Below are 138427 nucleotides of genomic sequence, written 5' to 3'. Positions count from 1 at the left end.
AGGACACTAATCTTGAGGGCAGAGATTGTGGCTTACTCATTTTTGTAATTCCCACAGTGCCCTAGTATATTGCTAGATAGCCATTCTGATGCACAAAATATTCAAAAATCTTGATATTGTCAAGGAGCCATTATAATGATAGAAGTTACAACCTCTAAGACATAAGGACTTTTAAAAATATACATATTTAACAAAGAGGGAAAGGCAAAATTTTTCTTACTCCCTAAATTTTATTGGGCAATTCAAACAAATGATGAATTTTTAAATTTCTGAAATAGAGAAAACTGGAAATAGCAAGACACAGAAACAACTAAGTACGTACAAAATGCAGTGTTAGTTCAACAGAAGACATAAACAGGAGGTCCCACACATTATACTAATGAATAAGGTGGTTAGAAATCTGTTGTGTCTCTTTTCTCTCCAAGTGTTCATTACCTTATAATTTCAATTATTACCTCTAACTCATTTTCAGCAATGTTTCAGTTCCACCATCCCTGTCAGATGGTTATTTCTGCCTCAGTATTAATTCAATAAGCATTTAAAAGTGCTTGTTCTCTGCCAAAACCGGTTTGGCTCAGTGGATAGAGTGTCAGCCTGCGGACTGAAAGGTCCCAGGTTTGATTCTGGTCAAGGGCATGTACCTTGGTTGTGGGCATACCCCCAGTAGGAGATGTGCAGGAGGCAGCTGATCGATGTTTCTCTCTCATCGATGTTTCTGCCTCTCTATCTCTCTCCCTTCCTCTCTGTAAAAAATCAATAAAATATATTTTAAAAAAATAAATAAAATAAAAGTGCCTGTTCTCTGCTCTGCTCATGTTAAGTACTGAACAGTAGGAAGTCACACTGAGATTTACACTGGGGAACCTCTTCATTCTACAGTTTCCTCCACATGAATCTTTACTAGATCCTATTTTCCACTAATCTCCTAATAGCCATCTAGTCACATGTTATTTAGTGTATTCTCTCTTGTACAATTCTGCAATTGTGAGGGATCCCAGCTTGAAGTCTGGTGAGGTGGATAGTCCCGAAACCTATTTATATGGGGCATATAGAAATCCCTGGGAAATCATCCTACATAATAAAAGGCTAATATACAAATGACCGAATGGTGGAATGACCGGTCACTATGATGTGCGCTGACCACCAGGGGGCAGACACTCAATGCAGGAGCTGCCCCCTGGTGGTCAGTGTGCTCCCACAGAGGGAGTGCCGCTCAGCCAGAAGCTGGGCTCACGGCTGGCGAGCACAGTGGCTGGTGGGAGCCTCTCCCACCTCCATGGCAATGCTAAAGGCAATGCTTAGGCCCACTAAGCCGTCAGTCAGACATCCCCCTAGGGTTCCCAGACTACGAGAAGGCACAGGCCAGGCTGAGGGACTCCCCCCAAGTGCACAAATTTCATGCACCGGGCCTCTAGTTCATTATAAAGAAAAATAGAGCATGAAAGCTTTGGTTAATAATAAGAATAGCTTGGTGTTCAGCATTATGTCTGTATCTTAAATTCCTTTGGCCAAGACCTCATGATTTATAATTGAGTCCTAGGGAAACAAAACTGTAAGTATAACTGATAGAGTTATCTCACACACACACATTAAAAAACACACACACAAAACAATAAACCAACGAAACAAATTACATTAGACCTTGGGTAGCATTGCTTTGGAACTGTTCCAAAGGAATTTGACACACAAGGGAGGGAGACAGATTCTTCCAACTTTACCTGAAAACATGGCTCAGCTTCACCATAGGTGGGCAGCAGGGGCTCCACAAGGTGCTGGGGCCTACCTGCAAGGCTTCCTGCACAAGGAAACAGAGCAACCATGATGGAAGCTATAAGTAGAGTCAGCAGCAGTGCCCGGCACCTGCATGGGACTTCTAAGGCACTGAGAGAACAGTAGAAAGCAGCAGAAGTCAGAGCAGGAAAATGGTGGACTCTATGTAGGTGGGATTTGAATGGGTGAAATTTATGAGGTATTCCACGACCGTGAGGACCCCCAGGGACAGTTGAGAAAAGGGTTTTTAAGATAAACCAGAGGTTCTGCAACCAACTAAAGGCAGAAACAAGAGAATATGGACTATCACTCTCAGTAAGCCCTCATGTTTACCCCAGCTTAGTGTGTCCTAGGGATTGTTGATTATGGGTATACAACTGTCCATGTATACTTGTTCCTTTTTTACATTGTCTATTGGTTTTCTGTTGCTGATGAAACAAATTACTACAAACTTGGTGAGCTAAACAATACAAATTATTATAAAAAAATGTCACGTTTCGAGACATTATGCCAACCATATGCTCCACTCATTTCTTCTTCCATTTTCCCCCACTTCCCCGAGATTCTCAGAATCCTTCAGTGTAATTTAGAGATTATTGGCCTACAGCTAGTTTCCATAGCTTATATCAACATGGACGGGTTGACCTTTCTGGGTCTCAAGTTTTCTCACTTGTAAAATGAAGAGGTTGGAGTAAATTAACCCCAAATCCTTGTCAAGTTTCACATCCCAGGATTCTCTAATCCTTGAACGCACACAAAAACTCATCTGGTCCAGATTCTTGCCTCCCAGAGCCATTTACCACAGCAGAACATATCCGGCAGGCAGTCCAGCTCTATTTCAACTTTATCAGTGCCGAGGACCTGCTACCAGATAGCTCATTGCATTGTCAAAACTTTTCCTCATACTAAGTAGAAAATGTGACTTAACATCTCTAACCCCAATTTATTTATTCATGAAAGAGATGAGCCCTGGCCATTGTGGCTCATTTGGTTGGGCATCATCCCATGCACCAATTGGTCCCAAATTCTATTCCCAGTCAGAGCACATACCCAGGTTTCAGGCTCAATTCTTGGTTGGATGCGTAAGGAAAGCAACCGATTGATGTTTCTCTCTCACATTGATGTTTCTCTCCCTCTCTCTCTTTCTCTCTCTCTCTCTCACTGGTGCCTTCCTTTCCACTCTCTCTGAAAATCAATGGAGAAAATATCCTCAGGTGAGGATTTTAAAAAACTAAATAAATAAACCATGATAATCCTGAATCAAATCTCTGACCTTTCTGGCTAAATTATTGAGGTATGGTCAATTACAAGTTAATTTTTTCAAAGTCTACCTACTTTGTTGATAATGGTAAAAAAAAAAAAAAATAAGAGGGTTTTAATCTATGCCATTAAATAATTCTCTAAAGATTGATACTAATTAATTAATAAACACTCTCTGAGTATGGTTTTCAGAAAAGCTACTTATCTCCCAAAGGGGCTATAAGCTTCAAGCTGAGTACCACAACCACTTAACTGCAAATTAGAAAGCTCCGAAATGTTGCATCAATACTTACTACTTTTTTCAGCCCATTCCATCCCATCAAATGGCATGAAGTACAGTCCTTCTACCTTTTATTTTTAATTTTTGTTAATCTTCACCCAAGGATATTTCTCCATTGATTTTTAGTGGAAGGGAAAGGGAGAGACACGGAGAGAGAGACATCAATGTGAGAGAGACAGATCGACTAGTTGCCTCCAGCATGAGTCCAGATCAGGGCAGGGTATCAAGCCTGCAACCGAGGCACGAGCCCTTGACTAGACTCGAACCTGGGACCCTTCAGTCCTCGGGCTGATGCCCTATCCAATAAGCCAAACTGGCTAGGGCAGTCCTTCTATCTTTTAAATCTCTATCATCCCTCTTTTCTATTTTCCCATTGTCTTGAGTTCACTCCCTCTTTTCTTTTTTTTTTTTTTCTCTTTTTTTTTTTTTATATTTTAATAATTTTTATTTCTTAAAGTATTACAAAGAGTATCACATATGTCTCCCTCCTTCCCCCCCTTGACATTCCCCCGGCCCCTACCCCCCGCCCCCCCCCGCCCCGTGTCTTGTGTCCATTGGTTAATCTTATATGCATGCATATAAGTCCTTCAGTTGGTCTCTTAATCCCCCCCCCCCCCCAACCCTCCCCAGGCTTCCCACTGTAGTTTAACATTCTGTTCAATGTTGCTCACTCCCTCTTTTCTTGGCTGAATTATGGTAATGGGCTTTTTGTGTGTGTGTAGTTATTATTCTATTTTTTATTGAATTTATTAGGGTGACACTGGTTAATAAAATTATATAATTTTCAGGGATACATCTATAATACATCATCTGTATATTGTATTGTATGTTCACCACCCAAAGTCAAGTTTCCTTCTATCACCATTTATCCCCGCCTGCTTTACTCTCTCTTATCTTCCCCTATTCCCCTTTCCCTCTGATTTATTATAATTATCATCATCATCATTATTAATCCCTCACCTTTTTCACCGTGCGCTTCTCCCCTCTCTCCTCTGATAGCTGTCAGTCTGTTCTCTGTTTCTATTTTGTTAATTTTGTTCATTAGATTCCACATTTAATGGAAATCATATGGTCTCTGCCTCTCTCTAACTGGCTTATTTCACTTAGCATAATACTCTTCAGGTCCACCCATGCTGTTGCAAAAGGTAAGATTTCCTTCTTTTTTGTAGCCAAGTAGTAATCCACTGTATAAATGTACCACAGGGTTTTTATCAACTCACTTACTGAGGGGCACCTGGGCTGCTTCCACATCTTGGCTGTTATAAATAACACTGCAATGAACTTAGGCATGCATGTATTCTTTCAAAATAGTGTTTTGGGTTTCATAGGATATATTCCCAGAAGTGGAATTACTGGGTCATAAGGCGGTCCCATTTTTAATTTTTTGAGATAATTCCATGCTACTTTCCACAGTGGCTGCAAGGATCTGCATTCCCACCAACAGTGCATAAGGGTTCCTTCCCTTTTCTCCACATCGTTGCCAAAACTTGTTGATTTATTGGTGATAGCCATCCTGACAGGTGTGAGGTGATCTCATTGTGGCTTTAATGTGCATTTCTCTGATGATTATAACGGTGAGCATTTTTTCACATGTCTATTGGCCATCTGTATGTCCTCTTTGGAAAATAGGCTTCTAACTGGCCTCCATTCCTGTCGTATCTTTCATATTGCTGCTACAGTGATCTCTCCAATAAGCAAATCTTACCATGTAAAGGTAAGATTACATGGTAATCTTGAAATTATTGCAGAATGAAATCGAGCTAGTTTACCAGATAAAACCCCAGGAAAAGACAAAGTTGATGAAGTCTTACCATTGACACTGACAAGATCAACTTATTTTCAGAGATTTATATCCGCACCTATTTCCTTTCCTGATTTTTCCTATTGAACAAGACACTTATACCATAACTAGGGGCCCAGTGCACGAATTTGTACACCTTGAAAGGAACTGTGGCCTGCGAGGCTGCAGTGGGCACAGGGGCAGGTCTCGGCCCATCCTCCACACCCCCACCCTGCCCCGCCTGCCACAGCCCCTGGTCCCTTTCTGCCGGCAGCCCCACTTCCAAGTGCTGATGGCACGGAGCAAGCGGGGCCAGTGCCATCAGCAGGTGCGAGCAGCGGCAGCTGCCCCTATCTCCCCAGGAGCAGGGGGAGGTGGAGAAGCCCTTAGGGGCAATTGGGGTAGCTGCCGCTCGCACCCACTGATGGTGCCGAGTGATCAGAACTGGCACTGGCACTGGCAGCAGGTGCGAGCAGTGGCTCAGACACCAGGTGCAAGCGGGGCTGGCGCCAGCAGCAAATGCAAATACTCAGCAGGACCGTGGCGCATGGGAGCAAAGATTTCAGTAACCACCAGAGGCTCACCCCGATGATAGCCACTGGCACCCCACCTTGGTCTGGTGCCCCCTGCTCACCTGCTCCACCATCCCACAGCGCACAATGCCAGCCATGTTCTTCACTCTGCCGCCTGCTGCTGATGCCCGCCATGTTTCGCATGTGCCCCCTGGTGGTCAGCACACGTCATAGAACTGGTTGTTCCACCATTCAATCTATTTGCATGTTAGGCTTTTATATATAGAGATATGCAAAAATCACCCCTCTGGAGTCTAGATTTTTCCTCTTTTCAGTTGAAACCAAGTACTGTTAGCTCCCAGAAGCTTTAATCTGTGTCAACTCTAAGCCTTAAAGAACTTCATTACTTCAACTCTCAAAGTATTAGCCTTTATACATTTTCACACTCCACATGGAGCAATAGTACTTTCAAAAATTGCCTCTTTGCGTTCAACACTGGAGCCTCTATGAGACTGATCTGGCTGAGGTATTTGTGATATGAAAGCTCCCAGATCATTCATGGCAAATAGTAGGCACTCAAATATTTCAGTGGTACATGGCTACTTTCTGAATAGGCGCCGTTCGAACAAATATGCAAAATTCATGAGCTTCAAATATCAATCACAGCTAATGTGTGACCATGATATGCCAGTCTTCTAGTTCATCTCTGGCTATGCTATCACCCAGGTAGCCTGTGTCTCTTGGTAAACAGTTCAAGTCCCTGATCCCCTGCTGTGAAAGAACTTATTTCAGACCCATCCTCAAATCATATCCAATTGTCTTCTTTCTTGTGTATTTTAATTGCTGATAGCATTACTGTTATCTCCCATTTTCCCCCTTTACCCACCCTGCTCACAGCCCCTACCCATTCCTCCAGGACTTCACTGCCTAATTACCCAGGGCCATGGGCTATGCATGTAAGTATCAGTTCTTTGGTTTATCTCTTCTCGTCCACCCACCCCAACCCCACATTGAGGTATGTCAGTCTGTTCCATGCCTCCCTGCTTCAGGTCTTATTTTGTTGGGCAATTCATTTTGTTCATTGGTTCTACAAATAAGTGAGATCATGTGATTTCTTGTTTATTTTCAACGTGCTTCAGTTTATACTCATGTCAACGACCTAAGCCAAGACTATTGTTCCCAACTGTGCATTAATTTTTTTCTGTAGAAATAGCTGTAACCCTGAAGCAGATGGTATTTAGAAGCAAAGGTCTTGGAATTACATGAGATAAAGTGTTTATAACTGCAATTTAAAAAGCCCTCAAGCCGAAACCAGTTTGGCTCAGTGGATAGAGCATTGGCCTGCGGACTGAAAGGTCCCGGGTTCAATTCCGGTCAAGGGCACGTACCTGGGTTGCGAGCACATCCCCAGTAGGAGATGTGCAGGAGGCAGCTGATCAATGTTTCTCTCTCATCGATGTTTCTAACTATCTCTCTCCCTTCCTCTCTGTAAAAAATCAATAAAATATATTTTAAATAAAAAGCCCTCAATATCCAATAGTAAGAGAACAAAATTATAGAAAGCTGTAATTAAATGTTATACAGCCAGTACAATGATGAATGCATGCTACACACACTAATAGAAAAGCAGTAAAAATATTGGGTGAAAACAAAACTCAGTGCCAAAAGTACAGTATATGGCACATTGTTAAGACATTTAAACAAGGACCAGTTGGAGTTCAGAGATCCATAGAATTTTAAAAAGTTATTTCTAATGATTATTAAATGGTTAGGGTAACCGTTAAAACCTCTTCCCTCTCCCTGAATTTGGGTCAGTTTTTGGATGTTTACCAATCTTTTGCCACACTCACAAACACAGTATCTGAAATAGAAGTATTTAAAGACACACACACACACACACACACGCTAACTGGTTGCCTTGAGGGAATCAGGACTGAAATTGAAGACTTTTCTATGAAGTATTTTTTTTATACCTTTGAATATTTTTGCCTTGTACATATTACCAATTTTGATTTCTTTTTAAGCTTGCAAGGCAATACTCTTGAGCAATCCACTTTCTCCTGCTGGCTGTTTTTTCAACAGGCCTATATGGTCCCTCAGAGTTACGCCCAACTCCCCCCTCCCCACCTGGAATGCTCCTCTCTCTAGATATTCAAGTGGTTATTGATCTTCCGTGTATATATTCTATTATTGTTTAGAAAAGACCCCTCTCCCTCTAGTTAAACATACTTCCTGAATTTATGCCAATTTCTATCCCTTTACTTCCGATTTTTCCCGTATAACATTTGTCATTTGACATTACACATTGGTTTACATATTTGCTTTTTCTCTGTATCACTCACTAAAATATAATAAGTTCATTGCAACTAGAATCTTTTGTTCATTTTTTTCCCTCCTAGCCACTAAATGGTGCCTGGCACAACCCTAGGCTCAATATGTACTGAGTCAAGTACAAGTAATTTGAAGGTGCAGTGGGTCTGAGACATTATCTATCTACACAGCACTGATATATGCCTTGGTTTCTCAACTTGGAGGTACCATCTACTCTCTGGTGGAAGAAATTTCTAATGTGGTGGCAAAGAGCCTCCGTTCCTCTTTCTGAAAGATACACATATAAACATACAATACAACCTCAGGTTAGAAGCTGAAGGATGTCAGAACTAACTCTTCCATCAATCTAAAGGAAGCAGTTTAACCTGCATGCCATCCACTCACCTCAGTGAGGATTACTCAGAAGATACAGAGGACCAGAAAAACAAAAGGATGCCTAAGTGCTGAACTCAGACACCAACTTGTTCATTCCCAGACGCACATTCCAAACACATCTACCACCATCTCAAACGAATATGCCTACATTTATTAAATAGCATGAGTGCACCTTTACGTTTGGTTTTGAGCTTACTATTAAGTCAAATTAATTAAGTGAGGGAGAAAAGACAAAACATACGCTGAGACAGGAAAACATACTCTAGTTATACACCTTCTCCTTTCAAGGGTAAAAATTTTATTTTTGAGGAACTTCATGCTGCACATTTTCAGAGAGTCGCATAAGAAAGCAAAAATGTTATCCTCCCCTCATCTAGAAATAAATAAGAAGAGCATAAAATTTCTTTTTAAATCACGACACTTGGAAGTTTAGCACCAGCATCCAAAATGAACTAGAAAAGGGAACAAAAAAGCATTTACTATATATTTCAGATTTCTTTGGTTGGGGTTCTCCCCATGTGGTATTAATATTTCTTCTTTCAATTCATATTACCAAAACAGTAAAAACCAGGAAAAAAATATAAACCTAGTGGTTGCCGAAACTGGGGAGGTTGCTCTCTTGTCTTCTGTGCAGGCATTCCAGAAAAATTGCTGGAAACATTGGCTGACATTCTCGTTTTGTACTTGTTTCATAAAGAATAATCGTAAACATTCCAATGTCCACATCTTGGTTATTAGTCTTCCACTTTTATTGCTTGGATGTTTCTTTGGTGTTGGTAAGGTCGTGTCTGCTTTTTGTTTCATTTTTTTGAATGGTCATTAATTCTTTAGGTCACCTGGAAAAAATTAAAGTCAAACTTAGAAAAAGTGGCAAAATGACCACAAGTTAAAGAATAAGAAGACAAAAATAGCCTGTTTTCTTGAAAATAAAAAAAACAGTATTTCAAAAGCTCTAAGCAAAATGTACATGTTTATCTTCTCTAGATTTGTAAACTGTACATTGATTTAATGGAAACTCTTTCATAAAGTATTTTTATAAACGAGAACAGTCAGGACATAATAATGAAACCAATGAAGATTAACAAGCTAACCTGTACAAAGAGGTTATTCTGTACCGCTCTGTTTAACCACTTCAGAGGTGGTATCTCATTAAGTCTTTGCAAGGACCTTGGTGGATAGTCTGTTGGTGTTCCCATTTTCCCAGCAGCAGACATTGCTGAGGCAGAGGGTAAACGAACTGCTCCAGATCACCTAGCAAATGAGCAATAGATCCTGCACTGGATGTACAGGCCTTTTGGCTCCTACACATTGTCCCCACTGCCTCCAAATGAATAATGTTGCTTGTCAAAGGGAAAAGGGAAGAAAAAAACCCTCTAATTTATTCTACAAATCAGTCTCCAGATATTAAAATAAGGCCTGGTCAGGCACTTGAAACTGATCAAATTGGCCACTAGGTGTCACAAAAGTAAAACTTCCCAAAACTTTCTTATTGGTATACCATATTAATACTGTAATAGTTTAAAACTGTCTGTCTAAAAACAAACAAAAAAAAAACTGTCTAGAAGAAAATTTTGCTCTCATTAACTTTCTGAATGCTTATGTCCCTAAAGCTTAGCAAAAAAAAAAAAGTACATCTCAAAAACCACTTTCTTCAAAATTCCAATGGAGAGGAGGGGATGGTCCAGGTAAATCACAGAACTAGTTTAGACTGATTTGTGCTCTGGTTGAGAAATCAATGACTTAAAAATAACACACACACACACACACACACCCCAACATAAGCCTGGGCTGCCCAAGCTCTTACCTAGTGATGGTGAAGGTGCCTGGGGAGCCTGGTGTTACTCAGCACTGCTCTGCTCGGTGGCCGGAGCAGGGTTCTCAGATGGCACGTCACCTGCCTTGGTCTAAAACAGAACAAAATCACAAACCAGAAATGAAGCAATTCAGGTGACAGTGGAAAGTTCAAGACTAAAAAGTCTCCAAAGTTGGAGTCCCCTTGTCTATGGAGGCAAATCGCCGTCTCAAGTATGAGTCAAAAATCAGTATCACAAAGAATGACTTCCAAATAGCAAATTAAACACGCCACTCTCCATAACAAAAAGCCTATGACATGCAATTACTTTCCACACACCTAGAGGCGGGTTCCTCTCTATAAATGCAGTCCTTTATTTGGAGAGCCCTAAACCTTTTGGCTCTGAGTCCCCACCAGGATGGATAATTCTTTCAAAGAATGTCAATTTAGTTAAACTCAAATATTTGGCTTTTGTGTTATGTGCAGAATATACTCTATATATATGTATGGACCTTAAAGCAAAATGTTAATATACATATAGATATATAGAAAATATATGTGAATAGATACTACTTATATATAAAATGTTATGTGTAAATAATTATGTTATTTATAAATAACATTTTACATAAAAGATTATATGTAAATATACATATTTTTATATATTACATATATTTAAGTATAGGCTACCAGACTAGAAAACCACTCTTAGAATAGATACTGAAGTTTGACATGATTAGGAATGACCTGGTACCACCCGCTCCGGCTAGCTGGATTTACCTCTTTGCCATCTTGTGAAGGAGCATTAGGAGGACGGGGACGGCGCCGATAGTTGTACGGGCGCCGGTATCCGCGGCGAACCGATGGCTGGTTTGGACCATTGGCCGCTTGTTGATTCTCTTTATCTTCAGCTTCTCCCACAGCTGGGGCAGGTCTTGGGCGAGGAGGTCCCCTAGAACAGAGATCACAAAACAAAGAGAGAAAAAGTGCAACGAGACAGGGACTCTCAAGAACATAGATTTCATTCATGTTTAGAGATTAAAAAGTCAGAGTGACCGGGTACTTATTACTAGAAGTATGCACAGGCTAATGCAGCAAATGGAACAAAGTTTTGGTGGGGAAAAAACCTCACCATTTTCCCCTTTCATCTGAATACCTATTTGTAGTGAATAAACATATCCTGAACACATACTATATTCCTACCAGGCATTCTGATAGGCACTAAGGAGAGGAAAACCAAAGGAGAAAAGTGGTCTGGTGTCTGCCCTCCAGGAACAGAGCTTCGTGGAGACGATGGGGATTAAACACGGGAAGAAAACACCCACCACGTGCCAGAGCCTGTGCTGGAGTGTTTACACGTTAAGTGATTTAATTTCAACACCAATTCTGTGAGTCAGATTCACAGTGAGAAAGCCAGCAGGTTGAGAGAGAGTAAGTACTTGTTTGAATCACATGGGATGGCTGCTTTTATAGGTCAAAAAGGTCAACGGTAACTCTGCCAGGATCACACGGTAGGAATTGACAGAGCCGGACTCAAACACTGCCCTGTCTCCTCAGTTTCCATGAAGACATTTCTCTGACGTCTCTCTTATTTGAAAGTCCTTAGTAATCAATCCTTAGAGTGATCATGCCTAAAACTGGAATGACTTGGGAGAAAAAGGATGCCGAGTGGTACAAATCCTTTCCCCAAATACCACACTTACTAGTACTCTCCTTTCAATAAAGCCCTATTGCCGAACTTCACGGAGGTCTACGTGTGATCCAGGAATGAAGATGCTTCTTCACTTACCTCAAGGACAGGCTAAATAAACAAACGGGACGGCTTATAATACAAAAAGCTAAAAAGGATCTCAGGGAATCTAGTTCAACTTGCAGTCTTTACAGGGACAGAGCACAAATAAAATAACCCGCTCCTTCACTAACTTTAACATCACGGGTAGTCATATTTACTGAGCACTTACTATACCAGGCCACACACTAATTATCTTAGGTAGATGCTTCTTTATACATTTAACCCTAATGACACTGTAGAATAGTCCTTCATGTCCATTTTATAGGCCTAGTACTAAGTCTTAGAGAGTTCCCAAACTTGTCAAAGGAGTTATAGCTACCAACTGCAGAGTGGGAATTGAAACAGACAGTGTGATCTGTAGCCTGATTTAACCCTTAGACTAGACTGGCTCAGTTAACAGAATATGTAGTATCCCAAATACTCTCTGGCACTCAATCTCCCTCCATCTGCAGCACTACCAGTGAATTACTCATCAATTAATTTCTGCTTATTTCATTAAATATAATTTAAAAATAAGTATTAACTTATAATTAAAGAATAAGAATGCTATCAAATACAAATAAATGCTTTGGGATAACTAAAAGTTATAATTATTTAAGTAAGGGGGAAGTGTCACAGGCCATCTGAAAACATGTACTGCAGAGTCTCCCCTAAACTTGGTTACATCTTCTATTACATAATAAATCCTCAGAACAGACCCACAACATCCTCACACATTCTACCGTCACTCCCGGGGCCTTCAGCTGACCACGCCCTAGTGAAATGTGACGTACCTACGGTACCTTGGGCGGTAAGTTGGATTTCGATGAACTGGTCCCTGAAGTTGAGCTCCCTCTGGGACTCCATCCTTGATCTCTCCAATCTCACCAGCCTAGAAGGGAACAGGGCTGAAAATGAGTGCCGTGCTACAGGATACAGGAAACACAGAGCACACGGTTGTATTCAGAATTTTTTTGAAAAGAAATAAAAATGCTTCCTTACAAAGCTGTGAGAACGCTCAACTATAACAGTGAACTTTTTACTGACTAGATCTTTGTGAAGGACAGAAAAGAAAGAAAAACTCACTCCCACTAGGGCAGTATTCCGCCTTGTTCCAGAGCAACTAAAGTCATTTCACAATGTTAATTTAACATTTAAAGTGCTCCATTCATCTCTTCAAAGAAAACCTACTACTTTTGAGCAATGAGAATCTGTTCAAACTCAGACCCACTAACTCTACAAACTGGGTATCCCTTCAGTATCACTAATGGTTTCTACATTCGAAGTTTCTCTCACACCTTATAACCATGCTTTCACCTCTGATTTCTTCCTTTCACAATTTCTTCTATCTATTTGCACTATTTAAGTATAACTTTTTAAAAATAAAGTACACTTTCTTGATGATAAATTTTTTTGTAAGCTGTGGGAAAAAATTTTATTGTAGAACTTCTAGAGGAAGAATAACTAAAAACTAAAATAAAAAAGCCCACCTACCAACCTCTGAAATGCCAACAATCTCTGAAATTCATTACAGTAGTCACAATGTCAATCATCTTTCCCCTCCCTCAAAACTAACATCCCTTCCTTCTCCATATTTCACTAAGAAGCAATCAGAAAATACCGTCTACATTCTTTCACTACAGAATCTACTAAGCTACCTATACTAGTATTTATAGTAATTGTCTTCTCTCTCATTACACTGGCTAAGTGGTCCAAGCTCATATCCATGGCCAACCCCTCTCTTTATCCTAGAGGAGTTTTACTCTTTATCCCCTTTCACTGTGTATTTTCTCCCCTTCCTGCTCCATCATTCCCACCCAGCCCATGAACATGCAGAAATAACACCCATAGTTTTCAATTACTTTATTTTGAAATAATCAAACTTGTAGAATCTAATCCTCAGACCCCATCCAAATCTCACCAATAATGTCCTTTATAGCAAAAAGACTCACTTAGCACCATGCCTTGAATTTAGCTATCTCTCTTTCTCACATAGTTCTTCAATTTCTACTTGGTTTCCATGACTGTGAAGGACACTTTTAAAGCTCACAGGCCAGCCCTAGCTGGTTTGGCTCAGTGGATAGAGCGTCGGCCTATTGCTTGAAGGGTCCCGGGTTCTATTCAGGTCAAGGGCACATGCCTGGGTTGCAGGCGCGATCCCCAGTGGGGGGGGGGTGTGCAGGAGGCAGCCGGTCAATGATTCTCTCTCTCATCCTTGATGTTTCTAGCTCTCTCCCCCTTCCTTTCTGAAATCAACAAAAATATATAAAAATAAAATAAAATTGTTAAAAAAAAAAAAAGATTACAAGCCAGATATTCTGTAAAATACACCTCAGTGTGGGTTGCTGGGTGTTTCCCACGCTCAAGTGTATGTGTGGATGGCAGGGAAGCCACAAAAGCGACACCATTCTTCTCACTGCCTCCTGCCAGGTGGAGTCTGGCTTCAATTTGCACCCAACTGACAGTTGGTGTTGAGCGGTAGATGAGGTGGTATCTATCTTCTAAGGCTCCTCTGCTTTAGGTTTACTCTTTTTATTTTTCTAAATATGTTTTTATAGATTTGTTATTTTAGAGAGAAGGGAAGAGAGAGAGACATCGATGTGAGAGGAAAACATTGATTGGCTGCTTCCCACATGCACCCAGACCAGGGATCGAGCCCGCAACCTAGGTATGTGCCCTGACCTGGAATCAAACCAGCAACCTTTTGGTACACAGGACTACGCTCAAGCAACTGAGCCACACTGGCCAGAGCTAGGTTTACTCATTTCTCCTTTGTAATTAAGAAGAGTTTTGTGAAGTAATTTCAAAGTCTATAAATATTTCATTCCTCATCAAATTCTCAATACATTCATTTATATCTATACAGACTCATGGTTTTCTATTTCATTCAATGGGTTATAATCTGTTACTATCATTACTGGCCAATGGGAACCCATTCAAGCTGCCTCATGTCCTTTTGACATGTCTCCAACATTCTCTGAGTACTTCCTTGCTTTCTGGCATGACAAGATGTTCCAGGTTCATATTGTCCTTTCTCTGGTTCAGATCTGAAATCAGCCATTTCTCGAAAGGAGCTTCCTTTCATTGGAGAATTGTGTTTAGGAAGCTCAATGCTATCAAGGTGTCACTGATTTCAGGCCATTTCAGTGAACAGAAATAAGGACCACCACATACAAATATATATGCACACACTCTCTAAACTATACATATACAAATGAGTGCATGAATGTATGAATGTGTGTGTATGTGTGTGTGTGTGTGTGCGCGTGTGTGTGTGTGGGGGGGGCACTTGATCTGCCCATCCAATGCATCATGGGTAAGTAGTTGGTGAGGGAAGGGCTAAGGGAAACCAGGACAGAATCAATGTGAAAATAAAATCAACCCCAAACCTTGCCCTAACCTCAGATCCTCCTCCAGATACTGCCCCATTTCTCTGAGCTCCTTTACAGAAATATATGCTAAAGGAAACCCATCACCACCACAGAAACCTCCTCAAAGGGAAGAAAATACCTCTTCTCCCCCACCCCCGCTTAGCTCGCTCTTGAATTCACTCTGACTAGATTTTTGTTCTCACCATATTACTAATCTCCCAAGTTACCAAACCTAGTAATCAATTCTCAACCTAACTTCCTCTATTTTTTGGCAGCACTTCCTTCTAAAAATACTTTTTTTTCCCCTACCTGCTCCTTCTCATGTCATTTGCTAGGCTCATCTTCCTAATCTTCCGTTGGTATGCCTCAGAACTCGTTCCCAGGGTCAATTCTCTACCTATGCTCATTTATAGTTAACTAGAGGCCAAGTGCATGACATTCATGCACTGTGGGGGGGGGGGGGGCAGTTCTCAGCCTGGCCTGTGCCCTCTTGCAGTCCGGGACCCCTCAGGGGATGTCTGCCCTAAGCCGGCACGAGGACACCCTTGAGGGGTCCTTAGCGCTGCTGTGGAGGTGGGAGAGACACCCGACACCACCACTGCACTCGCCAGCCATGAGTCCGGCTTCTGGCTGAGTGGCGCTCCCCCTGTGGGAGCACACTGACCACCGGGGGCAGCTCCTGCATTGAGCACCTGCCCCCTGGTGGTCAGTATGTGTCATAGCAACCAGTCATTCCATCGTTCAGTCAATTTGCATATTAGGGTTTTATCATATAGGATATCATCCTATATGATGCCTTTCAATGTTTTGTGACTCCAAAGTTATATCTACAATCTCATTTCTCTTTTTCAGGTTCCCTTCAGCCTTTGTACTTGCCAATCCCTTTGCCATGCATGCCATTCCCAGTACCCCAATAACTCGCTGCCTTGCTCCCCAGGTCTCTTCTCAAATACAGCACCAAAGACTTTGTCAACCAACTTCTTTAAAATGAAACCTCCTTAACTCGAGCCACTTTCTACCTCTTGACTCTGCTTTGTTTTATTTTATTTATTTTCTTGCCTACCTGACATCTCCACTTGGAGGTAAAATATAATGTGAAGAAAAGACCTCCAAATGATCCCCACCTCTCTCCCAAGCGTTATCTTTCTTCAGCCTTCCTAAATTTGTTTAAATAAAAAACTTGGAGGTATCCTCTATTCCTAAAAGCACACATGCACTCCAGCATCAAATGCTGTCACTTTCATGGTGAAAACATTTTCTGAATCTGACCACCTACGACACCTCCATTGCAAGCACTCTGATCCATGCCATGACCATCTCTCCACAGGGATGACCTCTCCACAGTAGCTCATCTTCCTACTTGTTGCCTCCCGTGATCCAGCCTCTAAAAACCGTCCAATGATCGCCTAAATATATTTCTTCCCTGTTTAGATTCCTTTATTGGCTTCTTATCACATTTAGAGTATGTTAACAGTCACTATCATGGTCTATCAGGCATGCCTGCTCTGCCCTGAGCCCCTAGCCCTCTTCTCTTGACTCATCCCAGCTCAGCCACATGAGTTTCCCCTCCGTTCTCTGAACATGCAAACCTGGTTCTTCCTCGGGAACTTTGATTAGGGGAAGAAAAAAAAAGACAGAAAGAGCAACACATATAGAGAATGAAAGCTGACTAGAATGAGAAAGTGGGAAAAGCATGCATAGATGGATTGAAGCTCTACCACTTCTTGCCCATGTAACCTTAGGCAAAACTTGCTAACTTTTTAAAGTACTCAAATCCCTTCATTTGTAACAACCACAACAACCATATGCAACCCAACACCAACTTAAATCTGCAGGGAAAACTGAGTAAGAACTGATTTCAAATGCCAACCATTTGGCAGATGCCAAACAATGTTACTCCCTTTCCTCTATCATATATTTATTTTCTCAAAGACCACAAATACTTGATATTAGCTCAATAACCAATTCCACTTAATTTTCAAACACACTGATTATCTTTAAGGATCTGGAAGTCATTTGGTCACTGACCACGCGATATTATGTTCTTGGTACATAAGGGAAACACTATTGGCCTGCATAGTGTTAGTTTTCCCTGTTGTGTCCAATAAATGTCATAGTTTTTGTATATTGTAGAAAATGTTAGAAAGATTTCTCTATATGACCTCAGTAATTTTTACCATCTAGAGATCTCTCAGTACTTGTAAGTCATTACACTGACAACCTTGAAGTAGCCTAGTTTTACGGCAGGCAGTTTCAGGAATCTTCACTTGATGCTATTGTTTAACTCATTCAGTGAACATCCAAACATGTATATTAGAAAGAGTATTAGGAAAACTGTTGAAAAAAGTGTAAGGCAGTTTTTACTTCAGATATGAAATGTAAAGTAAAAAAATCCAGGCCACGTTTAAAGAACTATATGCAGTTATCAGAATAAGCATATATTTCAAAAATCAGTTTTCAACCAGCATCTGCAAATAATGTTCTACATGGCACTCCAGATTCACTTTACTCTCAACCTTTAAATCCTAAGGTGAAATATACTTTATTTCAAATACAGAAAAGAATCATCATGTTTATATGCTAAATACTAAAAATGATGACTTCAGGAAAGTACCATCAACACTGAAAATAAATGTGCATTACAATCTCACTGACTCTTTCTGTCCTCCTAGGAGCCCCAAGTGCTGCCCTACAGGAACCTACTATGCCTGTGCCTCATGTACCCAATCTCTCCATATACGCAAGTCTACTTGTTATTTTTAGCACGTCTGTCAGGGACAGCTGTTAAAGAGTGGAAGAGAAAAAACAAGAAGCAATGTAGAAAGAACACAGTCATGCGTGATGAGACAGGAGAAGGGTAGCAAAGAACAGACTGAACATAGTGTCCAGTCAAAACACTTAGCGGAAAAACAACCCAAGGACACTAAGAGGAAGTATTTGTAGCGAGTGATAACAAAAATGATGCCCTCTCCTAAGTCTTCCAGGTTTCCAGGGACTGGGAAGTTGCTCTAAGGCTCAATAATTACAAGTCAAGTTCACAACAGTTGTATCAATATTTTGTGATTAAAAAAAGAGGAGTAAATCAATAACCAACAATCCCCACCCTCTGGTAGGGTTTCTTAAGCAACACCATCTCACCTAAATTAAGGACTTTACAGATGTTAGCTATCCTGAGGCACCACACTAAAGTCTTTACCTTCGATCTAATCATAGTGAGCCCCACGGTGGAGTCACATTATTATTACCATTTAATGTATGAATGAGTTAATCTCTCTAAAGTTTGGTTTTCTCAAAATTTCACAGATAATAAGCAGCAGAGACAAGATTTAAATCCAGGTCTGTCTGACTTCAGAGTTTAAGCTCTTAAGCATATCACTGGTCTCTCTACTTTTATTCTTCGATAAACTAGAAACTGTAATCTATCCACTAGTGTCCCCAAGTATAGGCATGGCTCATGTGGTTGTGCTTTCAGAAATGTTCCTAGAATGAAAGACTCAAGGCCTTGCCTCAGCTTTTGCAGCACCAGGAAGCCCACAAGCAAGGTTTTGTTTCCAGCGGCTGGTGTTGGAGGAGGAGGAGGAGGAGGAGGAAGAGGCAGAGGAAGGACGGAAGGGTGAGGATTGCTGAAGAGAAGTCCCAGGTGCAATTTTACCTGCATTCTGTTGGGATGGGGATAGACCCGTGAGCGACGGTCAAAGGTCTGTCCCACGTGGTAAGGCGGGAACCGCCGCCGGTACTGAGGGCGATACTGGGGGCGGCGCAGCTGACTCCTGGCCCCAGAGAACTGCCCGTCAGTGGCAGGGGGGTCAAATCCTTCACTGCTGCCGCTCCCTTCCTCCTCCTCCTCCCCAGCGTACTAGCGAAGCAAAGAAACAGAGATTCAGAAGAAGTTTCAGCAAGGAAAGAACCAAAGAATACCAGTTAGGGTGAATATCACCAAAAGAAAAATATCTTCCCGAAAGGAATAATCCTTTTTTTATACGAAGTGCATTTAACCCAGATCATTATGTGATAACCTGGGATAAACTACATTCAGATTAAAGTAGATCTATGCAGATAAAATACCAAGAAGCAGAAAAGCAAAAGCAATCACTCTATAATAATGTTAAGTCGTCTAATTAGGATTGATAAGTATCAGTTGACCAACCACCCAAAGAACATCTACAATGTTTATAATATTTACCTTGGCCACATGTGTGTCTCCCAACATTTGCCATTCACAAGGGCAAAGTCAGGGCAGTCAAGAAAAAATGTATTTTGTAGTGTTATGAACAGTTTGTTCCACATAGTATACTTCCTACAGCTATTTTATAACCCTTCGGGGGGTTATCAAGGTCCAACTATTCTCATAATGTGATGAGGATGCTATTTGCCTGTTCCTATCTCATCATCTCATGAGTGTGTGGTTGGGTCTCCCAGAACAATAATGACATGTGGTCTCAGCAGACTGAATGCAGGAGATATGAGAACTCAGCTATCTTCTATTAAATCAAACATCAGAGATTTGCAAAAAACATCAAGCAACTCCACTCTTCTCACTCAATTTTGAAATACATACTTTTCAGGGAGAAAGTTAGATTTTCTTTGTATGTTCAAGAATAAAGTTTTAATTGTACATTAACAGATAGTAATAAGTAAAATATACAGGTAGTTTCTAAATATAGATCTTACTGCCCAGCCAGCATGGCTTAGTGGTTAAGCGTCAACCTAAGAACCAGGAGATCAAGGTTCAATTACAGGTCAGGGCACATGCCTGGGTTACAGGCTCGATCCCCAGTGGGGAGGCATGCAGGAAGCAGCTGATGAATGTTTCTCTCTCTCCCTTCTTCTCTGAAATCAATAAAAATATTTTTTTTAATGTAGGTCTTATTAGCAAAGGAAATTATTGACCCATTATGTAACTTTTCCTGTATTTCAACTACCGTATCATATACTAGTAGTTTATATTTAAAAATAAAAGCTAATAGCCAAACATCCCTCAAAAAACTTATTTAAAATCTTACTTTAAAGTGGGATATGCAGATGCCAAAGTAGTCTTATGGGAAGTAACTATAGTTATTAAAAACAGCTAAATTAAAATTTAACATAATGACCCATTTCTTCTGGAGGGTGAGGATATTTAAGTTTTAGAACTGTCCAGTTTGCCGAAACCAGTTTGGCTCAGTGGATAGAGCATCAGCCTGCGGACTGAAAGGTCCCAGGTTCGATTCCGGTCAAGGGCATGTGCCTTGGTTGCGGGCACATCCCCAGTAGGAGATGTGCTGGAGGTGGCTGATCGATGTTTCTAACTCTCTATCTCTCTCCCTTCCTCTCTGTAAAAAAATCAATAAAAATATATTAAAAAAAAAAAAGAACTGTCCAGTTTAAGCCAACATGGGCAACTAAATTCCCCAACAGGAAACGCTTCAACGATAGCCTGAGCTCATCCAATTTCAGACAAATCAAGCCATTATAAACTTCGTATAACCTGAATCAGATGTGATCCCCAATTATGTAATGACGTATTAGCAGAAAAAATGTTCACCAAAATATTACGCGTGAGACTTCATACATTTTTTTTCTTTTAGGTTTTTTGTATCTTTTTGAGCTGTAGACAGACAATCTCTCATTTTTACAAAATGAGAATAATGGCAGCATCATTAGCAAACATGCTCTTGAACTCTAAGGACTTAAAACATTATAACAGAAAAACATTTAGGTACACTTTCAGAATTTTGACATTTCTAGATATCTTTTACATGCATGACTTCAAATTTCGAGCTGAGGAGAATAGCCTCTAAAGGGAAAATTTTCACTGAAGGTTCTACCACTGTATTTCTGAATTAACCTAGGAGTCAAAATAATTACAACTACAGCTCCATGAATCTGATGAACTTGCGTTAACCTGACATAGTAAATGCTCATTCCTACCTCTACCCCCTGCACAGCTTATTGGAAGAAAAAAAAAAAAAAACACAACAGAATAAGCAAAATGTGGGTAAGAAAAATACAGAAACAGGAAAATAAGATGCCATAAGCAATCTGATAAAAATCAATTTGGGCAGGGTGAGAAGATGACAGAATGAAGGGGAAAGCATTCTGCTAAGCAGAAAGATGTAAGCTTATCAAAGCATGGAGATAAATCATTCTCAACCTGCATATATTTTATTCTGGTGAGATTTTTTTCAAGTTTTTCTTGGGTGACCGGCATAGCCACAACCCTGTGCTCACAAAACATCTGGAGTTTTATTCTATGGTGCCAGTCCCAGATACTAATTCTAGAAACATCGAAAAGTGACTCAAATTTATAGAATCCTCATGACCACAAATAAATGGGATTCTTTTTGTGTGCTTTGAAAGTATTGATACTGTGTCTCCTAAGAAAGCTCTAGCCAGACTTGGTTGTAAGCCTTTCACCTGGATTGATAACCAAACTGAAGAACTATAAATCCAGACAATTACTTACTACTTCTACATTTTAACATCAAGTAAATGCTATGCTAAATAAAATAGCCACTTACTTGAGGCAAATTTAATATTTCTGCAGCCAACACTGTTTATTACCTCTTCCCAAACTATCCCTACTCTTCCTTGCCAACCAACTGCTGATATTCTTAGAGACCAGCAGTACCAGTGCCAGTGGCAAGGGCTGAGCCACAGGGTTGAGCCAATCCCAGAAATCCCATTCCCCTTCCCCAGTGAATGCCCTAAGGCCAGGTTCTGGTCCCAGGAAAGAGCCCAATGAAGAGGATGCCTTTTTGACAACCTTGTCACAGCCTACCTTCGCTAAGCTTTCTTGTTATAAGATGGTTAAATGTCTGTTATATGCAGCCAAGTACAAACTGATGTAACTTTTCAATGGCAAGTTTCTAATGAGACCAGTGTTTATGGACAAATTCTGGGTATGAAAATTTCCCATCAAAACAAACAAACAAACAAAAAAAACAATGATCATTTTGTGTTTGTGTTGCCAGGAGAAGACACAGTATTCATCTGCTCTAAGTATGTACACTCAGTTTCAGATGTGAACATCTTTGCAATCACCAATCAGGAAGAGAGGCCAACATACATTACGGGGAGGTCCACGGCGTCTGCCATAGTAACCGCGTCGGTAACGGCGCCGATCAGCAGCATAACGGCTCCCTTCCACAGGAACTCCATCTGGGCCGGTCACATTGGCTGCTTCGGCACCCTGAAATTGAACAAAGACACCCTCAAAATTTACAAGAAGCTAGGCCAGTGTGGCTCAGTGGTTGAGCATCGACTTGCTGGTTCGATTCCCGTCAGGGCAAATAGCCAGGTGGGTTATGGGCTCAATCCCCAGTAGGGGGTGTGCAGGAGGCAGCCAATTGATGTTTCAATCTCTCTCTCCCTTCCTCTCTCTAAAAATCAATAAAAACATATTTTAAACATATTTAAAAGAAGCTAACCCCCCCCCCCCCCAAACAGCCTTAGACAACAGACAGACTGTACTCTCAATTCCTGTTGTCAGACATCAAAAATATACCCAAGTTTTAATAAGGTGAGCAAGGTCACTGATGTTCTGATTGAAATGTATACAGCTTGTTTGCTCACGCAGCCTACGCTCTGCCTTCACGGCTGGTCATACTAGGTTCAAGAGCAATGTGTACCTCTTTGACGAACACAAACTGGTCAATATAACACAACTGTAAGAGAAGGAATGCTAGACCAGGAAGGAATATTCCTCAGTGGAAAACAACTGAGATAATGGTATCTTGCTAGAAAATGTTGAAATCTATGTTATCCTGGAGGTACCAAGAGAATTTCCATTCATGAGCTCACGTGGCTCTGTCCAGCAACGAACAAGAGCGAAACTTGGGAGCAACGGGAAAGAAGGGCCCTTGGTTTAGTAATAGTTTCCATACATGTCGTCCCTCTTTAGACCTTCCTGTTCTCCTCTGAGCAGACTTAGCATTCTTAGTCTCTTACAAATGAATAAAATAATGCTGCAAGCATATAAAAAATTAAAGCCTCAAAAGAGTGTATTTCACACTATATCCATTTGTAAAACCTCAAGTTCTGAAAACAAAGAGGTAAAATTACCTGACAAAACATACAGAGGTAAAGTAAAATAAACCTGACAAAGCAAAATTGTAGAGATCATTACAGGCCAGCATTTGTTGGTGGATGATTCAAAACTCCAAGAGATTTGCAAGATACCATGGGGATCAAATCAATAAAGACATCATTTAAATTGCTACGTTAAATGAAATAAAGTTTTTTTTTTTTAAACAGAACAGGTTGGGAGCGACTAAAAATACAGAGTATGGAATGGTATGTATGTATGTGTGTGGGAAAAGCACATGCGGGGAGTTAACTAGCGATTCACTCCATTTTAGTTTATAATTCAGCTGGCACGATTAAATGCCACGGTGGTTATAACATAAATGGCTTTAGGATGTTTGTTTAATGCTATGGTGTTTTATTGATATCTATAGTAGACTGCTGTCTAAAAGCAAAACAGAAAGGACATTACTAATATTGGAATTAATATAACAGTATTAAAAAAAAATCCAGGTACATTTCAAGATGATCAATTAGCTTCATCAGAATAAAGTTGTTATACAGTCTATCAAAAAGCCTCCAGCTTTCCAAAATCTAACTCAAAGATTCAATTGAAATCTTCTTTTATGGAGATTAAAACATTCTTCACTGTGTATTACTTGTATTATTAAAAATCACAGCCTGAAAATTTTATTTGTATAAAACAAGTCAAATTTCATCCCATTTAAAATTTGCTTTTCCTTCCATAATTAAATAGAACTCATCATTTATTCAATGAGAAATTAAAACATCCTTTTATAACATATATCAAAGAATGCTATAATGACATCCAATAATCAAAAATATTTCTACTTAAAAGTCACTTCTTCCTGTTAACACAAAAACATCCAAAGTAATGAGAGTTCTTAAGGGGCTGAGAGAGCATTTACTCTGCAAGAAAACTAAGTGCCCACACTCTGAGACCCAACCACAACCTCTCACCTTCTCTCCTTCGACCACATCAAACTCTACAGTTTCTCCATCTCCTACACTGCGCAGGTATTTTCGTGGGTTATTCTTCTTGATGGCAGTCTATAAGAAGAGAAATTCAAAATAAAGTATGTGTCAGTACCGGTAACATTTCACTGCTTTCAAGTTTACAGGGTATATTGAAGACACAGGTGACCTATTATACTTTTTTAATTATCATTCTCCTACTAACCTGAATCTCTAAAATAACAATAAAACAAAAAACACTATAAAAAACAGAATGTGTAGTTGTATTCTGTTACAGCCTGAACACTTAGTCCTGATACTGGATATATTAGTTCCCTCAAACTAGTAATCATTGGAGATTCAGACTGTAGGCTCTATCAGTGGGAGTGGGAATAGGAGTGGGGATGCCTTTATGAAATCTTACACACACAGACACACGCACACATTTTAGGTATAAAGGTTTCTGTAGACAAGAGAAGCTGCTAACCTCAAAAAGTATTAAAGAGCCCAGCTGGTGTGGTTCAGTGGTTGAACATCGACCTATGAATCAGGAGGTCACAGTTCGATTCCCAGTCAGGGCACATGCGCCCGGGTTGCAGGCTTGATCCCCAGTAGGGGGCATGCAAGGAGGCAGCCAATCAAAGATTCTCTCTCATCACTGATGTTTCTATCTCTCCCTTCTCCCTTCCTCTCTGAAATCAATAAAAAATATATTTTAAAAAAATATTAAAGATTGTGTGTGAAGGGGCAGGGGGGAGGAATGATGAACAGGAAAAATGAATTAGAAAATGCCAAGGTGTAAATATTTCTGATAAAATATGCAAAGTTACCTCAGGAATCAGAACATTGCTGATAATCTGGTCTTTCCCCCAACCTGCCCTCCACTTTATGGATGAGGAAACATGAGGCTAAAAAGTGATGTATCCAAGGTCATATTCAAGATGCAGCAGGGGAGAGGGTGGATGGAGGCTAAGTGGAGGAACTCATATATCTGTGCTGCATCTACATATATTTTCAATATTTCCCCCACCACACCATGCTGTGTCCCTGACAATACATTAAGAGGTTGATAAAGATGTTACCCTGCATTAAACATCTGCACCTAAACATCTGCTCGTGAACAGACCTTTCTTTTTCAACCAGTAGAGGGAAGTGGAATGACTCCTGCAATGAATTTCCATTTCTCTAGCTGGTATCTCTAAATAGTTAAAGGGGCTCTGAGTTTCTATGGAACTAGGTCAACCTTATTTTATAAAGCGATTAGGCATGTGTAATCCAGCCCTTCCCTTACTCTTGAGTAGGAGGGAGGGGAAAAAAAATAAAAGAATGAGCCAATAGAGCAGAGACTTCACCCACAGAGGAAAAAGGCAGTTCAGGACAGGATATATGCGCACGCAGCCTGCCGCCTGAACACTCAGCCATTCCAAAGCCAGCCCCTCCCTGCCGGCTCCTTCCCCTTTTCCTGTTAGACTAGGCAGGCCTCAGCACAGGGAGGTGACTCACCACGCAGCCTCACAGGGGCTGGAATCAGGTCACACGCTCACTCACAGGCCCACAGAGCTGGCCACCAGCACAGAAACTTGTGAGGTCCTTTTACGCCAGCAGTCACCCAACGCAGAGTTCTTTCCCCAGCAGGTCTATTAGCCTCTTAGTATTATAAGCAACACTGCCTGTCAGTCTGCTATGACTTTAAAAGTCAACGTATGTGAACAACAACAAAAATCTACCCAAGTTATCTAGGCACAACTGAAATATATCCAGTCAAGTGGACATGTAAACAATAAAAACCACAACCAGAGAGCTTCTTCTTTACTATCACTATCTCCAGTCACCATACCCCAACACACACACATACATATACATACATACATACATACATACATACATAATACACACACCCCTAACCAGAAGGGAGCAAAAACACTGAAAACCAGGTGCCCGACAGAGCCCTGGAGGTAAATATGCTGGTGGCAGTACATGCCTCTCTGCTTCCCTGCTATACACTAAGAACTACACACATATTTGGGGCAATTCATTGAAAACTGAATATACAAAAAACAGTAAGGGTGGGTATTTTTTTCTTTTCACCTCTTTTGTAAAGTAAGTCCAGGATACATGGTAATAGAATGAAGAACATCCTAGGCTACTGATGTCAAGAAGACTGAGATCCTGGAGCAGCGGCGCCCGTATTTCCCATGTGTTACCCATTTTCTACATTTGCTTCGCTCCTCGGGCAGCGTGGGCCTTCCGACCTGGCCATGTGCTAGCCATGCCTACCTTTCACAGGGGCGAGGACGAGTCCCGGGAGTGGGGAGCTTCCTCACGCCTCACACACACACACCCTAACCATCTGCTTTGCTGCTGTGCTGTTTACTTCAAGTGAGAGCTGCTCTGATAGAGGAGCTTCAACCAACACCCACCCAGGAAAAGCCAAACGGGTTCTGGCCAAACGCTAGGGGGAACCACACAGTCCGGAGGGTAGAACACCCAACCACAGAAACAATGTTTGTGCTAAGGACTCCAAGGGCTCAAAAATTAAAAAGTGGCCTAACTAAATATTACTTCATGCCATTCGAAAATAAAAACTGTTTGAAAACAGGTACTATGATGGCACAGAAGTGCTTATCTGCCCATCTTAACATGTGGGATTGAGCTCTCCTGCCAAAATGAGAATCACAGAAAGGGTTTAGGGCAGTGTGCATTCTCCTCCCAGGAGCACACCCGCCTCTCCCTGCCCCTCCCCCACAGCCATGCATCTCCTAAACCAGTGGTTCTCAACCTTCCTAATGCCTCGACCCTTTAATACAGTTAGTTCTTCATGTTGTGGTGACCCCCAATTTCATTGTTACAAATTGAACATAATTAAAGCATAGTGATTAATCACAAAAACAATATGTAATTACATATGTGTTTTCCGATGGTCTTAGGTGTGACCCCTGTGAAAGGGCTGTTTGACCCCCAAAGGGGTCACGACCCACAGGTTGAGAACCGCTGTCCTAAACTGTAAGGGACCCCAGGACACTTGCAACCAGGGGAGCAATGGGCGGCAGCAGCTTGTCCTGGGCCAACCCGAACCTGTCTCCAAGGCACCCTTTTTCCCGACTCTACAGTGAGCTGACAGCAGCCCCGCCTTGGCTCACTTCTTTCCCACAACATTTCGGCAGAGCCAAAGCAGCCCAGCCCAGGCTCTCCTGTTGCTGCTTCTATCATCCTAGGCCCTTCCTTGTTTCACTGTTCCCAGTTCTAATACACACACTCTCAAAATAAAAAATTTAAACAAAGAGTTTAGGGTAGAATGATGATGTCCATAACTACCTTTGGGAATGGGAACCAGCACATTACCGACACCCCACTTTTCACATATAAAATGTAACATTTATTACCCTTCTTACCTGATGCACAAATACATCTTCTTTGGTGTCATTTCTGTTGGAAGAGAAAAGGAACACAATTAATAGGTACTAGGTATGTGAAGAAAAACTTAAAAAGAACAAATGTTTTATAAGAGTTCAGATTTCAAAACACAACACAAACTTTTGTTTATCCTCTAAACTCAATTCAGATGCCTGGACTCAACCCTCACTGAAAACTTCTAATCCCCCAAGGCACCCACCTTGCTCCTCCACATTACCACGGTGCTCAGATGCGAGAGTACAGATGCCACACACTGAACTATCCCTCCCCTCTCATCTCTGGCTAAGTCACGTGGGATGTAATCAGAGCCCCAGATTTCCCTCCCGGCAAAAGCAAAGCAAGACAGTTAAAAGGACAAGGCACAGCTGTGATCTAGGCTCTCCTTACACTGAAACCAGAAACAGTCACCCCCCGCAACATCACCCCATCCTAACTCATCCCCCCACTCTCACCAAACCAGAAATTGGGGGGTGGGGGGGGACGGAGGATTTCAGAATTGGGGAGCGAGGTAGGAGGGGGAGCAAAGCAAATGACAGTATCATGTGAAAACGTAATGCTCCCAACAGCCTGCACTTACATTCTCATTCCTATATGGTTAGGAGTTACCATGGTTTAAAGAAAACACTACAGTTCCTACACAGCACTTGACCTGGGTAATAGTTCCAGCTCAATTACGCACTAGTTGTGTGACCTTAGGAAAGTTGCCTGACCAGTCTAAGCCTCTGTTTCTCCATCTCTGAGATTATGGATATGGACTCCATTACCCTAGGCTCTTCCCATTTCTGATTTATCTCCCCCCCCACCCCTTGTTTCTTTTAATGACTAGATTTTATAAAAATAAGTTACTTATCAGTGTTCTGATAATGACCAGTAGCTTAGAAATGAGAATATTGACAGTGCTTACAAATCTTAAAACTTATACAAGTCACTAATAAAGTATGGTAAAAAATTTATAACAATTGGTACCATAAGTATGTATTTAAAACATGTCGAGACATACATACCGATTTATAAACCCATATCCATTTCTGACGTTGAACCATTTGACAGTGCCAAGGACTTTGGTGGCTGAAATAGGATTAAGCAGATAAATTAGTAGCTGACCTACCCAGAGATAAAGCTCATATCACTTAAGGTCTTGACAGCATTATACGAAGCCTAAACATACCTGAGGAAACCACGAAAAGCTTAAATCCAAAATATAACAGAAAAAGAAATTGGAGCAAGTGAAGATATCATGGGGAAATACTTTTCAGAAGGATAAACCTTTCTTCCCTGTTAAACTTTTCAGTAAAGTCATAAGATAAGGGTGGTCATAAGTCTATTTACTTCTGCAATAATTAAAATTGAGAAACACTGTTTAAGGGGGGGGGGGGGCTTTAAAGTTTTAACACTGAGAAATGTTATTAGTGCAAAACAAGGGTCACAATGAAAGAGAACGCAGGTAGATGAACAAGGTAAGTACAAGTGACCTTAACACATGGCTTTCACACTTTGAAATACTGGCAAACTTCATTAAGTGAAATAGTAGCTCCTAGTTAATCTACAAAGATATAACATAAAGTAGCCTGTCTAGTTGCCAGTTGGGGCCTATCAGAGTCAAGAGTAATAATAGAACTGGTGCTGTCTCAACCTGGTTCTGTACTCACCACCCCGAGACATGATGTAACAGGCCTTTTCAAACCACAGTGATGAATTTGGGCTTCTGTTTCATTGTTTACCCTACTCTCTGCAGTTGGTGGGAATCAAAACCCAGAATTTTCTATAAAATTCCCTCTTAAACTTGATTACGGGTTTTACTTTGCAACAAGGGTAGGACCATTTCTGTACCCCAGATTTCAACAGAATTTAAGAGAAAACCCAATGGTATGGTCACCTAAGTTGTACTTTGCAGATTCATAATTATTTCAGCCATCAAGTATGATTTGAGATGACTCCTTTAAATCAACCGTGAATGTCAAATTCAGCATCTCTAGGAAATGCCTATGCCTAAATTCAGAAAAATGTATAAAGCAATTATCAAGACTCAGTGAGACAGGAAATGTGACAATCATTTGGCAGTAACTGAGAAAGCCCTGGGAATAAAGTACGTTAAGAAAAAAAAAAAACTTAGCAGAGAATCAAAGTAACAATTAACATTAATTCATGCTGCCTCTCTATGCGATTAACTTGCAAGGATAAACAATAAGGATTCAGTTCTTTTAACTCAAATCTAAAACAGTAATTGGGACTTGCTTTGTTGTGGGCAGAGTTAATTCTGAGTGTTGCTAGATTGATATGCTTGAGGAAATATTTTAGATCTCTTTGTAAAAAGAAAAAACAAAACAAAACTATATTCTTTACGCCTCCAGTCATTCAGCCCACTACTGACTGAGCAAGAAAGATCTCCCAATGAAGAGATTAAACCATTAAAGCTTCAGTTTTAGGCCATTCTAACTAGAGCAGTAGGGCCAAGGAGGAAAAAAAATTATGTTTTAGACCCAAATGTGCACAGAAGTGGCCTGTTTTTGATAAACCATATGCTTTTCAGCCATACATTATTTCAAACAATTTGTCATTGTGCCTCCTTTCATTTGCCCTAATGACCTAGGAAAATATAAAGAAACCCGTTTCTGACTCATTTTCATGTAAGTAAATGTTTACCATTGTCAAAGGAAAAACCTTGACTAGGAAGCCAACACTAATATAATAGGGGAAAAGATTAAAAAAAAAAAATGATTTCCAAGTCTAACGTCAATCAAGGCCGAAGGTTATTTTACTCCCCAATGTAGTTTTAAAAATGCTTCCTAATTCCACAAATATTTCTAACGACTTCATATGGCCAAACACATTCACATACACTTCTTGCTTGAACACCATAAACTCACTCACATACACACAGGGTGAAGAGGAGACAGAGGAAGACCATATGGCTTTTCATCAGAAGGGAGTGTTGTTTCACTCAGGTAAACTACTTTTCCTGGCCGATGGTTGGCTGTATGTCCACTGAAGTTAAAGACTGACTGTAAAAACTAGAACGGGAGACTCCAAAACCCAAATTCCATCTCAGTCAGCCCTGTGCCTGGCACATTTCAGGCACCCACGTGTTTGCCTGGCAAAGGAAAGGGGATGGCAGAACACGGTGGACAGAGACAAACGGTGAAAACGTCATTTTGAGAGCTGGAGTTATGGTGGAAAGATGAAAGACTTCCAGACTGCTCACCAGGATGCGGTAGATAGAGGCTAATAGCAATTGGTGGTTGACAAAATTAACTTTATCTGTTTCCTTCATCTTTAACAATCCAAAGGGTTAGTTCAGATCCAAAAGGGTAGGTGGATTAAGTGAAAAACCTCAAAATTCCCTTTGTACAACAGAAAAGGAAAAAAGAAAGGGGAGGGGGGGAAGGAGGTATCTACACCCCTTTGGATCACCCCAGGTTGACGCTATAGACATTTGGCACTAAGTGTTCCAAGAAACACTTGTGGGAAACATCACAGTTCCATCCTGAGGAGGCTTCAACGACTTTTGGTTGGGCAACATGAGCGCTATTTTATGTCTTAACCTACACAGGTTGCATTTAGCACGTGGTTGGCAGTAACTGAGAAAGCCCTGGGAATAACACGGGAAAACGGGCCCCTCACGGAGTGGAGCATGGAATCCATATTACTTTCATCACATTATTCCCTTCGTTTTTCTTCCTAGAAAATTGGGAAGGCTAGGAGGGATCCAAACACACCCCACCCACAATACTGAAAGGACTCTGAAGGCTCCTACATCGTCCCTTAACTCTCCTGTCTAGAAGGGAGCGCGTGAGACAGGCACACACCCCTGAGAAAGCTTTCCACCACCCACCTGTTTTGCAAGCCCGTTGAAGGCCCCACACGGGGCTCTACTGGAGAGAAGGCTGAAATGTGTGGCACACCCCACCCCGACGACGACCACAGAAACCCTTTCTGGTGCTCGCCCCCTCCCCCCCCCCAACCCAAACGTCTTATCTGCCAACTTCCTTCCCTAGGTTGTTACCAGTCCTAAGATAACGAGGTACCGAGCAGACGTCATACCCACACTTCCCACCAAGTTTTTCCAGCTGCTACACCAAATGCGCCCGGGGAAGAAGAAAACGGGGTAGCGACTGGTAAACAGATTTGGTTTTTTTTGCAGCAGTGGGCACCGGGGAGGGAGGAAGACACGAAACCAAGACCCAAGAGGATTGCGACACCCCCCCTTCCCAGCATGTGGCCCATGGAAGCATGGCGCCTTTCCCGAGCCAAAGTGGGAAGGGCGTCCGGGACAGACACCTGAGCCTCCCGGCAGGAAGCCTGTTCACCTTTTTCCCTTCCGTCTCCAACCAGCGCCCCGCTCTTCCCCAAAGGAAATCCTTTCCCCACCCGGAGCCTCGGCGTCCACTCCAAAGTGGCCGTCCCGCGGGTCCGTCCCGACCCTCCATCCACCTCCATCCCCGCCCTGGGTCCTCGCCCTCGCCGCCGCCCCCGTTCTCCCGGGACGGAAGCCTTCCCCGCTGCAGGAATGCGCGGCCGTGACCGAAGTGGGGACGCCCCTGGCCCGCCCAGGACCCAGGGGGACGCGCACCGGCCGGCCGGGAGCGCAGAGCGCCACGCGCTCACCTGGGAGCGCCCGCAGGACCGGCTGCTGCAGCCACCTGCGCAGGGACCCCAGGTCCCGGGAACCCCGTACGACGCCCTGGAAACCCCGTCCGGCGTCCCCTCCCCGGGGTGGGGGGATGACACGCAGACGGAGATGCCCACACGTGCTCGGCGGCCGGCTGCCGCCCGCCCCGCCCAGGGCAGCCCCTCCGCTCCCGGGACTGACTCACCGAGAACTTTTTTCTCCGCGTCTTCGTTGCCGGTGGGGGCTGAAGAGGCGGGGGCCGCGGGGCCCGTGGGGGCGGGGGTCGCGTCCCCACCCGGGTTCCCCGCGACGAGCACCGCGGGCGCCGTGGCCGCGGCCTGGGGCGCGCCGCCGCCCACCGGGCTCTTGGGCGCGGGGTCTTGGGGGACCGCGGCGGCCGCCTCCGCCGGAGCCTGCGGGAGGGCGGGGGTGGTGGTGGTGGTGGTGGCCTCGCCCGCCTCGCTCATGCCGCCTCCTGGGCTCTCACTCGGGCACCTCGGTGGCGGTTGGTCGGCGGTTAGCGCGGCTGGTGGTCGCGGCGGCCGGGCTCGCTCTCGGGGAGGCCGGTGCGGATCTCGCGGCGCAGGCGGCGGCGGCCGGGGTGGGGTCTCGCGGCCGAGGCGGCTCGAGCTCTCGGGCTGCGCGCTCGCTCTTGGGCTCCTCGCTCGATCTTACTGCCCCAAAAATGGCCCCGCACAAGTTTTTCTAGGCGGCGCACGGGCCGGGGAGGGAAGGGCGGGCGAGGGAAGAGGGTGGGGAAAGTTGGCTCCGGAGTTGGGCACCGACTCTCATTAGCATTTAAAGGCGCCTGGTGCGCTTTGCTCCCCACCCGTCCGCTCGGGGCTGGGGCGCAGGGGCCGAGGCGGGGAGGACAGGGGCGCGAGGGGAGGCCTGAGGCTTGCAGGGCGCGCTGCGGGTTTCGGAGGAGCGCGTCCTGCTGTCCCTTTGTTGGAGAGGGCCGGAGGGCTCTGACCTCGGGGCCACCTGAGACTGACCTTTGGGAGGGGAAAACAGGGCAACCAAATTACGCCGCGCTTGTCTCCCCCAAACACTTGTTTTTACTCCACGTTGATCAGGCACCGGAAACTATTTGGTACAGCAATTAAGAACTGACCGGATAAAATCTTAAGACTATCTGACAACTTACTCCTGAAAGATCATTTACGGATCATTTCACCTACCACCCACAGGTGAGGAAATTGAAGTCCAGCCCTCGGAGAATTAATTTACACCCACTTAACAGACAAATAATGAGTTGTTAATAATGAGTTGTTAATAATGAGTTGTTAATGAGTGTTTTAAATAAATGTAGTTTAAAGAAAAACCAAAAACCTGAATAAATCCACATCCTCCCTTCGGCTCCAATTGCCTGGGCCATCTAGTGAAAGTTTAAGCAACTGAGCCCTCAGCCTCAGGGATGACAGATACAGAGACAAATCACCCAATAGACGTTCTCTCAGTTGAAAGAGCCAACATGGCCTTTAGAGAGTGGACTGGGTTATGCTAAACCATGGACATGCCAGAGGGACTATGACTTGTACCCAAGAACTATCTGGAATACAGACTGATTTGGTCTTTGCCTCTCGGGCCCGGGCAAACGTAGGTATACAATTCTAGTGCTGCTCTTTATTAACCGCGTTAACTTGGGCCAGGTATTCAGGAGTCGGTTTCCTCCATGGGAGTTTCTGAAAGGTGCTATGGAAAGTAGATGAGATTATCATATGTAACTCCAGTGCCTGGTCTCACAAAAGCTCCTTTTTTTTTTTCCCCTTCCCTATTTCCCCAAACCATTTACCTATTTCCCCCCCTGGAATTATCTGTGGCTGTCTGCTCTACCTCAAGAGGGTAGGTATCAAGTGTAATTCATTATGTTTCCACTGGTTAGCACAGAATCTAGCATAGAGCTGGAGGACGGTAAATGCTTACTAAATGAAAACAAACAAAAAGACCAAATTGTTCCAAACTTAATTATTTATATCAATACATTCATTATCAATAATTATGAAATCATCCTGCATTATTACTTTCTTACTCCAGCCATGGAAAATACTAATTAAATTAATTCTTAGAAAAGAATAGCAAAATATGGGGTTTTTTACTCTTCCATGCACTTCAATAGTTTTAAAATTACAAACGCCTACATGTTAAAGTCATATTTTAGTTTGACTTCAATAAAGAGTATACAGAATGTTATATATATGTGGGTGCTTTAAAAATGCTGGACTCAAAATAATTTTAAAATGCTGGTCTAATTCTAAGCATGATTAAATTACTTCTTAATTTTTTTAAGATTATAGTCATTAATTTGAATTGTAAAGCATGATTTATTCTTGTGAGGACTGGCCATTGACTTTCCTATCCAACAAAATAATTATCATTGCTATTTACTATGCAGAATTGGATTGCAGGAAAAACAAAGAGAAGGTATGTGAAAAACTATATATATTAGAGGCCTGGTGCACAACATTTGTGCACTGGAGGCGGGGACGGGCCCTCAGCCCTGCCTGCGCCCTCTCATAGTCCAGGATCCCTCGGGGGATGTCCACCTGCCGGCTTAGGCCCAATTACCCCCCCACTCCCCCCTCGAGGATCACGCCTAAGCCGGCAGTCAGACATCCCTCTCTCAGTCCAGGGCTCTTGCAGCCCTGGACCCCTCCTCCTTACCGCCCACCTGCAGTGGAGGTGGGAGAGGCTACTGCCACCACTGCAGCATGGCTTCTGGCTGAGCAGTGCTCCCCGTGTGGGAGTACACTGACCACCAGGGGGCAGCTCCTGCATTGAGCGTCTGCCCCCCTGGTGGTCAGTACATGTCATAGCAACTGGTCATTCTGCCATTTGGTCGACTTGCATATTAGGGTTTTATTATATACATACATACATATATATATCATATATATATGTGTGTGTGTGTGTGTGTGTATGTATATATTCACCCTTGGAAAATAATTCATAACAGGTGTGGCCTCCAACCTCTGGAAGACCCTAACATAATTACAGATGCATCCTGGAATTTCCTAGAATTTGTGCTGGACTGGCTCCCGAATCTACTTATTTTCATCCAAAAAAAAGCAGTTGAGCAACTGGGAGTTCTTGATACTGGGCTAAATAAATCTAGAGAGAATTAGTTAGAACAAACACGATCTATATTGTTTTAATAATCATAACAAGAGACCAACATGGATACAAATGCTCATAAAGTCATCCATTCCTTCACTCACTCATTCACACACTCATTAGCACACATTTACTAAGCACACACTGTGTGCTAGACAAAGCACTACACTGAGTATCCAGTGTTGATCAAGATGGAGCTTACACTAAGGCTTTTTCCAAGTGATGGTAAAGAATTGTTTTCCTATCATTTCTAGTGTAAAGAAATGGTATTTATTATATTGGAGATTAAGTGGGACAAAAGAAGAATCATAATCTAGTTGTTGACAGCAGTCATTTTTAAGCACTGACTGGTTTGGTCATGGAAACAAAAACCAGTCAGTTCCTAGTGACTTTTGGAGTTAGAGTTTCTACAAATGTTGGACAGACAGGGGAGGAGAAAGTCAGAGGCTCCACTGAAGATTCCTAATCCAAGACCCTAAACCACTGGTTTTCAGGAACACTCTTCAAGTCCCTGGAGACACAAGATCCCTGGGAGGCTCTGAACCATTCAGGACTAGAGCCAAGTTTTGTAAGCCTTAAAGCGTATGCAATTTAGAGAGCTCTCTTTCAGAAAAAAAAATAAGTAAAATGATGAATACAAAAGTGCTAAAGCCACTCCCAGAACCCTAGAAAGGGTTCATGCCAGAAGGGAGCCCTGAAGTTGCAACTTCATTAGCTTCACTGGGAGTCCACCCTCATCAGCTATCTAAGCAACATAAAGGCAATTTATCTGGAAGCAGCTTTGGGCCTTTATCTGCCCACACATCTTCCTGTAATTGACTCTGGAAAACAATGGTCTCCTCCTGTTCAGCCTTCTAAATTTTGTGCAAGCGCCTCTCATTTCCCATATTGGGAAAGAGATTCTGGGAAATGTAGTTCCTGCCTTTGCTGATACTAAGGATGATGCTGAGTTGACAAAAGACTACCCAGCATATCACCCTAAGGTAAAAAAATGCAATTATTTGACCAAGGAGATTGAAGAGAGTTTAATCCATTCAAGGAACTAGAGCTTAAAGGATGGAAGCATTGATATATTAGCAGATCTGAAACTGGAAAACACTGAAGTATTAATCTTAACCTGATTGATGCTAAAAACAACACAGAAAGGAAATTGGTCAGTTGGGAATACAAAAGTAGAAGAACAAGAAAGCAAAGGGTTTTTTTTTTATGGCCTCTGGTGATATTTCAGGAAGGAGGTACCCTGATTATAAGGGTCTGTTTGACATTCACCAATAATGCATTCAACACACTTATTGATCATTCACATTAGGTGCTAAGAATAGCATGCAAATCAAGACCAGAATGACCCTACATTCAAGGAGGCTATGGTCTACATCAGCACTGACCAAATGAAATATAATTTTAACTCCAAATGTGACCCACAGATCTAATTTTAAAATTTCTGGCAGCCAAGAAATAGATGAAATTAATATTGAGTTCTACCAGGCAACTAGAAGTTTAGCTTGAATAATTCTCTAGAAGCCCATTGTGAAAAAGTTCTGGCTCTTTAATTTGGACCACACATCTGTATGTAGTAACCCATCAAGATAGTGCTACCTATTGGGCTTGCTTGAGCTTCCTTATCCTATACTAGGGGCCCAGTGCATGAATTCATGCACCTTGAAAGGAACTGTGGGCTGCAAGGCTGTGGTGGGCACAGGGGGGGATTTTGGCCCATCCTCCATGCCCTCACCCAGCCCCTCCCGCCAGTCCCCTGTCTACTGGCAGCCCTGCTCCTGCCGCTGCTGCTCCCATGCATTGATGGTGCCAGCCTCACTCGCACCCACGGACTGTGTGAAGCAATTGGGACTGGTGCCAGTAGCAGGTGCGAGTGGGGCCGATGCCGGCAGTGGGTGCAAGCAGCGGCTGCTGCCCTGATCGCCCCTCAGGAACAGGGGGAGATGGAGAAGACCTCAGGGGTGATCGGGACCAGTGCCAGGCGCTGTCAGTGGGTGCGCGCAGCGGCTCTGGCAGCAGGTGTGAGCACCCGGTGGGACCACGGTGCACAGAAGCAAAGAATTTTCAGTAACCACCAGAGGCTCACCCCAATGACAGCGACCGGCGCCCATCCTTGCTCTGGCGCCCCTGTCATCTACTCCACTATCCCTCTGCTGCCAATGCCCACCATGTTCTCCCTGGTGGTCAGCGCACGTCATAGCGAATGGTTGTTCGGTTGTTCTGCCGTTCGGGCTATTTGCATATTAGGGTTTTATATATATGCAAATAGACTGAACGGCAGAACGGACCAGTCGCTATGATGTGCATTTACCACCAGGGGCAAATGCTCAAAGCAGGAGCTGCCCCCTGGTGGTCAGTGTGCACAGAGGGAGCGCTGCTCACCCAGAAGCCTGGCTCACAGGGAGTGGGCTTAAGCTGGCAGGCAGACATCCCCTGAGGGGTCCCAGATGGCAAGAGGGCACAGGCCAGGCTGAGGGACCCTCCCCCCTCAACCGAATGTTGTGCACCAGGCCTCTAGTGATATATAATATGCAAAGGGTTTACATGAACCCTAATTCCATAATTCTGAGTAGCTGTGAAATGGTGTCACTGATACATTTTAGGGTATGAAAATAAAGTTAATTTACAATATCTGTTCTATACTACCACTGTCTTTGCAGACATACTCTTTCCTTCTTTAACTTTAATATGTACTGCCAAAGGAAGGTGCAGATAAATTATGGGTTTTCTTCATTTTCATTAAGAGAACTAAGTGTAGGGTGGGGGATTGACTGTGACTTCTATGGGAAGCTGAATTTAGGATTTGGAAAATGTTGCACCTCTAGATCTGAGATTATTGAGAGGGGAGAGCAATTACTGAGAAGTTATAAAAAGCAGATTTTAAAAAAACCTGATTATTTCAGCATATGTTAATTTTATATGAAAGTTTAAGCTTCTAAAAGATTTTGTTGTGTTAGTTTTGCTTCTATTGTTTTTATCTAAACTGTTTAGATAAATTCTTTTTTTTTTTTTCCGCTAAAAGTATTACAAAGGGTATTACATAAGTGTCCTTTTTTCCCCCCCCACCCTTGACAAGCCCCTGCCCTCCCTTACTCCCCAGTGTCTTATGTCCATTAAATTCTTAATATTTCTCAAAAGACTAGCAAATTGGTGCACTTTTGGTTGAAGAACTTGAAAAGATTGTCTAATAGATAAATAAGAACTAGAAAGAAATCTTAGAAAGTATCCATTTCAACCCCTCTCATTTTACTCAGTGAGAATCAGGAAAGTTAAACAACTTTCTCCAATTAATTCATCGATTTAGTGGCAAAGCTAGAACCAGACCCTGACACTCAATCCAATGTTCTTTCTACTACACAATTCTGTCTGAAAAAATCCCCATGCTCTGGCATTGGATCTAGTGGGGCTTAAACTCTCTTCTTTCATTAAGTATATAATGGGAATTTGGTAAAATGTAAGAAACATGCAGAGAAATCTGTAAACACTCAGAACTCATCTCAGAAATAGAGTCAACTGAGAAGATGTTCATGTCTTTCCAATTAGAACCCTTGGAGCGGAAACCCAACAGCTGTGTAAAATTTTATTTTGTAGCATTTTGGAACTAACTCTCTGAAACAGTAAAATATACTCTCTTCTCCTTGAAAAAGCTTTCTTCTGTGTCTTTTGGCACAGATTACTTCTCTTTTTCTCCCGTTTATAATTCACTTTTTTGTTAATTTTCATCCTCTTTATTACTTCCCTTTATGTCCTCACTTGATTAAAAAAATTTCATGGAACATATCATCTAAATTCTTGTTTAGAAGATTTAATGTCTTATGTTTTTTGGTAGATACAATTCTGAAAAATAGATCCTCAGCCAAACAAAAAAAAAAAAAGGAAAAGCATCCATAGATCTCTTCTTCAGTTTTTCTCTTCAGAATTCTTTCTCCTCTTTACTTGGAACTCTTCCTCTTAGTCAGACTTCCATTTGATCACTATTAGAATCTCTAATTGCTCACTGTACTGATCTATTTAGTACTCATTTTTGGAGGTACTTGTTTCATTTGATTTTGATAGTCTCCTAACATGGGAACTTCGGAGTAGAAATTGAGAACGAGAAAATTTGGGAGGATAAGGAAGAGTTTGTTCCTAATAAAATTGCAAGAGAGAAAGATTAATCAAGGGCCCTCAGAGTTTTGACTTCCACATGATAGGGTCACAATATTGAAGAAACAATATCTATATATATATAAAAAGGTAGCTACCCTAACAGCCATAACGACCTAACAACTGGTCACTATAATGCCCACTGTGGCCAGCCAACCTCCTGATCAGGGGGTGGGGCCAGTGGCCAACCTCTCCGCCCCTCCCCGCTGCTGACCTGCCCCTGATCAGACTCTCCCACCTCAATCAAGAGCAGGGCCTGCCGGCCAAATGCCCCCTCTCTTCCCCCCGGCTAGCCATGCCCCAGATCAGCCCTCCCCACCACAATAGGCCCTCAGCCCCTTGCCCTGGCCAGCCATGCCCCTGATGGGCCCCCACCACCCTGATCACCACCCCACCTCAATAGGGGGCAGGGCTGGCCGGCCAACCTCCTGCAGCCCCTCCCCGGCCAGCAACGCCCCCAATAGGCCCCCACCATACTGATCGGCCTGCAGCCCCTCCCCCAGGCAGACCCCACCCCAGATCGGCCCCCCAACCCTGATCAGGAGCAGGACCACCTGGCCAACCACACATGGCCCCTCCCCAAGGCCACTGGCCCCTGATAGGCAACCCTCACCCATCCCATTCAGGGGTGGGGTCAGCTGGCCCACCTCCCACAGCCCCTCCCATGGCCAGCCCTGCCCCCAATCAGCCCCCCAATCCCAATCGGGGGCAGGGCCCACTGGCCAATTGCCCACAGCCCCTTCCCCCAGCCGGCCTGACCCTGATCAGGGGCCCTGATTGGGCTTCAATCCAGGCAGGCCGGCCAGCCAACCTCCCGCCATCTCCTCCTCCCGTCAGGCCCAGCCCCAATCCACGTAATTGGAGCCTGGCTGGTCGGACCCCACCCATGCATGAATTTGTGCACTGGGCCTCTAGTATGTATATAAAGAAAAAGCACCCTCAAGTAGCAATATTTGCTAGCGTAGATCTGAGTGTGTATTTATTTTAATATTTGAACAAAATAAAAACAATGAGTAATATCTCTCTCTTCCAAGTGTTTAGATCTCTAGAAATCTTCACTGCTCTCCAAGCAAACTTTTTCTAGTCCTCTTTCTTTTATTCTGCCTTTACCTGAATCCCATGCATTTATCACTATTGATGCTGGTCTTTTAATAAGTATAAGATGTTGGGGAGCCCTGACTGGTTTGGCTCAGTGGATAGAGCATCGGCCTGTGGACTGAAGGGTCCCAGGTTCGATTCTGGTCAAGGGTAAAAAAAAAAAAAAAAAAAAGGAAAAAAAGATGTTGGGGAGCAGAGTTTGAGCAAAAGTAAGTATTATGATAGGATATCTGTGCCTTACTAAGGTAATAGGTTGCAAATTACAATTGCAGATAAGTTTGTGAATTTCCAGAAACACATCTACCTAATGCTGTTTTGCTCTGAGGCAGGAAATACATTTTCAAAATTGTTTTAGTAAAAATACTCTTTTCTTTATTAATATTTCTGTTTAGGAAACTTAAAGTGATTTTCAAATTTTTGACTTTCAAGCCAGTTCTTCCTTCCCTTTTGCTTCTTATGCCATGTAAGGTGAAGAGCAGTAATTAAAGGATGATTTCATTGTTAAAGATGGAGCGATTTTAGAATTTTTAAAGAAGCAAGTAAAAGTTTTAGAATTTAAAGCTATACCACACTCAGGGTCCCCACAGTAAACATTTACATAGAAAATGAAAAACTTAAGAGTTGTGAAATATCAACAGGAAAAACTTAAAATCAGGTAGGCTAATTTTTAAAAACAAGATTACAAGAATCAAGTGGAATGGTTTAGTTTGTTTTCTGAGGCAGTTACAGTACTTTGTTTTGATGGTGGTTGGGTGATTTTTTTGTGTATGTGTATATTTTATGTATTATTATTATGTTACTAGAGGCCCAGTGCACGAAATTCATGCACGAGGGGCGGGGGCGGGGGGGGGGGGGTCCTCAGCCCAGCCTGCATCCTCTCCAATCCGGGACCCCTTGGAGGATGTCCAACTACCTAAACCGGCAGTCAGACATCCCTCTTGCAATCCTGGACTGCTGGCTTTTAACCGTTCACCTGCCTGCCTGATCACCCCTAATCATTCTGCCTGTCGGCCTGATTGCCCCTAACCACCTCTGCCTACTAGCCTGATCGCCCCTAACTGCCCTCCATTGCCGGCCTGATCACCCCTAACTGCCTCTGCCTCAGCCCCCGCCACCGTGGCTTTGTCCAGAAGGAGGACCAGATGACCAGAAGATATCTGGTCTATCCGGTCTAAGTAGCATATTACCCTTTTATTAGTATAGACTAGAGGCCCGGTGCACAAAAATTTGTGCACGGGGCGGGGGGGGGGGGGGTCCCCCAGCCTGGCCTGTGCCCTCTCGCAGTCTGGGACCCCTCGGGAGATAACGACCTGCTAGCTTAGGCCTGCTTCCGGGTGGCAGAGGGCAGGCCCAATCCCTAGGTGCAGCCCCTGGTCAGGCTCAGAGCAGGGCCGATTGGGGAGTTGGGGCGCCGCCCCCTCATGCACAGAGCAGGGCGGATCAGGAGGTTGCGATGCCACCCTCAGTCATGCTCAGGGTAGGGCCGATTGGGGGGTTGGGGCACCGGCCCCTGTCACACACAGAGCAGGGCGGATCAGGGGGTTGGGGCGCTGCACCCTGTCACGCACAGAGCAGGGCCGATCAGGGGGTTGAGGAGCTCCCCCCTGTCACTCACAGAGTAGGGCCGATAGGGGAGTTGGGGCACCGCCCCCTGTCACACACAGAGCAGGGTCAATCAGGGGGTTGGGGCGCTGCCCCCTGTCACGCACAGAGCAGGGCCGATCAGGGGGTTGAGGAGCTCCCCCCTGTCACTCACAGAGTAGGGCCGATAGGGGAGTTGGGGCACCGCCCCCTGTCACACACAGAGCAGGGTCAATCAGGGGGTTGGGGCGCTGCCCCCTGTCACGCACAGAGCAGGGCCGATCAGGGGGTTGAGGAGCTCCCCCCTGTCACTCACAGAGTAGGGCCGATAGGGGAGTTGGGGCACCGCCCCCTGTCACACACAGAGCAGGGCGGATCAGGGGGTTGGGGCGCTGCACCCTGTCACACTCAGGGCAGGGCCAATGGGGAGGTTATGGCTCTACCCTGTCACACACAAAGCAAGGCCCGTGGAGGGAGGTTGGGGCGCCACCCTCTATCACCCACAGAGCAGGGCCGATCAGGGGGTTGGGGCGCCGCCACTGTCACACTCGTGGCAGGGCCGATGGAGAGGTTATGGCTCTGCCCTGTCACACACAGAGCAGGGCCGATCAGGGGGTTGGTGCGCTGCACCCTGTCAAACACAGAGTCACAGGGCAATCAGGGGATTGGGGAGCTCCCCCCTGTCAGGCACAGAGCAGGGCAAATAGGGAGGTTGTGGCCCCGCCCCCGTCACACACAGAGCCGCAGGGCGATCAGGGGGTTTGGGCGCTGCCCCCTGTCACGCTGATCCCGGTGCCGGGAGCCTTGCTGCTCTGCTGATCCCGGTGCCGGGAGGTATATTACGCTTTTACTATATAGGATAGAGGCCTGGTGCATGGGTGGGGGCTGGCTGGTTTGCCCTGAAGGGTGTCCTGGATCAGGGTGGGGGTCCCCACTGGGGTGCCTGGCCAGTCTGGCTGAGGGGCTGAGGGCTGTTTTCCGGAAGCGAGTGACTGAAGCTTCCAACCGCTCCTTGTTTTCTTTTTTTTTTTTTTTTCTGGGCCAGCTTTAGCTCTGAGGCCTCGCCGCTGAAAACATCGATACAATGTTGCTAAAGCCCGGCTGACTGAAATCCGGTTTTTGGGGTTTTGTTTAGCTTCTTATTTGCAACATAGTACATAGTTGCTTAGAGTTGCAGCTGAGAGGCCGGCAAGTGAGGCGGGGAACGTTGGAGTCTGCAGTCACTGAAGCAAGCAAGCCTCCCTGCTCGCTTCAGTGCATGGCTGCCGGCCGCCATCTTGGCTGACAGTTAATTTGCATATACTCACTGATTAGCCAATGAAAAGGGTAGCGGTCGTATGCTAATTACCATGTTTCTCTTTTATTAGTGTAGATGATTATTATTAAACTCCACTATGCTGAAAACACATTGTCAGGATGATGGACAATATAAAGAAGTATGTTACAGTAAAGGAAAACAGGAAGAACAAAAATGAGATGGATTGACTCCATAAAAGAAGCCACAGGCATGAATCTCAGGAGCTGAGCAGGATGGTCAAGGACAAGACATTGTGGACATCACTCATTCACAGGGCTGCCAGGAATTGGAGCCGACTCAACAGCACAACACACACATTACAGCAAAGACATATTTCACTATTTGGTGGTGGCCACTTCTATTTTTCTGTATCTTAATTTCCTGAGTTTCACCTCAGATTCAAGGTTTATGATATATAAATATAATGAAATGAAATATTGTCCTTGAATGGACTGACTATTCTTGGGGGGGGGATGTGGGAGGTGAGGGAAGAGATTGGACAATAATCGTGCACCTATGGATTAGGACACTGGGTGGGGAGTGAGGGCGGTGGGTGGGGTGGGAACTGGGTGGAGGGGAGTTATGGTGGGAAAAAAGAGTAACTAATGTAATAATCTGAACAATAAAGATTTAATTAAAAAAAAAAAAAAGAAATATTGTCCTAAAGCTAAAGTATGGACTATGACATTTAAAGGGACCTAAAAGGGCCCTGCCGGAGTGGCTCAGTTGGTTGAGTGTCATCCCATTGACCGAGAAATCACCAGTTCAATTCCTGGTCAGGGCACATGCCTGCGTTGTGGGCTTGATCCACAGTGGGGGGCATGCAGGAGGCAGCAGATCAATGTTTCTCTCTCTCCCTCTCCCTTCTCTCTTTCTAAAGTCAATAAAAACATTTTTTTAAATTAAAGGGACCTAAAAGGTATTTTGGGACCCAAGAAAATAGAATACCATTTTATTTGTATTTCACTGATGTAAAATCATGCTAGCCAGCTATTTTGTTCTCTCTAACAAGAGTAGACCAAAAGAACACAAGATCAAAAAGGATCTCTAACTGTGAGATGGTGAGAAATTCATGTGATAAAATGAATTCAATGTGTCTCTATTTGAGAAGGTTCTAAAGACAATCTTTGTGGGCAAGAGAGTGGTGGTTGGATGTAGTCTTGATTTACTGTAAAGGCCCAGAGGGATGTGCTTCACTGGTATTTTATTACCCAGGTTTGACAGGAGCAGGAGTCATCTCTGGAGAGTGGAGTGATATTCACGTCACTGTCACTTGACTCTTCTTCGCAGCCTAGGAACTAAGATTCACTGTGGCCACTCAACAGGTATAACTGGGCACACCTTAGCCCTAGTTTCTGATCTCAATATATTCCGGTCCCTCAAGGTTAATTGGCATTTTCCTGACTTCCATTATGGCTGACACTCTTAAGCAAGCTGTACATACCTTCCAAAATAGGCCACAGTGCTGTTTGAAATAGAAGTCTGTCAAGAAAATGCTAGACTGGGGTTACTTATGCCTTTTCCTCCAGATGGGAACCAAAACTCATATTGAGAGTATGTTTTGTAATCAGAGGATCTTTCCTAATCACCTCTCAAACAAAAACCAGTAGGAAGTGACAAAAAATGTCTCCAAGGTAGAGACTTTTTATTCTATTCGGTTGACCCTTTCCATTTGCCATCTTATTATTTCATTTGTTCTTAACTATAGTCCAGTTCATTTTTTAATCCATCAGGTTCTCAGATCTTTCTTGCATGTGTTGTTTTCTGTAGTAGTGAGGGTGGCACAATTCCTTTAATACTAAAAGGAGGCATCATTTATCTGGTATCCATCATGGCCTAGGTACTAATCAGGGGCCTCATATTTATCATTTCTAATCCTCACACCAGTTCTGCAAGATTGGTATCCTAATTTTACAGAGGTGGTAACCAGATTATGGTCATTCAAGGTCCAAAGCAGGACCATCTATTCAACTCTACACTGATACTTCCTATGGCTCTTTTCCATATGGATTATAGGAGGATACCAACCCTGAAAAGCAATCTAGCATTCATTCAGAGAGGCAAGTTTGTTTTGAAAATTGTAATTTCCTCCTCCTGTGTTCCTCCATTTCTGTCAAACTCAGAAGCTCATACACATGGAAGCAAAGTAAGGAGGAAAAAGGATAATATGTGGAGTGTAATATATGATTAGTCTATTGCTGTTTTCTTGTCTTTTTATACACTGATTTTCTTTTATATGCATACTAGAGGCCCAATGCACAAAATTCATGCAGGCGGGGGGGGGGGGGGGGAGCGGGGGGGGGGGGGCGGGTGGGAGTCCCCTCAGCCCAGCCTGCACCCTCTCTAATCTAGGACTCCTCGGGGGATGTTTGACTGCAGGTTTAGGCCCGATTCTGGGGATCGGGCCTAAACTGGCAGTCGGACATCCCTCTCACAATCCAGGACCACTGGCTCCTAACTGCTCACCTACCTGCCTGCCTGATCACTCCTAACTGCCTCTGCTGCTGGCCTAGTCATCCCCAACACCCCCTTGCCACCAGCCTGGTTGCCCCTAACTGCCCCCCCCCACCAACCTGGTTGTCCCTTACAGCCCCCCCTGGTAGCCCCCAACTGCCCCACCCCTTCCAGCCTGGTTGCCCCCAACTGCTCCCCTCTGCCGGCCTGGTCGTCCCCAACTGCCCCCCCTGCTGGCCAGGTTGCCCCACCCAGCCTGCTGTTCAGTCATTTGATCATCCCTCACTAACCCCCTTGCCGACCTGGTTGCCCCATGCAGCCTGCTGTTCGTTACTGTTACTGGGATGGAGTTCCAGACAATTTGCATATTCCTCTAATATTAGTATAGATTTTTTTTCTCTTACATGTTAGGATTGATCTCAATTTCCCCTTTGCTATAGTACCCCAGCACCATTTACATTTCCAATTTGTTGTATATAAATTCAATTGCATTTATTTACATTGCAATAGAAGAAAAAGAGAGAATTCTGAGCTTGTTTCTGTAATTTTCTTTTGTTCTTATTCCAAAGAGAAAGCCACGAGTTTGGCAGGTGGTAGTTTATAGGACTGAGGCTGAAGCTGACTCAAGGAAAGACCTCTCTTTCTAATGTAAACAAACCCACTAAGTATAATACGCTAGGGCATTTCACGTGGAAGGGAAGAAGAGCTAGTGTCTGTGTAAGGAGATATGCAAAAGCAGAAGGCAATAAGATTCTCAAGCCTGGAAAAGAGACAATAGCTTACTGTGAGTAAGTGGGACTGTGGCCTGCTCTCTCTCTCTCCTGCCTTCTGGAAGGTCTTTGTGGTGTAGGGGATGTCTGCATGGTGGGCATATTTGGGTAGCATCACATCCCTCAACGTTCTTAACTCTGGTCAAGGCTCCCATGAATGGTGTGGAGCAAAGCCACAGGACCACCAGACTTGGATGTTCTTGCAAGCTTGGACAACGCCCATCTCAGCAGCAAGTGTGAGTGCAGTGTAGACTAAAGTTTGCTCTCTGGAATAAGGGTCTTACATGGGATGGACATGGGTGGGGAGGGGAGGCAGAGCCCATTAATGACTAAATTTCTTACAACTTTGGTGGAATAGGTTCTCCAAATAAGATTAAGTTTAAGAAAATATTGTAGGCTGAATTTTTTTGCTTATCTCTTAGGTCCATTCTCCACTTTTTTCTCTCTGCTCTGTGCCCCAGGGAGCTAACCTTTTTGGATGGCTTCTACAGACTTCTTTGCCCTCTGGATTCCAGTTGTGTCCAGCCATTGGGAGGCACTGGCAGGAGATCAGAGGAAGAGAAAGGGATGAACTGGGATGTTTATTTCCAAGGATCCCTCCCTATGGGTTGACTGAGTCCTTTTACTGAAGGCAGCAGATCCTGTCTGGTGGCCCTGCCTTGTAGTTACTCTCTCTGGGTTGTGTTCTGTTAACCATTCCCTCTCCTTGCCCTCAAAAATCTAAAATCTTTAGAAGCTTTCCCATTGTCATTAGCATGAGGTGGGGGTAGGGGAGCTGCACTATTCCTACTTGACTTCCTTTAATCCTATCTACACTTTTTAAGTAACTTCTTTGTTAAATCCTCCTCAATTAATTATCTTTTGTGATGCTATCTTTTCTCTGGCAGGAGCCTGACTAATTAATTTATGGATTCATCTTTTTCACACCTGAGTTTGTGGACTCAAAACCCTTACATGTGCCACTTTTTTCTGTAATTACCAAAAACCCTTGTGCAGTTTCTATTAAGGACTCTGAGTAGATTATAACTCCTAGCACTGAAGCCTAATCATTTTGAGATTTTTGACTGAAAGTCCCACATTCTAGGAAAGGTCTCAGTCCCAGGCAAATCGAATGGTGGATGAACCTAGTCATGACTCTGGTGGTCATAACCTAGTTATGACTTGGGTGTGCATGCAGAGAAGTCCCTATGACTTGTGTCTAGTGGAGTAGGATGAGACAGAGTTTGAAAATTACTACACAATTCTACATATAAGATTATCCAGAAGATGAAAGAAATTAGGATAAATGCAACCCTGCTGAACAATTGTTTCAAAATACTTTTTAAAAAAGTATATAAATCTATTGTCACATTTTTATCTTACATAAAATATATTATCTCTCAATATTAACATGCACAAAATGCTATAATATTGTAAATATATTTTAAAATAAAGGTATAATTTGTAGGATTGAAAATATCTATAAAATAACACACTTTATACACGATGCTTACATTCTGTAAAATTAATAAATTTGTAAGAATGATTACTAAAGAATTTACCTGGTCATGAAAATAACTTACAGCAAAGCCTCCTCCTTCATTTCATGTTAATATTCCCTTTGAAGGTTTCAAAGAGCTTCACAAATCTCAGGCCACTAGAAAGAAAGGATTTCATCTATTTGCACCATAAATTGCACGGCAAAACCTTCATCACATGTTTACTGAAAAATGCTGGACTGGATGGTAAGTATAGTGTAACATAGATCCCAGGGGCCTCCAATGCTTACCTGATACTTTTTAGTGGGTCATGGATATGAGACCCTCATTTCAGAATGATTAAAAATTCAACTACTGCCCTAACTGTTTTGGCTCAGTGAATAGAGCATCAGCCTGCGGACTCAAGGGTCCCAGGTTCAATTCTGGTCAAGGGCATGTACCTTGGTTGCGGGCACATCCCCAGTAGGGTGTGTGCAGGAGGCAGCTGATCGATGTTTCTCTCTCATCGATGTTTCTAACTATCCCTCTCCCTTCCACTCTGTAAAAAAATTAATAAAATATATCTTTTAAAAAATCATCATTCTCCTCTATAAAAAATTAAATTAAATTAAATTAAATTTTTAAAAAATCAACTACTTCTTAAAGGTGGAGGAGCAGTGTTGTCAGAATCCTGGGTACAAGGTGAAGATGATCCTCCATACCTAGACCTGACTTTGGAGGCATGGTTTACCATGTTGAAACAGATGACAGAGCTGGGAAAGGTCAAGTAGCTTGTGATGGAAATGATTATCAGAAACTAGGAGTGCTTTTCGGAGATATAGTTTCCATCCCAAGAGGAAAGGCAGTTCTATCTCGGATGAGGCTAATTTGAGATGGCAGGGAGCTGAGAAAGAACACAATCTGTGGAATGTCTGAGGAAGTCAACCTGAAGAGGCCACTAGTGCTCCCACGTAAAACATGTCAGTGGCCGTGGTGGAAGGCACTTGAGTGCTGGTTCCAGGGCCCGCGATGAGAGAACATAGTGGGTAAAACGCCCAAGTGTTGCCAGAGTTAGGAAAAGCTGACCATATAGTAGTCCTCCCTTATCTGCAGTTTTGCTTTCCATACTCAGTTACTCTGCAGTCAATAGCGGTCCGAAATTATTAAGTGGAAGATTCTAGAAACAATTCATACATTTTAAAAAATTTATCGACTTGAGAGAGGGAAACATTGATTTTGTTGCTGTTGTTGTTTCACTTATTTCTGCATTCATTTGTTGTTTCTTGTATGTGCCCTGACCGGGAATGGAACCCACAACCTTGGTGTATCAGGACAATGTTCTAACCAACTGAGCTACCAGGCCAGGGCCACAATTTATAAGTTTTAAATGGGATGATGTTCTGAGTAGCATGATGAAATTTTGCACCATCCTGTTCTGTCCTGCCCGGGCATGTGCATCATCCCTTTGTCCAACATATCCCATTTATCAGAGAAAGAGAGAGAGACCACATTCACATAACTTTCATTACAGTATATTGTTATAATTGTTCTATTGTATTATCAGTTATTGTTGTTAATCTCTTACTGTGCCTAACTAATGAATTAAACTTTACCATAGGTGTATGTGTATAGGAAAAACATAGTATATATAGGGTTGGGTACGATCTGTGGTTAAAGCATTCACTGGGGGTCTTGGCACATATCCCCACAGATATGGAGGGACTGATGTATTCATAGTAAAGTTAGAGACTTTGTTACAAAGAACCTGCCCTCAGATCCTGGAGAAGAGTGTCGCTGACCCACTTAGCACAGGTGTGAGCAGGAGCCAGGATAAGCATCTTTCCCTGTGAGGAACTCAACCTGACTGGTCTCAATTCCTTTCAACCTTCTCCCAAGTAGGGGAGCTGGTGAAAAGGGGGAAAGAAGAAGCAGCTGTTTCCTTCAACAAGGTCGGAAACATGGGTCCTTTTCAGGCAATTGGCAAGGGAGTAGGTCAATTTCTTCGCTTTGCTTCCACGTCTTCCCTATAAAAGTCTTCCTTTAGCTCAGTGGTTCTCAACCTTCTGGCCCTTTAAATACAGTTCCTCATGTTGTGACCTAACCATAAAATTGTTTTTGTTGCTACTTCATAGCTGTAATGTTGCTACTGTTATGAATCGTAATGTAAATATCTGATATGCAGGATGGTCTTAGGCAACCCCTGTGAAAGGGTCGTTCGACCGCCAAAGGGGTTGCGACCCACAGGTTGAGAACCGCTGCTTAGCTCCTGTCTCCTAACCACTTCTGGTTTGGCTCTGCTGGATTCAAATCAACTTTTGCTCAAATAACCTCCAAAAACACTTTTAATGTGTCTCAGTTTGTCTTTTAACACCCCACACAGCTGCTCTGTTATCTGAAGACTTCAAGTTATCTGGGCTTAATACAAACTCGGAACCAGCTCTGACAAAGGGAAGATTTGGGGCTATCCTGGGAGGAAGACATTTTTCCAAGAGGGCTCAGGTCCTGAAAGGGACAGGCAGGACATGTCCCCTGTGCTCAGCTAACATAGTTAGCTCTTGGGGAAATATTACTGTGATATTGTGATTTATAATCATAAATACATATTTGGTTTTCCTCCCCATTCCTGGCACAGAACTCCTTAAACTCTTCCAACTTCCTATGTGATGAAAGCAGTGAAGCTGCCTTTTGCTATTCATAACAAGCCCCTTTAACCACATCGGAGTTTATGTTAACGAAGTGGCTGTAGGAAAGCTCCTAGGTCACCAAAGGATGGGGGCTGGTTGCCAGGGAAGCCGACCATGTGATTAGAGGGTTGGAACATTCAGTCCCACCCCTAACCTCTGGGGAGGAGAGAGAGGAAATTGAGTTCAACCACCAATTGGCCAAAGATGTAATCAATCATGTCAATGTAATGACGACTCCATAAAACCCCAGAAAGAGTGGGGTTTGGAGAGTTTCTGGTTTGCAGGAAAGGTGGTGCACCCCAAACTTCAAGGGGACAGATGCTCCTGTGCTCCGGACTCTTCCGGACTTTGCTCTGTGTGCCTCTTCATCTGTCCGTTCCTTCAGATCCCATTCATATCCTTTGTAACACGCTGGGAATCTAGTAAGAAAACTGATTTCCTAAATTCTTTAAGCTAAGTAGCTTGTAGCAAATTAGTCAAATCTGAGGAGGGGGTCATGGGAACCTTAGATCTATTGGAGAAGTGGTGATGATACAGTGGGGAATGAAGAACACCTTGACCAAGTGATCCGGATTAGTACCTCCAGTGGGAGGCAGATGGAGAGCTTGTGCGTCCAGATGAGCTTCCCGTGAAAGACACAGCATCCTCGAGGTAAGGAATGTTGTATTAAAAGAAGGGAAGACTATTTTTTAAACATGCCAATGTTATAAAAGGCAATGGAAAGCTGTGGGAATATTCCAGATTAAAGGAAGCTAAAAAGATCAGACAACTAAATGCAGTATTAGGTTAGGTGTCTGTGCCGGAGGAGAAAAAAATGCTATCAAAAACATTTTTGCCTTAATTCACAAATGTGAAATTCAGACAGTCAAATAGATAAAAAGTATGATATCAATGTTAAATGTGTTGAAGTTGCTAACTGTACTGGGGTTACATAAGAGATAATCATGATCCTTAGGAAATACACACTGAAAAGTTTAGGGGTAAAAGACCATGATTTATGTAACTTGCTCTCAAATGGGTGAGGCAAAAAGAGAAAATAACAAAGCAAATGGGGTGCAATGTTAATAAGTGAATCTGGGTAAAAGGTATGTGGGTTATTTTCTTACTACTCATAGCTACAACTTTTCTGTATGTTTGAAATTATCTGCTAATGAAAAGTTAAAATGATTTTCAGAACACGCTTTTTGTTCTTTCTGGCTTTTTATGTACATTTTTAAAAATTTTATTTTATTGCTTAAAGCATTACAAAGAGTAGTACATATGTCTCCTTTTTTCCCCCATTTACCTTCCCCCGGCCTCCCCTACCCCCCTGTATCTTGCGTCCATTGGTTATGCTTATATGCATGCATACAGTCCTTCAGTTGATCTCTTACCTCCCCTGCCCCAACCCTCCCCAGCCTTCTCACTGTAGTTTGACAGTCTGTTTGATGCTGCTCTGCCTCTGTATCTATTTTTGTTCATCAGTTTATAATGTTCTTTATTATCCAAAAATGAGTGAGATCATGTGGTATTTTTCTTTCATTGACTGGCTTATTTCACTTAGCATAATGCTCTCCAGTTCCATGCATGCTGTTGCAAATGGTAAGAATTCCTTCTTTTTTATAGCAGCATAGTATTCCATTGTGCAGATGTACCACAGTTTTTAATCCATTTATCTGCTGATGGGCATTTAGGCTGTTTCCAGATCTTAGCTATGGTGAATTGTGCTGCTATGAACATAGGGGTGCATATATCCTTTCTGATTGGTGTTTCTGGTTTCTTGGGATATATTCCTAGAAGTGGGATCACGGGGTCAAATAGGAGTTCCATTTTTAACTTTTTGAGGAAACTCCATACTGTCTTCCACAGTGGCTGCACCAGTCTGCATTCCCACAGCAGTGCACGAGGGTTCCTTTCTCTCCACATCCTCTCCAGCACTTGTCGTTTGTTGATTTGTTGATGATAGCCATTCTGACAGGTGTGAGATGGTACCTCATTGTTGTTTTGATTTGCATTTCTCGGATGATTAGTGACTTTGAGCATGTTTTCATATGTCTCTCAGCCTTATGTATGTCCTCTTTCAGAAAGTGTCTGTTTAGGTCCTTTGCCCATTTTTTTTTTTTTTTTTTTTTTTTTTTTACTTAGTAGATAAAGTTTTTGGCAGAGGCAGTGTCCCCTTTGCCCATTTTTTGATTGGATTGTTTATCTTCCTTTTGTTAAGTTGTATGAGTTCCCTGTAAATTTTGGAGATTAAACCCTTATTGGAGATAACATTGGCAAATATGTTCTCCCATGCAGTGGGCTTTCTTGTTGTTTTGTTGATGGGTTTTTTTTGCTGTGCAGAAGCTTTTTATTTTGCTGTAGTCCCATTTCTTTATTTTCTCCATAGTTTTCATTGTCGTAGGAGTTGTATCGTTAAAGATATTGCTACGACAAATGTCTGCTATTTTGCTGCCTATGGCTTCTTCTAAAATTTTTATGGTTTCCCATCTTACATTTAAGTCCTTTATCCATTTTGAGTTTATTTTTGTGTATGGTGTAAGTTGGTGATCTAGTTTCATTTTTTTGCAAGTATCTGTCCAGTTCTCCTAACACCATTTATTGAAGAGACTATCTTGTCTTCATTGTGTGCTCTTGCCTCCTTTGTCAAATATTAATTGAGCATACTGGCTTGTGTTGATTTCTGGGTTCTCTGTTCTGTTCCACTCATCTATATGTCTGTTCTGGTGCCAGTACCAGGCAGTTTTGAGAACTGTGGCTTGGTCATATACCTTGATATCTGGTATTGTGATTCCTCCTACATTGTTCTTCTTTCTCAAGATTGCTGCAGCTATTTGGGGGCTTTTTTAAAAAATTTTTTATTCCAGGTGAATTTTTGGAGAGTTTGTTTTAGGTCTTTGAAGTATGCCGTTGGTATTTTAATGGGGATTGCGTTGAATTTATAGATTGCTTTGGGTAGTGTGGACATTTCAATGATGTTGATTCTTGTACATTTTTTATCACATAGCCAAATACATATTTTGTCATTACAAATCAAGTTGGCTTTTACAATGTATTATTCTATCCATTGCCATGATAAAACCACAGAGGCAGGCCCTGAAGAGGAGTTAGTGCACCAACAGCAGCAGGTCTCCAAGCAGACAGTATGGCATCTCTGAAATTAATTATGATTTTACTGTCCCTTGGTTGGGTGGGGATAGGAGCAAAATGAGGGTGATGAAGTGAAGAGCCTAATGTGAATATCTTACTACATTTAAGCGCCCAAACTAAAATGTTCAACACATTATATATAATAAATATGGGTCATTATACATTTGACATATGTGTCACTTATCCATCTTAATATATGTCAGATTTGTAATTTGTACAGTATCTAATATTTCTCAGAGATCTAATAAAATTCCAAGATCACTGAGAAAATAACATATTTTACTAATTCCTGTTGGGAAGTTACAGTACTCGTGACCAAACAGCCAAAGAGATCCTAGTTAGGAGAAAGACTCCACTACTGTTTGTCAGCTCTTCAGAAAATAACCAACTCAGTGGAGGCCTCTTCTTACTATCTGTAAAGGGCCATAACTTCTGAGGATAGCTCTGAGGAGTAGCTTGTAAAGAAAAGTGTAAAATACTTCAATGAGTTAGGAGTACCTCATAAAACAGTTCATAATGACAGGGTATCTCTGCCCCACACAGCACTTTAGTCTCGGATTGTAAAGGGTGGAATGGCGGGGGGCGGGGGGAGGGGGGGGGAGGGTGTGGATTGTGAAGACCTGCTGCCTGCAGGAGGCAGTAAAGAGCTTCACATAATACAGTATTATATGTGAACATTGTGACAGTAAAGATGTAAGTTACTGTTATTATTTGGGGGGCATAATTCCCGGAGCAAAGCACAATGTACCCAAGCACAATCAAGGGGATAATGAAACAAAATTTTAGAACAGCTACCAAAAGGTAGGCACTCAAATAGCTCAGGAGGGTTAATTTACATGCTTAAAATTCCCCGAGTTTGACTCAGCATGTCCTTTCCTTGCTCCTTTAATCACTTTCCCTCTCTCCCAGCACTTGGTCCACCTTCAGCAACACTAGTATGTCTTTACTTTCATCTGACATGTAGACAGAAAGCTGTCTGTCACCCGTCAGAATTAATTTATTTATACTAAAAGCTCCTCCTACTATATCTGCCCCACTAGACTGAAATGCTACCAAACAGAAATTCATACATTTCAGTTAGGGTACTTTCGGCAAATAGATTTCCTATTTGTGCAAACTTCAGTTGGTTGGTGATGGCTGCCTGGCCTGCCTTGGTGAGAAGGACTCTGAGGTAAGAGCTTGTTGGAGCTCAGCATGGAGGAGAGCCTTGATGGATGAGTGATGACTAGCATGGTTGGATAAGGTATCAGTGGGGGCCTTCCTGGCTCAGATCTGACATTCTCAGTAAATGTATTGCCGGTTCTAGAAACCCTCTTTTTATTCACAGGTTGTCATGTCTCCATGCATTTTTATAGATTGGAATTCCCTTTCCCCGTCTATACATTTGAGAGCTTTCATGATTCCTTCTAGACTGCGTTCAAACTTGACTTTCCCTATGAAGCCCTCCCTGGCTTCTCCAAGCATCTCCCAAGATCACTAGACGGTGAGCCTCTGAGAATCTGCTTTTTCACCAATCTCTGCAGCACCAGCAGAGTGTCTGACTAAAAGCAGGCATCAAAAGAATGAGTAAACACATGTTAACTCTCAAGAAAAATTACAATTTGGGGGGTGAGGGGTTAGGAGAAAACAAGTAGTATTTAATATAGAAAATTGAGCATGAAAACAACCACCAAAAAATGACTTAGAGCAGTGTGGGGATTTGGAAACTAAGGAAACTTTGTGAATAAGGCACAGAATCATGAAGGAAATTATATTAGAATTACACCTTGACAAATAGATAATATTTTATTGGGGGAGGTGACAGGTATTTATCTCCTCGTGAAGAGAAAGTAGGAGAAAATAAAATGCCCTCCAAAGGCATTTTTATCATCTGTATCATTGACAATAAAATATAGACTAGCTTATGCTATGAAACAGATTCTTTTGTATCAAATAAAATAGAGAACATGGAGACAAAGGGAGAATAAATATGAACTGCCGGGGTCCAGCCCCAGCGGTCCAGGGGTTCCCAAAGGTGTGGATGGAGCCAGCGAAGAATGAAGGACACGGTGACAGCATTCAGATGATCAGCATAGCCAAGTTCTCTCTTTATTCTCTGTGGATCTTCCTGTGCCTGGCTGAGGCCACAGAGAGAGATCCAGAGGCAAGCTGAGCCTTCATTTTATAGTCAGGTAAATAAGGTAGTGTTTGCCATAGTTACACTGTTCTTGTGAGTTTCACTTGTTTTGGCAGCACTTGCTGCACCTCCCTCAGCCCATTAGCTTCCCAGATAAGATCTAGGGAGTGTCATAAGGTCAAGTCTAATTATGCTAAGAGGACTGTGCCCTCTAAGCTGGGACTTGTTTGTGACTTTGCCAACAGGTCATTCTGAGGCTTAACCCTATAGCTGCGCCCTACAATGAACAATTTCCATAATTCCTAATAGTTTTTTGGCTCTCGATTCTAATTTTCTGTACCACTTAAAAGAACTTCTTACCTTTGGGTCCTTCATCTCATTGAGAAACCATCCTTTTTTTTCCCTTTAACCAAGCTTGAAATGAAATTTTATTATTTAATTAAGATGTCAACCAATGAAGAAATGTTCCTACTTTATTTAAGTGGCAGAAATCATTGATGCTGAACTTGGGGTCTTAAACATATAATACAGTGAACAGATAATATGTTGTAGAATTGTGCATCTGAAACATATGTATTTATGTTTCAGATGTATAATTTTGTTAACCAATGTCACCCCAGTAAATTCAACAAAAAACAGAAGGAAACAAAAATAAATGAGCGACCCTGAAATAAACCTTAAAATTGAAATTGCTATTAGTGATCAAACCACTCTTTAATAGTGTCTGGGGAAGTTATGTATATTGTCCCATGCTAAAAATGAATCCATCTTTTAAGTGGCTCTTCGGTTATAAAGAAAAAAGCAAACATCTCATTTCTATTTCAGTGAGGAGGGTGGTTAGGAAGGAAGGTCGCTTGTGTTAATCAAATGGGTCTTCTTCAGAGCTCGGTAAGGGTGGTGAGATGACCTTGGGCCTTGACCAGAGACGCTAAGTTTTGAATTCTGGCTCTACCCCTTACTGGCTCTGTCACCTTGGGTAATTTACTTGATTTTTGTCTTCCTAGTTTATTTTTTTCAAATATGCTTTTGTTTTAATTGAGAAAGGAAGAAAGAGGGATAGAGAGATAGAAACGTTGATGAGAGAGAAACATCATCGATCGGCTGCCTCCTGCATACCCCCTACTGGGGGTGGAGACTGCAACCCCGGCATGTGACTTGAGTGGGAACCTCTTGGTTCCTGGGCCGACGCTCAACCACTGAGCCACACAGGCCAGGCTGTCTTTCTAGTTTCCTCTGTAAAATGAGGATGAGGATGGAAAAGCCTCCTTTGCATGACGGTGAGGATTGCAAGGGTTCTAGATCATAGTTGGTTCTCCTGTGGGAGCCCTCAACGCCGTCCCGCTGTGTGTACAGCCTTTGTTCTCCCAGCTCCTCCAGAGTCAGTGACATCATAAAAACACAGGAAGGGAAATCTGTAAACATTAGTCATGGAACAAGTCTGTTTCTGAGAATCCGACTCAGAATTTACTTTTACTTCACGGTTGTTGCCACCTTGTGGATTTTTTGGGTAATGAGATTCAGTCTGAGACAGTAAAAGAGGGCTTACTGTTACTTTAGTTGTCATTGTGGGCACCTTCTTCTCCGTGTTGGCTTGTAAAGTTTGAATGTAGTGCTGAGAGCATGAATAAGATCATTAACCTGCCTTCCTCCATAGATCCCTCTCCTCCCCAGCTTGCAAATATAAAAACTGAATCCCAAATAATTTGAATCCTCCTGACTTCCAATTAAGCATATTTCTCATTTACACAATTAGATAATAGATGCTTGTATTACAATTAGCTGATGGCTATATTCTCACTTCTTTTATAGGCAGTAGTTAATTGATCAATTAATTTGCCTTATTGCACTGTATTTAAATGTGATCCCACTCTCTTCTGGTCTATTTCCTGGGTGCTTCCAATTTTCTTTCTTTAGAAGCATTTTCTTATCATTCTTTTGTGTGTGTGTGTGTGGAAGCATTGGGTGAAAATTCGATATCCTGTCTCTATTTGCTCAATATTCCTTGGGAATTTTCCATCTTTGTGTATTCCTCCTGCTTCCTGAACTACCCCTCCACTTCTCTGATGTTATGCAAAAACCCCATTACTTCTACGTAAATTCAAGTTCCATCTACTTCTGAGCCTTTCAGGCCACAGTGGCTCATGCTACCTCTTTTGGGACTCGTATCATTGACTTATGTAAGTTATTTTGATGTGCATATCATTATTTCTTTAGCTAGACTATAGTCTCTTTGTAAGCAACAATGATGTCTTAAGAGCACTTGAGTTCCCAATATATATGTGAATGATTAACATGTATTTCCTGGTCCACTGTGGGTGTCCCTACTTTAGCTTCTGTTTTCTATCCCATTTCCATCTTTCCAAACAAGCAGAAAACAACAACCAAGAAAACACAAAGATGGCCTATTTAAGTATTAACAGATGGTTGCTTTTCATTTCTACTGCTTTTCACTTGTGGCAACCTGTTTTCTAATTTGTGCAAATGTGTGCATGCTGAGTGTGTGTCTATGCAAAAGGTGTGTGTGTGTGTGTGTGTGTGTGTGTGTGTGTGTGTGCGCGCACGCGCCTGTGTGAGTGAGTGATTTCCCCCATAGCTTCCAGATCTGAGCAACTTAACTATGGGTATTCTTAGGGATGAATCTGTGTTCAAGATGCTTTATTTTACTAAAGTTTTCTTTTTTTAGTTCTTAGAGACAACTGATGGTATCACTTTAAAACAAATTCTCAGGATGAGATTTTTGGGACTAAATGTTGCAAACATATTTAAAAGTTGGTTTATAGTTATGAATTCTCAGATCATTTTCTCTCATTCCCCTTATTTCCAGGGTTGAAATTTGTTCTTCCCTTTTCTGAGGAGAGGTTGTTAGTTTAAAATGTGTTTTTAATTCACCTTGTCCGTGAGGGTATAGCCTTCTTGTATCCAGGCATGTGTATATGGTGGTGGTGTGGGGAGGGGGAGGGGTATAGGGTTCCATTAATAGTCTCCAACGTCACTAATGACTATTCACTAGTGGACGTGAGTGAGTGCTTGTTTTTGTGCCTGGGCTATAAAGTAGAAGCTTACGATTATCCTGGTTGAGCAGATTCCCTTACTTCCTTCCCTGGATTTTGGTCTCACTTTATTTTGTTAAATCTCTAAGCATGTCCTTTGATTTTTGCTAGTTCAGTTAAGTGTCGAAAAATACTGTTTTCAAGTTACATCTAGAATCCTCAGTTACTTGAATTGGGATGGTTGTCTTTGATGGGATCAATGATCACTTACTTATTTAATCTATTAGATACAATTTAGAATCAATTTATAAATTTCACAGAAAAATTGTGTTATGATTTTGGCTTTAGGATTTTATCAAATTCAGGAAAACTTTATTATCTTTACTTAATATTTATTCTTCTTAAATATGGTTTATCATTCCATTTGTTTATATCTTCATTATGTCCTTCAGTAATATTTATTTTTTAAAAATATATTCTATTGACTTTTTACAGAGAGGAAGGGAGAAGGATAGAGAGTTAAAAACATTGATGAGAGAGAAACGTCGATCAGCTGCCTCCTGCACATCTCTTACTGGGGATGTGCCCACAACCAAGGTACATGTCCTTGACTGGAATTGAACCTGGGACCTTTCAGTCCGTAGGCCAATGCCCTATCCACTGAGCCAAACCAGTTAGGACTATGTTTTTCTTTTAAAGCTCTTACATTGAGGGTTTGTAAACATGTTTTAACTTTCATTTTGTATCAGTCATTGCTGTATAAATAGCTAAGACTTACATAATACTTACTATGTGCCAGGCATAATTTTAAATTCTTTAGTAATTTTTTTTTACCTTGTGAACTTGTTTATTAACTTGAATAGTCTGTCACTTGACTTCCATTGAAAGTCCTAAGCTCTTTAAATCTAATTGTCACTATAATATTTTGAGGGCAGAACTATAATTAAGAATGTTGTACAGATGAGAAACTAAGTGATGGAGTGATTAAATAATTTTAAAAGTGACACAACTAGCTTCTCACCTATAGGTATTGACCTTCCCTTGCTTTCTTTTTAATATCAATAATGTATGCCTTTTATTGTTCATTTACTTTTTTTAATTGATGTTTTATTTGGTGCCTCTCTTTAATACAATTGTTTGTTTGTTCTTTCCCTGTGTGTTTTATTAGCCTTGATTGTAGGCTTATATTTACATTTGACTGTGGACACTTTTTAAATTTGCTGTTGCCTGACTCCAGTGTTGGAATGGAGACAGTTGGCATCTTCAAGTATAAAATCTTACACTCATTCCTATGAGAATTTTTTCATTCCTTTTGGGTGTTGCCAGCTACCTGGAACATTGTAATGCCTCTGTGACCCAGTTATTCATGCTAACTTCTCCAGTCTGGAAGAAGATATTGAAGTGTTTACTGCTTTACACTGTGTGTGTGTGTGTGTGTGTGTGTGTGTGTGTGAGAGAGAGAGAGAGAGAGAGAGACAGAGAGAGACAGAGAGAGACAGAGAGAGACAGAGAGAGAGAGAAATGTTTGTGTTTGCCTAGGAGGTGTGGAAGCAAGAACAGCCTGCCCAACCGCTTTACATTCCATCTCTAAGCAGTCACCCTAATGGTTGTTCTTGGCTCCCTATACCTCTTTATTTTCATTAATTATGACTCAGAAGAGTCTTAAGAAATAATATCACATTTTCTCTGGTGTCTATCTTTCAGCTAAATGTCCTTCCTCAATTTAATCCTGTCAGATTTCTATCTTTTAGACATGTATAAACTTTTTCAGTTTTCTAATGATATTTTGTTTTTGCCATTATGGTTCACATTTTATTCCTTATTTTTAAATTCATTTTCAAACAGTTGTAAGGTGAAGTTTGTGTCAGTTCCTCATTCTGTTACTAATACCCACTTATTAAGATTAATACCCAATTATTAATCATTTTCCTCATTTCTAGCTTCTCCTTATTGGCTCTATTGTTAGTAAAACATATATTAACAATACCATTTATGAAAGAATATTTATAATCAGCAATCTCTGAACAATACATAAATCACACAAATACGGAATTGAATAAAACGTTATCACAAACCAGTTGGCATGGTTCAGCAGTTGAACGTCGACCTATGAACCAGGAGATCACGGTTCGATTCCTGGTCAGGGCACATGCCTGGGTTGCGGGCTCAATCCCCAGTGTGAAGCATGCAGGAGGCAGCCAATCAATGATTCTCTCTCATCATTGATGTTTCTATCTCTCTCTCCCTTTCCCTTCCTTTCTGAAATCAATATATATAAAAACCCTGGGTCTGTCACATCCACAATGACCAGAGGCTCGACCTAACGCCCAGGCTGCGTGCAGTAGGCTCCAGTGGGTGGGGACTTGTGGCAGCAGAGATAGGGATGGGTGTGGCAGGGCCAACACTCACACTCACTCACAACCACACACACACACAGATACACACAGTGCCCACCAGCTCACAGCCTTTTCTCCCTTTCTTTCTCTCCCTCCCAGCATGCTCTCGGAGCCTCTCTCAGAATGAGGAAACAAAACAGACTGGGCCTGAAGAGGCCTGGATGGAAGGGAGGGTGGGAAGAGGGTGGAACAGCCCTCATTGGCCCCGGACCCTCCCAGCCAGGAAAGAGGAAGAGGAAGACAGGGAGGCAGGGAGGCTTGGAAGACTGCTGAGAAAAACAAAGAGAGACAGAGACTGAGGGAGATCAGGCCAGCAAGGATGGGCAGTTGGGGGCAAGATCAGGCTGGCAGGGGAGAGCAGTTAGGGACGATCAGACAGGCAGGCAGAGGCAGTTAGGGGCAATCAGGCAGGCAGGCAGGTGAGCAGTTAGGAGCCAGCAGTCCCAGATTGCGAGAGGGATGTCTGACATCCCCCAAGGGGTCCCTGATTAGAGAGGGGTGCAGGTTGGACTGAGGGAACCCCCCTGTGCATGAATTTTGTGCACCAGGCCACTAGTATGTATATATATATATATATATATATATATATATATATATATATATATATATATACACATACTAGTGGTGGGGGGCGGTTAGGGGTGAGGGGGGTGGGGGGTCCCTCAGCCAGACCTGTACCCTCTCACAGTCTGGGACCCCTCAGGAGATAACCACCTGCTGGCTTAGGCTGGCTCCCCGGGTGGCAGATGGCAGGCCCTCTGCTGCCCCGCCCCACTGCCCACCACACACGGCAGGCCCGGCGGGTGGTGGGATGGGGCAGGCAGATCGCAATTGGCCCGGTGGGTGGCGGGGCATGGCGCGGGACGGGTGGAATGCAATCTGCTGCGCCCCGCCCCGCCAGCCGCTGTGCCACGCACAGGGACTGCAGGCCCCGCAGGCAGCGGGGTAGGGCGGGGCGCGGGGCAGGCAGATCATGATCCACCCCACCCCGCCGCCCACTGGACTGCGCACAGGGACTGCAGGCCTGGTGGGCGGCGGGGCGGGGTGGGGCGCGGTGGATCGTGACCCGCTGCGCCCCGCCCCGCCGCCCGCCGGGCCACACATGTTGACGGCAAGCCTGGCGGGTGGCGGGGCAGACAGCAGCTGGCAGTGGGGCGAGTGGATCGCACTGTCCTGCCCTGCCTGCAGTATGCAAATTAGCCGCCATCTTTGTTGGTGGTTAATTTGCATATCGCGCTGATTAGCCAATGGGAGGCGTAGCGAAGGTACAATCAATTACTATGCTTGTCTATTATTAGATAGGAGATATATATATGTATATATATATGTATATGTATGTATGTTTATATATATATATGTGTGTGTGTGTGTGTGTGTGTGTGTGTGTATGCCTAAGCAACCATCCAACTGTCTGACTGTCTGACTGGTAGCTATGACATGGAATGATCACCAGGGGTAAGACACTCAACGCAGAAGCTGCCAAGCTGCTATGACTTGGCAGCTGCAATTCTGGGTGACACACCCAGAACCAGAGAGGAGGGAGCTCGATTCCAGCGTTCATCACCTGAGAACTGCCCTCTCGCAATCCAGGACCCCTCAGGGGATGTTGGAGAGCCATTTCATACCGATTCCCACAGACCAGGCCGAGGGACCCCACCAGTGCTGGAGTCCATGCACCAGGCCTCTAGTATTTTATATAAAAAAGTTATCACAAGCCTATAGAAATTGATATCAGTTTGCATTTTTCAGAACATTCATAAATTTTCTCCACAGTCTGAGATAATGATTACCATTTCAAGTTGAGAAAAACATGTCCAAGTATTAACTGAGTTTCACACTGCTATTATATACAACAGAGAGAGACTCAATTCCCTGAATAGCAATGATTTGGGCAACTGGTCAACCTCTGATGACTTGGACAACTATTCTACTTCAATTACTTGGACAACTAGTCAAGCCCAATGACTTGGACAACTGGTCAATTTCTAATGATTTGGACAAGTACTCAACACCTAATTACTTGGACGACTGATCAACCCCTAGAGAGGCAGCAATCAGAACTTGGATTCTTTTTCTCTTTTCAGTTCTTTCTTTTTCTCTTACTATTTTTAGTTGTCTTTTTCTCTGTTCTTCTATTTCTTTATTTCCCACTTGAAAAATATAATTGTTTACTTACAAATCAGAACCACAGATCTACAACAATCCTTTGTTTCAATTACATTACAAGAACTGAAGATGGGAAAGCAAGGTGGTTTCCTCAAATTCACACTCAGGTCAATGACATAGTCAAATTCAATTTAAGTTTCTAACTACCAATCCATAGTTCATTTGCTCTGAACTATCTCAGGGAATCTTAGAACCAAAATGCTCATCTGGAAACTGGTTAGCTTTATTCTTTAGAAAGTTGAAAAGATATTAAGCTAAGCTCACAACAGCTTTCCTTTTCAGTTGGTAAGAGATAAGAGTTACCTGTGCAATGTAGTACACACATTGTATATGCAATGCCCTGCATTTAGTACATGCATTCTAAGTTCAACAGATAAGTCTAAAGAGACTTGCAGGAAGATGACCTTGTCTATCCTATAAAATAAATTACCTTAAATATATATAAGCAAATTAGTTTTAAAATTATTTTACAATATTCATGTGGGTAAAATGTAAGAAAATGGAAACTCACAACCACTAATAGATGAATAAATTAGTATGGTCTTTGGGGGCACTATTTAGTATAACTTAAAATGCATTATCTAACAAAGCACATATGGAATCTATATGCTGAAAATTAAAAAAGGCTGATGGAAGAAATTGAAGAAAGCCCATATAAATGGAGAGATGTATTGTGTTCATATCAGAAGAATTCAAACATGTCAGTGCTCTTCAATGTGATCTAAAAAATTAGCACAAGTCCAATCAAAATGCCAGCAGGATTTTTTATAGATAGGTAAGCACATTCAGAAATTCACAGGGAAAGGCAATAGAACTAGAATAGTTAAAACAATTTTTAAAAGAAGAAGAAAGTTGAGAAATTACAGTACCCAATTTTAAGATTTCCTGTAAAGATACAGTAATTATGATGGTGGGTATTGGTGAAGGAATAAACACATCAATCAATGGAATAGGATAGAATTGAGAAACAGACCCATACAAATATGGCACGTTAATTTTCAACAAAGGTACAAAAGCAATTCAATCATACTCTAACAGAATGTCCATGTGTAAAAAGAGACTTTGATTCATACCTTTTGACATATATAAAAATTAACTTAGAATGACTATAGATCTAAATTAAAAGATAAAACTGTGACACTTTTAGAAAAAAATAGAAGAAAAATCTTTGAGCTGGGTTAGGCAAAGAGTTCTTCAATATGACACCAAAAACATGACCCATAAAAAGGGGGGCTGGGAAATAATTTACTTTCATCAAATTTCAAAACCTTTACTTTATAAGAGGCATTACGAAAAGATTGAAAAGACAAGCTGTAAAGTTGATTAAAATATTTGCAAATCACATATCCAAAAAAATTTACATGCAGAATACATAATGAGCTATCAAAACTCAACAATAAGAAAACAAAAAGCCCAATGTTCTCAAAAGAATTAAAAAACGCTTTACCAAAATGTTCAATGTCATTAGTCATAGGAAAATACAAAACCACAGTGAGATATCACTACATATCTATTATAACAGCAAAAAAAAAAAAAATTTAAATACTGACATACCAAGTACTGGTGATGATACAGATGTACACATCCCATACATTACTAATGAAAATGCAAAGTAGTACACCGTACTGGAAATTGTTTGGAAGTTTCTTATAGACTTTAAGAGATATTACCATATGGCCCAGAGATCCCACTGTTGGGTATATACCCTGAGGAAATGAAAAGTATGCTCAGACAAAAAAAGTACACAATAATAATAAGCTTTAAATGTTTAAAGCTTGTCTATTCATAATTGACCCAAACTGGAAACAATCAAAAGTCTTTCAATGGGTGAATGCATAAACACAACGTAGTTCATCTGTACTATAGAACACTACCCAGGAATAGGAAAGGAAAGAAATATAGATATGTACAACAATTTGGATGCATCTCAAAAACGTTATGCTGAATGGTAATAGATAAGCCTCAAAAGATTACATATAGCCGTGGCTGGTTTGGCTCAGTGGATAGAGCATTGGCCTGCGGACTGAAAGGTCCCAGGTTCGATTCCGGTCAAGGGCATGTACCTTGGTGTGGGCACATCCCCAGTGGGAAGTGTGCAGGAGGCGGCTGATCGATGTTTCTCTCTCATCGATGTTTCTAACTCTCTATCTCTCTCCCTTCCTTTCTGTAAAAAATCAATAAAATATATATATTTTAAAAATATTACATATTGTATGATTTCATTTATGTGACATTCTTGAAAAAAGAAACTATGCTTACAGGGAACAGACCTGTAGTTACATGTTTTACAAAGGCAGGGAAGGGTGTGATTATAAAACAAGGGTAGGGAACATCCAGCCCATGGGCCTTATAAGGCCTGAAAAATAATTTGGTCTGGCCCTGCCAAGACATTAGGGAATGAGTTAATTAAACATTTGACCAAATATAGCAGGCTAATTTATATGTTGATAATTTTGTATGGCCCATGAATGGTGTTATAAATACGGGCTTATTTCACTTAGTATAATGTTCTCCAGGTCCACCCATGCTGTCTCAAAGGGTAAAATTTCCTTGTTTTTTTTTTTTTTATGGCTGAGTAGTATTCCATTAGGTAAATATACCATAGCTTTTTTAATCCACTCATCTACTGATGGACCCTTGGGCTGCTTCAAATCTTGGATATACTTGTTATTTTGGTCAATAAAAATAGCTTTTTACTATCTTAAATAATTTGATCAAATAGTTTTTAATGTAATTTTAGAAATACAGCCTTCTTCAATCTATTTAACTTTAAATTAAAGATGCATTTATATAGAAGATACAAAATCCTATATAATAAAGAGGTAATGTGCAAATTCACCCTCACACCCTCACATCATCACAAGATGGCCACCCCACCTCATCACAAGATGGCCACCACAAAATGGCCACCCCCACATTGTTATAAGATGGCCACCCTCACATCTCCATAAGATGGTCACCCCCATGTTGTCACAAGATGGCCAGCAGGGGAAGGCAGTTGCGGGGTGGGGGGGGGGCGAAGGGGGGACCAGGCCTGCAGGGGAGGGCAGTTGGGAGCAATCTGGCTGGCAGGGGAGAGGTTAGGGGGTTACCAGGCTGGCAGGCAGGCGAGTGGTTAGGAGCCAGCAGTCCCGGATTATGAGAGGGATATCCAACTGTTGGTTTAGGCCTGATCCCACAGGGACATCTCGCCTAAACCAGCAGTTGGACATCCCCCGAGAGGTCCCAGGCTGGAGAGGGTGCAGGCTGGGCTTAGGGACACCCCACCCCCCGCCCCTGCCAGTGCACAAATTTTGTGCATCAGGCCTCTAGTACTAAATATGTGATTGTCCTTGAGAAACTGACAATCTTCATAATAGAGTAAGGCAAGACTAAATTTAATAAGGTAGCATATAAATAAGTACTAAATTCACCATTTTACTGCTGGACTATATGATACAAATAAGAGATGCTCATCCCCATGAACCTGGATGGAGTATTAAGACAGTTATCAAGTTGTTACACCATATAAAAAGAGATTGAAAAGGACCAGGTGAAATTAGTAAGAGTGGAGTACATTTAATTGGTGACATAGAAACATCAATGATGAGAGAAAAATTCCATAGCTAGATTTGAAGTTATTATAGTATATGTTCAATAAGAATGACTATGAAAAAAGGTAGTGCTTGGAGTAATATTCATAATAACTAATGTAGTATATTACTTGAAACTATCCTATGAATTCCATTATTTTGAAAGATCATACAATTTTCAAAAATAATTAAAAAGTTAGCCTACTTTAGCCCAGTTGGCGTGGTTCAGTGGTTGAGCATTGACCTATGAACCAGGAGGTCATGGGTTTGAATCCCAGCCAATGCATATGCCTGGGTTGCAGGCTCCCCAGTTTGGGGCATGTAGGAGGCAGCCGATCAATGATTCTCTCTCATCATTGATGTTTCTATCTTTCTCTCCCTCTCCCTTCCTCTCAGAAATCAATAAAAAATATATTAAAACATAAACAAACAAGTAAGTAAGTAAGTAAGTAAATAAATAAATGTTAACCTACTTTACAAGTTAATTTCAGGTGTCATTACATTTTCAACTAAATTTTAAAAGTATATATTTAAGCTTTGTAACCCACTTTTGAATCTTAATTCCTTTTTGTATGTTGCATTGTTTATTTGGCTTTATATTTTATTTGAATGCTATGTATTACCAAAAAAAACCCACAATATTTAAAATAGGAAGTCATTGTTAAGCAAAAAATAAAGGGACCATGAAAATGGTTGCCATTGACATCTAGAAATATAATAATAAAGGAGGTAGTAAAGAAGCTGTACTAACAGTGACCACAGTGTGGCATCCTAGTATCATGCATGACATAAAACTACATGGAAAAGCATAATCACACTATAATAAAAGCTAGCTCAAATTACTGTAGGTTCCTCCCTACAAGAAAATCATCAAAAGAACCCAGGTTTTAAACATTATGCTTAGTTATTTGATCTTCCCTGACTCATAACTAGTTTTACCCTTCTCTTGACAACTGTCCTTTACACCTACCTAGTCAAAGTTTCCCTTATCAAAAACAAAACAAACACACACACACACACACACACACACACACACAAACAAATGAAAAAACAAACAAACAAAAAATTCTTGCCTAATTCTCAAAGTAGCTATATATTAGCTCACTAACTTCTTGAACAAATATTCATTTGTGGAATCCACTTTGCCTCAACCAATAAATGATCTGGTGCCATCTATTAAAACTAGCTTTCTATAAGCCTCAAAACGAGTTTGTATTTGACACTATTATTCATTCTCTTCTTACAGAAACTCTTTTCTGTTCTGGTTTGGTGATATTGCTGTCTTTTAAATCTGTTATTAGTATTAGGTTGTTTGTATTTAATCATTTTACTAGTTATTTCTCAGCCAATGGTTGCATTCTCCAGAATTTTGCAGCCAGAGGTCTGTCAGCTAGGAAGTCTTATATACGAAGCCCAGAAATATATTTTATCCATCCTTTACTTCAAGTTCAAGGGATACAATCCAGTCAAAACTGATTTTATAACATAACTAGAGGCCCAGTGCATGAAATTTGTGCACATGGGGAGGGGGTCCCTCAGCCAGACCTGCACCCTCTCACAATCCAGACCCCACAGGGAATGTCTGACTGCCAGTTTAAGCAGTTGGACATCCCTCTTGCAATCCGGGACCTCTGGCTCCTAACTGCTTGCCTGCCTGCCTGCCTGCCTGATTGGCCCTAACTGCTCACCTGCCTGCCTGATCACCACTAACCTCTCTGCCTGCCTGCCTAATCGCCCCTATCCACTCTCCTGCCTGCCTGATCACTTCTAACCATTCGCCTGTCTGCCTGATCACCCCCATCTGCTCTGCCTCAGTCCCCACCCACCACTGCAGCTTTGTTTGGAAGGTCATCTGGAAGGATGCCTGGAATGACATCCAGAAGGCCGTTCAGCTGTCTGGTCTAATTAGCATATTATGCTTTTATTATTATAGATAGGGACTGGGGAGTGAATATTTTGTCCCAGAGTTTCATCCATGATTTAAGGTTTTCGTCCCTGAGGCTGAGAGCACAGGTGAGAGTGCAGAAAGCTTCCCCACCCTTTTTCTCAGGCCCAACCATAGCCCTCAGTATTTTTAACTTCTTCACTGTTCCCACTTATTTCCTCCTGTGTCTGGCCTCTGTGAGTGGGCATTGCTGCCCTTTTATTTTATTTTATTTTATTTATTTTTTAACAAAATGTAACTCGACTGCGACCTCTTTTTAAAAATATATATTTTATTGATTTTTACAGAGAGGAAGAGAGAGGGATAGAAAGTTAGAAACATTGATGAGAGAGAAATGTCGATCAGCTGCCTCCTGCACACCCCCTACTGGGGATGTGCCTGCAACTAAAGTACATGCTCTTGACCAGAATCGAACCTGGAACCCTTCAGTCCGCAGGGCAACGCTCTATCCCAGTGATGGCGAACCTATGACACCCGTGTCAGCGGTGACACACAAACTCATGAGAGTTAGAGGCCAGTTTTTCAACTCTTGGTTAAATTATTTCTTTCTTTGTTCCCCCCTTTTCCTCCCCCACCCACCCCTGGATATTGGGTGGAGAAATGGGTCCAGAAGGAGATACCACTGAGCTTTTTTTAATGACTTCTCTCTGCCAAAATATTACCCTCTCAAATGTTGTTCTTAAAATCTATGTGTTATTAAAAGCTCAGCATCATCTGTATTTGAGCCTTGTGTTCAATTTATTATTTTAATTATTTTTTTTAGTTCTAAGGGTACCAGGGGTAACTAGATTGCAAAGCATATGATTTCTCCTATCCAGAAGGGGACCTTGGGGAGCCAGTAGGGAATCCTAAAGTTTTTGTAGACTATGAAATTTAAGGAATTTGGGGACATTTTCAGACAGCACACCAATTTCAATTTGATCACAAAAATTCCTGTAAATAATTCTGAAAGTTCACATACTGTACAGGGTTGTTGCTTTTTTTCTGTATTGTCTTGTGATATAATTGGTGTTACTTTAATCTTTCATCTTATATTGATCTAATCTTTTAATGTTTGCTTTGGGGAATGAATATATGGAAGAAATCCAAGGCACTGACATTTATTAATTTACCTAAATTAAAGCATGTAATAGTCTCATGAGATCCATGAAGGTCATCCATTATGATGTTAACTTCCGTATGATGAATTTTTCCTAGTTGTGTAATTTGAAAGTCATGAATTAAGAAATATTTAACGAACACCTACCTTTTGCACAGACATGCTCCGAAATATGGCATGAAAATGTATGAATCATGTGGAGAGTAACTTGTATGCATTCAGAGAATCAAGAGATCTCTGGTATAAACTATCCTGGCAAATATTCTAGTTTGTTTTATATTTTACCTAATAGTGGAGAAGAATGAACTCTAAAAAGAGGAATTGCAAATAAATATCTACTAGTATGTTTCTTTTATGTTTTTTAAAGGAAAACAACTTTAAATTCCAAAATAACTCTCTGTGGTTAATAGGACATTCATAGGTACTTACCAGATAAGAAAACAGAAAAAAGAAGAAAGAAAGAAAAAAAAGGAAAGAACATTGTGTCCACTAAAAGTAAGTGACCAAACTTTGAATCTTTGCATATAGCCCAGCAATGTGCTATGTTTTTTAAGACTTTTATTCAACATACTTCACTGCAAAGCTGCAATGATGATTTTGCTTTACTGAGTCAATTAGGAAAGAGATTCTTGCATGCCTACACCACTGAAGTGAAAGTGAGCTGAGGTGATGAGATGAGGCTAATCTTGATTCTAGTCTCTAATTGGCATTAAACATGGTGGACCTTAGACATCTTGAATTTTGAGGGGTTGGATGATGATAATGCTAGTGAAAAATCTAAATCAGTTTAGCTAGCAATAAAATTTTTTAATAAAATAAATTGTATTTATTTTGAATGCAATGAAGAATACATAAGTTCATTCTCGAGGTAAAAATATATTTTTAAAAATGACTGACATAGTAAATATCCCTCCTGGTTCACCCAGAAGTAACCACTGTGAACTATTTGATTTATCATCTAAACAGGCCTTTTCTGTGCATTCAGGTATATGGATATTTCTAAATATATGGTGTTGTTTGGTAAACTTATTTAAGCAAACAGTGTATCTATTGTTGTGCAGCTTCTGTTTCTCACTGGAAGACAATCCCATGTTGGTTGATACAGAACTGCAATCCCTCAGGAGACACCAGGACCGCTGGTGCCTTTATCTTGGACTTCTGAGCCTCCAAAGCTGTGAGACATAAATTTCCATTGTTGTTAAGCCACCCAGTTGATGATATGTTGTTAAAGAAGCCTGAATGGACTCAGACAGATGGCAGCCTACGGAAGCATCGGTAGAGCCTCAGGAGGAACTCTTTACCTCTTAACGACAGCTAAGGAGGCCTGGTGGGTGGTCCGCAGCTAAAACTGTAACGGAGAATAGCCTGTCCGCCTTGAGCAGAGACAGCAGATACACTACAAAAATGTTAATGAGAAGTTCTAACAAAGACAACAAGCACACAGAGGAAGTGAGATACCAAATGAGTTGTTATGAGACAAAATACCCTGACAGGCCTTCAAAAAGGGGAAAGCTAATTACCCATCTTTTAAGCCTATTGTTTGCCTTGATCTACACATGGAGAGAAGAAATTTAGAGACTGACTTGCAAGAAGGATTTTTTTTTTTTTTGGACAGAACTGTTCTGTGAATATCTTTGCCCCTCCCTTCTTCACCACCTTCAACAGAGAATGCCTTGGATGATGTTCTTCACCTCAAGTCAAGGGAGAAGTGCATTAGGGGAGATTACTTTAGAGCTCTTTATGGGCTTCCTGAAATTGGGTAGTGATGTCGATGTTCAGGGACTCCTGAACCTATGGGAAGCAAGTTGTGCTTTGAACAAGGGAAACTGGCTGAGGGAGCAAGTCGTGATTGAAATCCACCCTGTGGCAAGCTTGCTACACTGTGAAACAGCAGGGCTGTGCCTGCTCAAAGGGGACATCTTCTCATTTGCACAAAGATTTCATGTGGAATAACTGTGACCCTAGGTGGGATGGGCATATTGAACTAGTGTCTGACTCCTCTGAGATAGCTAAAGGCGGTTATGGCAGTAGACTGTTAACTGTGCATGGATGAAGTGAAGGAGGGTTGGCTGAGGTGGAATTGCCCTGCGCTCCAGAGATGTTTCAGGGAAAGTAATGGGTGTTTTCCATAAGTCAGATGCGAATTAAGCATGAGAGCCTAGGAAGGGATCATCTTAGGTTGGGCCTAATAGCACCAACTGGAGAAGTGATGGAATCTCAGGACAAAGAAGCTGAACTGCTGGATTGTAACTAACCGAAGAAATACATTTGTTCTCATCAAAGCATTTAGGGGTAATATGGTACCAATAACTGGAGGTCTTTAAATAAGGCATGAATGTACTCCCATGCCAGTCATTTTTAAATATATATCAGGCCTAGAGAATATAGGGCCAGCTTATGACAATGCCAATAAAATGAGAGCTTTCTCAATTACCTTTCTTTTATCACCCTCACCTCCCATAACTCTGTCAAAAAAAAAAAAAAGAGCTGCTATTGAGCAGAGAAATAGATAAGCGGGGGTGGGGGGGGGCGGAGTTGGAGGGGAGCAAAGGCAGCGGGGAATAGTTGAGTGCACCCTCTGGCCAGGAGACAAGCAACTTGCCTATAGAATGCCTTAGCTGGATGGAAGGAAAATAGCTATAACTTTGAATAAATATCAAAACTATGACCATTACATGGGGTTGGGCATTTTAATATATTGAATTAAAACTGTTTTGTGACAAAACAATCACTATATTTTACTATCTAAGAATAATCAGCAAGGTCATATTATTTTTTGAATTTTTATCCAAAAGAAGGACAAGCCTTTCTTCCATTGATGACATTTTAAAGAGATAGTTGAACACAAATGATTCTACCCCGATGAATCTTCAGGGTGGGGTGAGTGTGTGTGTGTGTGTGTGTGTGTGTGTGTGTATGTGATTTAAACATTCAGTTATAGATCCCTTAGTGCCTGAGCACATCTGGTGATAAGAAACTACTTTTCCCCTGAAAGAACTCAATCTATTGTTTCATTTTAATAATTCCAAGAAACATTTATATGTTAGTCTAATATAATTAAAATTTATCTAAAGTAATGTGAAGTTAAATTTAAAGTTATCTAAATTCTTTAAATAATTATAAGAAATTATTTTACATTATCTTCAAAATATCATTCTTTAAAAATTAATAGGTCTTTTTTTGTACATTCTAGAACTGTACACATAAGAATTGTTCTTTGTTCCATATAACAGTATAACTAACACGTTTAGTCATACTCTTCTCTGTCCAAGATCAGTGCTCTTAATCTACCCAATAATTCATTGCACAATATTGTTTTCTAACCCACTCATTATTCTGATCTTTTTTAGTTTTAAGATTCCCCAGTCCATTGAAATCATGAACTCAAAGATATTCTTAATAATGATAGTCTTTGAGTCTGAAGGTGGTTTTAGTCTCTTTCTGGCAAATGCTTTCATTGTTGTTCTTTCATCTTGAGATTATATTTCTATTATTTTAGCCTTTCATTTCATGATGAGGCTCATTCTACAGGAAAGGGGCCTGAAATAATTGACATTTGTTCAGCTTGAACCATGTTGGACATGGTAGTAAAACAGAGAACCACAGTTATGAACTAAATGTTACAGAATAGAAGACAATTGTTGATACTTATAATTATAACTAATAGTTGGGGAGGATAAACAATTATTTTAAAGAACCTGATCAACATACAGTTTTTCATTGAAGAGCTTAACCAGCCCTTAAACCCAACAGGCTGGCTGAGGCCCAAAGAGCAAATCAGATATGGGTGAGAGTTGTCCACCCCATGGGCTTCAAAGGCAATATTGTTCTCCTTGCTCTTATAAAGGAGCATGGCTGAGGTTCCTGAAGCATCAAGAGATTCCATGGGTTCTGCCAAGATGCTTCTGCTCTTGCTCTCGATGGCCTTGCTGGCCCTGGGCTCAGCTCAGGACATCAGTAATGGTAAGAGGGGGAAATGAAGATCATACAAGGGATGATGGGGTTAAAACTAATGAAATAGAGTGGAGTTGAATTGACCCTTCTCAGAAATTAAGTACTTTATTTTCAGAGAGTAGGTCAAAAAAGGAGGAGATAAAATTAGTTTCTATTTTCTATTGATTGGAAGTGCCCGGCTAGCTCAGACGGTAGAGCATGAGACTCTTATTTTCTATTGATTGCAAATATCTCCCTGAATATCTGGGCCTAAGTCCCAAGAAGTATCTTCATGGTATGACATCTGTTGTTTTTAGATATATGGACATTCAATTATTCACTCTGTGTGGAACAGGTCATCTAAATTGAGTAAAAATTCTAAAATTCATTTAGATACATCATTTTCTTTTTCTTTTTTTTTCTTTTTTAAATATATATTTTATTGATTTTTTACAGAGAGGAAGAGAGAGGGATAGAGAGTTAGAAACATCAATGAGAGAAACATCGATCAGCTGCCTCCTGCACACCTCCTACTGGGGAATGTGCTGGCAACCAAGGTACATGCCCTTGACCGGAATCGAACCTGGGACCTTTCAGTCTGCAGGCCAATGCTCTACCCACTGAGCCAAACCGGTTAGGGCTCACATCATTTTCTTATATCAACCCTTAAACATTTAGAAATGAGAATTTTGATTAAATTTTCATTTATTTCATCAGCATTTTGACACAAAGTAGGCACTATGAATTTTTCTTTTCATTACATTACTTATTCTTTTAAAATAAGTATAGGTCTGATCATGTAACTACTTGGCAGGCATGCATTTATAGTAAATCTAAGACTTCCTGGAAATGGATAATTTCAAGTAATGATGGGGGAATTTATATATAATAAAAGAGGAAGGCTAAGTCTTTGTTAGTCTGTGGCTTTTTAAAGAGAACACACATGGCATATCTTAATGTTACCAAAATCCAGATAATTGTTTAAATGATTGCGAACATTAGGTATCAGACTTCTTGTAAGACAAATAATTGAAAGTTGGAATAAGATTTTGTTTTCTTATGCAATGTTATTTCATTATATGGAAGCATCCTAAGAAAACAAGAATATTAAACAAATACATAAGGACACATATGTAATACCTTAATCAATAAAGAAAAAAATTCTAATAGATTATTTGAATTTTAAACCCGTTCTCATAACTGAGATAAAGTTGCTGCTCATGGGCAATGTACTTTTAAAATGGTAATTTTGGATTATTCTGAAAGATGTATAAGCCTTAATAAGCATCTATAAAAGGGTATCTATCTATCTATCTATCTATCTATCTATCTATCTATCTATCTATCTATCTAAAAGCCTAAGCAACCGAATGGCTGATTGACTGGTGAACTGGTCGCTGTGACACGCACTGACCACCAGGGAGCAGACGCTCAACACGGGAGCTGCTTCCTGATGGTTAGTGCGCTCCCACAGTAGGAGTGTCACTCAGTGACTGACCTGTCCCAGCGGCCCACCAGCCCGGTGGCAGCCACTCACTCCCTCAGTAGTCCTGCAGGTCCAACCTCTGGAGAATGGGCCAGGCACCGATGGACTGGCGCTGCTGGCATACTCCCAACAGCACCACAGGCCTCCTGGAACAACTCCTTGGGCACTGCAGCTGCTTCCCCTCCCTAGATGCTCTGCAAGGAAGAAATAATATAATAGCAGCTGCCAGGTGGCTCCCGACAACCAGCTTGAATGTCAGCGGGACAGATCAGATCCCAGGCCTGCAAGGGCATCCCACTGCCCACCTGGAGGGCCAATTGCATCCCGGCCCATCCCCACCCACCTCCAGACGGGTGCCAGATGCAGGGCTCACATCTGGCAAGTGCTGCTGTGGCAGCGCGAGCCTCTCCCAATCAGGACTGACCGGGCATCAGCCCGCGGCAGGCTCAGCGGGGCCAGGATGAGCGGGAGCAGCAGGCAGGAGTGGCAGGTGGCGTTGGAATGCTGGTTTCCACTCAATCCTTGCAGGCCACGCTGAGGGTCCCCACCCATGCACGAATTCATGCACTGGGCCTCTAGTTTTATAATAAAATCATCTGAGCCTTAAACTCTACACTTTGTGATAATTTGGATATTAGATGGAGAAAACAGTAAAATTCTTTGGAAATATTTCTTCTTTAAGTATGTATTGGGAATTTTATGCATGGGAAGTTTATGCATGATCTCGCACACATATCATGCCATTGATTATTCACTACAACAATTCAAAATAGATATTACCCATATTTCATATTCGAACCATAACCTTAGAGTTTAAATACTTTGAAGAGCTTACATAATTAGCAAGAGTTTGGGAGTGAAGGGTTCTGAGTCTTGGCACATAAGCAATTGATGCCATTAAAAAATTGAACAGATTAATGTTTGTTTAAATGGGTTTGGGGCAAGTTCCTGAAGTAACCAATAATTATTTGAAAAATTTATCTTTTGGAGGCAAGAATTTTCTGGAATAAAGTCATGGTAATACAGACAATAAGCTATGTGGCTACAGATGGTTTCAATTCTCAAATTTTCTCTGTTGCAAAATGTCTCATAATGTGTATTTTGTCTACAGCCATTGTTGCTCTCCATCTTATTATATATAATACAGAATTAGTAAAATATTTTACTTCCTTTTCATCCCTGCTTCAGAATCAATGATCAGATAGATATAGGATTCTACTTTATGAAATGTTGGTCCATTGTATTCAAACATACAGTAGTAGTTCTCTTAAGAATTTTCTAACTTCTTAAATTTAACTCTACTTGTCTTTATATAAATGTATAGCTGGGATCTTATCAAATCATATTTTTAATTTGTTTTCTTATTCTCCCCCCCCCCCCACCACCCTTTTAAATTCTAGGTACTGATACTGAAAACTCACCAGGTAAATCCTTGTTCAAGAATGTGTTTCTTTCTTTTTTTCTTCAGAACCTATCATACCTTTTTCTTTGCTTTGTATTTGTTTCTTGAAAACTCTCAAAATTGAATCTAGGAAAAGGCAAAAAATAATGACAAATGCCTAAGTTTTAGTCCTCAGTCTTATTGTTAGATATGGCCCATTTCCTTCCTTTTCACATTGGAATCTTCTGTGTCAGAGACCTAGTGTCTAAAGATCAACAGAACGTGCCACCCTACACAAATGTTTTCTATAAATCCTACAGACAAAGACAAATGATTGAATAATACAAATCCCTTACATTTTAAGGGTGTTGTCTCCATTGACATTTAACTAATTTAAGTTATAAAAATACCATGTAATCATAAAGATATTATGCAATTTGACTAAAGTACTTATATTATTCAATCAGTAAGTTTACTATTGCAACTTACTCATTTACAGTACGAATCCTTCATTCTTCTATTATCTAAGCTTTGATGTCTGTTTAAATGATAAGATGCCTCAAAGTAGATAAAACTTAAAAGCCATTATTAACTGAAAACACTTCAAATGAAAATTTTAAAGACAATTTTAGTGACATGGGTAGGAGTGTATAGGAGGGAGGATATAAGAAAAGACCAGAGTGCATGAGAGAGCTAATGAATTTTAAGTTATGTCACCAAAGAGTTGCAGGATTCAGTAAATGAATCAATCAAAAATTTGCTTGCTTAAAGAAAACCTTTACATACTTAATGATTTTCTTCAGTTCTTGACTTGTCAATGATCCTCCCATTAAGGTTATGATATCATTTTATACTTTATTCCTTCGTTTGTTCTTTCTTTGCAGAAGGCCCTCAAAACCAAGAGGAAGAAACCCAACCATTAGGTGAGTTATTTTGTTCTTTTGTGTGTGTGTGTTGGGGGGAGGGGGGAGCGGGGAGTGAGTTATTTTGAAATCAATCAACTTACTTACAATTTTTCTAAATAGATTCTAGGAACCTCTGGGTCACTGGTGTAATCCAAAACTTATATGATTTTTACTTTAATTTATGCTTAACTTTCAAAGATTTTCTTCCTCAACCATTTTACTATATAATTTTATCTTCTTAGTATATTGCAGAATGAGCATAAAAGACAAAAAAATCAATGGTTTGCTTTAGATCTATAAGTTCTCTCAGGTCTAGAGAATATGGTCATTGTTTTACTTCTGATTTTTTCTTGCCTGTTACCTGGCCTTGTAAGGGCATAGCTATAAGGAGTCCTGAAAAAAAATGCTTTGATTATCTACATTGTCTATGCCAACAATAATTCAATAAAATTTAATACTTAATAACCATGGCAGGGTCCTATTCTTGGTACTAAGAATGCAAAGGTAAATGAAGCATTGTTCCTGTCCTTAAGGAACTCAGGATGTAATGGAAGATTTCACTTTTAGACATAATGATGCTCACCTTCAGAAAAGTGGCAAAAGTAGGCATTATGGCAGTTCAGAGAAAGGGAGAAAAGGGAAGGCCTCCCACAGGAGATGCCATGTGATCTGGACCTTGGAGAGTGGGGCATGGGGGGAGGCAAAGTTAAATGCATGGCTAAATCTGTGCATATAACATAGCATTTCAGTGGTATAGGAACACAGAATAACCCAGTAAGGTTGAAGTGAATATAGGAAGATAAAGCTAGAGAGGTGGCTTAGTTCCAGATTACAAAAGATGCCATGAATGGCAAACTGAATTTGTAATTTATCCTATGGGCCACAGAGAGATTTTTGAATAGGGGAGTCACACAGAAATTGATTTGTTGATCTGACAACAATGAAGAATAGCAACTTGAAAGCCCAAACTGTGTTTCTTAAGCGTAGAGTCTTAGTGTCTGATGTAATGGGCATGCAATAAAGTATACATTAAATCACAAGAGAATGATTGTAAGAGTGATGACCATAGCAGATTGGTAGTTACAGAATAGCCACGGGATATAAAGTACAGCATGAGGAATATAGTCAAGAATATTGTAATAACTGTGTATGATGCCACGTGGGTACTGGAAATATTGGGGGAACACTTTGCAAAGTGTGTGACTGTCTAACTACTATGCTGTACACCTGAAACTAATACAAAATAACGTTGGATATAAAAATAAATAAATGTACTGTTGATTAAAAAAAGAGTGATGACCACGAGAGCATAAAGAAATGATTGAAAGTTAATATAACAGATGGTGAGGGCTGGGATTCAATTAGAGATACCAGGAATTTTCAAAAGGATAAAATATAGGGTGGGCTTTGTGTATACTTTCTGTTGGTCTAAAGACTTAACACTTGATGGAAGAGAGGGGAGAGTGGGTGTTATATGATTCCTCTGCAATTGGGAAGGGCAGGGTAACTGATAATTTCCCCTGTTCAATAAATTTGCACCAAGATATCATGCATATCTATAGATAGACACAGTGACTCCATCTGGTGGTTTCTCAGACATCATGAGTTATCTAGTGGTTTATAGAAGAATTCATGTGTATCACAGCAAGGTTAGACTATGGCCATATAGAATAGTGGCCAAAATATCAAAAGAGGGGAGAATAACTAGTGATGGGGTGAACAAGAGGTGCTAAGCTAACAAGTACATGCCCTCTAAAGAGGCCAGGATTTCTCTGCCCCTTGTAGGCGCTGGACCCTAGTACCATTTAAACCTGTATTATATTACTTCTAACTAAATCTAGGCTACAGTAGATTCCTTACTTGCCTCATTTAAGTTTATGGCTAACCTTCCTCTTTCCTTGTTTCTTTCTGAATATATTCTCTCACTTAAGAAGACCATAAAATTGTTGAAGAACCCCCTGAGGGATCGCAAGAAGAACATGGAGGTCAGCATGAAAAAAGAGACCATGGTCACCATCATTGGCCTCAAAGCCAGAATGTCCAGGGAGACCAGGAAAACTCACGTAGCCAAAGTGGAAGAGGAGGTGGAAGAGGAGGCCGAGGTGGTCGAGGTGGCCAGAGAGGCCAAGATGGCCAGGGTAGCCGAGGTGGCAGAGATGACCAGGGTGGCCCTGGTGGCCAGGGTGGTCAGCGTGGAAGAGGTGGCCAGGGTAGTCAACGTGGTGGTCAGTGACAAAGAAAACCAACTAGAGATGGCTTCCAGTGATTCCCTAGGTATTAATTGCATTTTTAGTCCCCAATCTAGTGAATTTCTTCTTAAATTTTTTAATTTTTTTCTTTTTGTTTCTAGTTACTTCTCTTGTTTTGATTCTTGATTTTAATCACTCAAACTGTTTGTCCATGTTTGCCTTTGCCACAAATTTTCTTGCCTCAACCTTACACATAGAAAAATCTCCTTCATTCTTTTAAGAGCAAGTGTTACTTCTACCCTGAGCTTTTGTTTGACTTCCTTTTCTTATATTAACCTAAAATTTTCCAAGTCCTACCTCTCCTCCCCTCCACCTCTCTTCTCTCCTCCCTCCTGTTTCCCTCTCCTGGCTTCTTCCTCCCATCTCTACCTCCCTACTCCTCCTTCTTCTACTCTATTTTAACTTCATGTGTTGTCTTATAATGAGCCTACTTCATTATAGAAATACCAGTCATAGAGCATGCTCAGGCTAAGTGATTATTGTGTCTAAAATCTTTTTCTCTGTTTCAGAATTGATAGAGATCGACTGGTGAACATGGACTTTTCAGTGGTGTAAACATGGCCTTTTCTTTCTCCAACTTTAAATCATCAATAAATTCATAAGCATTACAGCCTGGCTTTTCTTTTTTATTTAGGCCATCGTTCTCAGTCAAGGGACAATAAGGACAGGCTGGGAGGAAGATAGCTCTGACTGGACTCCAAATGTTCTGTATTGTGTAACTTGATAGGTAGCTCAGATTTCAATAATTGTAGAAGGACTTAACTACCACCAATATTCCAAAGCAAAAAAATATATATATATATTCTTGAGACCAGTAAGAGAGTTTTCCAACTCTACATTATCAATACACACATCTTTTTCTCAGCTAAAACACAGAGAAAAAGACCTTGTAAATTTCCTTGATCTCTGACAGTCTTTCAGTGCATGTGTGCATATTATTACATTTCTGTTTACGTAGGGGATTCAGGAGGGCCTCTAGGACTGTTTGCCCTCAGCATGCCCTATTGGAAATAGACTCATCATCCAGCTGTCAACCAGACAAACTTCCCATTGGTTTAGAGACATGCAGATATACCTCAGCACTGTCTTTGGTTCATACATGTTGACTCAATTTAGGTTGTTTTTTTTTTTTTTTTTTTGCATATATGCATTTGTAGAAATGGCATGAAGTAAAATCTGCCAGAACTAGGGAAGGTATAAAGGGGAGTGAGTGTTTATGAGTTGAATTATGTCTCCCAGAAATTTATATGTTGAAGTATTAACCCCAGTGTCTTAGAATATGACCTTATTTGGAAATGGGGTTCTTGCAGATATAATTAGTTAAAATGAGCTTATGTGAGAGTAGGTGGGCCCCTAATCCAGTATGACTGGTATCCTTATAAAAAGGGGAAATTTGGGCATAGACATGTATACAGGGAGAGCACCATGCGAAGATGAAGACAGAGACTTGGGTGTTCCTTCGAAGCTAAGGAGCACTAAAGATTGCCATCAAAACACCAGAAGCTAGGAGACCTGGAACAAATTCTTCCTCATTGCCCATAGACTGAACCAACACCTTGATCTTAAACATCTAGTCTTTAGAACTGTGACAAAATAAATTTCTGTTGTTTAAGACACTCAGTTTGTAGTACATTGTTGCAGCAACCCTTGCAAACTAATACATTGAGAAAATTTACTTACCAGATTGTTAATTTTTTATTTATTTTATTTTTAAAAATATATTTGTATTGATTTCAGAGAGGGAGAGACAGAAACATCAATGATAAGAGACAATCATTGATTGGCTGCCTTCTGCACTCCCCTTACTGGGGATCGAGCCCACAACCCAGGCATGTGCCCTTGACCAGAATCAAACCAGGAACCCTTTAGTTGGCAGGCCGACACGCTATCCACTGAGCCAAACCAGCTAGGGCTTAAGTTTATTTTTAAACTTACAATGTAAGTTTTAGCCTATGCACCTAATATTCTATTGTTTCTTTTAACTGATAAGGCATTTAAAAAATTTATCAGCTTAATTAATGTGTTACCTTTTGCACGATCAGATTTAGAGAATAAAAATTAACATATGAAACAACATGAAAAATAAAAGTAATTTTTATTTTTATCAAATTTATTGATTAGAATATTTATAAACATTTTATCTCCTGAACACAAAGTCCATGACTACTCTAGGCTGGTCAATTACTTCAAGATACATTTTTAAAATTTATTTATTGTCTAAAGTTTTACATATATCTCCTTTTTCCCCACTTGACCACCCCTCCCCCAAGCCATTTCCACACCAGGCAAGCCCCCACCACCCCAGTGTCTGTGTCCATTGGTTATACTAATATGCAATCATATAAGTCCTTTGGTAGCTCTCTAACTCCCCCCTCCCCTGCCATTTGTCTCTGGATCTATTCTTATTCATCAAACTATGTTGATCATTATATCCACGTATGAATGAGATCACGTGATATTTATCTTTCTCCAACTGGCTTTTTTGCTTAGCATAATGCTCTCCAGTTCCATCCATGCTGTTGCAAATGATAAAAGTTCCTTCTTTTTTATAGCAGCATAGTATTCCATTGTGTAGATGTACCATAGTTTTTTAATCTACTCATCTGCTAATGGGTACTTAGGTTGTTTCCAAATCTTAGCTATTGTAAATTGTGCTGTATGAACATAGGGGTGCATATATCCTTTCTGATTGGTGTTTCTGGTTTCTTGGGATATATTCCCAGAAGTGGGATTACTGGGTCAAATGGAAGTTCCATCTTTAGTTTTTTGAGGAAACTCCATACTGTTCTCCTCAGTGGCTGCACCAGTCTGCATTCCCACCAGCAGTGCATGAGGGTTCCTTCTTCTCCACATCCTCTCCAGAACTTGTCGTTTGTTGATTTGTTGGTGATAGCCATTCTGACAGGTGTGAGATGGTATCACATTGTTGTTTTGATTTGCATCTCTCGGATGATTAGTGACTTTGAGCATGTTTTTATATGTCTCTGGGCCTCCTGTATGTCCTCTTTCAAAAAATGTCTATTTAGGTCCTTTGCCCATTTTTTGATTGGATAGTTTATCTTCCTTTTGTTGAGTTGTATGAGTTCTCTGTAAATGTTGGAGATTAAACCCTTATCTAAAATATCATTGGCAAATATGTTCTCTCATGCAGTGGGCTTTCTTGTTGTTTTGTTGACGGTTTCCTTTGCTGTGCAGAAGCTTTTTATTTTGATGTAGTCCCATTTGTTTATTTTCTCCTTAGTCACCATTGCCCTAGAGGCTGTGTCAGTGAATATATTGCTACGACATATGTCTGCTATTTTGCCTCCTATGGAGTCTTGTAGGATTTTTATGGTTTTCCATCTTACATTTAAGTCCTTTAGCCATTTTGAGTTTGTTTTGTGTATGGTGTAAGTTGGTGATCTAGTTTCATTTTTTTGCACATAGCTGACCAAATTTCCCAGCTCCATTTATTAAAGAGACTCTCTTGACTCCATTGTATGCTCTTGCCTCCTTTGTCAAATATTAATTGAGCATAATGACTTGGGTCTATTTTTGTGTTCTCTGTTCTGTTCCATTGGTCTATATGTCTGTTCTTATGCCAGTACCAGGCAGTTTTGAGAGCCGTGGCTTGGTAATATAGCTTGATATCTGGTATTGTGATCCCTCCAACTTTGTTCTTCTTTCTCAGGATTGCTGTGGCTATTCGGGGTCTTTTTTTAATTTCAGATGTATTTTTGGAGAGATTGTTCTAGATCTTTGAAGTATGCTGTTGGTATGTTGGTATTTTAATGGGGATTGCATTGAATCTATAGATTGCTTTGGGTAGTATGGACATTTTAATGATGTTGATTCTACCAATCCATGAACATGGCATGTACTTCCATTTGTTTATGTCTTCCTCTATCTCTTTTTTCAATGTCCTGTAGTTTTCTGAGTACAGGTCTTTTACCTCCTTAGTTAAGTTTATTCCTAATTTTTTTGGTGCAATGGTAAATGGGATTTTTTGTTGTTGTTGTTTCTCTTTCTGTGAGTTCATTATTGGTGTATAAAAAGGCCATAGATTTCTGGTTGTTAATTTTGTATCCTGCTACATTGCCAAATTCATTTATTAGGTCTAGTAGTTTTTTGATGGAGTCTTTGGGGTTTTCTATGTATAGTATCATGTCATCTGTGAATACTGACAGTTTTACTTCTTGTTTTCCAATTTGGATGCCTTTTATTTCTTCTTCTTGTCTGATCACTATGGCTAGCACTTCCAGTACTTTTTAGAACAAGGATGATGGGCATCCCTGTCTTGTTCTTAGGAGAGATGAGTTTAGTTTTTGTTCATTGAGTATGATGTTGGCCGTAATATTGTCATATAAGGCTTTTATTATGTTGAGGTATGATCCCTCTATTCCCATTTGCTGAGAGTTTTTATCAAGAAAGAGTGTTGGATTTTGTCAAATGCTTTTTTTGCACTGATTGATATGATTATGTGATTTTGTCTCTCAGTTTGTTTATGTGATGTATCACATTTATTGATTTGTGGATATTGTACCATCCTTGCATCCCCAGAATGGATCCCACTTGGTCATGGTGTGTGATCTTTCTAATGTAATGCTGAATCCAATTTTCCATAATTTTATTGATGATTTTAGCATCTATGTTCATCAAGGATATTGGTCTGTAGTTCTCTTTCTTTGTTGTGTCTTTATCTGGTTTTGGAATTAGGGTAATGCTGGCTTCATAGAAAGAGCTTGGAAGTGTGCCTTCCTCTTGAATTTTTTGGAATAGTCTGAGGAGGATAAGTTTTAGTTCTTTGAATGCTTGGTAAAACTCCCCTGTAAAGCCATCTGGACCAGGGCTTTTGTTTGCTGGAAGATTTTTTTTATCACTGCTTCAATTTCTTTGGTAGTTATCAGCCTATTCAGGTTTTTGAGTCTTCCAGACTGAGTTTTGGGAGCTTGTATTTTTCTAAGAATATGTCCATTTCGCCTAGGTTGTCCATTTTGTTGGAATAGAGTTGTTCATAGTATTTTTTCATAATCCTTTGTATTTCTGTGGGATCAGTTATACTTCCCCTCTTTAATTTCTGATTTTGTTTATTTGGGTCCTCTCTCTTTGCTTCTTGGTGAGCCTGGCTAGAGGTTCATCAATCTTGTTTATTCTTTCAGAGAACCAGCTCTTGGTTTTGTTGATACTTTGTATTGTTGTTTTGTTTTGTCTTTTTTGGTCTCTATGTCATTTATTTCTGCTCTGATCTTTATTATTTTCTTCCTTCTGCTTACACTAGGCTTTTCTTGTTGTTCTCTTTTTAACTCTTTGAGTTGTAGGGTTAGATAAATTATTACCATTTTTTCTTATTTTTTGAGGTAGGCCTGTATAGCTATGAACTTGCCTCTCAAGACTGCTTTCACTCTGTCCCATAGATTTTGGATTCTTGTGTTTTCATGGTCATTTGTTGCCACGATGGTTTTTATTTCTTCTTTGATCTCTTTGGTAACCCAAATAGTATGCTATTTAGCCTCCAGGTGTTTAATTTTTTTCATTGCTTTTATTGTAATTGATTTCTACTTTTATGCCATTGTGATTTGAAAAGATGCTTGATATGATTTCTATCTTCTTGACTTTAAAGAGACTTTGCCTGTGTCTCAATATGTGGTCTATTTTTGAAAATGACCCATGTGCACTTGAGAAGAATGTATATTCTGTGGCTTTGGGGTGAAATATTCTGAAGATGTCAATTAATTTCATCTGATCTAGTGAGTCATTTAGGATTGATGTTTCTTTAATGATTTTTTTGTTTAGAGGATTTGTCCAGTGCTGTTAGTGGGGTATTAAAGTCTCCTACTATGACTGTATTGCTGTCTATCTCTCCCTTGATATCCTCTAGAAGTTTTTTTTTATGTTTTGGGTGCTCCTGTATTGGGTGCATACATGTTTATCAGAGTTATATTTTCTTGTTGAATTGCTCCCTTTAGTATTATAAAGTGGCCTTCCTTATCCCTTGTGATGACCTTCACTTTGAAGTCTAAATTGTCAGATATAAGTATTGCTACCCATCTTTTTTATATTTCCATTAGCCTGAAAAACCTTTTTCTATACCTTCACCATCAGTCTGTGAGTCCTTTGTCCTGAGGTGGGTTTCCTGTAGACAGCAGATATGTGGGTCATGTTTTCTTATCCACTCAGCTACCCTATGTCTTTTGATTGGGGCATTTAATCCATTTACACTTAAAGTTATTATTGATAGGTATTTATTTGTTGCCATTTTTATTCTTTATGCCTGTGTTCCTTCTTGCCTTCCTATTTCTTCTTGGACTTGTGTGAGTCTCTTTAGCATTTCTTGCATTGCTGGTTTGGTGGTAATAAGCTTCCTTGGTCTGTTTTTTGTCTGTGAAGCTCCTGATTACACCTTCAACTTTGATTGATAGCCTTACTAGGTACAGTATTCTTGGATGCAGACCCTTGCTTTGCATGACTTTGTATATTTCATTCCATTCCCTTCTGGCCTGATGTGTTTCTGTTCAGAAATCAGTCACTAGTCTGATGGGGGATCCTTTGTAGATAGGTTTCTGTCTCTCTCTGGCAGACTTTAAGATTCTTACTTTGTCATTGGTGTTTGCCAATTTAATTATAATGTGTCTTGGTGTCAGTCTTTTAGGATTCATCTTGTTTGGGACTCTGTGTGCTTCTTGGACTTGTGTGAGCTTTTTCTTCTTCCCAATATCAGGGAAGTTTTCTGTCATTATTTCTTCTAACAGGTTTTCTATTCCTTAATCAGTTTCCTCTCCTTCTGGGACCCCTTTTATGTGGATGTTGTTTAGTTTTGTGCTGTCCCAAAGTTCCCTTAGGCTCTCTTCCTGTTTTTTAATTTTTTTTTCCAGTTGCTGCTCTGCTTAGGTATTTTTTCCTACCTTGTCTTCTAGCTCACTGATGCAGTACTCTTCTTCTCCTAGCCCACTGTTGATGCTTTGTATTGTGTTCTTTATTGCAGCAATGCCATTTTTTATTTCTTCTTGGTTCTTCTTCATTTCTTGGTTCTTACACATATTGTTGAATTTGTCTTCCATCTTTTCAGTGTCCTTATGACCATTGCTCTGAATTCTTTCTCTGACATATTGCTTGCCTCAATTTTGTTTACTTCCTTTTCTGGTGATTCCTCCTTTTCTTTCATATGGGGGCTATTTCTTTGTCTCCCCATATTTGCTCCTCTCAGGGTGTATGGTTATGTAGCTCTCTCTCTCCTGCGTTGACTTAAAGACACAAAATACAACATGACAAGACACAATGCACAGGGCAACAAACACAAATGTATTCACAATACCAATAACCCCAAACAAATGTGACCATCAGAGAAAAGAGAATTAGGGGAGAGGAAAGAGTGCAAAAATGATATTGAGAACAGGAAAAAAAATTTAAGAGGGAGAAAAAAAGGGGGGGAGGGAAATATATGAATATGGGGAAAAAACTCCAAAAAACCAACAGCTAATCCAAAAAATGCAAACAACGAACACCCTGAGATGAATGAAAACAACAAACAACTAGTCCAAAAAAATGCAAACAACAAACACCCAAACAACAAACACCCAGATGAATCTGATTTCCAGAAGGTAAGGTCAAGGAATTGAATGAATGGAGAAATGGCCACCACAATTCAGTATAGAGGAGATAGAAAGATAATGATTGTATAAGAAGAAAAGTAAAAAACAAAATACAAAAAGAAGAGAAAATAAATATATATACATTAAAAATCTACACTAATAAAAGAGAAACATGGTAATTGGTGTACGACCGCTACCCTTCCCATTGGCTAATCACGGGTAATATGCAAATTAGCTGTCAGCAAAGATGGCGGCTAACTGCCAACCAAGATGGCGGCTAATTTGCATATTGCCGGCAGGATGGGGCAGCGCCATCGTGCCTGCCCCTCCGCCATCCAGGCCTGCTATCTGTGACCTGGATGGCAGGTGACCCAACCCAGGGCTGGTGGGCGTGACCGCAGCTGTCCCCTACTTGCCAAGATCCCAACCGGCTCTCCCACCAGCAGACTGGGGCTGGCCTGACGGCTTCGGCTTCCGCCCGTAGTCACGCCCCCCAGACCCGCTGCTGCCAGCAGACCAAGGCTGGGAGGCAGAGGCCCCCAACCCGCTCCCCCCTGCAATCGCCCGCACTCACGCCCCAACCCGTCTGATCGCCCCTGACCCGCTCCCCCGGGCAGACCCGGGCTGGCAGGGTGGCTGCGGTGTCTGCCCACAGTCACGCCCCCAACCCGTGAGGAATTGAATGAATGGAGAGCAGGTTGGGGGCGTGAGTGCAGGCAATCACCCCAAAACCGCTCCCGCTGGCAGACCAGGGCTGGCGGATTGCCCTGGACCCGCATTCCCCTGTGTGCACCTGCCCGTGGGATCACAGCCGAGATCATGAGCAGGAAAGGGCGGCCTGCAGGCAGCCCCTGTGTACACCTGCCCATGGGATCACAGCCGCGATCACGAACAGGAAAGGGCGGCCTGCAGCCGGCCCCTGTGTGCACCTGCCCGTGGGATGCAGCAGCGATCACGGAGCAGGATAGGGCGGTCTGCAGCCAGCCCCTGTGTGCACCTGCCCTTGGGATCACAGCCGCGATCACGAGCAGGAAAGGGCGGTCTGCAGCCAGCCCCTGTGTGCACCTGCCCGTGGGATGCAGCAGCGATCACGGAGCAGGAGAGAACGGCCTGCAGCCAGCCCCCCTGTGTGCCTTTCCCTAGGTAGCCCTGGGGATCCCACAGTAGGGAAGGGCGCCCCACCCTGGCCACAGCTCAGGGGAGAGTACAACATGCAGTGGAGGCCAGGAGCCTGAGTGATCAACAGAGAGGGGCGCCTGCTTGAAGCCTTCAGGGTGTGGCTGGTGGTAGGCCTCCAGCAGACGCGCGCACACACACACACACACACACACACACACACAGACACACAGCGCCTACTCTGAGCTTCCAATGTGGTTGGGAGCAGACCACCAGTGGACACACACACCCGGCAACTGCTCAGAGCCTATGTGGCAGGGCTGGGGGCAGGCCCCCAGCAGACACACACACACACACACATGGGGATGGCTGCACCGCGCCTCTGCTGCCAGACTGTGGCCATCAGTAGCACATCCACTGAGGGCTCCCAGACTGAGGGGCAGGCTTGGCTGAGGGAACCCCATCCCCCAGTGCAGGAATTTCGTGCACCGGGCCTCTAGTATATATATATATAAAAGAAAATTCATATATACATAATTTTTCCCCCTTTTTTAAATCTATCTATGTATTCATCTATTATTGGAAAAGGATAATAGAGAGTAGATAGGCCTGAGTTGATGATTGGAATTAATTAAGCTATTAGTAGAAGAAGAGAACAGTGAGGAGAGCAAAAACAGAAGCAAAAAAATATATATGAAAAAAAACCAAGCTAACAAACAAACAAACAATAACAAAACAGAAAGAAAGAAAAAGGGGGGAAAAAAGAAAAAATTTGGGTAGTAAAGAAAGAGAAGAGAGAATTGTGCCTGGACTTGGAGCAGGAGAGAGGAAATTAGATGTGTGAGTAAGATCAATTTTTAACAAGGAGTAAAAAGAAAGAATAGAGAAAAACTAAAGCAGGAATAGGGTAAGAGAAACACAATGAAAAAGGGGGAAAGTGAGGAAGAGACTGTTGGCATAAAGGAAAAATTGAGACAGAGTAAAATAAAGCTAAAAGAAAGAGAAAAATAGAATGTAGAACACTAATCCCAAAATAACATAAAATAAAATAAAAATATAATAAAATAAAACTTTTTTTAAAAGGTAAAATAATAGCAGTGATAATAATTAAAAATAAAAATCCCATCTAATAAAGAGGGAATATGCTAATTGATGCTCACGTTGTCACAAAGATGGCGGCACATACAGCCAATAAGAAGGAATATGCTAATTGACTGCCCCGCCCTCAAAGATGGCAGAGCCCACAGCCAATAGGGAGGGAATATGCTAATTGACTGCCACGCTGTCAAAGATGGCGGCACCCACAGCCATAAGATGGCCAGCAGGGGAGGGCAGTTGTGGATGATCAGGCCAGCAGGGGAGGGCAGTTAGGGGCAACCAGGCCAGCAGGGGAGGACAGTTGGGGGGGACCAGGCCTGCAGGGGTAGGCAGTTAGGGGTGACCAGGCCGGCAGGGTAGGGCAGTTGGGGGTGACTGGGCCGGCAGGGGAGGGCAGTTGGGGAGCAGTTAGGCGTCAATCAGGCTGGCAGGGGAGTGGTTAGGGGGTGATCAGGCAGGCAAGCAGTTGGGAGCCAGCGGTCCTGGATTGTGAGAGGGATGTCCAACTGCCGGTTTAAACTGCCAGGTCCCAGATTGGAGAAGGTGCAGGCTGTGCTGAGGGACACCGCCCCCCCCCCCCCAAGTGCATGAATTTTGTGCACTGGTCCACTAGTATAATAATAAAAAAAAGTAAAATCAAGTGAGAAAAAAATTTTAATTTCTTGAGTAAAAGATAAAAAATAAAAAAGTGATGTAGGGAAGGTCATTCACTTCCTCTAATGTTCTGCCTGGCATATCTGTTTCCTGTCAGGTAGTCAGCACAGTGTTGATGTTCCCTGTGATCCACCACTCCTCTGTGTCATAAGCCACAACCTTGTTTTCAAGCAGGTGGGATCTCTCTGCTCACTTTGTTTCTCTGCCTGCCTTCAGTTGTATTTACACAAGAGTCCATTTCTGACACAATCACTGGGTGGTGGTGTTTCTGTATTAATTTCTGGGACTAAATGGCCCCTCTACACAGTGTTTAGACTCTTCTTTTCTTGCTGCACTTAATACTGGGTTTGAGGGATGGACTGACCCAGAGCTGGTTTCCTGCTCATCTCTCCTTATTCTGATCCCCAGTTTCCACAAAAACAACTTTCCCCTGCAGTCTCAGTGAGTGTTTTTAATTGGAAGATCTTATGTAATGGACTTAGCAAGCAAAAGCAAGGAGGTTAAAAAAAAAAAAAAAGACAAAGGAGCTGTGCCAACTCTCGTCTTTTTCCCCTGGCACTGCATGACCGATATAGAACTTCAGTCTGCCTTTCTGGTCACAGTTTTCCATGGCTGTGGGCTTATATCTAGAGTCCCCTTCTGCCAGCATCCCTGTGGACCTCTTTCCACATTTGAGGGCTACACTGACCCCAAGGGCTGTGGATTTGGTGGGGCGCAGTCTCCTTCTGAGGCTCTAGTCCCCACTACACACGTTTCTCCCTCCAGCCTGGATCCCTGATCTCACCTCTCTCCAGGAGATCTCTGACCTTTCCGTCCAAGGATTGCCTCACCAGCTGTGTTTAATTTGCCAATTCAGGGTGGGTGTTATTCGAATCAGCTGTTCCTCCTATCTGCTCTGTGAGAAGGCACGGGTCCCATCCGTGTATTCGGTGCCGCTTTGTCTCCCCTGGAGAAACTTTTTAGGGGCCCATGGCCCAGAAGGCTGGAGTCACAGTGTTCGTGGGTTTGCAGCTGAGGCAGCTGGTCCCTGGGAAATGTGGTCGTAGGGTCCTGGGAGGTATCCGAGGTCTCTCCTGTTGAAGGTAAGACTGGGCTTCAGACCACAACCACTCTCCCCTTCAAGATGGCGCAGTCTCTGTGGCAGAGCCAGCCACTCCGGGAAAGATTTCAGCAGTAGTAGAGGCTGCCTGTCCAGGGGAGCCTGGTCCATCAGCCCCCATCAGTCCCATGGGATATAGCTGTCCTTCACTAATAAATACAAACACTACCCACACGTCCACACACTCTCACTCTCTCACTCACACATTCTCTTGCAGCCTGCCATCTCATTGGCTGCCATCTTGGCTCCTCTCCACTTCAAGATATATTTGCCGCAACATAAATTATGTGCTTTTGATGGAATTTCCCAAATAGATATCTTATAGATGACTTATGTATAATCTGAATATTATCCTTTTAGTTTATAGAGATGATCTGTATTGAATCAATATCTTCTTCGATAGTTTTGACATTTTAACATCTCAAAACATAAGTTTTTGATTGAAGATCTCATCAGAGTATCTTGACAATCAGTACGTGGTGCAGTCCTACTTTGCTAAAAGCAAACTTACACATGTTTTTGTGTAGGAAATATCCTTTAATAAGCAATAAATAGTTTTACTTAGGCTTCTTGTTTAGCCATTCTTATTTTATAGAAACTTTTTATACAAACAGTCCTTCTCTCACACTTAGTATCTTTTTTCATTGATCTATGATCCTAATTTTTGTACTCACTGTGACAATATTTATTTTAATCACGATTTATGTTTTATTTGTGATTATAATCAGGATGAATTTCTGCTACATTCATAGAATTGCATAGCATTTTATTAATAACTATAACCTTATTGAGTCTTTTGCAAAGGTGAAGCTTATTTGGATGATCTGAGAAGAAGAATCAGTACCAGGAGGATGAGCCAGCTGCTTTTCAGAGGGATGCAAAAGAGCAAGATGCTATTACAGCTGTTCTAAATTAGCCATACAATTTGCATCTGGACAAATGATTGAGAACTATGAAAATAGCCTTTCCTCTCACAGTTTGTTTTAAAACATGTTTCAAAAAACTCTGCTGGGAAGGAGAGAGAGAAAAGAGACAAAGAGGCATAGAGGCAAAGGTAAAGAGGCAAAATAAGCTATACATAGATTTCCTAAGTTATAAATATACTGCATTCATTGTAAGGTAATCAACCATATGAAATCAACATTAATGTAAGGACAGAGGATAATTAATAAACGTTATGTCTTCCTTTGTCCTAGAAAATGATAGTTTGTCTTCCGATCTGTTTGTTATTAGAAATTTCTTCTTTTTAGTGTATGTGTTACTTTATATAGCACCTTTAGAGATGCTTGTCTTAATTTCTTGTTCCCCAGAATTAATATAAATGAATGGCTGGAAGGATAGATTAGAGCTATCAGTTCACCAATCAGCACAGCTAATTCAGTCTCTGGCATGAAGTAACTGGAGGTGGCTATGAGAAAGGACAAATAGTAGGCAATGAAAAGCAGGAGGAAGGAGATGACAGCTTTCATGGCTCCCATGTGGGCATCTGTGCTGGGGTCTCTGCACCCTGTGGCATTGAGCTGCATCCGCCTGATGTGTCTCCATAGGGAGAGGATCAAGAGGAGGAATGAGATGAGGGACACAGAAAAGGGGAACAGCGTGCATAGGTTGAGATATACCTTGCTGGAAGCATATTGAGCTTTATTTATCCTGCATTTCAAAGTTAAGTTTGTTTTCCACTTCGCCCTAACACAAAACCTGAAGTCATCATTCAAATCCTCAGCGGCAGGAAGGCTAATGAACACAGCGAAGGCCACGCACACCAGCAGGATCCCAGGAATCGCCCTTTCAATTCTCCATTTCATCCAGAGGAAAAGAGGATGGAAGAAGTTAGCTATCTTGAAGAAATAGAAAATGCTGAGGCAGGTGGCAAACCAGATACTTAAATGGTTGGTTAGTGTCCAGAAGAAGTCAATGATTCTCATTTGCTTACCAGTGCCATAGACATCTGGATCCAACACCAGCATAAAACCATCTAACGTTATTATACACATTAGACAAATTCTGGATATGGCCAGGCTTGTGAGGATTAAATCAATGGAAGCAATCTTCTTATTCTTCATCCAGTCCATGAAGTTTACCAATACAATAAATGCATTTCCTAAGATCCCCACTGAAAACTCCCCAACTGTTATGATCATTAAGGTGTTGATTATTTCATCTGACATGTTAAAACAGAGAAATATCCAATTTGTTTCTATTTGAACTGATGTAGTATGATATCTACACCTACTTCTTAGATTTTGCTGTTATTTTCTTTACCTCTTTCATTGTAGTCTGTCTTATGATGGAGACTGGAATGGCAAATGAAGGCCGTAGCTATCGTCATTAAATCCTAATTAGTCTTGACAAGCAATGTGGTTGGCGATCCCTACCCTGGTCGCTGTATGTCCATTTACCTTCCCAGCAACTTTTACTTTTCCACATGTAGTTAATGTAGACTGAGCTACAGTTTGCCAAGATGCAAATTCAGCCGATTCCTGTTCATGGCCCCACACTGTCTTTCTCATGTTACATTTTGCAAATTTTGGATTTATTATTCTGTGATGCATGCTAGTAACCTCATCAGGCATGCCAGGTTTAGCAAATAAAAATGCACACCCAGCTAAATTTGAATGTCAAATAAACAATGAATATTTTTTTAGGGTATGTCTCAAATGCAAGAGATAACTACCTCCAGAAGGTACTGAAATTCAAATTAATTGAGTGTCTTGTATTTTATCTGGCAAACCTAAACCTCAAGCATTTCTGGCCATTAGAAAATGGTCAAAAAAATAGAAACTTGTAGAGGAATCTTCATTGTGTCAAATGGTAATATTAATTACTGCTGAAAATCCGATGTTTGGTTGAACATGGAGGGCTATATATTTCCAGGGAATTTAAAATGTTAACACTGACTATGTGTTATTTGGTTTTTAAAAATATTTTCACTCATTTTATCTTGATTTTTCTCTACTCATTCCTGAGTTTTATCAATTTAGGGTAAGTTCTTGAATTATAGCTGTATTATTTCTTCATGGAAATTATTGCTTTATTAATTTAAAAAACTTTATAGTGAATTTTGGTCACAATTTCCACCTGTTTTATGTCATTATTTCTCTTGTATTTGACACTTACTAATGTTATAGCTTTATATCAAGTTTTCCCTTCCATTTTTCATATTTATCTTTTTTTTGATAGTTTCAAATGTATATTCTATACACAGTGACAAAGGAATTCCAAGAAAATAAATGGTGTTTTTAGGAATTGAAACCTATACCACTCCTCAATGCAGAAGTGCTTGACAAATCATTTATGGATTTGGACATTTCAAGTAAGTTTTTTTGTCTGTTTTTAAGGGCAAAAAGATATTTAGGCACTAAAACCAAAGATGGTAGTTAGGGAAGTTTCTTACCTTTCATATTTATCTTGATTTAGATGGTGTGACAATGTTACTAATAACTGAATGAGTTGCATTTTCTTGGAGTAGCTATTTGCATATTTTCTTATAATTTTTTTCATGATCCAAAAGCTGACTTTTTCCCCCCCTGTTTCCTCAGAGACAGACTGGCTCCTACCAATAGAATTGATTTTAGTGATGTTTTATATATTTCACCTTCTCTATTACTCTTAACCAAAGTAGGTTAGGAGAGTTTTGATCAGTAGTTTTATTTATACCAGTTCCTGCAGCCAGTGTTGTAAATAAGGCATTTAGTTTTTGCATTTCAGCATGCATCCCTCAGACTCAGGAAGTATATTTTGAAAATTGATTTCTGAGATTTGTAACCTTCTCCTCCATCTTCCCCTCTCCTCTTCCTCCTCCTCCTTTGTCCTCTGTCCTCCCTCTCTTTCTTCTGCTTCTTTCTTCCATTTCTTCCTACACAACTTTTGTCCAAATGGAGCTGCTTTTGGCGGCTCTTACGGGTATTTTGAAATCTACATATACTACAGGTTTCCTGATTTCACCAATATTTTTTTTCCTCTTTGGCTTTTGCTGGTTTCTAGCACAGAAGGAAAATACTGATTTATGCTACTAATGTAAGTTGTAAATCTGCTTATTTTGCCTGAGAAATCAAAGTAGGTGCGCAATCTACTAGTATATGGTATTCTAGTATCAGAAAAGAGAAGATTTAAGATAGAAAGCAAATGCAGTTTTATTTGATATCTAGATAGCTAAGAGAAATCTTCATTAATAGATGCCTACCAAAAGAAAAAAAAAAGAGGAAGTAACTTTACAAGGAAGTAAAGAAAGATAGACACTAAATTGTAATAATGTCAGTAAATGAGACCCAGAGAATTCTGGTTAAGATGTTAGAGTTCCTTGGAGTGTTTTTGCTTTGTCCCTGAAGATAGCCTCAGTATGTAGAAAAATCAGTGAAAATTCTTGTCTCTTTTTGTTACAGAGACAGGAAGAAGAAACCAGTCTGAGCTGGGGAGGACAAGGAAAGATCTAGAAAGCTACAAATTCTGTTTGACAAGTGAGACCATGTCATCTGTAGTGAGTAATGCTAACACATGCTTCGAAATTTTTTAGCTATATAATTTGAAATAACAGGACACATACATTTGCCTGTAAACAAACGTACATACCAACAGTCAGCTTCTAGAATTAAAAAACAATCTGATGTTAAATATTACTTATTAAACAAGATAACACAATAGTATCATAAAATATTTAATGAGATAATGCTTGATCTGTTCTTGTTCATACGATAAAACACTTTTAGACTCAACAAAGAGATAGAAATTAAATATGCAGATTTTAGTGAGAAAGCAAAGACTAGTGTCAACCTATTAAGTGAGGTTTGGGGTTCATTCCATGATTCTCTGTGCTTTATTTCTGAAGAGACATCAGATTATACAGCCCAAAAGCACACACTGTGCTTGTCATGACCAAAGCCATGAAAAAGGCAATACTCTGAGAAGAACTTCACTGAAGAAATTGATTTGCATCTTACCTGACAGGGTCAGACCATATTTAAATATGGCCTATGTAGGGCTGATGATGCATTTGATTAGTTTAATTGAAATATTTGAGAAAACTTTGAATCAGTGGATGAAATAAGTTGAAGGTTATCATTGGGAAACAGAAGTATTCTGGGTTCAATTTGTAAGATCCAGAAAAGATGAAGACAAAAATAAATAATGTATGTGGATGATTGATAACTGACTTACATTGTTGAATTTCTTGGTAAACTCAGAGAATTCTACTTTGCCTTCTGATTCCTGGTCTTTTTCCCTATATCCCTCATTTCCTACACAACTTTTCTCCAAAAGTAGCTGCCTTTGGCAACTCTTACGTGTATTTCGAAACCTACATGTACGATAGGGCTCCTGATTTCACCAATATCTTTTCCTCTTTGGTTTTTGCTGGTTAGGGTTAGGGATCAGTTTGGAGAAGGTATTCTGTCTATATCTAAATGGGAATGAAAATACGCTACGACATATGAACAGTTACCGCAGGGCCTATGCTTACTAAAATGCCATCCTCGTCTATCTTTTTTTGCTTATAGCAAAATGCAAACGGCCTCATGTTATTTGTCCTCACTGAATAATTTCTTTAGGTTAATTGTTGTTTGGATTTCAGACAACTCATATTTAGTCACCGATTTCACAGTAAATCATCAGCAAAATCCTTATATTCTAATCCATTTTTTGGATAGTTCACGTTTACCTTTTTGGTTTGAATTTTGAATCTTAAACTTTTCTGTACAGTGGGATACTTTGGCAGTTTGGTAAAGACCGATTTCATCAGAATAATGTTTTAAAATGGATAAAATAAAAATACATGGATTTTCCGAGGAATCCACATAGATTAAAATATATATCTGGTAGTAATAGAAGATAGGAAAGGAGTGGAAGAACTAGAAGAAAGCATGAAAAATAGAAAAAGACAAATGTGAAGACAGAAAATTAATTGAGATTTCAATAGTATAAAAATGTTTACTCAATGATCATAAAGTATCAAAAATCAGAGATTTATTTTCTACAGAAGGCAATAAAAGAGAGATGTAGAAATGTGGAAAATACACAGATGGAGAACACATAGTAATTAAATATGAAGCAAAGGAACAAAATCAGTGATTTTTACAATGAATAAAGTAAAATTTAAAGCAAAAACCTGTATCAGTGACAAAGAGGGTTTTTAATATCAGTAAAAAAAAAAAGATAATAAAGGTAATGACCACCAAATCACCTACAATTATCAATATTGCTTCAAGTTAAATGCAACTGCAAATGAAAATATTATGAGCAGAAACAAATAATTGTGAATGTATGTTTATTAATTATCAATTTCAAATTGTCATATAATAAACATGGATAGGGAGAGAAAATATTATTAATATGGTTCATCTAATGTATATAAATTTGACTTTGTCATCATTAAATTTCTTTCAAGAAAATATAGACCTCCCTGGCCAGTATGAGAAAGATTGCTGGTTTAATTCTTGGTCAGGGCACCTACCCAGGTTGTGGGTTCCATCCCAGTTAAGGGCGTGTATGGGAAGCAACTGATCAATGTTTCTCACACTGATGTTTCTCTCTCTCTTCCTCTCCCTCTTTCTCTCTCTCTCTCTCCCTCCCTTTCTTTTCCTCTCTCTCTAAAATCAATACCAACATATTAAAAAAAAAAAAGAAAACATAGGCCATTCTCAAAAATATTTTATACATCAGGCCAAATAAATCTTACCTTAGGCTAACTATAATACAAATATATTGTCTGATCCAGCTTCAATAAAATAAAATTTCAAAATAAAAATTGCCATTACATATATCATGTAACTAGACAATTATTCTGTTTAATAACCCTTGCATTAAAAGAAAATTACAAAGGATATTTTAAAATGCTTGGAGCTGAATGACAATATAAGAACTATGTGTCAACATTGTAGAATATATTTAAAGCAATATTTAGGCAGAAATAAACAGTTTTGAATACATATACTAAAAAAAGAAAGAAAGAAAGACTGAAAACAAGCTAGAAAAAAACAACTAACTTTTGCTTTTAAGAAAATGGCAAACCAGATGTCTGAAGAAATATCTCCAGTGCAAAATACATAAAAATATGTAAAAAGGCTAAATTTTTAGGGGACTACCTCTCAACCATGACATGAATTGAAGGAAGGAAGGAAAGGAGGTGTGTTGCTCTGATAATTTCTAATAATTATCTTGTACATATGTATATTTGGGACCAGAATTTGCACTACTTATGTAGCCTTTTTTACCTTTGTAGTAAAATTGCAAACTGAAAATTTAATTTAAAGAAGTCCAAGATTGGGGGATTCCTCAGTCAGCATCAAAAGTAGTGTTAAATCCTTTCTAGCAAAGTACACTATAAACTTGACCTCAAAGAACTTCCACAGATAAAGTTTAATGAAACTGAATTTAAAATAGAATCACAAAATACATGATGCCCAGAAGTCATAATCGAGTCAGCACAAATAATAAACTAAATAAATTTAGACATTAGACCAGCAGACATCAGAGTTAGTAATTATACAGTTTATGAAAATGCTGAGGAATTCTCTTTTCCTCCTTTCTCAAGGAAAATTACACAGTTTTATTTATGTAACTTGTCTTTTATTTTATTATGTTTCCCTGACTACATTATTTATTGCATAAATTATAGTACTTTTAGAAATTCATAGAATACTAAAAGAAGAAAATAAAAATCTGAAATCCTACTGTCCATAGTTAAGAGACCTATCCATTCAGTTTATATATAAACTAGTGGCCTGGTGCACAAAATTTGTGCATGGGGGAGGGGGTGTTCCTCAGCCCAGCCTGCACCTTCTCCAATCTGGGACCCCTTGAAGGATGTCCTATTGCCGGTTTACAGGGATTGGGCCTAAACCGGCAGTTGGACATCCCTCTTGCAATCCAGGACTGCTGGCTCCTAACCGCTCACATGCCTGCCTGCCTGGCTGATTGCCCCTAACCACTCTGCCTGCCTGCCTGCTTGACCCCAAATGTCCCCCCTGCCAGCCTAATCACCCCCAACTGCCCCCCCCCGTGCCAGTGTGCTCGCTCCCAACTGCCTCCCCTGCCAGCCTGCTCACCCCCAACTGTGCCCCCTGCTGGCCTGCTCACCCCCACCTCCCCTCCCCACTGGCCTGCTTGCCCCCAACTGCCCCCCTGCTGGCCTGCTCACTCCAAACTCCGCCCCCCCCCCCCCGCTGTCTTGATCACCTCCAACTGACCCCCACTGACGGCCTGCTTGCCCCCAACTGGCCTCCCTGCTGGTCTGCTTACACTCAATGGCCCTGCCCCCCACCAGCCTGATCACCCACAACTGCCCTCCCCTCTTGGCCTCTAACTCAGCCCTGCCACCATGGCTTTGTCCAGAAGAACATCCGGAAGGTCTCCTGGAAGGTCTCCCAGTCTAATTAGCATATTACCCTTTTATTAGTATAGATAGAGGCCTGGTGCATGGGTGAGGGCCAGCTGATTTGCCCTGAAGGGTGTTCTGGATCAGTGTGGGGGTTCCCTTGGAGCATGGGGCGGCCTGGGTAAGGGGCCTGTGGTGGTTTGCAGGCCAGCCACACCCCCATGGGGTGAGGGTCCCCGCTGGGGTGCCTGGCCAGCCTGGGTGAGGGGCTGATGGTTGTTTGTAGGCTGTCCACAGCCCCTTCAGGGTGGGGGTCCCCACTGGGGTGCCTGGCCAGCCTGGGTGAGGGGCTGATGGATGTTTGCAGGCTGGCCACAGTCCCCGGCAACCCAAGCTCCCAGCCCCTCCTATTTTTTCTTTTTATTTTTCAGTGCCTCCTTGAGCGGAGGGAAACAGGTATCTGGGATTTATTTATCTTCTATAATTGAAACTTTGTAGCCTTGAGTGGAGGCCAGGGCTGGCCAGGGCAGGCGGGAAGCTTGGCTTCCTCCATTGCCGGGGGCAACCCAAGCCTCCTGCTCACTCCAGCTCTGTGGCTGTGGCCATCTTGGTTGGGTTAATTTGCATACTCTCTCCTGATTGGCTGGTGGGTGTGGCTTGTGGGTGTAGTAGAGTGACACCAATTTGCATGTTTCTCTTTTATTAGTGTAAATGTAATCAAAACAGCTTTTTAATCAACATACCTTCCTATATCTATCGTGAAATTTATTTTGAAATCAATGTAGAAACATGTTAACAATTAGTTGAGTGTTACGAATATACATAACTTCTCCTTCAGGCCTTCATGTGTTTTTTTAAACTTTAGGTGCAATAAACCACATTATTTTATCAGAAAAAATGGAGTTTTATTGATAAAAAGAACATGTACTAAGCCAAAATTTGCAAAAATAGCAGTATAAGTAACCATAAAGGGAAACATATAGATTTGAGTTCATATAAATTACCACTTTATTTTCACAAACACCATGAACTAAGTTATTTACAAAACAGCAAATAAAGGTAAAGATCAGAACATGTATGTAGCATGATGTTAATATGTAAAGTGTCACATAATTGATGAGAACTATAGGCATGAAAAAAATAAAAAGAAAACAAATAAATAATTTCTAAAAATTTATACCATTTGCTAATAATCTGTAAATTGCTTGATCTCACTAGTAATCAAATATATGAAAATTAAAAAGATGTTTTTGGCCCTAACCAGTTTGGCTCAGTGGACAGAGCGTCGGCCTGCAGACTGAAGGGTCCCAGGTTCGATTCCGGTCAAGGGCATGTACCTTGGTTGTGGGCACATCCCCTGTGGGAGCTGTGCAGGAGGCAGTTGGTCGATGTTTCTCTCTCATCGATGTTTCTAACCCTCTATCCCTCTCCCTTCCTCTCTGTAAAACATCAATAAAGTATATATATTTTTTAAAAAGATGTATTTGTGATCAAAATAATGACATCCTATATAATAAAAGCCCAGCGACCAAATGGCAGGATGAACAGAACGACCAGTTGACCAGTCACTATGATGCGCACTGACCACCAGGGGGCAGATGCTCAATGCAGGAGCTGCCCCCTGGTGGTCAGTGGGCTCCCACAGTGGGAGCACCCCTCGGCTGACCAGGATGAGTGGCGTTCCCACAGTGGGCTGATCCTTGCAGGCCACAGCCCCACCAGTGCACAATCTGTTCACCGGGCCTCTAGTTAAATATAACTTTGAATGATTTCGAGTTTGGAAGAGGATGGATATTTTTTCACAACTGAAATATTAGTTTAACTATTTCTGCAGAGCATTTTATCAATCTGGAAGGAATTAATGAAATTTGAAATTTCCCTTAAAATAACTTAAAATACATCACCCTCTCTATAGTAGTCACATTGGAATCTCCGTTCCTGGAATGCTATGTACTCCTTCTAGCCTAAAAACCTACACAAATGCGGCTTCCCGCCTCAAATTTCTCCTGCTCTGTCCACCATTCTCTTACGCAATTGTCAGATCTTAAACTAAACTATCTCAACCTCAGTGACATCATTTCTACTCTCAGGACCAAGTCAGGTTATTTGCTTAGCATACTTTTGTTTTTCTCTCCCCAAAACAAATATAATTAAGTGATTGTTTTCTACTTATTTGTTTTTCTACTAGAATATCTTACCCATTATGCTGAGATCTTGTTTAGTATTATATCACCAGCACATGAGTTAGTGTTTAAAAATATTTATTAAATAAATTAAGCCTTTATATTTAGAAATCTTCCAGGCATCAGGTTGTAAGTATAAGGCAATGAACTTTTGCAAGTTGCCAAAATAAGTCCACTTGGTTCACATCCTGGTTTGGATATAAATATTCACTTTAATAATCAGCATTTGAAATATGTCTTTGAGTGCAAGTTTGTGCATATGAATATATGTGTGTGTGTAAAAAAAAAATCCTAAAGCAGAACAGTTCATCCTGATTCTATCCTGAGTCAGTTTGTGTTCTTGGCATAACTCAGTGACTATGTGGAGTCCTTTGGATGTATCCTTCTAGCAGCTTCTTTCCTTGACTCTAATTGGTTCATGATTTTGCTTCATGTCAAATCAGTAGATTTGAAGGATATAAAACCTGATTTTATTAGTGCTCTGATCCCTTTCCCCCAAGTAGTCTCAGCTTCCTGAGCTATTTTTAACAGAACCACACCTGATGATATGACTACTGATACTACATCAAACACACACCAGTAAAAAACAAACAAACAAACAAAACACATTAGGATTAAGACTTAAACAGTCAAAATAAAATTAACCTTTTAAAGAATTAAAATTGCAAACTCAAAGAAACACCCGTGTCTCTGTCTCTCACGTCCATGTTTTCAATGTCAAGGTTGATCATCACTTTCTTTATTTTTCTTTCTTTTTGTTTGGGTCTCTTGGTGACAGGGTGCCAGTGCTTCAGGGAAGTCAGGTAAAGCACGGCGAAGAGTCTGGTTTCAGATGCTTATTCCACCACCATCATCTTTGCAGTGGATAGTCTCCGTGCTGTTTTTTTCCTCTGGGAGATGTGTGGGAAGAAGTTGCAGGGTGAGGAAGCTGACTGAACCACGGAATTTGCATGTGAGGTTACAATCTCCTTGAAGAATGAAATTTCCTGAGACGTCATCGAAATAATTATGGGAGATTTTAGTGATGTTCTGTAACACAGTTAAAGCCAATGCAAGAATGTGGTGCCAGTGAAATATCTTCAGGCATTTCTTCACCGGATTATTCTCATTGAGCATCCATTTCTTCCCAGGCCTGAGTATGGAGGTCTGAGCGGTTTCTCCTTTCCCCAGCTGAAATATTAGTTTAGCTATTGAAAGGCCGTAGTACCTTCAGGAAAGCCTGCTTTAGCTTGCTGTTTCCTAGAATTAGGAGAAATGAGTGACCGCAGGGATAGATGATTGCGATGACCATACCAAAAATAAACAGCAATTTGTTTTCTGGCACAGAAAAGCATGCTATTTCTATGGCAATGCCTATAAAATGCAAGATCAAGAGGATGATAAAAGATATCAACACTTTCATTGCTCTCACATGTGCTTCTGTGCTGGGGTCTCCGACACCTCGGGCACTCGATTGCATGTTCCTGTTGTGTCTCCAAAGAGAAATGATTAACAAGAGGCATGAAATCAGGCACAGTGTAAAGAGGAAAATGACTCCCAGATTGAACAAAATGTGGTAAGCAATGTATTCACTTTTAGATATGTTGCGATGCCGGGTTGTGTTTCCATTATTTATTTCATAGTCATTCATGATCTTAACAATTTGTGGGAAAATAAATAACCATGAAATAAGCATCAAGCCCATCAGAAGAGGAAGTACTCTGTTGATTCTATGCTTCAACCAGAGAAAAATGTGGTGGGAAAAATTGGCTATCTTCAGGAAATAGAAGATGCTGAGACTGGAGACAAACCAGATACTTAAGTGATTTATAATTATCCATGAATAACTAATATATTCATTTAGGTTTCCAGAGGAGTACATATATGGAGAGAGTATCTTTATAAATCCATCTGTAATTATTATCCATATCAGAAAAATTCTCGAAGTAGCTAAGCCAATGAGAATCAAGCCAATTACAGAGAACTTCTTGTTCTTGACACAGTCAATGCAGTTTACAAGTCCAATAAATCCATTCCCTAAAACCCCCAGTATTGATTCACCAACTGCTATAAAAATGAGGAGGCCTTCCGCTATACTTAGCATAGCTGCCAAGCCCTAATATTGTTTCTGTTACATATATTTTAGATTACCTGATGCAGGATGAGGTATATATTGGCTGGTTGTTGGAAGAATGATTTTCTTTTCTTTCATTACATAAAGATTTAAAAGTGCCCCAGTAATGCTTTTGATGGAATCTGAAATATCTTCATAGAGACCCCTCCACTTTTATGTGTAAAACTTAGCTCATCTAGAGAATGCGTCCCGCCTGAATGCGCAGCTACAATTTGTTAACATGCAAATGAAAGTTTGCTTAATGGGTTTTACTTGTCTGCCTGAGACTATTTTGCATTTGTTAACCTGAATTGTGGAGCAGGAGTATCAAACACATATCTCTAGGAAACAAAACACAACAGAAACAAGAATTGCGTTTCTTCATATTTTTCAACATCACCACTAACATCATTATTAATCTTGTGTTAATTCAGGCAGGGCACACTTAAAGTTATAATATAAAGAGGACAATAGATTATGACTCAATTACCTAGACACTGGCCAGTGTTGGGGAGTGGGAGAGGGCGGAGAGAGGTCAAGGGGGAAAAAGGAGACATACGTAATACTTTAAACAATAAAGAATTTAAATTAAAAAATATTTACCTAGATACTGAACTATTTTTTTAAAATATATTTTTATTGATTTCAGATAGAAAGGGAGAGGGAGAGAGAGATAGAAACATTAATGATGAGAGAGAATCATTGATCAGCTGCCTCTTGCACGCCCCCTATTGGAGATCAAGACCACAACTCGGGCTTGTGCCCTTGACAGAATTAAATCTGGGACTTTTCCGTCTGCAGGCCAACGCTCTATCCACTGAGCCAAACTGGCTAGACTAGAGCTAGACACTGAACTATTGGCACTTTGTGTTAAGATAGGTACAAGAAACCATTTTGCCATATTATTCAATACTGGTGGCCCAGTGCACGAATTTGTGCATGGGTGGGGTCTGGCTGATCTGGCCCCCATTGGCCGATCAGGGAGGGCCTGTCAGGAGGAGGAGACAGCGGGAGGTTGGCTGGCCATCCTGCCCTAATCGGGGCCTGACCAGAGCCAGGCTGTCTGGGGGGAGAAGCTGCGAGTGATATGCCGGCTGGCCCCACCCCCTATTGGGGTAGGGGAGCGTGATCAGGGGCAGGACCTGCCTGGGGGAGGGCTGCAGGAGGTTGGCCAGCTAGCCCTGCCCCCATTGGGATGGGGGGGCAATCAGGGGCAGGGCTGGATGGCCCCACCCCCCGATCCTGCAAATTGGCTGGCTGCAGTGGGCATCATAGCAACTGGTCATTCTGGTCATTATGGCGTTCTGATCACTGGCTTTTTATATATATAGATATTTTATCTTTTTTTTTTAATACCCACCCAAGGATATTTTTCCATTGATTTTTAGAGAAAGTGGAAGAGAGAGGGAGAACCAGAGAAAAATATCGATGTGAGAGAAACACATCAATTGGTTGCCCCCTGCAAGTGCCCCGACCAGGTCCTTGACCAGAGCCTGCAACTGAGGCACATGCCCTTGACTGGAATCAAACCCAGGACCATTCAGTCCCCAGGCCGACTATCCACTGAGCCAAACTGTTTAGGGCAATATATTTTATCTTTTAATTTGTAATTAAAATTCAAGCTCAAACGGGTATAGAAAATTTCACAAAATTTATCTCACAAAATTATTGCTGTATTTTTAATAGTTATTCCATTCATGAATGTAGATTATGTTGACATGAAAGACTCTTAGAAATAATCCCTTCATTTACTGTATTTCATGTTGATGGCATTCATTTCATTCATTCATTCATTCAACAAGTATTTCATTGAGTGTCTAAATATACCAAGCTCTCTTTTAGACACTGAGGGAATATAATGGTAGACAGAAACTCAAAGCTTGTGTGATTTATGTAATTTACATTCTAATGGAGGAAGCAGAAACAATCGCTTAAATCAAATATTGTCCAAAATTTGAAATTTAACAAATAAATATAACATTTATTGAGCCTTTATTATGTTCCCAGCACTGTGCTAAGCACTTTATGGTTATTATCTCATTTCAACATCACAACAAACCTTTAAAATAGGTACTATTATTAACTTCATTTTTAAAATAAATAAACTGAGCTTTAGAAAAAAGAACTTTTCCAATTTATATTGGCATGACTACCATGAAGTAATGACCTTAAAATGAAATAGCATCAAACATAGAAATAAACTATGAACGATAGTTAGCAAGGCAAAACAAACATAAACAAGCAGCAAACATGGACTTCACATGGGTTGCCAATACTAAAACTGACAGATAAGAATATCTGTAGATATAAGAGCTTTGTATGAACTACTTTTAAAAAAATAAATAATGTAATTTCAGAGAATAGCAATAAGAGACTGTCAGAAAGAAATGGGAAATTTGGGGACAAAACTTACAGAAATAAAAGTATAATTATAGAAGATCCTCTTTGAGGACCTCAGGCAAGGATTCACCACTCTGCTCCTCATGCTGAAACTCCAGAATAAGCAGAGATCAGTGAGCAAGAGGAGCCTCATATCAGAACCGGAAGGAAGGAGCAGGGGAGCAGCTGCGATGGCTTGGGAATCCTGGTGAACATAAAGAAGGAGGTGACCTGCCCCATCTGCTTGGATCTCCGAAAAACAAACAAACAAACAAAAAACACCACCATGATCCTGGGATGTGGGCACAGTTTCTGCCAAGCCTGCATCACTGCAAACAATAGAGAGTCCATGATCAGCCAAGAAGGAAGTAGCTGCCCTGTGTGCGGGATCAGTTACCAGTCTGAGAACCTTTGTCTCGATCGACCTGGGGCCAACATCGTGGAGGCGCTTAGGGAGGTCAAGTTGAGCTCACAAGAGGAGATGTCTCTGTGAGCATCACGGAGAGAAACTCCAGCTCTGCTGCAAGGAGCACGGGAAGGTCATGTGCTGGCTTCGTGAGCCGTCTCGAGAGTCCGTGGTCACCACATATGCCCCGAGGAGGACATTGCCCAGCTGTGCCAGCGTGAGCTCCAAGAGGCTCTGGATACGTTGAGGGCAGAGCAGACGGAAACTGAGAAACTGATAGCAGACATCAAAGAAGAGGCAACTTCCGGGAAGAGAAAATATGTCCAGGATGATCTTAAACAACTGAGAGAAATCCACGATCATGAGGAACAGACGGAGCTGCAAAAGCTGGAGAAAGAGGAGGGCGGGGGGGCGGGGGGGGGCGGTGATCTCTCTGACCTGCTCGGGCTGAGAGCGTGCTATTCCATCACAGGCAGATCCGGAGCATCCGTTGCAGGGGTCAACAGTAGCGATGCTGCAGAATGTGAACGGCATCATAAAAAGGATTAAGAGCTTCACTCTGAAGAAACCAGACACTCTCTCCAGATTTCCTGATGTGAGAGTTGTATTACCGTGAACCTTCCCAAGAATAATCCAGATGATGATTTCTGAGAATCGGAGACAAGTGAGAGTGTTAGGTTGGAAGACCATTGTATAGGAGCCATTCACTTCTCGGGAAGACAACAAGGATTGCAATGTCCTGGGCTCACCGTTTATTCCATCAGGGAAGTATTACTGGGAGGTAGATGTGTCAGAGAAATGTCCCTGGATCTTGGGAATATATTGTGCAAAACGTAACATTGATAGTTTTTAACAAGGTTACGCTAGATGTTAACCTAAATTTGGCTACTGGGTTATAGGATTATAGAATCAGTTTGAATATAAGGATTTTGTGGGTTTTGCCAACCCCTGGACCTCAATAGCGCGCTTTCTTTCTTCTTACTGTTCCTCCCCATTGTGTTGGGGTTCCTAGACTACAGTGCCTGCACTGTCTCATTTTTTAATGTTACAAACCATGGGTTTCTCGTGTATAAATCCTATCCATGCTCCTTTTTTTCAGGAAATTGTTGCATATTTCAATCTTATGAAATGTGCTGGCCCCATGAGACTATGTTCTCTAAGCTCTTAAATCTCTTACACCTTCACCCACTTTTTGTAGTGCCTCTGGCCTTGGGTACACATGCACTGAGCTTAGCTGCCTCCCCGCCCCCCCCCCCCCCCCGCGCCCCCCACACACCCTTTTCTCTTTTCTTGTAAAGAGAAAAGGCAAATCTATAATCATATGAAAGCCTTTAAAACATATAACTTAAGAGCTCATAATGCATATGGACCCAAAATCAATAAAGACAAAGAAAATCTGAACAACACAATTAACAAACTTGATGTATCCAACAATGGAATAATTTATATACTTTTCAAGTACACATAAACTATTTTTTTTACCAGAATTGACCATATGTGAGGCTAAAAAAAATCCCACAAGTGTTAAATGAGTAAAAACATTCACAGTATGTTCCCTAACTACAAATTGATAACATCAAATTCAATAACCGACATCATTAATTACCAGCAAAATGCAAATCTAAACCACAATGAGATATCACCTCACACTTGTTAAAATGGCTGTTATCAAAAAGACAAGAGATAATGAATGCTGGTGAGGATGTGGAGAAAAGGAAACTCTGGTGCACTGTTGGTAGGAATGTGAATTGGTACAACTAATTTGGAAAACAGTTCAGAGGTTTCTCAAAATTTTAGAAATAGGACAATCCCACTTCTGGGTATTTATCCAAAGGAAATTAAAACACTATCTGGAAGAGATATCTGCACTCCCATGTTCACTGTAGCATTATTCACAATAGAAAAATCCTAACTGTCTGTCACCAGATGAATGGATAAGGTAAAGAAGATGTGATATATAATATATATAAATATTATTCAGTCATGAGAAAGAAGGAAATCTGGCCTTTAGCAACAGCATGGATAGGCCTTGAGGGCATTATGCTAAGTAAAATAAGCCAGCCAGAGAAAGCCAAATACTGCATGTTCTCACTTATATGGGGAATCTAAAACAGCCAAATCATAAAGTTAGAGAGTAGAATGGTAGTTTCCAGGGCGCCAGGAATAAAGAGATGTTAGTAAAGGGGTACAAGATGATTAAGTTCTGGGTGTTTAATGTACAGCATAATGGCTATCAGTAACAACACTGTATTAAATGCTTGTAAGTAGCTTAGAGAGTAGATCTTAAAATGTTATCACCACACACACACACACACACACACACACAAACACACACACACACACACAAACACACACACACACAAACACACACACACACACAAACACACACACAAACACACACACACAAACACACACACACAAACACACACACAAACACACACACACACAAACACACACACAAACACAAACACACACACAAACACACACACACACAAACACACACACACACACAAACACACACACAAACACACACACACACAAACACACACACACACACAAACACACAAACACACACACACACACACTTACTATGTGAAAGGATAGAGATGTTTACTAATCTTTATTGTGGTAATCATTTTGCAATATATACATGTATCTAATCATTACATTATATACCTTATATTTATTTTTATATATCAATAACATATCAATAATATTTCAATAAAACTAGAAAAAATTTAAGTTACAAAAAAATGACAAAAGAAAAACCTAACTTACTGAAAATTAAAAAACAAACAAAACACTTCTAAATACTCATTGAGTTACCAGAGGATAGCATGAGAGAAGGGACTTTCAGGAAGATAACAGCGTTTTTAGAGTTGTGTAGCTTTACTAACTACTTATATAATTTGTATTCATTAATTTGAATATCTCAATTTTTTTTCTTGGTTAAAGGAACATTTTATTTTAACTTTACCAAAACCCTTCAATTTTCTCTATTCTCTTTTCAAAGAAAACTCACTTCCAGGGTTACCACACAAATAAGATGCAAATGTCACACACATACAGACATAAAGAGAATTTCCATTTTACCAGGAACCAAAATTTTATGCAAATTAGGTAAAGCTTTCATGGTAAATAAATCTCAGGCATCTGAAAACTACTTTGGAAAGGAAAATTTTAAAATAACTTTAAAAATATTCAATAGTCATGATCTATGCAGCAACTTGGAAATCACCCAAAAAGCTTTTTTAAAAGAGCCATTGTCAACATTTTGTTTTACAACTTTGAAGTTTTACATACTTTGTGAGAAACATGTGGAATAATTTCCTACTAAGAAACATATCATTGTCATTTTCTCATATTAATATGTTTCTCTATCATGATTGTTTGAGTCAATTATTTTTATGTTGACTTCTTTTTTTTTTTTTTTAAATATATTTTATTGATTTTTTACAGAGAGGAAGGGAGAGAGATAGAGAGTTAGAAACATCGATGAGAGAGAAACATCGACCAGCTGCCTCCTGCACATCTCCTACTGGGGATGTGCCCGAAACCCAGGTACATGCCCTTGACCGGAATCGAACCTGGGACCTTTCAGTCCGCAGGCTGACGCTCTATCCACTGAGCCAAACCGGTTTCGGCTATGTTGACTTCTTAATAATTCCCCTTCTCTTGAAGTTTACGATGTTTCCAACTGTGCACTGCAGGGTTTCCCAATATCAGACATTGGCATTTTTGGTTAAATAATTCTTTGTTTTAATTGTAGGTCATATGGCAGCATCCCTGGTCTCTACCCACAAGATGCTAGTAGCACGTCTCCAACTGTGACTACTAAAATGTCTTCTGGCCTTGAAAAATGTCCCAGGAGGAGTCAAAAATCACAGTGGTTGAGAACCATTGATATATGATTTCAATTTCTATGTTGATAAACAATTATGTATATGTGTGTTTGAAAACATTTATGTTGTTTTCTTTGCATTAAAGCATGTTGGCAATAGGTAAAAAACTATGAACTAAAAATGTTTGCAAAAGTCAAAACTATACATATCTTATGCTACTTACACCCCTCTCCATAAAACTACATATATTCTTGCTTTCCCAAATGAGAGAATGATTCCAGTAAAGTGGAATGAACACTAATATTAAATATGCTATAGATCACCAAGGAAGTCTTGATAAATTTTGGAAGATGCACATGTAAACCATATTCTCAATGTTGCTGAGCAATGTATAATTACATTAGATTACATTAGTAAAATCCTAACAAGTTCATATAAAAATATTTTCTAAGTGTACAAAAAGAGAATAAAATAGGAAAAATACAAGCAAATGAGTAATCAGCCTAGAAATGACCTATTTAAAGGTAGAAGATTTAACTGAAAGATAAATGGAAGATTTGAATAACATCAGAAATAATGTTTCTAAATTGGGAAACAAAAGATAGTAAATAATGTAAGTATATTCTCAAATATTTACAGATTTAGTATCTTTTCAAACATTGTCTTTAAAGAATTATGAATAGAATTCAAGAAGATTTGTAGTATTCATTCAACAAAATTTCAGTCAACAGAGATTTTAATCAAGTATTTATTGAAATATAAAATATACTCAAATTAAGGATATACACAAGTGCACATGTGCATGTTTTATTCTTAACATTTCTGTATTTTGAGGGAGGGTAAAGGTTGGGTTTTGTTTTGTAGGTTGGTAACTAGCCAATATTTTTTATTACCTTTGGATATTTTTAAAAATGTAGACAAAGTCCATGTGTTTAATTGCTACCACATTCTAACAATGTTCCTTTATTAATCTTAAGTTAAGGTCCTATAAGGCTATATTTTCCAATCCTTGATCTATAATATTAATATTTGTATACCATAATGTATTGTTTTTAAGATTCTGTTGTGTTTAGTTTAGTTTCCTATTTTATTCAGCATTTTTTGTTTGTTTGCCCCTTTTTAATTTCCCTTTTGTAAAATAACTTTATTTTTATTGTTGACACTGTTACAGATGTTCCCATTTTCTCCTCATTGCCCACCTCCACCCAGCCTTTGCCCCCTCTTCCCTCTGGCCATCACTACACTGTTGTCTGGGTCCATGGGTATGCATATATGTTCTTTGGCTAATCTCTTCACCTTCTTTTATCCAGTCCCCTCTGAAAGCTGTCAGTTGCTCCATGTTTCCATGGCACTGGTTTTATTTTGTTCAATTTCCCTTTTTATATGTTTTTTTTTTTCTGTTATAGTATCTTATATTTGTTCTCTTCTTTCATAGTACTGTTTTCTTGAATTTGATGGAAAATATCTACACTAATAAAAGAGAAACATGGTAATTAGCGTACGACTGCTACCCTTCCCATCGGCTAATCAGCATATCCTTATGCAAATTAACTGTCAGCCAAGATGGCGGCCGGCAGCTGGAAGCTAACATGAGGCTTGCTTGCTCCAGTGACTGCAGACTCCAACGTTCCCCGCCTGACTTGCCAGCCTCTGAGTTGCAACTCTAAGCAACTATGTACTATGTTGCAAATGTAGTAGCTAAACAAAACCCCAGAAACCAGCTTTCAGCCTGCCGTGATCTCAGAGCTGAAGTTATACATTGTTTCGATTATAGAACGGCAAACAAACCAGATACAAAGCCTCAGACCTAGAGCCAGAGCTAAAGCTGGCCCAGAATAAAATTTAAAAAAAAAGAAAAAAAAGGAGCGGTTGGGAGCTTCAGTCAACAACCGCCAGCCTGAAAGCAGCCCTCAGCCCCTCACCCAGACTGTCCAGGCACCCCAGTGGGGACCCCCACCCTGATCCAGGACACCCTTCAGGGCAAACCAGCTGGCCCCCAGGCCTCTATCCTATATAGTAAAAGGGTAATATGCCTCCCAGCACTGGGATCAGCGGAGCCGCGAGGCCTCTTGGCACAAGATCAGCATGACAGGGGGCAGCGCCCAAACCCCCTGATCGCCCTGCAGCTCTGTGTGTGACAGGGTGCGGCGCCCCCCCCCCCCCCCCCACAGGCCCTGCTCTGTGTGTGACGGGGTAGAGCCATAACTTCCCCATCGGCCCTGCCCTGAGTGTGACAGTGGCAGCGCCCCAACCCCCTGATCGGCCCTGCTCTGTGGGTGATAGAGGGCGTCACCCCAACCCCCTGATCCGCCCTGCTCTGTGTGTGACAGGGGGCGGTGCCCCAGCTCCCCTATCGGCCCTACTCTGTGCGTGACAGGGGGCAGCGCCCCAACCCCCTGATTGGCCCTGCTCTGTGCATGACAGGGGGCAGTGCCCCAACCCCCTGATTGGCCCTGCTCTGTGCGTGACAGGGGGTGGTGCCGCAACCTCCCCATCGACCCTGTCTTGAGTGTGACAGGGGGCGGTGCCCCAACCCCCAAATCGGCCCTACCCTGAGCATGACTGAGGGTGGCATTGCAACCTCCCGATCCTCCCTGCTCTGTGCATGACAGGGGGCGGCACCCCAACTCCCCAATCGGCCCTGCTCTGAGCCCGACCAGGGGCTGCACCTAGGGATTGGGCCTGCCCTCTGCCACCTAGGAGCAGGCCTAAGCCAGCAGGTGGTTATCTCCTGAGGGGTCCCAGACTGCGAGAGGGCACAGGCCGGGCTGAGGGACCCCCCTACCCCCCCCCCCCCCGAGTGCACAAATTTTTGTGCACCGGGCCTCTAGTCTATACTAATAAAAGGGTAATATGCTAATTAGACCGGACATCTTCTGGACATCTCTCTGGACGTCCTTCCTCACAAAGCCACGGTGGTGGGGGCCGAGGCAGAGGCGGTTAGGGGCGACCAGCCAGGCAGGGGAGCAGTTAGGGGTGATCAGGTCGGCAGGGGAGCAATTAGGGGTGATCAGGCCAGCAGGCAGAGGTGGTTAGGGGTTGTCAGGCAAGCAGGTGGAGGCCATTAGAGGTGAACAGGCAGGCAGGCAGGTGAGCAGTTAGGAGCCAGGGGTCCCAGATTGCAAGAGGGATGTCTACTGCCAGTAGTCAAACATCCCCCCGAGGGGTCCCAGATTGGAGAGGGTGCAGGCTGGGCTGAGGGACCCAGAACAGGGCTCACTCATGGGGTCCAGTTGCCTCTATCTTCCCTTTCATCCCTTCTCTTTCTCACTTTTTCATTCTCAAAAAAATCTATAGTAAACAAGCTTTAAACAGCCAGCCCTTTGTTTCATTTCATGGGAAACCCTTAGTTATCAAGAAACTTGCAGATGCTTCCTTGATAATAAAATCTTCAACAGAAAATGAAAATTCCTACCAAGTGATCTCTCTTTTTTTTCTGGTTAATCCTTACCCGGAGATATTTTTCCATTGATATTTAGGGAGAGTGAAAGAGAGAGGGAAAGACAGAGAGAAACATCAATGTGAGAGGAACACATTGATTGGTTGCCTCCCTCATGCGCCCTGACTAGGGCCCAGACTGGGAAGGAGCCTGCAACCAAGGTAAGTGTCCTTGACTAGAAAAGAACCCAGGACCCTTTGGTCAGCAGGCCAACACTCTATTCACTGAGCAAAACCAGCTAGGGCCCAAGTGGTCTCTTCTTGACTCTGAGATTTGTAGCACCATATGAAACTAATCAGAGATTTCACCCCTTTCCTATAATGTCCCCATCTTGGGAGGATAGCATAAGAAAGTGGCAAATTCTGAATTTTTGTGTATAATCTAGTGGTCTTGTCTGTATATGCACCACTGTTCAGATTTTCATTGGAGGAATCCTCCGTAAGGTAAATATTGGGGATTGTGCATATATAAATGTAGTGAAAATGATTTAAAGACATTTTTATAGCTTTAGCTTATCAGGCATAACTTATAAAACAAACATTTCCAAGAAATTAATTTTTTTATTGCACTTAATGTTTTTCCTCTTTCATACCTATATTTTATAATAGGAAAAAACTGAGATATAAACAAAGAACATTTCCATTTTAATAACTTTTATTTGACTTTTTTATTATGAAAAATATTAAATAGATATAAATGTAAAGAAAACAAACAATACAATAAATCTAATGTACCCCTTACCCACTTTGAGCAATTTTTAATGTATAGCCAATATATCTTTACTCATCACACTTCTTTATGGGTATTTTGATGTGCATTCTAGATATGACAATACAATACTAGAGGCCTGGTGTGCACAATCGTGCACGGGTGCAGTCCCTGGGCCTGCCTGGCATTCCAAGCGTGAGCATCTGGTGTGCAAGGGCAGGTCCCAGCTGACCTCTGGGCCTTGGACAGCAGCTGGGCCCTGGGCCCCTGCATGTCCCCCTCCACCTGAGTCGCAGCGCGCCAGTCCGCACGTGGAGATGTGATGAGCATGTCCGAACACTGCGGTCTGGGGCACAGCGTGGGACTCTGGGCCACCCAGCAGCACTGAACAGAAGCTGAGCGGGCAGCATGCTGTCTCCCAGCCAGCCTCACAGACTGGCTCCTGTGCCAACCGACAGGGTGCCTGACCAGCCCTGCAGTCCTGGTGGCTGTGGCCCGGCTCACCCGGAAGAGGCCACACGGGTGCAGGATGGGCTCCTCTCAGGAGCCCAGCACCTGAGCATGGGGGCTTCCCTGGCACTCGAGCCCTGGTGTCCAGAGGGAAGGTAGCAAGAGGAGTGAGAGTGAGCTCAGCAGACACCCCGTATTCTCACTGCACCTCTGTCCCTGTCACCCCCACCCCTAGGTAGCCTGCGAGAGGTCACAGCCACCCACCTGGGTGTCGTGGGAAGTTGGTTGCCACCACCCACCCCCAGTTCTTCGTCCAAGCCTGGGCGGGCCCAGATCAGGTGATCAGGGCCTGGCGGCTGCTGGTCATCATCTGCAAAGTGATTGGCAGGGCGATCAGGTCCCCGCTTGCACCTGCCTTGGCCTGGCACCACTCACTCACCTGCTCCACCATCCCACCACAGTCCCACTGTCATCGGGGCTTATTGGGGCTGGCAGTGCTTCCACTGCGGCCCACTGCCAGGGCCACATCGCCAACATCCGCCATGTTCCACGCGCCCCCTGGTGGTCAGCGCACATCATAGCGAGCAGTTGCACATTAGGCTTTTATTATATAGGATTTTATTACAACCAAATTTCCAGCTATAGTAACTGGCCGTTACAAAAGGATTTTAACAGCTTCAATGAATTGTAGACTATCTCATTTCTGCAGTTACACTGGTAACAAAAATATTCAAAAATACAATTTAGTGTAAAAGATGACCAAAACATGAATTTAATGGCTAAATTTGTATTATGACAGAGGTGAGGTGGTTACCTAAAGGAACTAAATGGTTTTAGGTACTAACACATTCATATGAATTGGGAATCATGAATGACAGTTTACATGTCCATCCATATTGACCTACTGACTTTTGTGAATGACTCCATGTTTATAATAGTGATTTACAGATGGTTTTTGAATATTTTTTTCTATTTAACTTTTCTCTCTGTTAGATCTTACCACACCCACCATTCAATTTTGTTGACTTTTGACATCTCACTTCTGTAGAGGCCAGTATCCAGAAACTAGAATAAATAAGGTGTCCTTCCATAGTAGCAGGGATTTCCTGATAGGACAGCACTAAAAACAAATTGACAATTGTTAGCCACAAAAGACTGATTCTGGTGAAGGCCAAACTGGTGAGAATGAAGTCAACCAAGCATAACTTCTGATTTCTAGCCCAGGCAATGCAATATATATATATATACTAGAGGCCCGGTGCACAAAAATTTGTGCACTCAGGGGGAGAGGGGGGTCCCTCAGCCTGGCCTGTGCCCTCTCGCAGTCTGGGACCCCTCGGGAGATACTGACTTGCTGGCTTAGGCCTGCTCCCGGGTGGCAGAGGGCAGGCCCAATCCCTAGGTGCAGCGCCTGGTCGGGCTCAGAGCAGGGCCGATTGGGGAGTTGGGGCGCCGACCCCTGTCATGCACAGAGCAGGGCGGATGGGGAGGTTGCGATGCCACCCCTAGTCACATTCAGGGTAGGGCCGATTGGGGGGTTGGGGCACTGGCCCCTGTCACACTCAAGGCAGGGTCGATGGGGAGGTTGTGGCACCACACCCTGCCACGCAAAGAGCAGGGCCGATCAGGGGGTTGGGGCACTGCCCCCTGTCACTCACAGAGCAGGGACCATCAGGGGGGTTGGGGCTCCGTACCCTGTCACACACAGAGCAGGGTCAATCAGGGGTTTGGGAAGCTCCCCCCTGTCACACACAGAGCAGGGCCGATCAGGGGGTTGAGGAGCTCCCCCCTGTCACGCACAGAGCAGGGCCAATAGGGGAGTTGGGGCACCACCCCCGTCACACACAGAGCAGGGTCCGTGGGGGGGGGAGGGGGAGTTGGGGCACCACACCCTGTCACACACAGAGCAGGGCCGATCAGGAGGTTGGGGCGCCACCACTGTCACACTCAGGGCAGGGCCGATGGGGAGGTTATGGCTCTACCCCGTCTCACATAGAGCAGGGCCCGTGGAGGCGGGGGTTGGGGCGCTGCCCCCTGTCACACACAGAGCTGCAGAGCGATCAGGGGGTTGGTGCGCTGCCCCCTGTCACGCTGATCCCAGTGCCGGGAGGCCTCGCGGCTCTGCTGATCCCGCCCGGCAGGGTCACAGATCCGGGGCCCAGACTGCAGACAGCCTTGCCTGCTGCCACCTGCCTTCAGTATGCAAATTAGCTGCCATCTTGTTGCTTCAGGGTGGGGGTCCCCATTGGGGTGCCTGGCCAGTCTGGGTGAGGGGCTGAGGGCCGTTTTCAGGCTGGCGGGCGACTGAAGCTCCAAACCTCTCCTTTTTTTCTTTTTTTTTTTTTATTCTGGCATTTATTTACCTTCTATGGCTGTCACTGGAGCTGAGAGCCGGCTTTCTCTCTGAGGCTCGGCTGAAAGCAGGTTTCTGGCCTTTGTTTTCTGTATTCGAAACAATGTTGCGACTCCAGCTCTGAGATCCCGGCTGACTGACAGGAGCTTTCTGGGCTTTTGTTTATCTTCTGTAAATGTTACTATGTTTCCAACTGAAGCTCAGAGGCCGGCGGGGAACGTTGGAGTCCTCCGTCACTGAAGGAAGCAAGCCTCCCTGTTCGCATCAGCTGCCTGGCTGCCGGCTGCCATCTTGGCTGACAGTTACTTTGTATATCTCCCTGATTAGCCAATGGGAAGGGTAGCGGTCGTACGCTAATTACCATGTTTCTCTTTTATTAGTGTAGATAAAAGTTATAACAGCTCAGAAAGGTAATACTTCCTCTTCATATTTTTTTCCTAGTTACTAGATTAGAGTTCTATCCAGGTCTAGAAAGATGATGCTCAGTGATACATTACACACACAAATTGAAGACTCCAATGAAGCAAAGCAGATTCCACAAAGACGTCTTGCTGACTTCTCTTGCAGGCCTACCTATGTAGCCAAGAGTACCTTTCTTTTCAGGCCTCGCTTCAGGTGCCAAGGAATCCGCAAGAAGGCTTTCCTCATTTGGCTGTTTCCAAAAATCACAACATATGAGTGCCCTGAAGAATATAAAATTCCTATCATATAACCAAGCGTCACAACCAGCTTGTTCTGTTGCAAAAAATATCCCCCAAATGTCATGAAATAGGCAAATTGCTGCAGTGCAGAGAGCACAAGAAAGGAAAACACAGTTTTCATTGCTCTGGTGTGGGCCTCCATACTGGCATCTCTGGAGTTCCTAATGTTGAGCTCAACGTGTTTTGTGTGTCTCCACAAAGAAAGCAGCAACAGGAAAAAGGAAATGAAGGAAATGGAGAAAGGAGGGAGGGACCCAATCAGGAACATAATAATATGATCTAAATTTTTACTTGTACTCACATTGAATAACTCAGTCATATTTCCCTCATGTTTTGGGGAAAAATGATACCAGATGATACCAAAATGATACGGCAAAGGAAGGCTCAGGAACAGGAAGGGCAAAGATACCAGCAGAAGCAGGAAAACCACCTTGTTAATTCTCCATTTGAGCCAAACAAAAAAATGCGAGGAGAAATTGGCGATCTTCAGGAAATAAAAGACAGCGAGACAAGTAGTTAACCAAGTACTCAGGTGAGAGGCCAGTATCCAGAAACTAGAATAAATAAGGTGTCCTTCCATAGTAGCAGGGATTTCCTGATAGGACAGCACTGAAAACAAATTGACAACTGTTAGCCACAAAAGACTGATTCTGGTGAAGGCCAAACTGGTGAGAATGAAGTCAACCAAGCATAACTTCTGATTTCTAGCCCAGGCAATGCAATTTGTGAGTCCAATGAATCCATTCCCTAAAATTCCTATTAAAAATGCCCCACTTGTTATAATCACGAAAACTTTCTCCAACATGGCTTCAAAGAGGAAATTCTGATCTATAGTTTGTTGACTGACCAATTTCCAGATGATTTGCTAGATAAGGACATAGATAATATAGTTAATCATGCAGTAGTATTCTTCTCCTTGTGTTTTACTGTGGCTTTTCCTTTCAGCTGTGAAACCCAGAAATCTGCAGTTAAGACCCTGGAATCACTTTCTATAACATTCACTGAACGTTTCCACCTGCTCTGCTAAGAATTTCCAGTCTTGGTCCAGATGGTCAGCTACAAACTGTACTATTCTATGTGGAGAGAGATGACTGAAAGATCTAATTCTCATTTGCTAACATGTAAATAAAGGCATGGATTAATTTTCACTCTTTTGAATGAATATTCTTTCTCCTCTCCCAAGGAGCTGCTTCATTTGATTTACAAATCTGAATTGTGAAATAGGAACCTCGAACACCAGTTTTCACCACATTAAAATACTTCAACATGTAGTGAAATGAGCAACCCCTGTACTGCTGATTATGAAGCTTTTGTAGTGCAAGTCACTACATTGCAGAGTAAGGTATAGAGGTGGGAATTTTCAGAAACTTGGCGTGCAATCTATGCATCTAACCTCAGTCTCATAATTCCGATGGAAATTTTTTTCTTTTTTTGGCTTTAAAGATGTGGGGCTTTCAGCTCATCTGTCATTAGCATTTTAAACATTATTTTTTAATGTTAAGTCTTTTATGAAACACTAGAGGCCCAGTACACGACGACATTCATGCACTTGGGGAGGGAGGGGGTCCCTCAGCCTGGCCTGTTCCCTCTCACAGTCCGGGAGCCCTCAGGGGATGTCCGACTGTCGGCAGTCGGACATTCTTAGTGCTTCTGTGGAGGCGGGAGAGGCTGCTGCCACTGCCACTGTGCTCACCAGCCATGAGCCCGGCTGCATTGCGTGTCTGCCCCCTGGTGGTCAGTGTGCATCATTGTGATGGGTGGTTCCACCGTTCGGTCAATTTGCATATTATCCTTTTATGATAGAAGATAGGTACCCCAAACTATAGATCACAGAAACTGAATTTATCTTGTTTCCTCAAAAACCTTTTTTGGAGTATAAAAAGGAATATTACTTTAAAAAAAAAATACTTGAGAAATTAGGGAGACTAGGAAGAAAGAGAAGCATTAGCGAAAGCATAGGAATTTCCCCCTATTGTTCAGATTACTTTATGGAAAATGCTCTAAAATTTGTAACTATATTTAGGACTATCTGTTGCATATATTTTCGTTTGAAATACAAAATGCCTAAGAGGTATCTGTTCTGATCATCTGAAATTAACAAGAAGAACATTTTGATTTACTAATAGCTTCAATGCAGTGGAACCAATAGTAATTAGATGTCATCCCCAGCCCCACTTTTCTGATGGGGTCTTTAGAGCAAATAAACTAATAGTGGGGGAAAAAAAAGTTCAAATGATGACCTAACTAACCTGAGGGAGGAGATGGCGTGAGCCACTGTTCCTGAACATGTAAAGGCAGGACCACATAGACACTTCTGCTGGTTAGATGATGCTTTCAGACTAATTGAACTTGACACGTCAAACTCTCAGAACAAACAAATGGGGGTCCACCACAACCTAGAAACAATAAAAGAAGAGATTATGGTATGTATGTGCGTTTTTTATCAACATGTTTGTTGCCAACAAATTACATTCAGAGAAAGAATCCACTTTCACCATTTCATGCCCTCAGGACCAGAGATAAAATAAGAGAGATAGAAGATTGATAAGATTGATAACACCTCTTTTTTTAACTCTCTTTCTCTCTCTCCTTTTTGTTAATCCTCACCTGAGGATGTTTTCCCATTGATTTTTTTTAAATTTTGTTTTATTGCTTAAAATATTACAAAGAGTGGTACATATGTCTCCTTTTTTTCCCCCCTTGACCTTCCCCCGGCCCCCCCAAACCCCCCCCACCCCAGTGTCTTGTGTCCATTTAGAGAGAGTTGAAGGGAACGGGAGAGAGAGAGAGAGAAACATCAATGTGAGAGAGACACATCAATTGGTTGCCTCCCACACACACCAATCTAACCTGTAACCGAGATATGTGCTCTTAACCTGAATTGAACCCAGGACTTCTAATCCTCCAGCTAATGCTCTATCCACTAAGCCAAACAGCTAGGGCTCTCTCTCTCTCTCTCTCTCATCTGTCTGGTATTGAATGATTCAATCCATAGAATAGGGAGAATTTACAAAATCTGGTCCTTAATTTCTCAGATGAATCCAGTATCAATTCTGCAATGACAGAGCTAGTACTTTGTAGGTCATCTATTCACTGAAACCAGAAACCTGTGTCAACCTGATTTCACCTTTGTTCACCTTTCACATGTATTTGGTTAATACATCCAGTTGATTTTATTGTTTTAATATCTCTCAAATCTACCCCCTGTTCATCAAGCCTGTGGCAACTATCTTAGTTCAGACCCTCATCATTTTTGCCAGTGACGGTAAGATTCATCTCCTCGTTGTTCCCTCTATTTATAATCTTGTCCTTTTGTAGAGGGTTTTCCCCAGTAATAACCTGATTATTATTTTCAGGATAAATTCTAAATGCATCAATATTTTCATGCTTCATTTCTGGCACTCATTCCTTCTCTGACTCTTATAGATACTGTTTTAGATACAATTCATTTGGGAAAATGACCCTCATTAGCCGAACTTGGACTTGGTGTCCTTTCCATTACCCTGTGTCTCTCCAATTATGGCATTTTTTGTGCTTTATTGTGACTGTTTCTGGGCTGTAATTTTTTGGAAGGGAGGAAAATTCTAACATTTGACCATCAAAATCATCTCACTAAATGCAAAATCTTAAAAACAGTAAGCATAATAAATCCTCGTTGGGTTTGATAAAACATGATTACCATAGAAAGTTTTAGAAGTATATGACAGTAGGTAAAATTAAAATGCCAATTATTTGTGTTACTATTTACACTAATTTCCTTCCAGAAAGATCTAACTTGAAAAATGAAGAAAAAAAATCTAACAAAAAAAGGGAAAATGTTTTTATACCAAATGAATGTGGAAATCTTCTAAGAGCTCAATAAAATCCCAGAACCATTGCCTCCTGCAGGGAGAAGACATTTGTCCTCCCTGAAGAGACCTGTGTTGTGGTATGGACTTGCCTTCCCTACCTGTAACGCTTCTGTCAGTGTCGACATTTGTGGACTTAAACACTAAAGAGAGGGACTCAAAATGTGGTGGTAGATAAAGAGAGGACCCCAGGGAATGGACATGTGTGGTCAGCTAGAGAAGTCCCGTAGAGAAAGTTACATGGGAATGCCAAAACTGTTTTCTAACGAGTGAATTGTATAATACTTTGGAAATTTTTTCCAGATAGTAAATTTCCCTATGAGATAGACTTGTTATTTAAAGCTATACAGAATCATGTCTGAAGCTGCTTAATATGAAAAAAGATATAAAATGAACATGCTCAGCCTGGCCAGTGTTGCTCAGTGGTTGAACATCGACCTAAGAACCAGGAGGTCATGGTTCAATTCCCAGTCAGGACACATGCCCAGGTTGTGGGTTTGATCCCCAGTGCCGGGGGGGGGGGGGGGGGGGGTGTGTGTGCAGGAGGCAGCTAATCAATGATTCTCTCTCATTGATGTTTGTATCTCTCTCTTCCTCTCTGAAATCAATACAAATATATTTTAAGTAAATAAATAAACAAAGATGTTCAATAACCAAGATGTAGATACAGTGACAGATAAAATCCCATTTGTAGGTTTTTAAAATAAAATTGATTAATTTTTTTTTGCTTTAATTATGGATAAAGGCTCTAAGAATCTTACTTTTGCTTTTTCTCACCAATGGTAGCCTTGATCAAGCTCAACATTTTATATAATATGAAATAAGACCAATGTAAATTCTTATGAAATTAGAATCAGAATGGTATTTTCTTTAATTATGTGAGTTAATTTTTGGTACAAGATAGTGGTCCAGTTTATGTTTTTGCTTGTGGCTGCTCAGTTTTCCCAGCACCATTTATTGAAGAGACTGTCCTTTTCCCATTGTATTTTCTTGGCTCCTTTCTCATAAATTAATTGATCATAGATGTATGGGTTTATTTTTGAGATCTCTATTCTGTTTAATGATCTATGTGTTTGTTTTTATGCCAATACATACTGTTTTAATTACTATAGCGGTGTGATATAGTTTGAAAACAGGGAGTATGATGACATCAACCTTGTTCTTTCTCAAGATTGCTTTGGCTACTCTTTCTTCATTGAACTTAATTAATTTCTTTTTTAGGATTTTTTTTTTTTTTTTTAGGAATTGTTTCTTTGCTAAGAGATTTTTATAAAATGCAATTTAGTGTACTACTACTTCCCAGTCCTGAAATAACCCACATCTTTCTTTCTTTCTTTCTTTCTTTCTTTCTTTCTTTCTTTCTTTCTTTCTTTCTTTCTTTCTTTCTTTCTTTCCTTCCTTCCTTCTTTCTTTCTTTCTTTCTTTCTTTCTTTCTTTCTTTTTTTGTTTAATCCTCACATAAGGATTTTTTAAAAATTGATTTTAGAGAGAGAGGGAGAGAGACAGAGTGAGAAACATCCATGTGAGAATCATTGATCAATTGCCACCTGCACGCACCCCAATGGGGGATTGGACCCGCAACCTGAGTATGTGCCCTGACCTGGAATTGAACCCACGACCTTTCAGTGTACAGCAAGCATGTCAAACTCACGACCGGTGGGCCGAGAATTTGACATGCTTGGTGTACAGGATGATAAACCAACCAACTGAACCACATGGGCCAGGGCCCACACATTTTCTGATATATGTCATTGTGTTTAGCTTCTAGTAATAATCAGATTACTTTTACCCATTCTCAGTCTATTAATTAATATTTCCTTCAAAAGGAGACATGTGCAGAATGAGAGTATTGCCCCCAGTGTATTGATGAGAGGCACTTTGTGAATTTTCTGTTCTATTCAGAGGAAAATTAGCTTAGAAAAGTTGATTATCTTAAGGAAATAGAGAACACTTAGGCAGGTGGTACCAGTCATATAGAAATAGAGCCTGTCCAGAGGTCGTCAAAACTTAGCATTAGGTTCTTAGAGTAAAATATTTACTCATTGACCACATTAAAAGAGAGCTAAAATCAATACCCACAGAAAACATACCCTGGAGATGGACAAGCAGGTGAGAATAAAACAAATCAGGGAGAATTTCCAGTTCCTGATCCAGTCAATGCTGTCTACCAATGCAGTGAATCTATTCCCCCAAATTCCTATTATGAATTCTACTTTGGGAATGATTATAAACAGGGTCTCCATGTGCTTGACATGTGTGTCTATAGGGAATATGACAGAATTAACAATAACTTAACAATACAATAAAATTGACCAAAGTCTTTTAAAATTTTTAAATTACAAAAGGAAACAAGAAAAGTATTTAAAAAGAGAAGACTTTTTTTCTACACTCTAAAAAAACTGAAATCAGTTTATGCAGATATAAAATACAAAATGACTTATGTAAAAAATGACATTAAAATATATTAAATATATGTCAAAGTACTTAAAATCTATGTAAAAATTATCATATTTAACAGAGCATTGATTCTTCCCCAAAGTTGCTGGATATAACTTGTTTCATAAAAGATTTGTTCAAATAACAGTCCTTTAATATGACAATTTATACAAAATGTTGAAAAGAAATTTGCTGTTTCCCGATAATGTATATATCTATGTATCATGAATCATTAAATGTAAAGGTAATAAAGTGGAATAAGTGAGGGATATACAGGTTGTTTCTTGATTCTGAGAAACTGCTAACAAATATTTATAAATTTATTCTTATAATTGGAAAACTGATATGCATAATTTTAGTCAATATATGTCTGTCGTGTATACTTTATTACATTTTTATTGAAATTTTCCAAAGAAATAAGAACTGATATACTATTTATATCATTTGTTGCTGGCAAAACCTCTTATAATTAGATAATCCACTTAATTTTTTATTGTTGACTCTATTACAGATGCCCCCTATTTTCTCCCCCTTTGCCTCCCTCCACCCCCATGTAGGCCTTGACTGCATTATTTTTTATTTTTATACATATGCTAAATATACACATATCTATATACATGTAACTAACATTAAATAAGCATAAAAAAGAGCCTATTTCAAATAAACATTTTAAAATATTTGATATTACACATTACAGAAGAACCCCAAAGAAGGGTGAAATACCATACAAAAAGAGTAACAGGAAAGATATCACACTTTTCATGGCTCTTATATGGGCCTTGAGGCAAGGACCTCTGAAACCCATTGCACTGTGCTTCATATTCTTGAAATGCTTCCATAGGGAGAAGATGAACAGGATAAAAAAAAATATGGAAAAGGATATGAGAGCTCCAAGAGTGAGCACAGTCAGTTTAGAAAAGTTTTTAGTGTTGCTCCTTTTAGAACTCAAAATCCTATTTATTTCACATGGATGTATCTGGATATTAATATACATACTTATTATAGTACTAGAGACCTGGTGCACGGATTTGTGCACCAGTGGGGTCTCTCAGTCTGGCCTGCGCCCTCTGGCAACCCAGGACCCCTGGAGGGTGTAATAGTGTGCGAAGCAGCAGGCAGCTGGGGAGGAGCCCGAGCCTGGGCAGGGCACTGTGCCAATCCCACTCATCCAGCCCGCTGCGCCTACCTCCACTGCCGCTATGGAGGGAGAGGCTCGCGCTGCCACAGATGCACTCATCGTGAGCCCATCAGCCAGCTGAGTGGCACTCCCACTGTGGGAGCGCACTGACCACCAGGGGGCAGCTCCTATGTTGAACGTCTGCCCCCTGGTGGTCAGCGCACATCATAGTGACCGGTCAAATGGTCATTCGATCACTTAGGCTTTTATATATATAGAAGATTTAAAGGTAAGAACACTAATGCTCCCAGCAACATTACCAGAACTATCATTTCAACCTACGCTTCAGGCAAAGAAAAACAGGATTTGAGAAACTGGCTATCTTGAGAAAATAAAAGAGGCTGAGGCCTGTGGCAAACCACTTACTAAAATGATTGGCCACAACCGCAAGAATACTAAGTACAACTTCCATTATATTCATGTGTGAAGATGGATAAATATCCTTTGCAAACCAACTCATCATTATTACCCAAATCAGACAAAGTCTGAAGAGCGCCAAAGCAGTGAGGATTCCATCAAATGAAAAGATCTTTCGTTTCTTGAATCAGTCAATGTAGTTCACAGTATTATGAATCCATTCCCCAAAATACCAATGACAAATTCTGTGTTTACTAAAATGGTGAAGAAGCAATGCAAGGCACTCACCATGTCCTCAAAGAGAGAGCTTTGATGTCTAATTGGAATGTTGATAATTTCTTGATTTACCACATTGAAATACTATGTATACTTGTTTTTTGGATGTGCAATTAATTTCTTTTTAAAAATTGCAGGCTCAACAGTAAGTCAGAAAGCACTCAGGTAGGCTAATGGGTAGGCACATAACTCTCCTTATAAAAATAATTTTCTCCCAGAGAGTTAGCTGCGCTCTAATCCAGGTACTCTACGTTCTCAACATAAAATGAAATTTCTCATACTTGATGGTAGGAAAAAAACGCTGAGCTCTCATTTGCTAACATGCAAATAAAGACAAATTCCCTTTCATTATTTTGAAAGCTTGCCTTGTTTAACCTCTACCCAATTTGTTAACCAATTTCAGTTGTTATCAATACCATTAAAAAATTCAATGCCTGGAACTCTAACATACAGCGAACACCTACATTAGTCGGTGGAGTTTGGGGAGCACTAAGATCGTCACTACTGAGGTGTGATGAAGAAAGACTGATGGGACATTCCCGCAGTTTATCCAAGGCTTTTGCTATCCAAAGCATTCAAGTTTCCTGGATGAAACCAGCAAAGGCATAACTGCTGAGTGCTAGATGCTGATAATTTATATTTATTTATCAATTCATCATTTGCACAATTCCCAAATACACATTGCTTGTAGAATACCTCATGGGGTTATTGTCCTGGAATGACTGTCTTCTTTTTGTCAATAAGAAAATGAGGCACAGAGAATCCAAAATCATATGGATTCAAAACCTCTTGTTTTGCTCTCTAATAATTCAGGCTTCCATTCCTTCATTCATATTTATTGAACTTCTCTTGGTGTTAAAAATTATATTTGCCGAAACCGATTTGGCTCAGTGGATAGAGCGTCGGCCTGTGGACTGAGGGGTCCCAGGCTCGATTCCGGTCAAGGGCGTGTACCTGGGTTTCGGGCACATCCCCAGTGGGGGATGTGCAGGAGGCAGCTGATCAATGTTTCTCTCTCATCGATGTTTCTAACTCTCTATCTCTCTCCCTTCCTCTCTGTAAAAAATCAATAAAATATATATTTTTTAAAAATTATACTATACATCAAAATATTTTTAAAAATATGATTACTCTTGATATTTTATACTGAACTATAAACATTTGGCCAACTTTGGAAACTACAGACAGGGCTTGTGAGAAATGATAGAACTTTATCCTTATCCAACAAAACAGTCTCTGAGTTAAAGCCAGATATTGGCAATATTGAGAGGCTCATTTGCAGAGCACGAATTGTCCTCGTTCATGCCTCACCCCACTCAGTAATACACATTGCACTACAGTCAGCAAGGGCTTCTAGGCTTTATTCAGCTTGTTCTTACAACTTCCCAAAGTATTCTATTGTGTCTGTATGCCATGATTTATTTGTCCTTTTTATAACTAATGGGCATTTATATGACTCCTCAATTTCAGCTACTACAAACCGTAGTAACATGCACATTTTTGCATATACATTCTGTTACCCTTGTATGAAAAATTCTCTAGTATAAAAACCAGTATGCCCTGACCGGTTTGGCTCAGTGGATAAAGCGTTGGCCTGAGGACTCAAGGCTACCAGGTTCGATTCCGGTCAAGGGCATGTACCTTGGTTACGGGCACATGTCCAGTGGGGAGTATGCAGAAGGCAGCTGATTGATGTCTCTCTCTCATCGATGTTTCTAACTCTCTATCCCTCTCCCCTTCTCTCTGTAAAAAAGCAATAAAAAAAACCCGCCAGTACAATAAATGGGTCTTCACCTTAAATTCATAATGCCATACTCTTGTACAAAGTTGCTTTACCAATCATAATCCAAGAACTACAGCATGAAAATTCCCACTGCTACAGATTCTTTCCAACATTAGAAGCATCACACTAATATTTTTATTTATATTAGTATTTATATAAATTATTATTACAATTAACATTTACAATTGTTTTTACATCCTAATTTCAAACTTATTTTTAGTTTGAAAATTTTGTGCTTCTTTTTCCCTTTAGGTAACTGTAATTCTATATATGGTTATTCATATTGCATTGTATATTATTTATACATTTATCTCTATTTCATTATAGAGTTTTATAATCATACTTCTTCAGGTCTCAAATACTCTACTGTTACCAGAACTGTTAATACACTGGAGACATATCCTTTAATCAAATATTATGTCAAACCACATTAAGAAAATATAATTACTTAAAATAAATATTGTAGGGAAATTTTAGTGCTGTTTAACAAAACCTGATATAAAGAAATGCTGAAGGTTTTCTATTAAGTTATTTTTCCATAGAATGCACAAGGTTATTTCAAATTCTGTTTATAAAGTTAGAGTTGTGCTTTTCTCAGAGAACTTAAGTGCCTGAGTAGTCTCAAGGCGATCTGTCTTAGCTTGCTGTTTCCCAAAATTATAATAAATGAGTGGCCTGAGGGAAAGGTAATCAAAATCATCATGACAAACATCTTGACCTGATATGTCTGTAAATTAGTGAAGATCCAACATGCTGTTATAATAGAAATAATGTAAATGATGAAGAGCAGGAGGAAGGCTGTCACCATTTTCATGGCCCTTCTATGGGCCTCTGTGCTTGAGCCCGTCAGGTTGAGCTGAAAATTCTTGGTGTGCCTCACCAAGGACAGAAATAAAAGAAGCAAAGAGATCAGGGACAGGATAAAGGGGATAATGTAGGTCAAAGTAAGAAGAAGAAGACTTTTGAGATAGAGCATTTCACTTACCTCTAACTGCAAAGTCATATTTATTTCATGTACCCTGTAGGTACTCAACCAAAATTCACTAATAACATCATGCATTAAGATATTGAGAGGCAGTAGGAAGAAAGACCCAAGGAAAAGCAAAAGAACCACCCTGTTGACTCTCCACTTCAGCCACATGAAAAAGGAGTGGGAGAAATTGGCGATCTTAAGGAAGTAGAAAATGCTGAGGCAGGTGGCAAACCAGATAGTCAGTTGATTAGTTAGTGCCCAAAGAATAGTAACCACCTTTGCTAGTTTACCAGTAGCATACAGATGTGGAGCTAGCCCTATTATAAATGAATCCAATAGAGTTAGCAACAGTTGAATGATTCTGGCCATAGCCAAGCTGGTCAGGATGAAATCAACTGAAGAAACTTTCCCAGTCTTGGCCCATTCGATGCAGTTCACCAGTCCGATGAATCCATTTCCTAGCACTCCTAAGATGAGTATTCCTGTTGCCAAAACTAGAATGGAGACCTTTATTCCAATGGACATTGGTATATGAATGTTTCTAATGTTGAGCTTCAATAAAAGCTTTATAGTGAAACAGTTGCAGATGGACATCCATTTATGATGCTTTCCATAAATATTTTCACCATAATTCCAGAAAATACTTTCAAAATTCTTCTTTGAGATACAGTTTCAGAGACCTTCACAAAAGAATAGTGCATTCTATTTGTATTGTAATTCCAGTGCTAAACCAAACAGTTCTGTTAAGACACACACATTTCATGAATACCTGTAGTATTCCTTACAGTCAGCTACTATATAAACGCAAATGATGTCCTTACAGTCAGCTACTATATAAACGCAAATGTTGTCCACTTATCTTGATACCAGCTGCAAATTTTCATTTGTGTCACTGACTAATTTGTGAAATAAACTAAATATGCAAATTTGAGAGAGATTATTTTACACCAGAGTGTATTTTTATCTCCTTGGAACACACACCTAAACGCAAATATTTTAAATTTTGAATAGTAATTGCTGGGAGGAAAAACCTTTATATAACCCTTTTGTTATTTGTCACTTATCAATAAGATCCTCAGATATCAAGCATATTTGTTGATGCAATTCAATTTACATAAATAATTTATTACAATTTTTTTCTAGTTCAAAGACCACACCCAAGTCCTAGAACAAATAACTAAAAATAATCACGGAGAAATATTGTGGAAGCTAAATCAGAACTTATCAGCAAAGTATACCAGGAATATACACAAGGCAGCTACAAATGCTACAATGCAAAACCAATGATAGTTTTGTGAAGTCAGTAATATTTAGTGGGAACTTGAATTATTTAGAATTTATGAAGAAATACAGAAACACATTCAAGACTGGTGTAAGGGCATGTGAAATTATCAGTGACTTGAACAAGTATGACTGCCTTCTAAACATAGGAACTTTTTTTGTTTTACACTATCTTGTTGGCTTTTTAATTGAAAGGTTACTGAGTGCCCTCCAATATCCATTTCCTAAATGAATGTCTTCATCTTTCTGGACAATAGAGTGACTATGTATTTAGACCCCCTTACAGATGGTGTGGCAAAGTGAATAATGTTTCTCAATGTTTTGTGAGTGAAAATTGCAGGCCCATCCACAAAATATCCCACACACATGCTCCCCCATATATCCACCTTCTCCCTGCTCTCTGGAATGGCCATGATTCCAAGGAAATCTTGGAAGCCACGTGTTTAACATATCATACTTGTAATCAGCCTTCTTCCCTGGATAACAGCATAGAGGAGGTTCCTCAGACATATCAGGACTGTTTAAAAAGCAACAGGAAATTTAGATTATGTATGAGTCACTGTATGTTTTGGAGCCTATTGGTGACCGCTGTTCATTCATCCAGTCTAAGGCAGTTTTTGGAAACAGCTACTTACAGATTTGTCAAGAGTCACTTGAACGGTGAAGAAACAGAACCAGGAAATCTATGCCACCTGCAGATTTTGTGATGGTTTTGATTTCATTGGTTTTCCAGATCTAATGTGGTTTATCTATGTATTTATTTAATATTTAGAACATCTTTTTCTTCAACTATCCCATGGGCTGGCTTTTATGTTCTGGGGACGTAGCAGGAAACAGGAAAGACTTCATCTCTCATTATAGTATTTATATCCTTCTGGAAAGACAAGTGATAAAAAAAACAACAACAACTGAATAAATCAGATGTATGAAATATATACATTAAGGTATAGGTATTATGGTGAAGATTTCTTAATTCTAAGATTTTAGTTGTTAAACAAGGCTATACATTTCATTATTATAATAGAACTTGCTACCAAAGCTATGTCAACACACTTTCAGTCTCATCATTTTGCACAGGATTATAATAAAAACATATCTTCAAGACAATTTTAATAATTGTTACATAGACATCATAGATATCAATTTTCATGTGTGCATACAGGTCATTGACTTATGTACTACAATTATATACTGTACTTATTGTGAGCATATATTTAAGAGCAGAAAATTTTTACTTCTTTTCTGTGAAATTTAAAGGGAATGTTTACGTGGCAAGATGGAGAAGATGATTGACAGTTCAGAGACCCAAATATGGTTTAGGGTAAACTAAATAAATTGACATTAGTTGTCTATTTTGTTGTTTTTGTCATTGTTGTTGTTGTTAATCTTCGCTGAAGATATTTTTTCATTGATTTTTAGAAAGTGTGGAAGGATGGGAAGGAGACAGAGAGTGAGAAACATCGATTTGAGAGAGACACATCAATTGGTTGCCTCCCGCATGCGCCCAGACCCAAGCAAGGCCAGGGAATGAACCTGCAACCGAGGTACCAGCCTGCAACCTAGGTACGTGCCCTTGGAATCAGCATGCAATAAATGGTGCTGTCTCTCCAGAAACCAGGATTCACAAGTGCAGGAAGCAAGGGGTGAAAATGTGTCACCACTCACTATGACCCCTAGGAACCCAGTAGCAAAATTTGTTTCCTCTTCCTACGTCCTTATGTTCTGCTGGCCTGGAGGTCATTGCACAAAGTGAGGAACTGTTCTACCAGGAGATACAACAATGATTTTTATCAAACTGGAAGTAACTAGCCATTTTGTACTCCTTAGGCCTCTGAATCAACAGGAAAGAAGGGAACTACTGTGCTGGCTGGGGAAATTGATCTTGGTTACCAAGGGGAAATTGAACACCACACCCTAAGGTGTCCTAGGATGCATATTGGAAACAATCTTTGCTTCATCGTCTATGAATCAGCTTCTATGAGGAAACTAAATAAAACACATAACAAGCACTACTGGAAAGCATTTTCATTTTTATTAGTGTTAATAAGGAAATGTATCCACACCCTTTTCTTCCCAACTTTGGTCACAATATAGATATATTCATGGACTAGACACCCTCCAGTAATTTGAAAGAAACAGTTCATGGATGTCTCATGGTGACATTTTCATTGATGGCAGCCTGTATACTGTTGTGCCATTACCACAGGTTTTAATTATAGGGAAAATTTAGGAGCAGAATTTGATCTCAAAATATACTCAAGAAAGAGACCGCTGCCAAGGAGGAAGGAAGCACAGCGATGCTCCCCCATCCTCTACCCCTCCCCTCCACACACACACAGCTCATTTTCTCTTCTGTCCTCACCCTGGTGCCCCCAGAGGATATGTGGGTCCACCACCTTTGCCAGAGGTAGGAGCTCCTGGCTACCCATGCTCTTGGCACCCTGAGGTAAGTCAGAGTGCATGCTGGGCCTCTTGAGGGTCCCCTTCCAGGTGGAGGATAAGGTGTTGGAAGAGGATGAAGAGCTGGAGGAAAAAGAGAAGTAGGCGGAAGAGAAAGAGATGAGCCACCACTCGCTGAGGCTGGAGTGGTATGGGCCACATCAAAGGATAAGGAAGAGCACTTATGAGCAGATTAATCCCTCTGATCTGACCCCATTCATCTTGTGTTCCATTTGCAAAGGTTACTTACAGATGCAACTACAAATACAGAAGGTCTTAGTATATGTTGAAAAAGCTGCATTATAAGACATTTTTACTATAACAACAGATGTCCAAAATGCAACATAGTAGTTCATGAGATACAACCTCTTTATAACCTAAGGTTGGACCAACAGTTACAAGACATAGTGTACAAATTAGTAATCAATCTAGAAGAAAGAGGAAAAAAGCAAATGCATGAGTTTATAAAGAAAGATGTATAGAAGTTCCTCAACCTGCTTTTCTACAGCCAGTCCCTTCAAGCAAAAGAAAATCTAAGAAAGCCTTAGAATCAGTGTTTCAGATTCCACCTGACCTTGATCTGTCTTTATTACTAGAATTTATTGGTGCTAATGAAGGCACGGGATACCTTAAGCCAGTGGTTCTCAACCTTGGCTGCACATTAGAATCACCTGGGAATCTTTTTAAAATCCTGATTTCTGAGCCTCATCCTCTGGAAATTCTGTTTCTTTGTTATGGGGTGAGGCCACAACATTAGTAACAAAGAAACAGAATCTCCGGAGGATGAGGCCCAGAAATCAGGATTTTAAAAAGATTCCCAGGTGATTCTAATGTGCAGCCAAGGTTGAGAACCACTGCCTTAAGCGACTGGGAAAAAAAGTTTCTCCAAGTTTCAGGAAAAGCTGCTGGGACTGACCAGAAGACCCTGAGCGATGGATGAATAGATGACTCAGACACACATTTTTGTGAAAGAGAAGGCTAAGGGGCTATTTGGATTTAGGGACTATGCAGCCTCAATTGCCTGCCTCCTTAGGCCTTTATTGTGACAACCGCTTGAACTAAAATTAACATGCATCTGTAGTGTCTTTTAAGCAAGGATGTGTCTAAGTGAACACCTAGGGGCTCAGACTTGTTTGGAAAGTCAAGGCAGGGGCAGCAACTTTCAGCCAACTCCTGGCCCATGCCTCCACACATCCCCCACCACTTTTTTTCTGGCTGCAGAAGACAGAGGAAGCTGGTGAACTTTCTGCTTTGGAATGCCGGGTCGGCAAAGCGAGTTTATTGCTCAAGGTCCAATTTTGTAGACTATAAGAAAAACAAAGAGAATTATAATGACAGCAATGGTTAGTCTAATTAAGAAGACGGGTTAGTCTAATTAAGAAAAAATATATATTTACAAGTATTAAATCTATACTTCTAGCAAGATGTAAGGGACAGGATTATAAAGGGGAAGGGACTAGGGTGAGGAATGTAGCTATGTGCAGGCCTGGGGTCTGTAGACAATCAGCTATTGTTAGGCGATGAAATGATGTTGACAAGATGATGCTTTGACTCCTGGTGGGTTGGTCTGACCATACCTATCAGTTCTGCTAGCTGGACTCAGAGCTGAGTTATCTCACTAATTACTTCATAGAGGCCTTGAAAAGAATATTTTAAGAAAAACTTAACTCCATACTCACATAAATATATGAGTTCTAAGATTTAAGATAATATGATTACTTTTCAGATTAATTCATGTGCTCTATCTATAAGATTTATTATTCAGTATACTTATAATTCCTTTTAAGATTTATCTTTATAAACCTTCTATGACTTTTATAAACATTCTTATAACTTTTATAATTATTCTTAACTATTCCTACTCTATTTTCTTTTTTTTCTTTCTTTATAGCCCTTCTTAGAATTTTTACTTCCTCAACTCTTGTTCTTCTTTACTTGTGCAGACCCACTTCAACTTATACATACCCTCTGGAACTTACACATACCCATTTAGTTTCTCTATTTCACTTTCTTTTTCTTGATGTCTATACTGTCTATTACATGAAAACTATAAATTCCTTCTAATTAGTTTGAGTAAAGGTTAGTTCTACACAGGCTCCTCTATTCCCAGCTTCAGAGCAGTTGGAGTGGTGAAAAGTATATCTCAGAGTTTTATTTCTCCTCTAGTTGGCCTAGCATCCTTGCTCTGCTCATGTTTGTCTAACTGCCTACTATATCCCCTCAAGGATCTTGGCTCTGAATTCTTTCAGGGAAAGGGGACACTGGATTTCTTCTGTAACTGCTTCGTGCTGAGGTAGGTTGAAGGTTTCTCTCAGAGCTCTCTGTCAGAGGGACAATGAGGCCTGGGCGCAGAAAGGGGTGGCAATGGTGCCTAGAGGTAGTACTCCTGAGGTGCATGTAGGGCTTGTAATCTGGTGGAGAAAAACTGTGATATAAAATTCAGTATTATTATGCAAAAGTTAGAACAGTTTCTAATAATTTCCTGTTGAAGTAATTTTGCAGCCTAAAATGACCCATATTTTTATTAAAGACTAATTTATTTATTGTAATGAGTCTAGTTGTAATTTGGCTGATTGTTTGCATAAACACAAGAATAACAGTTGATTACATAGGCTACTTTTGTTTTTAAAAATATGCTTGGCTGAATCTCATGGGAAAGTTTACTCCCAGGACAATGAAGCCAAGCCACACAGTTGCCATCAGGCTTTGCCTGCAATACCTATAGAATTGGGGTGCATTCCTCAAGTCGCGGGCCCTACAGGTGTCTTGAGGTTTCTTTCATGCCATCTCTCAGGAAAGCAATCTTCATTCCTTACCTGGAAAGACTACCATGAACCACATGACCAAGCAAGGTACCAGGCTATTTATCTAAGGGGATTATCAGCTTCAAAGTCCATCTTTATTCCTTAGAGATTTCTGGTGACATCCAGAGTCCTTGTATGTCTCCCTTTCAGACATGATATTTCAGCAAAGTTTTGGTTAATAAAACTATAATTGCAAACTGACTTATGTCCTGTTATGAAGAAATCAGATTTTTACTGGATTCATGCAAACAAATATATTACTATGAGAATAATAATTACCAAAACTATAATTATTTTTAGTTCATCTAGTCCTCTAATCAACTTCTTTTTCTCCTGATTTTTCTTGCCAGCATTTCTGTAAATTTAGATACTCAGTGGAGTTCTAATAATTTTTATCCAATTTGAGGGGATGATCTGAAAGTTTATTCTTAGAGATATGTAGCTTAAAATAAATCAGAGTCCTTTCTATGGATCCCTCAGAAGATGTAAGATTTTTAAAAATGTATTATAACAAAACAGTGACTGTCTCCAAATGAGAAGAAATTTAAAAGGATATGGTTATTTGATTTGATTATAATGTAAATAACATGGCATCCTGTCCTTTCTGCAAGACACAATATTTCACAGTATTATAACTTATAACAATAACTTGTAAATGAAAGCATATTAGAATATATTTCATATGCATATGTAAATAGAATATAATTATTATTTCTTTATTTGACAGAGCTTCCCATATACCTTAGGTATAAAATTTCCATCATAAGAAGAGAAAGCACATCTTAAATTTTAAACCCTGGGGAGGTAGTGAAACACATTATATTATTACTATACAGTATTAAGTAATTTATTCCTTTAAAGTGATCAAGTTCCTGATTAACATAACATAACTATTAATAAAATATATATATATATATATATATATATATATATATATATATATATATATATATATAAACTTTGCTTTTAGGAAAATACAGGAAAAACCTTTTTTTCCCCCTTACTTTCAGAAGTTGGCTTATTTTTTCACTGGAAAACATACGTTCCTAAGAAGCATAACTGAGATAGTGAATTCCTTAGCTGAGAAATAGTTCCCTCGAACTTGGAAATCCCAAGCGAGCTCCAATGACTTATTACACAGTTACTTTCATTTTCTTACTCTTGGTTTTCAAGGGTTCCATTGTGTTTTGTTACATTCCTGGTTCCTCACAGAGGGAACCACTTGCTGGGACTGACCAGCTGACCATGATCGATGGATGAATAGATTACTCTGACACACATTTTTGTGAAAGAGAAGGCTAAGGGGCTATTTGGCTTTAGGGACTAAGCAGCCTTGATTGCCTGACTCCTTGGGCCTTTATTGTAACAACAGCTTGTACTAAAATTAACCTCTAGATACAATCAGCAAGGTAAGCATCCCTGAGAAAACACATGTGTCTGTAGTGTCCTTTAAGCAAGGACATGTCTAAATAAACTCCCAGGGGCTCAGACTTGTTTGGAAATGTCAAGGCAGGGGCAGGTGCCTTCAGCAACTCCTATCCCATGCCTCCCCACAAAAAGCAACTATTGGGCATGTAGAAAACTTTCTGAGAAGAAAAATGAGTCTTGACCTAGTTTGTCAGGTAGAAATCATTTCTGACCATCACTTGTTGGAGCGATACAAACTCTAAGGGAAATTCCACGTGCAACAGGTGATACAGCAATGGAGGCTAATTGGCCTAGAGTAGATATGATGATCTATGGGTCAAACATAGACCGTCTTTACGCATTCATTCTGGTCTTGTGGTTTCTCCTCTGAAATTACTTGAAGATTCTAAGTATCAGGAGGGAGGAGAAAAACAAAATAATGAGGCTTCTCAATGTTATTTTGCATCTCACCAAAGAGTGCATCTCAACAAAAATATTTACCAGAAGTAATTGCTGCCATTTTGTGCTAAGACATAATATCTATTTTCAGCACCCAGCAACATATTTATAAGTACAACTTGGAATGATAGAATGCATCAGTTTTACTAGCGACTATGTACAAATAGCATAGATACCTCAGGAGGGAAATTTCAAACTACTGAATTTGTAAAGTTCTTGTGGTTTCAAACACTTACTTTGATAATGATTTTGCTTCATAATCTTTGATGTGAATCAGTACCTACTTTCTTCATTGAGCCATAGCCTTTTTAAATTGGAGGTGTGGATTCTGCTCTCAGGGATGGTATCAGTATGGCAGGAGAGAAGTATGCTTTTGAAATGAAGAGTCAAAGCCAGACTTTGTTAAACTGTACAGACTGTGCCCCTCCAACAAAGACCCAAATTATCGGCCACTTTTGTGTGTTGTCTTCATATTTTAAACTTGCATCGTTGTTTTTTTGTTGTTTACTTCTAAAAGAGATAAATTGTCATTATTCTGTGTGAAGAGACTGTCTCCTATATGGTTAATGGTCAGTACCAAAA

At 41.0% G+C, this 138427-nt stretch overlaps 4 protein-coding genes and 2 pseudogenes across 14 annotated transcripts; 3 read left to right on the top strand and 3 right to left on the bottom strand.

Annotated features, from left to right (window-relative positions):
- Positions 1-8583: 8583 nt before the first annotated feature.
- Positions 8584-32956, bottom strand: YBX3 (Y-box binding protein 3). 3 transcript variants are annotated; one of them, XM_070410687.1, is made up of 10 exons: positions 32450-32956; positions 28640-28703; positions 27614-27647; positions 24228-24317; positions 22291-22413; positions 18895-19098; positions 12675-12763; positions 10881-11052; positions 10113-10212; positions 8584-9144 (listed from the first exon to the last, which is right to left on the bottom strand). In XM_070410687.1, the coding sequence occupies exons 1-9, from the start codon at positions 32709-32711 to the stop codon at positions 10147-10149; spliced, it is 1104 nt and encodes a 367-aa protein (XP_070266788.1). In that variant the 5' UTR covers positions 32712-32956; the 3' UTR covers positions 8584-9144; positions 10113-10146. The 3 variants fall into 3 exon arrangements, with proteins under 3 accessions (XP_070266788.1, XP_070266787.1, XP_070266789.1); XM_070410686.1 differs by having other exon boundaries at positions 12666-12763; positions 32450-32954; XM_070410688.1 differs by lacking the exon at positions 18895-19098 and having other exon boundaries at positions 12666-12763; positions 32450-32947.
- Positions 32957-51032: 18076 nt separating this feature from the next.
- Positions 51033-80803, top strand: LOC139005659 (basic salivary proline-rich protein 3-like). 9 transcript variants are annotated; one of them, XM_070407861.1, is made up of 7 exons: positions 51033-51493; positions 70666-70750; positions 74103-74218; positions 77075-77098; positions 77940-77978; positions 79895-79945; positions 80719-80803. In XM_070407861.1, exons 3-7 carry the CDS (start codon positions 74107-74109, stop codon positions 80739-80741), a joined length of 249 nt encoding a protein of 82 aa, XP_070263962.1. In that variant the 5' UTR covers positions 51033-51493; positions 70666-70750; positions 74103-74106; the 3' UTR covers positions 80742-80803. The 9 variants fall into 9 exon arrangements, with proteins under 9 accessions (XP_070263962.1, XP_070263955.1, XP_070263961.1 ...); XM_070407854.1 differs by having other exon boundaries at positions 79895-80234; XM_070407860.1 differs by having other exon boundaries at positions 79892-79945.
- Positions 80804-92973: 12170 nt separating this feature from the next.
- On the bottom strand, positions 92974-93912 carry LOC139005658 (taste receptor type 2 member 7-like). Its single transcript, XM_070407852.1, has one exon. The coding sequence runs from the start codon at positions 93910-93912 to the stop codon at positions 92974-92976; it is 939 nt and encodes a 312-aa protein (XP_070263953.1).
- Positions 93913-103418: 9506 nt separating this feature from the next.
- Positions 103419-104318, bottom strand: TAS2R10 (taste 2 receptor member 10). Its single transcript, XM_070408829.1, has one exon. It carries the CDS (start codon positions 104316-104318, stop codon positions 103419-103421), a length of 900 nt encoding a protein of 299 aa, XP_070264930.1.
- Positions 104319-105414: 1096 nt separating this feature from the next.
- On the top strand, positions 105415-107728 carry LOC139006495 (tripartite motif-containing protein 5-like; annotated as a pseudogene).
- An 11220-nt stretch (positions 107729-118948) lies between these two features.
- LOC139006494 (polycomb group RING finger protein 6-like) lies at positions 118949-137896 on the top strand (annotated as a pseudogene).
- The last annotated feature ends 531 nt before the right edge of the window (positions 137897-138427 follow it).

The sequence above is a fragment of the Myotis yumanensis genome, unplaced genomic scaffold (genome assembly GCF_028538775.1).
Source record: "Myotis yumanensis isolate MYYU_CA2020_CCGP unplaced genomic scaffold, mMyoYum1.0.hap1 SCAF_3, whole genome shotgun sequence".
In the NCBI taxonomy this organism is placed as follows: Eukaryota; Metazoa; Chordata; class Mammalia; order Chiroptera; family Vespertilionidae; genus Myotis; species Myotis yumanensis.
The sequence above is the reverse complement of the archived record's forward strand: the minus strand, read 5'-3'. Positions and strand labels throughout refer to the sequence as shown.

Coding starts and splice junctions, on each gene's coding strand:
- LOC139005659 (XM_070407853.1), top strand. CDS start 74,107: ATGGCTGAGGTTCCTGAAGCATCAAGAGATTCCATGGGTTCTGCCAAG. Junction 74,219..77,074: donor AGCTCAGGACATCAGTAATG/GTAAGAGGGGGA, acceptor TTTAAATTCTAG/GTACTGATACTGAAAACTCA. Junction 77,979..79,891: donor GGAAGAAACCCAACCATTAG/GTGAGTTATTTT, acceptor CTCTCACTTAAG/AAGACCATAAAATTGTTGAA.
- YBX3 (XM_070410686.1), bottom strand. CDS start 32,711: ATGAGCGAGGCGGGCGAGGCCACCACCACCACCACCACCCCCGCCCTC. Junction 27,648..28,639: donor GGATATGGGTTTATAAATCG/GTATGTATGTCT, acceptor CTCTTCCAACAG/AAATGACACCAAAGAAGATG. Junction 19,099..22,290: donor GCCGTGGACCTCCCCGTAAT/GTATGTTGGCCT, acceptor TTGCTTCGCTAG/TACGCTGGGGAGGAGGAGGA.
- LOC139005658 (XM_070407852.1), bottom strand. CDS start 93,912: ATGTCAGATGAAATAATCAACACCTTAATGATCATAACAGTTGGGGAG.
- TAS2R10 (XM_070408829.1), bottom strand. CDS start 104,318: ATGCTAAGTATAGCGGAAGGCCTCCTCATTTTTATAGCAGTTGGTGAA.